Below are 118891 nucleotides of genomic sequence, written 5' to 3'. Positions count from 1 at the left end.
TTGCTGAATATCAATCTTGAATCTTGGTACATAAACCCAACAAATACGTACATTTTAATTCATATTAAAATCATATACGTCATTACAAATTTATATCTATTTAAAAATACAATTTTCATATTCAATGACCTCTGATACCATAGTTTCAAGACGCATTAAAATAAAAAATGAAAAGTAAACCTTCCAATTAACTAGATCAAACCATATCCAACTGACTGTGATTTACCCTCGAAAATAAAATATAAACTGCTGAATACATTAACAGAAAAATAGAGGTTATACTATAATTTTTATGAGTGGTTAGTAAAATTTATTATTAATTTATTTGATTTAATACACATTTAACAAATACTAGACTGCACCAAATGAGACTTGTATTTTCTGTGCAGCGCGTGGCAATTTTTTATATAGAAATTATTGCCATTTATGGCAATTACTGTCAATCTATTGTTTTTATGGCAAAGATTGCAAATGAAGTGTATCTATAGCTATTATTGTAGATGTATTGTATTGAATGCTATTATTGTCAATGTATTGTATTTATGGATAAGTTTATATTATTATTATTGTTAATGTATTGTATTTATGGATAAGTTTTTTTATTTATAAGCAGTGATTTGTGTAGTTGTAAATGTTTTCATTTGTAAAAATATTTCAAAAGTGTGTAATATAAAATAAAAGGAGCATATCGTTTAAGATGATCATTATCATCGTGTGTTTCCTAAAACGCATGCGTAGCCTCACAATGAAATATAATATATAAATAATATAAAAAAGACATTATGCTATCCACTTTAATATTGTTCATTTCTATTTGATATAATAAACTGAGCAGATCTGGCAAATAATTAAAATATTATAAATAATCGATGATATGTTTATTTTGTATCAATTGTGTTACACACAGATAACAATTTTTTTAAATATAGGTCGCGTTCGGCATCTAGCAAATGTCTCATTTATTACACTTTAATATTATGCGTCTGTTGTGAGATCCAAGATATTTACCGTTTAATATTTATTTTTTACATAAAACCTATTCCTTCCATGACATTGATTAGTTAATTGTAAAGAAATTTTGTAACGCAAAACCGTTAAATTAACATTGAATACTTCTTTTTTGTAACTTTACCCTTAGCTTTCATTTCGTATAGTTTATATTTGTGTTTACATATACAACAGGTATCCCCATTCTTTTCTTAAGCGCCCATAGGCTTTATTTAAGTCATATCAAAGCGGTCTGTTTACCAAAAACGTTCAATGTAAAAGCTTAGTAAAACTTAACGGTTAACTGATATAAAATGCAAATATTCATGTAAGTTAACGAAAATCTACCCTTATTAATAAGGCGTAAGGGATAAGTGTCCGAAGAAATCAATCTCAGAAAACGTATGTGACTGGGCTGCTATTCTGACGCTCGAACCCCGGACTGACAATTCAACGCTATACCAAATTGAGCTGGCATGAAATTTTTTGACACAATGACGGTTGTAAATACGAGTTCGGTGGTAATCCGGAAGGCGTATTCTGTTTTGATTTTGGAAAGCACGACTGATGATTAAATGAAACAAGCAAACTGAAAAGTTCAATATGAAATAGCTTAGCTATCGTAGTGGATATGCAGTTCAAATGCTTTTACGTTATACATCGACTTTCTTTATTCACTGTATTGAAAATAAAACAGTTTTTGATTTCGGTATCAGATCGTATTTTATAACATTTTAAATAACGCATACTCATTATACATACATATAGTGACAGTAGTTAATAATTTTCAGTTCGGCATCGTTGACGGTTTTTTTTTTATTTCTGTATGTAAATGTATTTAGTATTTAATTTCTGTGTTTTGAAACAGTGTGTTTTACACGATTGGAATTTAATTTCACTTCCTAAAAAATTAACAGTGTATTCTCAGCAATCATATTTATAATTTTTTTGAATATGATTAATTTCATTATTGAAATATATCTGTATACCCACTTCTTAAATAAAGTTTTAATACGAATATATCATATATGTCGATGCTCAAATATGATCTGACAAGATTTACCTTTCAACATGATATAATCAAGGTATGCAGTCACTGGATTTTGCACGTTAACAGTATTTCGATGTAATAGTATTAAACACAAAATGACCAGAGACCGAATGCGTTTTGCAGACTTTAATATTGTTTTATATAAAGTCGTAAAGTCATGTATTAGTTAGATCATATATGCGGTGAGCAAAAATCGAATTGGTTAAGAAAGGATGGTGCAATACGGATGGAGTCTTTTCTGTCAGTCATTTCTTTTTGATAATTATATGTTTACCGGTATGTGTTACTTTGTTTCTATTTATATTCGGTCATTGCTGTTTGAAACTTTTCCGAGACAGTAAGTGTCTTCAGAAACCTCCGAATTGCAAGCACTTAAACCTGTCCCAAAAATATCTCTCTTTGACAAGATGAAACAAGAAAGAGGATTTGTGTATATTGTAATTTAAAACCGTTTCAGCATTGTTGTCGCTCCGTAATAGACTCAACTATATTCTCACCTACTTCAGACATATTTACCCCTGATACCATCAGATGTATTAACGTTCGTCATAAATGATTTAACATTTAGTCGACTTACAGTTGTATGACTGTATATCCGAAAAATGCGAAGAATGCTTCAATATACATGGGATGGGTAATATTGCGCCGGAAAAACCCATCACGGCCGTACTGATAACAAGTAAAAGCAATCTACAAGCTGATACAGTAAAAGGGAAAATTTAATTGCATCATTAATTTAATGTTAGTCAGCATAGTCTGTAAAATCCGGTAAAAAGCACATATAACATAATTTCTATAAACCTGGTAGAAACTACACGTTCCATAAATAAAATTATCATCAACATTCATAGAGGATGTACACTCCCGACATGTGACCCCGAGGTAACATGATTAACATTAATCATTATAAAACCGCCAGAAACTACAGGTTTAAAAATTACTTTGAAACTGACACACGAGAGAACAGTTATTGGGACTGTATTATGAACATAATTTAGTATCGGGTAATATTTTTTTATAATTATAGCGAGATGTCGACTTCAAACGTGAATGCAACATGTACGAGGTATAATACATGGGCTATTAGTAATGTAAGGTCATGACACACAAACCCTACTGGAATTGTCAGAAGCCACGTAACAATAACATTATCATTTGGCGGCAATTAGCGACCTTATTAATAACCTCGAAGCATGCAATAGATCAGTTCGCTGAGGTCAACAACAACAGCTAGCTAGCGAAGCTGTTATATAAAATGCGATATACATGTATGGGATAAATACTGATTTGTATCAGCGAAACGGAGCTTGAATTGCACCTTTCATAACACACGTATAGAATGTATTTAAATTACATTGTTTTGTTAAGCTAAACAAGATATTTGATTGAGTTTATTGACTACATTTATATGCACACTGCTTTATACATTAACAAAGTATGACTTTGCTTATTTTTGTTCTTGTTTCTTTGAATGAGGATTATGCAGTCACTTGATCAACTATCTAAAAGTGGTCACCTGCAGTTAGTAGCCATCTGCCTGTTAAGGTCACTTTAAAAATTCTCTTGACTTGATATTAAACACAAGTTAGACTGTATAACCTTCGTTAGGTGAACTTTGTTTAAACAGTGCGAGAGCCGCAAATCTTAAATTTCAAATAAAGTTATGTCATTAGCGTAAATCATTTCAAATGCAATAACTGATTTCATGTGTTGTAATACAAAATGTATCTGTTGCATCAGTCGACCATGAAGTCTACATTTCAATCAACGGTTGAGTCAGTCTTGTTCTGTCGACCTTGAAATATATTTCAAAATAAGCGATTGCTAATCGTACAAAGTAAGTCACTTATTCACCTGCACTTAAAGTGATATTATGGGTATTTTCAAGTAAGTCACTTATTCACCTGCACTTAAAGTGATATTATGGGTATTTTCAAGTAAGTCACTTATTCACCTGCACTTAAAGTGATATTATGGGTATTTTCAAGTAAGTCACTTATTCACCTGCACTTAAAGTGATATTATGGGTATTTTCAAGTAAGTCACTTATTCACCTGCACTTAAGTGATATTATGGGTATTTTCAAGTAAGTCACTTATTCACCTGCACTTAAAGTGATATTATGGGTATTTTCAAGTAAGTCACTTATTCACCTGCACTTAAAGTGATATTATGGGTATTTTCAAGTAAGTCACTTATTCACCTGCACTTAAAGTGATATTATGGGTATTTTCAAGTAAGTCACTTATTCACCTGCACTTAAAGTGATATTATGGGTATTTTCAAGTAAGTCACTTATTCACCTGCACTTAAAGTGATATTATGGGTATTTTCACTGTTGAATTGAGCTAAAAAGAATTAACAGGTCAAAAGAGTAAGTTAAAATGTGGTAACTGACCTATTATCTGCAACTCATCTTGCTACCAGTTGTTTATAAAAAATTATATATATACTCAATATTTTACATGACTCACCCAGACCTCTAAGCCGAAATGATCTGTAAAACAAAATTGTGTCTTTGTGTCGTATGAACGAATCTGCAGTTAAACTAAATTTAGGTACACATCGTACATGCATGATCAGTTGTCAAACGAAAGTACGGTTGATGTTCAAATGCATTATCATTCCCTTTCTGGGATATTGTTTTAGTATGTTGATGATGCATTAAAAAATATAAGTGTATATGAAGTGAAAACACACAAAATAAACAACGGTTGCGATAGTCACCTATAAACTGTTAGATGCCCATCACTTTAATTACCCATAGGCGGTTCAAGGGGGGGGGCGGAGGCCCCCCCCCCTCTCCTAAAATCACCAAAGTAAAGTCAATTCTTTGGATGTTTCACACTTAACTCTATCTAGATCACCTATTTCAACTTGTTGAAGCCTTCAAAATCACTAAAATCGTGGAGTTTCCGGGGGGGGGGGGGGGCTTCGCGCCCATGGACCCTCAAAACTTTAATCTATGCACATTTTTGGCATTATAAGAAGGTACTTTGATGAAAGTATATAAGGTATATAAGGCGTGACATGCTCGAGAAGTGGTTGTCAAAGCCTTCAAAATCATTTAAATCGTGAAGCTTCCGGGGAGGCTTCGCCCCCCTGGACCCCATAAACGATAAACTATGCACTTCTTGGGCATTATAAGAAGGTATTTTTATGAAAGTATATAAAGAGTGACATGCGCGAGAAGTGGTTGTCAAAGCTTTCAAAATCATTAAAATCGTGATGCTTCCGGGGGACTTTGCCCCCTGGATCCCCTAAACGATAAACTAAGCAGTTTTGGGACATTTTAAGAAGTTACTTTGATGAAAGTATATAAGGCGTGACATGCTCTAGAAGTGGTTGTCAAAGCCTTCAAAATCACTAAAATCGTGGAGCTTACGGCGGGCTTCGCCCCCCACCCCCCTGGACACCCAGCAAATCTTTTAATATCCCGCCCCCCCCCCCTCACAAGAATTCCTGGAACCGCCCCTGTTACCAACTTACTAGTATTCGAAAGAAGATTGACCGATACATTATTTTTACGTCGTCATTGTGAACCCTTCAATGGTTGCGATTTCATTCGATCGTACATTTTGTTTTTGATAAGATCCTTAAACTCCAAAGCCTTGATCGATATATTAGGTTAATCACTAATTACGTAATCGTTAGTATTCGTGCTTCTCATCAAGGCAACATCGGTTCGCTCGCCATTCGGCGCATGCCGAAGTGAATTAGGACGGTAAAAACACGTGAGCATCTCCAGCACAAAAGCACAATTACATTTAAGTAAATAAATAAAGCAGGAATACATAACGTTAAGTTGCCTTATATATGTCAAGTTAAATTAACGTTTTAACCTTCTCAGCGACAATTCACACTGGTTAGGAGAAACGGATGCATTTCCGTCTTATGAATGGGTTTTACCAACATACCGGACATTTTAAAATGACGACGAATGCTGACATTTCGAACGTTAGTATGAACGTTTTGTAAATGTGTTGTCCTTACGCACACACTCTTACATATTTGAGTGCATGTTATTCAACAGAGCCCCACGGATGATCAAGGGCGATATGCGGGCGGTTGTTATAGCAACGAAGAATACGTTGGTCAAGAATTTGTCGGCGTCACACGGTACCCGGGTTTCTACAGCCCATATGTTGGAAGCAGGCCTGACAGTGGATCGTCTGAATATTCGTCGTGAGCATATTAGCATGATTTGGTGTATCATTTACTTGTCTTATACAATACTGACACATTTGGAGTTATTGGGGTTGTTTGAGATTCACGTTGTATTTAAAGCGGGATTATACGATTTTGTCAAATATTTATGAATTTATATAAAATGTGTAAAAAAATGTGTACTATTAAATACATATAAAAATCGTATAATCTCGCTTTAATGAACGTGACTAATCTTCCACGTATTATGTGATGCATGTTTTTATACAATCGTGTTGTCCGTTTTTAATATTTCAAACCATATACACTGTGTAATAAGGGTTTACCGGTCACGTTGTGTTTACTAAACGTTTCTTGTCATCACACTGGGTATTGAACATTTGTTATGTTTTACTGTGTTTGTTATGACCACTTTTTAGGTGTGTTATGATTGTTTTAAATTCAGTCTTTCGCGTGGTTGTGTATTATAAACGTTGCTTTTCATCGTTTTGATCTTGTTGTGTGGTTTATCTTGGAAATACATTTAAATAAAAAGGTCTTAATATTTTTCTTTTAATTCAACCACGACGACGATTCCTTCAGATACAATTTGAACATTTTATGAATGTAACTGCAAGTGTCGTTGTTGTTGAACCTTGACTTTATCATTAACAATGCAACCAAGACATGCTATGTTAGACCATCAAATGTAACTAGAAATCAATCAATAAATGATTATCACATGCTTGATATAGATTGATATGATGATATGGGTTTTATTGAGCTGTGCCTCAAAACCATTCAATTTTTTAAGATACTTAAAAGAATGTAAATACTTATATATTTTAATAAATAGTTAATCTTTTACCGAAAAAAAAGAAACAAAACAAAAACAGACACAAACAAAAATACAAAAAGCTGATCTGGAAGTTGTAAAAGTCAGCTGACTGAGTTCTTACACAATACAATTGTGTTTAATTTACTATAGTAAATCATTTAATGTTATAGGTCATAAGCCCAAAGCTAAATATTTAACATCTCCCACAGGGAAACCAGACGCACTTCCGACCGCCGACGCCGACTAGTGATAATTACAGTCGCCGTCACAGTGACATGTGTACTGATCGTCGGGGCCATCGTCGGCGCCGTCATGGCGTCTTCTCTTGCTGAAGGTTGGTATATGGTTTATGTTTGCAGTTATCACGGGGTATAGATCACGCCTAAATTGGCCAACTGCCAATCAAATAAGCTCAATCAGAACATAAACTAGTCAAACTAGTCAAGATGGAGAATGGGTGAGGTTTTCTTATGAATTTTACTGAAATCAAAAAATAAATATTCACAATCAATCTTGAGAATGGATGGAGAAGTGTTTTGTTTTAAACTTTTACTGTTATTAGTAGAGAGGGATCGGCTTAAACTAAAGCAGAGGAGGAATCGTTAGTAATGGCGTGTGCGATTTGTTATTCCCCTTTGCGCACATTTTGATGTTTGTAATTAAAAGCCCATAAATACTCAATGTCAACAAATATTTCGAATGATATTTCGAAAAATAAAGTTAACACATAACAATAAATTTTCCTAATAGCAATAGCCAAACTTGCAACGTTAGATGTGGTCTGGTAACAAAGGTTTAACGCGATACAAAATGCTCGTTTTTATTTTTGTATGTCACAAATAGTCCATGTAAATTTCCGGCCACGATATTCGAACATTTACGAGCGAACGCGAGATAGGCTTCGGACAGCTTCGGAAGCACGACGTAGTTCTCATGAATACATCGATTTTTCGACGCTGTCAAAAGCCAATCTCGAGTTCGCCCGTTAATGTTCGGATATCGTGGCGGGAAATTAACATCGAATATATGAACGCACAAAAAAGAAAATCAAGCACTATGTATCTCGTTAAATCTATGATACCAGACCACATCTAGCGTTGAAATGTTTGCTATTAATATAAGGAACACTGATTGTGTTATGTAATACTTTATGATACAAAATAGTTGTGAAATAGTCGTTGATTTTGAGTAGCTATGTTACTTTAAAGGGAATCGCGAATAGGTTGATCGAGGATTATTTTTTGCAAACATCCGGATGCATCTCAATAACGCCCCATATCTTTCAAACTTACATAAGTGGACGGATACGGCTTATGTCACGAAAAGTTTAACATGTTCAGACCATGACTCTGGTCCATTATTATTTTTCATTATCTAAACTCAGGAACATACACGATTCCTTTTAGCAAAACGATATAGCAAATAATATGATTGGCATGTGTGGATGCTTTTATTGTTTATGCACCAGAGGTTTAACTTTACAATATAATAAACCAATGCGCTGATAATGCGTGGTGTACCCAAAAAAGAGCAAAAAAACAACAAAATGAAAAACACCACCAACAACACAAAAAAACAGAGCCGTTATACATGCAAACACAAAAGTATTTTTATGTGCTATACAATAGATCCGCCATTAACGAACATTTCGAGAAATAATACTTTAGAAACCAACACTTTTAATAAATATATTTAATTTGTTATTGAGTAAATCTTAAACTATCACCAAAACTGATTCTTACTCCATTAATAAAACTACACAGACGAATAGGTAAACAACATTGTCGCGTTATCTCATTGTTGTTGTTGTTGCTGTTGTGATTTAACTTAATAATTAAATGTTATAATAAACGGTAACCATATGAGCAGTTTTCTCGCTTGCCCTGCAAGCGATTATGGCAATTTAACACAATATTTATTTTCTCTCGCATTTAAAAGGTCATCGACAGTTGTATTTTTTAACACTTAAGAATTAACAGATTTTTTTATCTTAAGCCTATAGTTAAATAGAGACTCCAAGCGGATATGCTTGAAATGTAACGCATAGCTTTAGCTCGGGGTGGTAAATTGCCCCGCTGCTTGTTGTCTATTCTATATGCGTTAACACTCTATGAATACAAAGCATTCGTACACTGAATGGCCGATGAAACCTGAGTCGAATACACCTGACTCGATTCTTCAACATATCAATAGTATTGCTTATTAATGTCACGTACGCACATGGAAGTTACGTATGCCTTGATAAGCAATGTGCGACACCGATTCTTCATTCATACACTGAATGGCCGCTGAAACCTGAGTCAAATACACCTGACCAGATACTTAAAAATCAATAGTTTTGCTTATTAATGTACACACAAGGAAGTACGTGTGTATTTGATTAACAATTGCGACACATACGCGTTTTCGTGGTCGTCTTCTTCTTCTTCTTCTTTGTCTTAACCTCATTTACTACTTATTATGATTTCAGCAATATGAATTAATTATTATTTTTGTTTTCAGTTGTAGAAGTAGCAATTTAACTAGCAGTTGAATTAGTTATAAAAGAACTACCGGCAGTAATTGAAGTAGTTTCGAACAAAATGTAATGCATAACATAGCATTTGCGAAAAAACAATCATATGAGAAGAAAATTTATAAACACTGCACTTGCAGAATATTTCGGAAAATTAATTTATAGCTTCTCATTTAAACCATGGTATTTAAAAATGTTAACAAAACTTTGGGCTGTTGATTTTATGTTTTTGAAGTTTATGAGTAATTTTGTGTTCATATTACAAAGTTACAGATAATTAATTAAATTGGACTTCGTGTTTAAGTTATGTAGTACTGCAATTGATGTTTATTTTATTTTTTATAATTTTAGATGGAAACGATCAGCCCATAGAATATGTGGAAATCGACGGCATGTTTTTTTTAACCTTTCGTAAATAGTTTGACTTAATACTATAAATCCGTACCACTAAATAATGAGCATGAACGAACGGATTACCCGACAAAATAATCATGGGCAAATCATGGACACTATCCAGATGACAAATCACAATGAGTGTCTTTGTCGGATTAATTATTATATAAAGTAGGCGATACAAAATGGCGACATGCTTTGCTAACTGGTCATATCTTATTTTTTCAAAATTCGGTTATGTAACAAATACATTTATTATAATGTTTAATGTCTGTTGTTTAGGCGGTAAGCATAACGGGATTACTGATCATTCGAGCGCCATATCATAATGGCCTGAATCATATGAAACAGCCTTAAAGATAACATTAAAGAGTATGTACCTTCTAGCGAACATTTTCTCAAAACAATCAAACACAAATTTAGTTACAAAGGACATCAAAACCGAAGTGACGTTGGTCGGGAAAGAATTTGATGTACATTACCTCAACATGTCATCTGACAAGTCCATGAAAGCCGCTGCCGAGCTTGAGAAAATGGTAAGAAACCAACAATTTTGCAGAGAAGTATGGGTGGCTGAGAAACATGTTTAGGGTTCTCAAAAAAAAGATGATCGATGCAAAATGGAAGTTTTATGGGTGAATACCTGAAAATCGGGTTAAAATATGTTAGGTGCAGAGTGCGAACTTGTATAATGGTACTTAAAGATCTGATAAAGAAAGAAAGGGCAAGCCAAAGAGAAGCTGAACAAATAGAGTCATTTACACTGATATAAAGAACAAGGAATATGTTCAAATACCCCCCCCCCCCCCCCAAAGAAAAACGAAATGTGTATTACAATACACTAAAACAATAAACCCAATGTTTATTCCAAATAAGAATTGCGACTAAAATCAGACAATATGTTCAGAATAAACTATAAAAAGGAATTGGTAAATAAATACTGCTATGACAGTCTTGAATTAATTAATACCGCAGAGGTATAACACGCAATCGTTGTTATATCAACTATTAACAAGTAAGTAGAAAGTTGTTGTTATGTGCAAGACAATAAGAACATATCTTCTAAATTATGTACACCAGAAGCAGAAAGTACCTTATAAATGTATAGCTTATGTGGAAAGACAGAATTATTTTAGATATTCAATACGACACTACAAATCTTAAGAACAAGTTCGATACGCCAGCTTGTGATTGGTAGTCAAATTGGTATGTGACTTTGTCTCATGATCAATGAACATACAGTTGCACATTCAGTTTACTCATTTAAATTAAATCCTCGACACATCAACCATGCTGAAACATGACTAATTTACCGAAACTACTTAGGGAACACTTGTAAGGCAAGCGTTTTTTTAGGAATCCGTGCGTCATTAACTTGCTTTCAACGGTCACAGTTAATGTGTTCCTTTATCCCATGCAATTTTGTTTCTACATTAATTAAACTTTATCATCCTAGTGCTTTATGAAACAGTACACATGTTATTTTGTTTTCGAAAAGCGCATCATAGTATACAGCTTATAGATATGTGTTTGAAAGTATACACTTTTTTTAATCCTCGTGAGTCGCATTGCGCAATAACTCTAACATTGTACTCACTACGATGACAAGATAATTGTTCATATAGTATGTATAGATCATTTTCATTACACTCCTTGTTGTTGCAATCGCTAATGTATACACAATACATACTTGTTCACCATTACATGGTCATTATAATAGGACAATATAGTAATTAATAACATAAAACTTGGTTATATCCATATTTAAACAGTTCAAAATCATGGCATGCAACATCGAAAGGATCTTAAAAACAAGCTGTGCATGTGCTTTAATTTTGAAATAACGTATGCACTTAACATTCCCGAATCAGAATATACAACATCATTATTTTCAGTATGATGACAAGTTCACCAAAAGTGAATATAAGGACATATATGTTGGAACCACCGTCCTTGGATTTCGGTAAGTAAAGTCGTCTATTAGTCCAATAGTAGTACTTCAATAATTTTAGAAAAGTTTTATTTGCTCTTTATGTGCTTTATCAAGCATTATCAACATTTTCTCGTCGTAAAAATGCTCGTTATATAATTCCGTGTATGTGATTCTGTGTAGTAAAGTAATATAAAATATTTTACCTCGTTCAAAACTTTTGAATGTAAAATATCGTGTTTAAAATATTGACCAATTTCAGGAACGGAAGTCTGATTGGCGAGGTCAAATCTGAATTCAAAAAGAAGGTCAAGATCGAAAAGAAGAAACCGGCGGATACAACGTCTGAAACCACAACACAAGCTACAATCGAACTGAGCGCAGAAGACCTGGGGCTTAAAATGGAAGTTGTAATGAGTGTCATCGAGACGATACCAGGAATAAAGCCCAACGCATTTTCAGGTACACACAAATCGTCTCTCAATAATCTGCTTTCTTCTGAGTAACATCACTTATTAAAATTTAAAAAAATCCGATGACATATTCATGGGAATGTTTAGCAGGACGATGCAGATGTTATTATACCGACCAATCCCATTCTGTATCAGTCCAAACATTACGACAGTTTACCCGAAGTTTAAATATCGCATATTCGAAACATCTCACCAATAGTAAATGTGTCCAATAGTACTAGAATGAAAATAATCATAACACGCTAATTTAGTTTAAAACTTGTTGTTAACATGTTGTTTTGTATTGTGCTGTTTTGTACTGTTTTGGAAATTGGTCACTTGCCTTAAATAAAGGACCAACTAATTGTATATAATTAGAATGCAATACTGCTCCAGCAGTTGGAGTTTCACTTCTATATATTGTAAATATAATTACTCACGAATTCATGACACTAATTGGCTTTAAGTTAAAATTTTCAAACACACATTTTTAAAAGTAAAACCTTTCTTGACGCTCATTTTAATTGAAATGATGAAAAGACCCAATACGTCTTTAACAGTCATTACACATGGATACATTTTGAACTTCATTTTGAACTATTATATTTATTTTAGAGATAGACGAGTGTGACTCCAGCCCGTGTCAGAATTCCGGAACATGTGAAGACCGCATCAACCGATATGTGTGCCTTTGTCCTCCTGGCTATTCTGGGATAAACTGTGAAACAGGTTTGCACACTTTCTCAAACACAAACACACCCAGAGGCCGATGCTTCAAATCTAATAAACAAAATCCTTAGAATTATTACTTCTCTATAAACTAACTTATAATATCTATCGTGCCTAGGAAAATATAGTATTCTTAATTATGGATTTTGAACAAGTGTTTGCTAATAAACAGTAGAAACGTCGTAAACAAAATCAACAACGATGCAGGTTACTACATCATGAATAAGAATAAAGTATGTTTTTTGTATTATCTCGGTTGTTGGAGTTCGATGTTCATCTTGAGTAATGCATATCAACAAGTCGCCATTTGCAGTTTTCATCGAAAACAAGCGAAACTAATCAAATAGCTTAATGCTAACAGTTTGTTTTTAATTGCTTGTACTCCAGACATTGACGAGTGTGACAGTTCCCCGTGCAAGCTCGAAAGTATCTGCAAGGACTCGGTGAAGAACTACACGTGCACGTGTCGGCCTGGCACAACCGGCAGGAACTGCGATATAAGTAAGCTAATATAGTTACATTATATCTATTTACAAGTAAATATTATTAAAATAATAGAGACATTTTTAATTGCAACTCCATCTAAAAAGGTTCTGTATTTATTCTAAATGGCTACATACCAAACCAAAAACCACAGCACAGCATAAGAACCATATAAGATACATCAATAAAATTAGGCACAGCTGACTAACAAACAGAAGGGCAATATAATAAAATATGACCCGGGCCGAAAGCAATATATATCATACGGCGATTGGTCTAGATGTATAATACTGGTCTAGAATAGGAAGGTCCCTGGTTCGAATCCCGCCAAGGCCACTGAACTTTCCTACCAAAACAGTAATCTCACGCTTGCTCCTCTTCATCCAGGTGTATAAATAAGTACATGTGTGGGAAATAAGCCATTATGCCTTAGCTGCATACTGCGTCGAATGAAACGGACGACTTATTAACCGAGTATCGGCCGGCGAGGGGATGTCGAAGTCGGTTAAAGGCGAATATTGTCTCATAATCAGACTTAAAACCCATGCCTTTACCTTTACATTACTCCATTTATGTAGCATACATTATGTGTATGATTTCTTTTCCAGCAAACCACAACTGTCGTTGGCTAACATTCTGTGCTACATAAGTGTTGTCATTCTATAGTATGTTTTGAAAAGTAACATTTTTTAAAGTGAAACATGGATGTACCAATTGTGGCATAAACATGGTGTTCGTTTAGGCTGAAATCTGAAACAAATAGGTTAGTTTGGTCAGCTTAACAGTTTTTGTATTTTTTTACAACACTCGATATATTACCCTTGTCAATAAAGATATACAATTACATGCATACATGTTTCTTATCTCTATTTAACATTTTTTCTTTGGTTAACTTTATTGCGTTAATATATTTTAAGTAAATATGATTAAAAAAATCGAAACCCCAATCTGGAGTACCAATGCATATTTAGGGCGGTCACACCAATCAGATCGGTCCACGCAAGCAACGTTTTCGTTTAAGCATGGTCGTGCGTAAATTGCTTTTTTGTTTATATTTTACTTTATTATTCAAATATTCTGCTTTTTTTCAATGGAATAGTGCTTGCTTTGTTTCAGATATCGACGACTGTACACCCAATCCATGTGTTCATGGCACGTGCAATGATGGACTGAATGGGTACACATGCACCTGTAATCTTGGGTACACTGACAAGAACTGCACAACTGGTGTGGACGTTGTTGATACTAAAATATGCATACATTCACATAAGTGAGCCTTTCTGCCAATTTTAGTAAACTTGACAATATATGGTTAACTTTGTTCCTGACTTCATGAATACATGCTAAAGGCGCGTTAACAAGAGTGAATTTCTAAAAAAACTACATTTTTAGAATGATACAAGTGAAACTTGTTTGACCTTTGTTTAGATATCGATGACTGCGATTCAAAGCCTTGTGTGCATGGCAACTGTTCTGACCAAGTAGCAGGCTACACATGCGCCTGTGAAACAGGATACACCGATAGTATTCGTCAAACAAGTTAGAACAATAGTTTTTACCTTATACAATGAAAAAGTTTTATACATATGAATAATATTGTTTGTGCTTATTTGTGATAAAAAATCTTTGTCTAATTTTAAACTTTTCTATAAAATCATTTAAGATAAATAGCAACTGTAATTTCTCAAAATACAATTTAAGTTGTGCTTGTTTCGGCACCCTTTGAATACTGGTGACTGAACAATACATGTTTTCGGCATAGCTGTGTAAAACTGATTTTTCGGCGCAGCTGTTTAACGTCACTTTTGACCTTGGATGACCTTTAATCATGACCAGTAAAATTCATCTAAAAATTCCCGCGGTTAGACACGAATGAATACACGTCATTTATACCATTGGCTGATTTGAGCATACCAACAGAACATTGGAAACATGACCGCGTCTATGTAACACTGTTTTACTGCTTGCTCAGCATGAAATAAATTATCTCTTATGAAAAGGCTTGATAGATAGAACAGTTTTACACTCAACTCTTGACATCAATACAGTTTGTGCGTGCACCTTATATTTCCAGAGGATTGCCAGCGCCAGAGCGTTAGTACTTAATGGTTATGTTCTCATATTTAGTAATTACTTCCATATTGCTGTCTGTGTACAAGTATATTTAAGGACATAAAGGTATCGTTTTCCCTATCCTGATATTCGTTTTGGCAAAAACAATTTTAATTTTTTTTCGAAATTGAACATTAAACATGTAAAAGTATAAAGTTTTAAACAAGCTGTCGTTCCAGCAGTGGAAGCGTGGCCTCACTTTAATGCATTGCATTCCAACGCGCAAGGTATCAATCAGGGTCAGTTCGCTGCCAGTAAAATAATCGTTATATAATATAGACGCTATCGCGTGAACTAGGTGAACTGGAATTTTCTTTGGACCAGAAATACGTTAAATGAAGATATTCAGCGATAGAATTATGGTATGTCAATAATAGATTCTTAATGTGTTTTCAAAAATACCATGATAAATATATTTTTTTTATTAATTTAACGAGAATTATTCCACCATATTGACTTATGTATTAAACATGAGCGCGATGATTCTCGCGTAACATCCCGTACTGTGTGTGATGCAGCTAAGACATTCGCTATCTTTGATCTCATTTATTGAACTCTTTACCTTTCACTAACGCCAACCACAATCAACGCCGTATATCTTTTTTAAAGATATTTCTTGTTACTATTATCAACAGCCAAAGGAACGTTTCATAATTTCGATAATTTATCGCTAGTAGAGTCAATTTATATTATTTTAAGATTGTATGGGTTTATTTGAGATAATTCTCCCCAAAACATTGGGAAAGCATCTTTTTTAAATTTAATAAAAAACATTTGTGGAATAGACATAGTGTATCACGGTTAACGTTTTTACTCTGATTTATGAATAGAACTTTACGAAAGAAGGCTCATGCTCGTTGAATACATAGAGAATACTAGGTTAGCGTTGAATACAGAGAAGTTTATGTTGCGAGGCTTAGAACGCCGGAAGCGCGAGCCTTGGTGTTCGAGCCGAGCAACATAAACTTCTCTGTATTCAACGCTAATCCTAGTATTCTATTTATCCCATTTGATTTTTTCAAGGTGACATTTAACATAAATAGATCTAATAACCTTAACAATAATTTTAATTCAGTCATAAAAGCGCTTAAAATCTGACAAATGTAACCATGCGTAGTGATATACATGTATTTGTTCTGGTACGCAAAATAGTCTTTAAAAAATTCACACACAAACTGTAAAACAAGTAAAAATATCACCATATGCCTACATTCAATTTTACGCAGTATGCGAATTTTAACACATTACGACCGCGAAAAGAAGATTTTACTTTACTATAATTCATTTTATTTTCGAAAGAAAATGATCAAAATCCAATATGGCGGCGATTGCTCCTGACAAAATGCTGTCGATGTCAACATACATGTACACCATCGACGACCTAGTTCTGGCTACCATAACTTTAAATGTCGCTTTTTATGATTTTTGACTGGCGCGACTTTGTACAGGTCTGTCAATACTAAATAAACTGTACGCTGAAGTTTCTTTAGCTATCGAAGACCTTGACAATTTTGACGAGTAAACAGACAATTGCGGCGACTGACACTTTATTTGACAAAATACAGGGCAATACGTTTTCCGACTTCGGACGACGAATTTAAGGACGCGCATAACGTGTTTTTATATAATGTTATGGGTATGCCGTGTGTGATCCGATGCATCAATGGCGCCCATGTTAAAATCATTTCCCCAAGAACAGGGAACGACACAAGTACAAACAAAAATCAAAACACGTAAGAACCAGTATCTTACCTTTAATAATCCTTTAAAATCCATCTAATAATCCATTTAACTCAATAATTGACGATATTGCATCTAGGGTCTTTAATAATTATTTTAGCATAGTTAAATAAAGACCCTTATGCCATTCTATCACTTTATTCAAATGAGTTTATGAACGCGATAAACTATCTTCTTCGTCACACGCTACGTCATGTACTCTACATTACTGCTGTTCAAATGAACCGGAGCAGTTTATCTAATAATAGCCGTTGGTAAACTCGGTTGCATTTGCAGATTTTTGCATACAAACATAATTATGTTTAAACTTGCACAATGTTTTATATATCTATGGTAAATGCCCTTATTGTACGAGAAAATAATTTAATATATAAATACACAAAGAATGGAAAACATTCCAGTACACAACAGATAAATGAGTAGAAAATACCCGTGTACAAAATGGGACGTTCCAAATTCCAGTGTCACAGTGGTGCTATTTTTACCATCTTATACTTTACACAGCTCTATGCCTAACGTGAATTAAATAGGAAAGCAAACATAGCAGATTATTCATGAACTGTGCGATATGTGTATGGCTTGTTGTACATTCTGAATATTTAAGTTAAATGTCAAAAGTATATGCTTTGGTTATAAACAATGCACATTACACGAAATAAGGAAAATGTGATCAATTGACAATTCAGATATGTCGACATACAGTACATCGAGGGCTGAACGGAAAACTACAGTATCTCCTTCTTAATATAATATGAGTTACAACAGTCTTCCGTTCACCCCTCGACATGTAGAAAACATGTGAAGTAAGTCGCGTTTATAATAAATCGTCAAAAAATGGGGAAAATGACGCAATGACTAGATTTAAAGGTTGAAGGTCGTATAATTTTGAAGCTTAAGTTTTGTCGACTGTGTTTCTTATGAAAAATCATTCAGTGGTAAAGTAAATATAAATAAAAAAATAACAAAACAAAAACCGTGTAATTTTATATTTTATTTCAACATTTCTTTTGGTGAATATGTTATATATATATATTTCTGCAAAATATGCACATTTTCTTCTAATGGGTGACCTTATAATTCGATCAATGAACCAAACAATATCGACCAAATTTTAGCGCATATCGCATGACGTCATTTAAAAAGTAGTCCGTGCACGCGACAGGTATATTCCACAGTGTTGAATACAAGCAAGTATATTCCACAACGTGTTATACCGTCAATGTCGCGGTGAAAATGGGATAAAGTTGTTTTTCTAACTGACGGAATAATCGCGAAGTTGCGAAGCTATACCCAGCTGGATATTTATACATTATTTACATATACACGCGAAATAACTTATAATAAATCAATTATGTTAAGTATTTAGACGCATGCGCTATTCCGACGAACAACGTTTAAGGTAAAATGTTTTACCATACAAGCATATTTGACTCATTTATTCTAATCAATTCTTATCGTCCAATAATTGCGCTCGTGCAAAATACACTAGTTTAAGTCACAATAATAACTATTATAAGTAACGATAATAACAAAAATATGTATGACTGCCAACCCAACACCTGTATACACGGCTCATGTCTGTAAACCTGAGTTGCCTGGCACTACATGTAAATCTTGTGAAATCAAAGTCGTACCCGTCCATCGTTTATGCCCATCAAAGTCTATACAAATTTAACTACAAACAATCAATAACATGTCAAATAAAACAGTAATATTGGAGTTCGACAAAAACGCGTAAAATACAAAGTTGTTGTATTTAAGCAAATCAGTAGACGATACATATTTAGCAACTTGTAACATATGTTAAATAATGCAAACCTGAATAATGGTCCATATGAAAATTCGTATAATTTATGGTATTTTTTAACTCGATTTTAACATATAAAAAATAGTTAAAGATTTATGTTTTCAGCAATCACAATTTTTGTTTGTGTATTTGGTTTCGTATTTTGCTCGTTTTTTGTGCATGACATCACATTCTTTTACTCATTCTGCTGTACTCACGTCATCTTTTATAAGTCAAATGCTAAAAATTAATCGATCCACCCAACCAGTGCTCCGTTTTCAGGAAATATCGATAAACGATAGTAAAACAAAAAGATTTATTATGAGTAAATACTCCATTGAGAAACCAGATATGATGTAGCCAATTAGCTCCTTAATTCCTGCAATACAAGTGTGCTTAAAGAGTTAATATTTAAGTTTGCATTATCATATTTGTATTAGCTTGAGTTCTTTTCCAGATATTGACGACTGCGCCTCCCTCCCATGTATGCATGGCAACTGTACGGATAAAGTAGCAGGGTTTACATGCTCTTGCTACCCTGGATACTCCGGCACAACCTGTCAAACTGGTATATTAAAGTACACTCACTACTACATAATGAACAAAAACAAATTTCAATGTTAAAGGAATTATATAGTTCTTTTAAACACATTTGCTTTAATAGTAAGATATTCAGAAACAATCCAGGAACTGGTATTATGTCTATGATATATGGACAAATGTAGAAAGTCCAGTCAAAAATTAATACTCCATTTCACATTCAGTCTAGTAAACAGTCTAAGAAAACATCTATGTATTATGTACACATACATTTTACATAATTACACTCGAATGTCCACTTTATAAATGTTGCATTTTGTTGTCCATATTCGTTCGGGATTCGTTTGCAACAGCAAATACAAAACGCGATCACGTAAATGACTTAATTATTGCAGACATTGACGACTGTGCCGGTGTTGTGTGCCAAAATGGAGGCACCTGTAGGGACATGGTCAATGGCTTCATCTGCAGCTGTGCACATGGCTTTGTGGGCCTTATGTGTGAAACTAGTAAGTACACACGGTGAAATCCGTCTCCTACAGGTTGCATTAGTCATGCTTTTGACAAAGATATCGGATACCGAATTTTCGAGTAATGTGAATGTGAGAAATATAATAGTTATGTTCTTTAACGCGCTTCAGTCTTTTGTGTTCTTTTTAGTAAAAATGATGGCATATGTATTCGAATAACATAAATATAAATAAAACAAGTATCATATCAAGCCAACACATTAACATTTCTTATCTTTAGACATAAACGATTGCAATTCAAGCGTCTGTCAAAATGGTGCCACTTGTGTCGATCTTGTTAATGACTACCGATGCAACTGTGCCGCTGGCTACAAGGGGGATTACTGTGAAATTGGTATGTTTTTATTTGTTTTTGAAATTGTAAACTATTTATCGGTTTAATGTTAAATCTTTACAATTATATAATATAATCTGAATGTACTAGAAAACACATTACTATTTGCAAAAACAGCATTGAATTTTATTCAGCATTTAAAAAAAAAATTACACCTGATATTTTGGAACTATTGTTTTACTGAAATTATCATTCAGCATTTTCCTTTTTATTTCGCACACAATATAACAAACAACTGTTAAGAATTGTGTAGTTTTATCTGAGCAAATATCAGTTTACAGTAACAAAACACACTATTTTACCGTAGATTGTTACAAAATATTGATAAATTACGTCGCCGCTAGGGTAACAATCAGCTTCGTTGCAAATTGTACACAGGTCGATGCACCGGATGAAAATAATTCGTGCAGTGTAAGAAATAGAACACCTCATTTTGGGCTAAATGACAAAATAATAGCCAGCCAGGCAATCCCACACAGTAAATGGACTTTCGCCCACGGCATCACAATTGTGTCTTTGGGTCCTCTGTTACAATCTATTGTCTTTATCCTTTATCATATAACTTAGATATGAACGAGTGCTCTCCAAATCCATGTATCAATGGAGCTTCCTGCATTGATCAAGTGAACAACTACACCTGCTTGTGTAGAGCTGGTTTTACTGGACGTAACTGCGATTCAGGTATGCTACTATTGCACGATGATTGTACGAACTACAAGCTTCATAACAATGCTTCTCCATTAGAAAACCAATACAGTTTCCGAAAAAAATAGCTATTGCATTTTGACAAAAAGTACTACTGTTCTATGCTCGGTAACATGTGCGAACAAAATACTAATACCCCAAGACTGTCAATACTTGTTTAATATACATTCCAGATACCAACGAGTGCATTCCGAATCCATGCCATAATGGGTCCACATGCGTTGATCAAGTGAACAATTATACATGCGTCTGTAAAGCGGGTTTCACTGGACGTAACTGTGATACAGGTGAGCTAACTTTGTTTTATTAATTCATATCATTTTAACTGCACTAAATACAGTTTACACGATTCTAAACAAGATTGGTCGACAACGTAACGCCTAAACATAAACCTGAAGGAACAAAGGTATTGCTGAATGGCAAACAAATTGAAAAATGATCTACTTTTAACCATACAAGGTAGTAATCAGTGCTATTATAATAAAGCAGTTCATAATTTTTTCGTATGGTCTATTTCAGTTCAATTACGCATGCGTCTCTAAACACGTTAAATAGTGTAAGCTGTAAAATGAATTAAAAATGTGTAACACAATGTAAGCTATACTATTCTCATACAAAAATTATCTGTTGAATAACGGTCCTGTACAAAAAAACTATATCACAAGGACTACAAAATATATCTAATTACAATACTTATTTTCCTCAGATATAAACGAGTGCTCTCTTAATCCATGCAACAATGGGGCCTCCTGCATTGATCAAGTAAACAACTTCACCTGTTTGTGTAGAGCTGGTTTCACTGGACGTAACTGCGATACAGGTAAGATAACATTGCAAGACGATGGTTAGAAATTAATGCTTTTTAACAATGCTTTAACATTAGAAAACCAATAAACTTTCTTCAATATAGCAATGATATTTTGAAAAAAGTACCAATATGATCACATGTACGAACAAAACACTGATATAGCAATGTAATTAAAAAAGTACCATTTTGTTATGCCCACACACATGTACGATCAAATCACAAATAAACAAAGATTGTCAACATAGTTTTTATGTATTCTAGATATCAACGAATGCATGCCGAATCCATGCAATAATGGGTCCACATGTGTTGACCAGGTGAACAATTATACATGCGTCTGTAAAGCGGGTTTCACTGGACGTAATTGCAATACAGGTGAGGCCCCATGGTACAAGTAATGATCCCAATTTAAACAGTACGAAATAAAGTGAATACTATTGTTAACTCCTGTTGTTGACAACATAGGCGTGAACGAAAACATATAAGAACCTAAGAACAGTTAGTGCCATTGAAAATGGATCTTATATATAAACATTCATTTTGAGTTTTTTAATCGATATAGATGATAATATGCTTGTTTGGACTATTTAAGTGTTAAATATTTTGCCCGTCTCTAAAAACTGCCAATATCGTAGGCCGTAAAATAAAGTCAATAATTATAACACAATGTGAGCTATATTGTTTGTATACAATACATGTGGAATGAAATACGGCCCATTATAAAGGTATGCCTAAATGACTGCATAATATACATTCGTTCAATACTAATTGATCTAATACATCAACGAGTGCTCTCCGAATATATACAACAATGGTGCCTCATGCGTTGATCAAGTGAGCAATTTTTTATTTTAACAAAAGTACTCATAAAGTATGTTTGAAAACACCGACGAACAAAACCACTAATTATCAAATAGTGTTAAAAACACTGTTTGCTATTCCATGTATTCCTATGTATTCTAGATATCATCGAGTGCATGCCGAATCCATGCAATAACGGGTCCACATGCGTTGATCAAGTAAACAATTACACATGCGTCTGTAAAGCGGGTTTCACAGGACGTAACTGTGATACAGGTGAGCTAACTTTGTTCAGGTAATACACACTTTTTATGCACTCAATAAAGTTTAAACTATTATAAACTTAAGTGGTCGACAACATAACTGTTAAACGAAAGCATGAAGGAAGACAGGTATACTTAAGTAACTATGATATTGAAAATGGATCCAATTGTATTACAATTCAAGCTTTACTGTTGTTTTTTTAATTGTGTTGAATGACGGTGTATAATAGTATACCTGAATGACTACATAATATGATTAATTTAATACTTTTTGGTCACAGATATCCACGAATGCTCTACAAATCCATGCAACAACGGGGCCTCCTGCATTGATCAAGTAAACAACTACACCTGCTTGTGTAGAGCTGGTTTCACTGGACGTAACTGCGATTCAGGTAAGATAACATTGCAAGATGATTGTAAGAAATTTATGCTTTTTAACAATGCTTAATCATTTGAAAATCAATAAAGTATCTTTATCAAGGCCGTTGAATTAGGTAAAAAAAAGTACTTACGTAGTGTGCATGATTACGCGAAAGAGGAAATCCACATATAATAATATATTTTGAACACTGTTTACATATACATTATAGATATCAACGAGTGCATTCAGAATCCATGCAATAATGGGTCCACATGCGTTGACCAGGTGAATAATTATACATGCGTCTGTAAAGCGGGTTTCATTGGACAAAACTGCGACACAGGTGAGCTACTTTTTTTAAAGAAATAAACACCTTCTTTTGAAATAAATAAAGCTTAATCTATTATAAACTTAAGTGGTCGCCAACATAACCGTTAAACAAAAGCATGTTGGAAGACAGGTATAGTTTATTGCATATGATATTGAAAATGGATATAATATATAACAACTCAATATATTTAGGAGTACTTTTTAAATCCATGTAGTTTGTAATTTGCTTGCATGGACTATTTAGTAATCGCTTTTTCTCAAAAAAGTGTAAATATTATAAAATTCAAAACATATTTAATATTTGTATGACAATTCAAGCTATACTGTTTTTATGAAATAAATTAGTGTTGAATGACGGTTCAGTATATAACTATACCCGAATGACTACATAATATAAATAATTTCAATACAAATGGTCTCAGATATCAACGAGTGCTCTCCAAATCCATGCAACAATGGGGCCTCCTGCATTGATCAAGTAAACAACTACACCTGCTTGTGTAGAGCTGGTTTCACTTGACGTAACTGCGATTTAGGTAAAATAACATTGCAAGATGATTGTAAGAAATTGATGCTTTTAACAATACTTAAACATTTGAAAATCACTAAAGTCTCCTTATCATGCCCGTTGAATTATGACAAAAAGGACTTATATAGTATGCATGACCACACGAACGGAAAAAAATACGTATAACCACTAATTTTGAACACTGTTTAAATATACATTAAATATATCAACGAGTGCATGCCGAATCCATGCAATAATGGATCCACATGCGTGGACCAGGTGAACAATTATACATGCGTATGTAAAGCGGGTTTCACTGGACGTAACTGTGATATAGGTGAGCTACTATTTTTCAAGTAACAAACACTTTTTATACACTAAATGAAGCTAAAACTATTATAAACTTAAGTGTGTTCTACAACATAGCCGTTATACGAAAGCATGAAGGAAGACAGGTATAGTTAAGTAACTATGATATTGAACATGGATCTAATAAGGGATGGTAACGAATATCCGGATATCCGGATATTCGAATACAGGTCAAGTATCTGGATAGAAAAAGAGGTCCGACTTCTTAAATAAACGATATTACCCCTTTTGTTATGCACGCTATTCTTCGTATCGTATATTTCGATGTTAATCTGTTCACCAGACATCGTTGACACACTATCATACATCCGTAAATTGGTTGTTACTCAACGGGTGCCCATTGCAAGATGATTGTAAGAAATTGAGGCTCTTAAACAATACTTAACCTTGTGCAAATCAATAAAGTCTCCTTATCATTACCGTTGAATTATGATAAAATGTACTTCTATAGTAAGCATCACAACACGAACGGAGAAATCCACTTATTATCACATAATTATTTTAAACACTGTTTAAATATACATTATAGATATCAACGAGTGCATGCCGAATCCATGCAATAATGGGTCCACATGCGTTGACCAGGTGAACAATTATACATGCGTCTGTAAAGCGGGATTCACTGGACGAAACTGTGATACAAGTGAGCTACAAATTCCACAACGATTATAAACTATTGTTTATATATCTAAACATGACCTCCAACTTAGCAGTTTTTTATAACTTTACTTCTTACTTTTTAAATACGTATACCCAACAGAAGTATTCTTTTATGAGTAAAGAAAGTGAAAATAGCTTTAACTAATCTTAGTTTCAACAAAGTCTGCTATACAAAGCCCTGTCGATAATACATCCATTTGAATTGATCAAGTTAACACCTTCGTCAGTTTATATTATGATGGGTTCACAGGATGTTACCGCCATATACATGTGCGTCTTAATATTGAAATGCAGTTTGTAAGTTTAAGACATTACATAGCATTGTAATTTTTAAAACATAAACGTTTAATGAATAACTTCTTTTTTACCGTGTTGGTTACACATTATCAATATGAGATCAATAATAATCTACCCTAGATATCAACGAGTGCTCTCCAAATCCATGCAAGAATGGGTCCACGTGCGTTGATCAACTGAACAACTACACCTGTGTGTGTAGAGCTGGTTATACAGGTCGTAACTGCGATACAGGTAAGGTCTTTTTAAAATGCATGTCAATACTAAAGTATTTCGTGACAATTATAACTGTCATATACATTTAATTCTTTGAGCGGATTCTATGTATTAATGTGGTGATTGCTTTAGTACAATAACTTAATTTGTTTCTAATGCAAATAAAACTTGTATATTTTATACAGCTAAATGTGTTATGTACAAAATAAAAACAAATAAATACATAAACCATAATAAATTGAAAGTTCAAATGACATTATTTCTAATGACCGTTAGAGATGTTCATATGTTTGTATGATGTATATTTAGCATATGCTTTTACTTGGAATATAGAATTGTATTGGCAAAATAAAATACGTTCGACATCAGTGATACATATTAGATCTTATTGATTTATAGCAGTGAAAAACAAATCACACTATTTGTCCATGAATAATATCTGTTTACCGGTGTCAGATAATTTTCTTCATGCAAATATGTGTATATTATCCAAAACACATACTTTAAACATTATTCAATGAAAAAAGGAACACACACACTATCATTCATCTACGAGGGAGCACACATTATGGGACATACTTTTGAAAAACAAAAACACATTTTGACGCATCATTAATGACCTCTTTTAACATCATAAAACACGCATGTTATAAGACGTCATGATGTCTCATTTTCTTCCATTTTCATTGAATTTAAGCTTGCAATAATTTATGGCAATTCCAAAGGTGATATGACTGTTAAAGCACTTAATGGGACTTGTTAACATATTGTTGTGTTTAAAAATTGTCATAAACTAACTTTACTTACGCAACAAAACAGAACAATTTCATAAGTATTCGAAGCATTTTAAGATAATAAAAATGGTTGCCACCCTCGGATTTTAGCTTGCGACCTTTCCCTGCGTTAAGTTATTTTTAAATCTAAGACTCTTGTTTTAACAATTGTCATTTGAAAAAACTTGAGAAAAACTGTGTACTTACCGCTTAATACCATACTTGTGGTTTGATTACCATCTTTCCCTGCAAATGTTGCTCATGTCTTCCTTAGATATCAATGAATGCTTAACGAGTCCATGCATGAATGGTTCCACATGCGTTGATCTAGTGAACGACTATTTCTGTGTCTGCGGTCCAGGTTCTACTGGAAAGAATTGTGATATTGGTAAACACAGTGTTGAATTTATTGTACACATATCACGTGTCTCAATATTTATTATTTTTTAAAGATACTTATATCCTCATATTGTAATATAAAAAAATGGTTATGGAAGATACAGTGAAATACTCTTTGAATGGTAATTTATAAATAAGGAAACAGGTGAAGATGGTGTGAAACTTAAATTATTAATAACAATTATTTTTAAAATGGCATCGTGTTGATGTTTTTTTTTGTATTCCATTATTAGTAGACACCCAATGAGGAATACTTTATTTGTAATGCATTCGCAACCGATTTACCAAATATATTTCCATGTATTTTGTTTTGCTATGACACAAACAACAAAATTTGTCTATGATTGTTAATGTTTACCTTCATAAGATATCGATAAGTGTTCCACGTTCCCCGGGGGGGGGGGGGGGGTAACTTCCTATATACGGGTGTATAGGGGTGTGCAAGAAATATGGTGTGTGTTTATCGACACAATGGATTTGGTTTTTCAAAAAAATTGTATCAAAATGGGTCTACCAAATCAGAGTTCCGGTATAAAAATGGGTCACGTTTCGGAAGTCTCAGTGGAACATCCCTACCCTAAAATTTGGGAAGTTACAACCCCCTCCCCGGGCCTCGTTCATTCTTTATGACAGACTAACGCCTACGGCTATCGCCCACTCTAAACGCAAGGTTAAACCTGGCATAATTGTGATAAGGATGAGCTATTCATCGGCAGGGTTTCAACTCTTTAACTGTATAAAACGGTGTTTCTGAGTCTTGGTACCGATTACCCAACGAGTTCTCCAATGTTTATAATGTTGTTGTTTTCGGTTAAGATGGTGTAGTGTATATTGCGATGCATTTGGCAAAATAGTTTTATTTATATGCCAATCCCTTACATTTGCTTTCAAGGTTTGTCTTAAAACGAGTAAACACTGCTAAATAATAGTTTAAAACAACCAATTATTAAATATTTTAACGTACACAAAATTGTCATAAACTAGATTTATCCGCTAGCAACGTATAAATAAGTTTTAACGGGAAAAGTATGCACTTAACAATTGGCAAAGAAAATCATAAACTATAAATTTATAATATTGGTCGGCTTTTCAAATATATTTTTACGCAAATACTTGAAACATAACCTTATCAAAAGTACATGCATCTTTTTATATTAAAAGTTACAACGTGAATGATAACATGTTCTTAAATTGAATTAAGGTCATGATTAACAGCTTGTAAGTGGTTTCTCTGTTCTGCTTTGGTAATGAGTGTTTTCATTGTTGGATATATTTGGCTACATTCTATGATTAAATACAGCCGATTTAATTTGATACATCATCGGAAATTGTGACTTTAAGATAAACAATCAATCTTCGCATATATTTTGTTGTCAATATGCTTTATTTGTTGGTTCTCTTTCTAATCAAACTGAAATTTCATCTTTATCAAATTCTTAACATAGGTATCGCATCGCACCGTAGTCTGTCTGTTGTAAGCTTTGATAGATGACCAGCATTATGCGAAATGCAAAGACATTTGTCGCATGAAAATAACTACCTATTCTTGTTGGATGTGTCAGGTTAAGCCAATAAACCAATATTACTAGCAAATGACATGTCTGTATCGTCCAAAAACAATGATTACTAAACAACGAAACAGCATTCAGTGTAGAAGTAAATTTTGACATTGTGGACTGTAAAAACTGACATTCCCATGCCAACGGTCTAAAAACAGTTATAGTATTCATCGTTTTTTCTTCAAATATGTCTTGCTTTAAGTTATAATAATAAGACATAAATCATAAGTGTCCGTTTATTTTAACATTGTACATTCACAAACTCGAAATTGTCACAAGAGTTCGAACCGTTTGATATATCAGATTTGCATATAAGACATAACATGATTGTTTTAATATGGTTGAATGATTTTGAAGCGGGTTAAATTATATTTGCTTCATATAATCATGTTTTCTTTTTTCAAAAATAGTATCATTAAATGCTCTAGTCAACAGTCTAAAACCGAGCCATATGTTAAATATAACGAATTAAAATGCATATTTCAAGACAGAAATGCATTTAACCTATGTTATTAAATGTGATGATGGTCTATATTGCTATTTTCAAATCCAGCTTTGTCAACTACAACTTTAAGTACAGCAGGAACAACCAAAGCCTCAACAACAGCGTCACAGAACACATCCATAACTTGGAACCAAACAACCGGAACAACAACACCATCAAACACTTGGAACCAAACATCTGGCACAACAACACCATTAAACACTTGGACCCAAACATCAGGAACAACAATACCAACAACCACTCGGAACCAAACATCTGGAACAACAACACCAAGATACCCAGCTACAAACACCACATGGTTTCCAACAACTGCAACAACACCACCAAGAACAACTACTTCTTCTGTTCCAACTTGCAACCGTATGCTCATTTATAGTAGAGCAGTTTTATGAACAGTCTCGGACAGGCAATTATATATGATTTATCGACTGATATGTCTGATTATATCTGAATTCAGATTTAATATGCAATAGTTTCTCAAAAATTATATAAATCATAGTTTATATTCAATTGTTATATTTTTGAAACCCATGTTTTCATTTACCAGTAATCGATTTTAAGCTTATTAGTTCGTAGTTGACTCACTTACGGAAACTGTCCAATATGCTCTCTGTCAATGGTATTGATATTAGCATGTTTACATTTGATTGTTGTGTGCACTTGTAGCAAACAGCACATACTTCATTATGGGAATGATGAATACTACGTGGGACTCGACAATGGATGATAATAACTCGAGTCTCTACCACAATATGAGCACCATGCTGACGAATGAGGCAAGTTCTTGTTTTATGATCGTAATCAGTTCACATTTATGTATAAATATGTAAGCGGTATGTTTGGTGATGCTTTTTCTTTAAAACTAACTGTGCAAATCTCGACCTATGCAAACAAATTATTTATGGCAATGTAAGCAGTGATTTACACGTTTTCAAAAAGTTATGATGCAAACATTACATTTTTCCTTCATTTTAAGCAACAAAGAAAACATAATTATATGTTTGATGTTATGAACAGTTTTATTTCTTTTAAACTATTCAAGCCTCATAAACACTCACAATCAACGAATATTCCGTAAAATATCTCGAAAAATAAAACTTACACATATAATGTACGACAATCGATTCCTTGTTAATAAAGTTAACACAGATATTGTGTGACAATATATTCCTTGTCCATTTCCCGCGATGATATCCGAACATTTGCTAGCAAACGCGAGATTGGATTCGGAAGCGGTAGTTCTCATCGTTCTTCCGACGCTGACCGAAGACCATCTCGCGTTCGCTCTTAAAATTTTCGAAAATCGTCTCTTGAAACTCACAAGGAATATAGGAATATAGTGTCAAACATAAAATAACAGCGGACATTGTGTATCTCGTTTAATATGTTACCATACCACATCTTGCGCTATATATGTTGGCCATTGTTATATGGAACACCGGTTATTTATGGGTTAACTTTATTTTACGAAATATTTAATGCAATATTGTTGACTTTGAGTCTTTATGGGGCTTTAAATATCGTTCAACGATTAAGATTTTTTTCGACCTGATAAGTGTTACTAAATATTATTATTATAGTTTAAATTTCATAATAAATAAAATAAATGAGTTCATTTTCAGATTCAACTACAGGGACAAGCCTTTTTAGAGCTTTTGGGCCTTTCCGTATGCCAATAACCAATTGTTTAACAGTGAGACACAAAACCAATGTACTACACACGACACGACAAACACATACATAACAAACACACAAACATGAATGTAACATAAAAGTCCTATGCCACTTGTTACTTTGTATGAAATTTCTTTTCTCGTAGATTTCAACACGATTGAGCTATTTCGGAATGCCTGTGTGTGTCGTGATGGCGAAATTGTAAGTGCAACTTCTAAATTTGTAATGTATTTTTTTTTTAAATCAGTAGATGCCATAAACTTGATTTGCATTGAAAACCCTTTTTGTGCTCTTTTTTGTTTGAATTTTGATTCAGCTTAATAAAGAGTTTCGTCTTCGTAGCTTGAACAAAAAATGCCAGTCCGTTATTTTACAAGTATATTCTTGAAGTATTAACACAAAATGCCGGATTGCTTAAATATTAAACGGCTATCTAAGCAGACGGGTAGAATTAAGCTTCACAATACATATTTGGCAATTAAATATATCTATTTTTAATAAGTAAAACATAATTTTATCACATGCTATACCCAAAGGCTCGCTTACTAACAACATTCCTGAACTTGTTAAATAAAATATGGTATGATATGACAACTCGTGCCAGATCCTATATATATATAATATCATTTCCTTTATAACACTTCTTTTGATTCATTAGTTTAATTTTGCATCAAAGTTTTGAGCAATCGAGTTCTGGAGTGCAAAACCTGATTTATATTAACAGCATGCCTGCTGCAAATCTTTCGTCTCTGATATATGCGACGTCGAGCAGTCCGAATATTACCGGCTTCATCTCCCAAGTGCAACTAGATTCTGTCTATTACACTGGCCAGGCGATTCTCGACATGCTGAATTTCTTTTCAGACAGCTATATGTACTTTATGGACGTAGAAAGCAAGTATTTTTCTGCCCTATTTATTCGCTGTTATAAGGACAATTCGAGCTAGCTTTCATGACATGACCATTGCTTTCATACAGATTCATAACAAAACACGTACTAGTACTAAGTCTATGTGCAAACAAGACTGATACCCACGCATTAAGGATCTATCGACAATATCTCAGTGGAACTTGTAAAATATTTAGTTTCTTAGACAATCAGCGATCTTTGTTAAGTTTATTGACTTGATATAGAACATGCGCTGCAGTAGAATATTGCTTTCATACTATGTTCCATTCAAATTTCACAACGTTGTGTCCCTCGTACTTTGTTATTCTTTAAATTGTTTTTTACGAACACATACTTGGTCAAGACTTTTCGTAAATACATAATATAGATATATTTACCAAGTAATATAATAAATTCTGCATATGCAATCTATAAGATGTCTAACAGTATTTGAAGAACCGTGTTGTTTGTATTAATACATGTTTTGAACATGTTTAAAGGTGTTTCATTTCATTTAATAAGTTTATTTTCACACTTAAGGTTTTATCCAGGACGTTTGATATATATTGACATGTATTTAAACGTAAAGTTTAGTTGTACAATTGTCTTACAAATACACACCACTAACAAGTTATTCATTCCTGCTTTAATACTTCATATCTATATTTCAAATGAGTATTAAGCATGCGTAGTGCAACTGTCACACAGTATTTCAAAGTTCTGGTACTGACAATTTTAAAGTTAAAGATCTGCTTTTCCATTCAAAAGTAATTTGTTATGTTGATCTGAACTTATTTTATGCTTGTGTCCTGTTTTTCTTCAGCTTCAACAACTCCTGATTACAACGGTTAGTGCGTTATTTCATCATTGTTTTGATATGCATGTTTGCAGAAAATATTTTGTAAATGATAAAACATTGTTTTGAGCGAAAACAAGTAAGGAAAACATTTTGTATGAGTATTTTCCGATTAAATATACATATTTTTTAAATTATTTTGGACTGTGTAAGAATTCTTCATTTGCGTTTTAGTAACCACGCCTATGCCCACTTCACCGCCAGATATTTGTAAGTATTAATATTTAAATATTTTGGCCGCACTTTTTTAAAAGAGGGTTTTAATGCATGTGCGTAATGTTTCGTCCAAGATCAGCCTGTGCAGTCCTCAAATGCTAAAAAGCGACGACACTTTACGCCAAAACTGGATTGTTTTCCTAAATTAGACTTTCTTCCTACAATGTCTAATGCAATGATGTTGTGTTTCTGTGAACGTGCTTTTCAATAATTGTGCGCCTGTAAACAATGGCTAGGTATAATGAAATTTTGTAAAAATGAAAAAAATGCTTTTAAATATAAACCTGACTTTATTAACAAACAGTAGCTTTCCAATTTCGATTACTCTAGGTTTTCTTGTTTTGTTTTTTCAGAAATCCATGTAGTTACAAACACAATTGTAAAATATATTTTTCAATGTTGTTTGAGGAATATCTAAACAAAGCAAAGAAACGAAAATGTTAAAAGTATCAGTTTTACAATAAATATTATTTTTATTCAATAGAATACTACAACTGCATCAATAAAATGTTATTCAATTTTGTTTTAAGTGACAGCACCTATTCCCACCTTAGCACCAAACGCCTGTAAGTACTTGAAATAACACGTCGATTGAGTTTAGAAATAAAATGATTGAACTTTTCGTCGAATTGGACTCATACAAGTGTATATTTTACTGTGTTTGAAATGCGGATGATTGATAAGTACTTATTTTAATCTATTTAAGTGTGTAAGAAACTTACAAATGTGCTGTTATCTTAGGCATTCATGAACGTATACCATTTGCATTACTAAACTTTATTTTTAACAACTTCATATTGTTGTCAGTTAAATAATATAAAACTAAATTTCATTTCTGTATGATGTTAATTATAAATATTTTTTGTTAAAAGCGTCGCTCCTGATTTCCGTTGAGTAGTACAACATTTGTGTATGTACAACAATATATAATGCATGCCTTTAAAAATGGAATAACATGTTGTTACATTCGAAAACGTAGATATATCTCTTTGTATGTCAATATGTTAAAATGATAACTCGATTACTCTTGTCCGTGTCTTATTTGCAACTTTATGTGAACAGCATGTGGAGGTCGATTTTATGAAAGTGGTAACCTATCTTCTCCAAACTACCCGTACAACTATACAAATAGCCTGACATGCACATACTATTTGCAAGCAAACGCCGGCTTGCGAGTGTGTCTAAGTTTTGATGTCTTTCGTACAGAATCTGTATACGACGTTGTGTCTTTATATGATGGTCCAAACACAAACTATATATTACTTGGAAGGTACGTCATAAAAATTGTAAACCCCCACGCTTTGCGTTGACGAATGAAAGGCGTTGTCTCAGATTTGATCATTTTTATGTGAAATGCTGTGTTGTTTGTATTGTCATGTATTACTCAGTCGATTGGTAACCAGACTTAAATGAGACTAGTGCATGTTAACATTTACTTGTTCTTGTAATGTTTTTGGGTTGTTTATATTGCCATATTTGGTAATAATTATGTTTCAGTTATTCGGGGATTAGGGATACCAGTCTCATAATTTGCTCGTCTGGCTCGTATTTGACGATGAATTTCCTCTCGGACAACAATATTAATATGACTGGATTCTATGCTCAATTCTATTCTTCAAATGAGACATACATGAGTAAGTAATTCAAAATATTATATATGTGTCCTTTTATTGCGTTTCACCTCGCTGTTTGTTTGTCAACATTATTTTATAATTGCGCAAATCAGTTGACATAATTTAAATGTAGTCTTAGATATATATACACTACTTACATGTTTTCATCAAAACAATCAAATTTGGTTGCACACATTGTACAATGTATTGTTTATTTTCTCATCAACAACTGCAGTCCTCACACCGCTCGGCTACAATGGTAGTGTGCTTATTGTAGTTAGTATACATATGAGCCGTGCTCTGTGAAAAGGGGGTCAATGCATGTGCGTCAAGTGTCGTCCCAGATTAGCCTGTGCATTCCTCGAAAGGCTAATCATGGACGACACTTTTCGCCTAAACTGGATTTTTTGTAAGAAAATACTTTCTATAAACGAAAAATACCATTAATTAGTAAGTTCCACGTACGAGTATTACATATTTGTAGTTTTAACATTGCTCGCTATAAAATATGAAACATGAAAAGAAGAAACATAAAAACATGAAGGGTTTGGCAATTCAGATTATTGAATTTAGGAGTACACGACAACAACAGCTTTTCACAGTTATCAAGGATTTGGGAATCTTTATACTGTCGCATATACGATTTAATCAATAATACTTTTTGATCTTCATGTTGTATCGGTTAAAAGAAATTTAACAACGACAGCGTTATTCATGCTGTTGTACAGATATAATGATTATTAAATCAGAACGACACAGAGTAGTTAATTGACTGATTTGACTGATTAATAGCGAAAACGAGGCAATAGTGTGTTTTTAATTTATATCTGTGAAATAAAAAAGGAAGAAAATTACCGGTTTGAAACCTCTGTCTGTTGGATGATAGGAAAATTAATTAGATAGTCATTTTTGCAAAAAAAAAGAAAATCAGCGAGTAGTATCTATGGAGATATGAAGACATTTGTTGCAGTCAAAGAGTATAACTATGCCATTTATTAAGCAGCATGCTTAGTACATATTTAGAGCATAACGTTTTTTGGCACCACTGGAATTATTTTCAAAATTGGTTTTAACGCGGAAAGATGTATATGAGTATTTTTATTGGGTTCTGTTTTTTACACTATTAATCAAATTGTAGAGCAAGATCTTATTCTATTCATATTCATTTGCCTTAGAATTTATGTAATACAGTTCCTATGAATGTATTTACCATCTCGTTTTTATTTTGTTTATTTACAGGTACTACAACCCCTGGCAACAATGGTATGCTCTTTAAATGTTCACATAGTATGTCATCTTAAAAATTTGGAAACTATAGTAAATTATATGGATCGAATTAACCGCGCCTCTTTGAGTTAAATACATATGCAGAAGATTTCAAGTCGATGTTGAGTGAGATTCATTTTTCCAGTAGATAACGCATCCGCATTCACAAATAGATAATTTATCACAAGTTATCATATATTTGCATGTTACCTCGTAAACAAAGACTAATATAATAAAATTTATTATATCATAGAGGGCTTATCATGTGATTCTTTAATACCGAACAGCATTTACTGACAATAGATTTGTATGAGTGACTACCTGCATTCTGAATACACAACATATTTTTTCATAAAAATAAAAGCATTAATGTTTTGTTCAATTAATTAATAACATTTAACTGGTAGTGTGAATGCATTATGTCTTCTTTACAGGTACATCGTTTAATCTGATGAATAACATTACCACAGTTTTGGGGATTTTAAATTAACCATATTACCATGCTAGTTATAGTCCTTTGCTACAATTATGTGACATCCTATGGAAATTACCTCCGATTATTAAAAAAACTGTTATTGTTTCCGTTTATGCTACTTGCATTTTCATCCAAATGAATCACCCATCTTGTGCCTATTTTTATATTTAAAGTCACGTACGTATACAGAGTTGCGATTAAGTATCAAAGTTTTGACTGTAGCCAGTTGCATTTGATATACAGTATGCTACCAAACCTTAAGTAAATGCATTGGTAAATACAAGAAAGAAAGTCAGCTTTATTTTAAAACAAAAATCTTCAAACATTCACGCATTTAAAAACCTCAAATCATACATATGGTATGATATATCAACAATGCATTGATTTACTTTGTCAGTACCTATCGATTTAAATTGCAATCATTAAAAAATACCAGAACTGAAGAGCGCAAGGGAAGTTACCGTGTTTTTTGGAAAGGCCTATTTAACATAAATACAGTATTTATAAATATAAATTAATCATGAATGGTTAATGTTTAAATAGCTTACATTGTCAGACCAAAGATACTATTTAGCAATTCAAATATAAACAAAGCAAATAAAAAAGAAATTATAATAAAAAAGATTAAGATAAAAAATATTGTTCTATTGTCGTTCCGTTCAATTTGTTCAACGGTCTGAAACGTCATGCTCATAGAAACAATTACAGGAACATTTTTTGTCCAATAAAGCCTTTAAATGAGAATGTTGTCCATTATTTAATAATCAACTTGATTAAGCCAGAATCTGTTTCAGCATCGGTGGGCACTTGTGGTGGCAGATATCATGAAAGTGGGCGGATTGCTTCTCCAAATTATCCGGGGTCGTATTTCAATTACGCTAATTGTATCTACTACATAACAGGGCCGTCAAATTCCAAAATATGTCTGTATTTTGATTTCTTCGATACGGAATCTACATTTGACTATGTTCAATTATATGATGGACCAACTACGACCTCCCGATCAGTTGGAAGGTATTGCAGTGTTTCAAACATGGAAGTATTCTTTAAAAGTCCAAGACCATCAGTTCAATTGCATAGGCTACATTTGTACAATACATATTTTGTTTTTATTTATTTCTTCACATTCTTTGAAAATTTAAATGTTAAACTTAAATGTGTTTCAGTTATTCTGGAATCAATGTTACATTGGCCACTGTTTGTTCTTCTCGATCCTCTATGACAGTCCAGTTCATTTCGGATGGCAGTGTCACTTATCAAGGATTCCTTGCATCATTCTTTTCCGTTAACAATACAATTGGAAGTAAGTTGTCGGATAACTATGGTGAATATATTGTTCATGATTAAGTCGAAACTTGTAAAACATCTTTAGTTATATTTATTTATTCTTAAGCCATTACCAATGTACTTTCTGCGATAATACCTTATGTGTGTTGTCATGTCCTTCAGAATGTATGATGATTTAATCATTTAAAGGATATGTCTAAAATACAACAAATACCACTTTTATAGGCATATCTTTGCATTAAAGGCTTCTTTACTGAATTTAAACTCCCTTTGTCATGCGGTCGTTTTATCAAATCCTTACATGTTGCAATAAGTTTGTACATATCGAGACTGATTCTCGCACACTGCTCTTCGGACTAGAAAACATCCACTTGCAAGCCTTACTCTACCATTTGATGTGATTTCATGGATTTATATAATATATATAAATTGAATCTGTTTTTGCAGACTGTTCCAAGGGTTTTTTCTCCTGTGACAACGGTCGCTGCCAGGGCATTCTTCGGCTTTGCGACGGTGTGTTGGACTGTAATGATGGCTCCGATGAACGCGGTTGTGGTAAGTAGTGTCGCTTAGTTTTAATGGCAAATGAATAGTTTTGATTCATCTACATTTTTGAATTTAACATTTAAATTATTTATTATATCCAGCACTCTATGTGTTTAGGTAAGTGGGGGTCTGCATCGTTTAAAGGATATGTTTGAAATACCACACGCAAACACTCTTTTAAAGGCACGTATTTGAATTAAAGGCTTCTTTACTGAATTTTACACTCCCTTTGTCATGCGGTCGTTTCATCAAATCCTAACATGTTGCGATAAATCTGAACATATCGAGACTGATTCTCGCACACTGTTCTTCGGATATAAATTGGTATAAGACTTGAAATTTTGATAGAGATAAATTTAAGCAAATTAACACTCCATCAGGAATGAAACTATAATATCAGTTAAACTTTAACTTATTAATGGCAGTTCTTTTAGAGTTGTTATTGTAAAGTTTGATGGATGTTAATAATTAGGACGTTGTTAGATCACCCTTTATTCGTCGCCTGCTATGCGTGGTCCGTTGAATATTATAACTAATCTTTTGATCACTCTTACGTCTACATTAATTGCAAAACCTCCAGGAACTTAGCAAGCATAAGTTTTTCCAATGACATCTCGTCCGAGTACTTAAGTTATGTCGCTACAAGAAGTTGAAGATAAACGTAATCTTTATGATTCTTTCCAAATAAAAACATAACATGGTGCCTCCAGTTTAAAAAAAAACGGAAGTTAATGGCTGATTGACAACAAAGTAAATTGCATATCAGTTTCTAACATATAAATTTTATTTGCACACTCTAATGACTTGCATTGTGCTATATAGTTGTGTTGCTTATATATATAAACAAGATCAATGCATCGGATTGTTTTCCCCAAAACTCTTTTGTTATTCTTTTTAGACTGCACGGGTGATCTTGTAAGCTGCAGTTAGTTCTACAGTCAGTGTATTCCAGCAAGTCAAGTTTGTAAGCTGCAATGATGGAAGCGACGAAGAAGGATGTGGTGAGTTCCTACTATTTTGTCGAAGCTACGTTAATGTCAATATATTAACTCTTTGACGCATCGCAATGACTTAGCATAATCGAATGATGTTGCTACGCGAATGATGTTGATTTCTAAGAATTTCAGATATATCTTCATTGATGTTAAGCAAATATTGTGTCATCATCACTTGTTAAGCTGGTAGCAGAAATATACCATTAAGATCTAAATGATTTCAAATTAAAAAAATGTGTATGTTATTCGTTATAATATTTTTAAATGTCTTACTTTTTTTATCAATTTTCTCTTTCAAGACTGTCAAGCAATGAGATGTGATGACGGACAAGGATGTTAAAATTCCAGCCAGCAATGTGATGGCAAAGTTGACTGCATGGACAACTCCGACGAAATGAATTGTCCATTAAGTAAGATTTCATCGCGTAATGGCAAATTTGCTTGTGATTAAATACTATATACATCCTTTCTTGAATTTGAATCATTAGGCATTCGGTTCTATTACACCGAGATATGTGTCCATCCACACATAAAAGAAGGCAACCATATGTACAAGTTGCACTGTCTGTTTAAGATTTTTTTTTGTTTGGGGGGGGGATACGGTGTTACTGTATTAACAATACACCTACATTCTTTATATATGTTGAAGTAATTGAATTTGTTTTCTAGATTTATTTAATAACATGTGTCAAGCATTCCATTACGGTACTGTTAACTACGTCGTGCATTCGATTGGGGTTAATATGCACTAACTTGGCATTCTAGTGATCCTTTTAACAGATAATACATTACCCATTTCATCAATTACATTTCTAAATCCGCTTCATAAATTCGGCTTATTTTGCTATATTTGAATGTAAACTTTCAGTTGACCCTTTAATACCATCAATTATCATTCTTATATTCAATATTTAACAGTTTGTGAACCGCATGAATGGGGCTGTGCCAAGATTAAACAGTGCATTCCAGCCAGTCTCCGTTGCGATGGCAACAAAAACTGCCATGACGTCACTGACGAATATGTCGGTTGCCAACCGCCAACACCCGCACCGATCATACGTATGGCAATCTTAATAGTTATTTTGTTTATATATATGTATGACGAGATAGTTGTATACCATTACCTTTTCTTATTACATACTTAAATAAAACAATAAGCAAGTATTCGTAATCGATTATATATTACTTTATATTTTACTATATTATATAACACACACGAAAGAGAAACAGTATGAGGCATCTTTGTATGTCATTTTTAAGACCAAAAACAAACATGTCATTGATATGTCATATTATGACAGAAAAAGCAACACGCCATTAAATTTGGGCCTCTCTTTTGGGACGGGCATTTTGAAACAAAGCCTCCCACCGAAGTCATTGAACCTTATACTTATTCAAAGAACGTGTAAATTAAACCTTTGCTGCATATCAAGAGTGTAGAAAAAGAAATCAGATTACTTGACTTAGCATTTAACGATGTAATGGTTGCGTGCAAAACAGAACAACAAATTGTAACTTTTTGAGTCGTGATGAAATTAAACAAATCAAGTACAGCTAGTTGTTAATTAAAACGACACAGGATCATAACATGTGATTTCAGAAAAAGGCTTCAATAATAGTTAAACACACCGGATAATATAGCTTGGTTTTGTATATTAATTTTTAGCTTAAGACGAATTATATTACATATATTTAATACAAAATAAGTTAATTATGTATATATAGTATTTATTATAATATACACATGTGAAAACATTTCAGAACACCACAATTAGTATTGTGGATGAGATACAAACTATGACAAATCATATATTAAAACGCAAATAATATATTGTTTCAGAATTAAACACTTATTTCACATCAATAAGGTTTACCTTTGAATGGCTTATCCATAAGTGGTTTGATTCAAATTTCAAGAAGACGTAAAACAAATTGTTTTTTATCTTAGTTTATCTTTACATGTTTAAATAATAACAATTGTTTTATGTATAGTTGATCATACACATTTACGTGTATTGATTATAAAACAGATTTTCATTAAATGATTGTGTTGTTTATTGAAGCCTTCATAGTAGCCCTTAACAACCTGACTATAAACATCACTGAAGCCCCAGTATATAAAGCACCGACCTGGGGTCGTTTGATGGTAAAACGTGAGGGTATGAGCGAGGATTATGGGACGGTCTGTGACGACAGTTTTGACACGAGAGACGCCTCTGTCGGCTGCAGAATGTTGGGATATGGGTACACATGCTTTGATTTGTAAACTGATAATTTGCTCATAATGTGTTAAACACTATACGATATTTTCCTCATACATTTGCAGTTTGTTTAATATTGAATACTACAAGTTTTATGGTGTGTTGTCAAAACGAATCCTAATTTAATTTCGGAATACAAATTTGTCATTGTTATTAAAATAAAGTACGTTTCGGTATTCGAAATTTTGCATACATAATTTTTTTTTTTTAAATGCAGTCTAACATTTGTGTTTGTATATGTTAATAAAACTTGTATTCAATAAGCATATGGCTTTCTTGTTAATACATGTTTGCGATATAATGCCTGTATCTCATCTTACAGCGACAACACACCCGCCTTTTTCTACAGTGGAAGTGTATTCAATACCGCATTGGGTCCCATATGGCTGACAAATCTCCATTGCACAGGCACGGAAGAAAACCTGGCCGATTGTGTACATGCTCAATGGGGAAAACACCAGTGTAGTCACCAGCAAGATGTGTATGTTGCATGCGGTAAGATAAATGTTATGTTGATTGCGGATTACGCTACAGTCATTCAGAATAAATCTATTGATTTCATTGTTTCTTAATGTCGATGTAATGGAAATGATTTGTATTGATGAAAACATATTAACTAAGAATATAAAACTTGTATGAGAGAAATCGTAGATGTTGAAAATATTGTGTTAACGGAAGGCTTTATTGGCTCTTTGCTGTACTGCGTAGACATTTCGGTAAAATGCTTACATTTTAGTTTATTAAATTAGTATTTTATTGTTAATGTTGTAAAATTCTCAGACATGGTAAATTGTATTCTGTATATAGTGAGTTATGAACATGCGAGTCATCACCTTTGCAATCGTTGTTCCTTCTTGAAGAATTGTGATTTACAAAAAGTTCTTTGTTCACTTCAGGATGGAATTTCTTTAGAACTGAAAATGTAACGACAACGACAATGAGAACAACATCGCCCCACACAACCCGCCCACCAGGTATAGCTTATCAATGACTTGCACTTATTAATTTAGTGAATACCTGATAAGTTTTCAAAAGAGATCATTTTACAGATATATCGCGGCTAAGAAAACATCAACCGAAGAAATCAATTATGAATGCGTTGTTCAAGTTTTAATTCCTAGGAAATAGACTTCTCTTATTTCCAACACTTACCTTGTATTATAATTATCACTTTTTCATATTGTCTGTCTTTATTTTTAAAATAAACAAAATGAAATGACTAAAATATCGAAGAACGTCGAATGACATGCATCAAGGTTAAATTTTCGCATAATTTCTACAATTGAGTCTTTATGTAATACAAAGGATGGTATTTTGTGTGAATATTTTTGGTAAAACAATTACACTTTGACGGTTTACCGCATTTAAACGTAGTCGCAAAAGATATATATGTACTCTTGTCGTCTTAAATTGATTTCCAGACTTCGAAAAAATCACATCTGAATGACCTTGAAATAAACAATTGAAAGGGCCATAATGAAGGTTTTGCTGCGAACAGCTTTGGCTATCACCGATTGTCCTGTTTTCCAATATGGAATATAAATTCCCAAAAATAATTCTTACAATTCCTTTCTCACTGCTTGGTGGATTCTGATTAAACATTCACGTCTGAATGATCTCCGCTTGTAGATGATCTAAAGCAAGAATTTTCAGCTGCGATCACTTTTAGCGAATTGTATCTCTTCGTTTTAGTTTTCCACTTTAGTAAAGCGTCCGAACCGTTTTTTGTAGTCAAGGAATTTTGCCCGCGACTAGTTTTGGTAGAATTTTGCTCTGATTAATATATTTCCTTCATCGTTGGGTATTTTGCTGTGAGAAATCGTACCAAAACGTTTACAGCTGAATAACCATCTGTATGCAAGATGCCAGGAAATTCGCCGGCAACCAAATGTGAAAGTGTTAATCTTCCTTTCCCCCTATAAATGTATTAAAACATTATTGCACTTGGTCTTTTTTAAATGTCCAAGTATTTTTTTCGCGTTTGCTAAAACATTTATCGTGGGATATTAGTGCGTGGTACTTATCTAGTTTACAATTCACCCGGGACAATTCAATAATGACTTGAAATTAATATATCCTTTAAGAATATAGTTAATGTTAATTGTATTGAAGCTGTTTTGTTCATAGTTTTTATAATAGCAACACAAATAATATCCGAATGAACTGGTGTTTTCAGCGGTTAAGACATTATTCATATACACACCGTTGTGGCATGCTGATCATTTGGTACTATTTAGGGAGTTAACACATAAGTTTGCGAAAGAGGTCGGGCACTCCATATACAAATGATTGCAGTGTGCGAGATACAAATCATAGGTAGTAGTAGGTATCTTACTCGAAAACAATTAGGTGGCTTTGCGCTGATTCCGTTAGGCCATCGGTTTAAGTCATATTTAGGCGGTTCTAAACGTCTTTTAAACATTCCTATAGATCATGCACGATATTTAAAATTGAAATTACGAAGATAAATGTATTTTTAACTTCACGATCGCGACCTGATTTGTATAGACAAAGAATGATCATAAATGTGGATTATTCAACAACAAACTGTTGGCGGAGCCTAATATTGTGATATTAGTTCCAGAGATTCGAAGTATTATATAGAGTCTTGGAAGAATCAGAATAATTTAGAACTAAGTGAATATTAGTGCGGTAGTAACCAACGGGTTATCGTACCAATTCGTATTATCAAACCAGTTCTCGGGGTTAAATGTTGTCAAATTTCCTTGTTGTCATATTTAAATCTGCAGACACTGTTGTAAAGATATTTTCTTTACAAACTTAAGGATGAACCATATTTACGATATTTTAGCACCTACGTACATGTCTTTCACTTGAAGTATAATATCTTTTATAGATAAAACATATGTCTGTTGTACACTTATAATGTATATCCCTTAATCGAGAATCGATACATTTGACACTAGACATTTAAAATCTGTATCGATTCAAAACGTTCTTCAGGTTCTAAAATTCATGTTTTTATTTCCTCCCTGCATATGCTTGTTGATCATATTACTCTTTACTATAAAGCAGGAGCAGATGCATGAACCATGTCAGATATTGTGAAAAGTTGTTGAATTATTGGTCTGTAACCGTATGCGTCAGTAAACGTTAGAACTGGGAAACCGTTTCATTTCTGTATTTCTTGTCTATAATCGGCATCTTATCAACATGGTGGCAGCGATGGTCATTGAGGACAATTGCAATTGAATTAAATGAATCATTTTCCACAATTGTGTATCAATATTATATTATTTAATGTTGAAATAATATTATATCTTAAATATTCAAAGGTCGCTGATATGTTATGGACATGGTGTCCACCTAAATACCGGGAGGTCACGGGTTTGATCCCCACTGTGGAAGCGTTCTTGAGAACTCTCCCAGAGACACCCAAGTACTGGTTCTAAGCCAAGATATGTTTCCCAGTTTTGATTATCCTTATGCTTCAAACCGATAATCCATTTTACAAAGCGGCATATTTCAGACACGACAGTTACAGTTCTAGTTTAATATATTTTAATTATTAGTTGTAGGCAATCAGATACGTCTTGTTGATGGCAACACGTGCTTTGAAGGCAGAGTTGAGGTTCTTTACAACGGTATATGGGGCACAGTTTGTGATGACGGCTTTGATGCGACTGATGCTGGTGTTGCTTGTAGATCTCTGGGATTTAGGTAAGTGGAAACAACAAATAGCAACCAACCACTTTTCACCATGCCTTGGTCCAGATGATCATTAACCAAAGTATCATAATGGGCTTTTTAAAAATTAAAAACATACAAGTTAAATTAGCCTATATAATTGTTCATCAAACATAATAAAAATACAATCAAAGTATTCATGTGAAATTTAAACGAATTCCTGTTTCAAAATGAAAAAATGCACAATTCTCGGCTTATTTGTATGAGTGTTCTGTCAACTATATTTCCTTTATTTTACTTGTTCATTCAATTAATCGTTTTTCTTCTATTAGCCTCAAATCTAGATGTTTCTAGTATACCCATGCTTAATTCTTTCCTACGAGCAGTTTTCTACTTGACTTTTTAACGCCCTAGATCTTGCTGGTAGACCGTGATATGAAATTATGCATTCTAAATGTTTGTCCATTTGTCGCTTGCAATTGACGTTTTCCCTTCTAGCGGAGCTTCTTCGCCATGGCTCTACTTCGATTCCTCAAACACTTACCCAAGTCAAATCTGGTTAGACGACTTGAACTGTATAGGCTTCGGAACAAATCTTTGGGATTGTAACCATCCTGGGTGGGGAACACACAACTGCGGTCATTCCGAGGACCAGTTTATAAGATGTGGTATGAACCTTGTTTCAGTGTATTTGTTGAAGTATGATATTTCCCATGATTTCCCAATAATTTTTATATTATGTAAAAGGAACTTTTAAGAAGTCCAAAATTATTAATTATTTGAATTCCATTTGTTAATACATGATACATCCCATCCCAAGAAGTACAATGTTTTCTTCTTGAATGGCGACTGAAAAGCGGTGCCACGGTTGAAAAATATTTAATTTCCTCATCAATCGTGAATTAAAATCTAGTTTTAACCTTTCGTATACTGAGATGACCCGATAATTCATTATCTTGTATACCTTAAGTTGGAAGTTGTCAGTCTTCACCAAGCGTTTCGATCGTCAATTGTACGCTCAGCAATAACATGTGTGGCTACAACGTTACTGCTGTTAAGGGCAACGTTACATGGGCGAGGTTGTCCTCGGGAAATGGAGGTGTCTCTGATCCAACTACTAGCTCTGGTTTGTTTGCAAAATAATTATTACATACCATTAGACTGTAATAGGCTATTTTAATCGAGTTACAAATCTTTGGCCTATAGTGATTCTTGTGACTTTACATTTTGTGTTTCAAAATAGCAATTCAGTTGGTTAACACATGCTACTTACTAGCGAAGGTATTGGTTTCAACGCGAGTATTACTGACTATGCATATTTATTTTTATCTTAATATTTTTTCTTTCGGGCACATTAAGTCAACATTTATATTTTATTATGATTAATAGTGTTTTCATAAGCAATCAAAGTGGGTATGGATCGCTATATTCTAGGGGAAAAACCCATGTTTTCAAGTCATTAATTTGTCAGATGAAAGAGGATTGATCGTAAAAAATTGACTATGCAAAGATCCAATATATCCCCAGTTTTTCTTCTGTTTTGAGTATGTTTATGCATAGATGAAGGATTGTTTAAGCATTTTGGTCGCATGCTTCTTATAAAGAACTTGGTGTTTGAATAAGAGTGCAGAGTTTGTAAAATGTCTAAAGAGATTTATCACTTTTATATTGCCAAAATAATTGAAATCAAATAAGAATGCAAAAGTACTTGTAAATATTTGCAGACCAAAGCATATATAATATGTAATAATAATAACATAATGTAGTTTAAAAGCTAAATAAGACTTTATACTTAAGCTTATTTTATATGGTCAAATCCTATCTTCAGGCTATTCCATGTACTTCATGAGTCCTTATGGCATGGAAGGAGACCGGTCAAGACTGAGCACACCGCTGTTCCAACCATTACATGCGCAATATATGAAGGTTGAATTCAACTACCTTGTTCGGAAATCCTCATACGGTAATCTGGTTGTCTTCATCCGAGGTGAATCCGGTGGAATTTACAGTGCAAACAAGCTCTGGAACAGCCGATATCTGAGAGTTGAAGAAGACGGGATGTGGTTACAACAGTATGTGAGCATATCCGCCGGGCACTATTTTGAAAACAGTGAGTAGACCTTGAATTACAATTTCTTGATTGTATTTTTTTACTTAAACTAATCAGTCATATGTACATAGCTGTTTATACAAATATATAATTATATGCGAAGTTACCACTCGTCCGAAGATGATGCAGGTAAAATGAAGATACATTACAATAAATACTACTTTTTAAAATTTTAAGTTCAATAACATAGTTAAGCCCAGTCGATACTGTTTATTTATCACATGCTTTACCTTGTTTCCCATGTAATACAACCATTACATATTTTTTTTTACATACACATGTGTAATACAACATTTTTAAGCGTTTTCTTTCGCTTAGTTTTCGTTTATTGACCAATCGCATTTTGTTATTTTGCTGAAATGACGTTGCAACGTCAAATGACGTCACGAAATGTAAACATCATTCGGGATTTATCATTATGTTTGCGTTAATATTTATTTAATTTGCTCATTTAAAAGCATGTGATAAAAAAGATTTGACACTCGTTGCCATATCATTCCATATTTTAGTAAACTCGTCCAGGAAATTCGTTAGTAAGCTTGCCAAAGGCTCGCTTATTAACAAAATTCCTGTACTCTTTTAATAAAATATGGTATGATATGACAACTCGTGCCAGATCTATTTATATTTGCCGTGTCGTGGCGTTTGTTATCTTATTATTTCAAAAACGCAATTTTTACGCCATACTTTCTAGGTAATTTTATTCATTCTGCAATGCCTATTTAATTGCAGATAGTCTTGTGTTTGAGGCTAAACTAGGACCGAATATGAATTCTGCATCACACCTTGTTGCCATAGATACCGTCAATGTGCAAGCCGGCCGATGCCATGGTAACTGCATTTATTGTTGTTGTAGACGCTGATGTTTTATAAATATAATACTATTCACAAAGAAGAAGAAAAACATTGTTATAACACGCGGCTCTTTATTCCCTGCGAAACATTGTCAAACAGTGAGAAAGAAATCGAGCGTACTACGCAACATTCAAACACACACATAAACATGAATAAAACTAGGGTTAATGCCTTAGAACGGTCAATAGAAAGAATTTGGGGTTTTACCAATTATAAGGAGCTCCAAATCTAAAAGTTCGCCCAGAATTATTAACTGGTAGTAGAATAGAATGCGTTTTAAATCTCTTCTATTTTTGTTTAATTTGAGTTGCAATGTTCGGAGGTTAAATGTTATTTACACTTATATGTATCATGAATATAGCTGGGCCAAGTGTGAGGTTGAGCGCTTTAAAACCGGTGTAAACCCCCTTATGCTTTGCATTGCCCGTTCCAAGGCTATGACCACAGCTTTCTTCTTCTATGTGTGTATGCTGTTTTGTATTGTGCTGTTTCGTACTGTTTTGGCAATTGGTAACTTGCCTTAAATTAAAGACCAACTAATTGTTTATAATGAGAATGCAATACTGCTCCAACAGCTGGAGTTTCACTTCTTTATATAAAACATTTAGGTGTCAATAAATCTATGTGAAAGTTGGTCTTCCATTGATTTAATTTACTATAATATGTTATTTTTAATGATGAATTTTAGTTTTGTAATATTCAAGAAAAAGTAAAAGAAATATGAATAAAATATACTTACAAATATGGATAAAAATATAATCGGTTGGTAATGTCTTGACCTTACTTGATTCATTGACAACATGGTGTACTTTATCCGTTTTTTGCGTTTTTATACACGTTCACATTTTATATAGTAAGTGCAGAACTACTTAGTATAATATGTAATATGTACTGTATAATGAAATATTGCTTATATAAATTCACACAAAACTTCCAGATACATGTGATGTCAAGACATGTTAAAAAACCCAAACAATTTCGCAAAAATAAAATACAATCTTAATATTAAATAAACTGTATAGAATTTGTTATAACAAATAAAAATAGCTTCGAACAACATTATTCTGTTTTTTAAAGGGACTCAAAACTATACAGGTGAAACTTTAAATTGGTAACTTAATTTATCTTAAAGGGTATATTTAAGTCGTCGGTGCGCATATTATTAGTGTTTGATAATATGTTATGAAATACAATGGTCGTGTAACAAAGGAAGTGGCAAAACTAATAAGTATATCGGACACGATGTCTCACTTTAGAATCCTTACTGGATGGTCCCTGCGATTTCAACAAAACATATGCATGCGGCATGGAGGTGGTTTGCTCCAAATGCGACCGTAACGACTTGCAGTTCAACTGGATCTGGACCAACGGAGCCCCATATCTGAACAGAATCAAAGGAGAAGGCATGTGTTTAACTAAATAGCTAATCTGCGAAAGTTTTAATTTGAAACAAAACACATTGTGTTTATTTAGACAGAAAATTGTTTTCTACAGTCTTCCTAATTAGTTTCTATCATAAACATAGTTCACCAATCATAAGTTGAATTAATTGTGTTTGTTGTTATTTGAATTAAAGAGCGCTTACATTATACATGTGATTATCATACAGAGAAATGTACATTTCTTATATGTATGTACACATAATACAATATGTTCATACTAAACATCACATTCCATGTTTTTTGTTTGAAAAATGATACTACATGCTGGCTGATTCGTCATTAGGATTCAAAGGTGATGAGGCTGTGATGATCTTTCATCTGCCGAGCATAGGAGACGTACGAGCTCTAACGTTTGACTATTATTTTGAAGCAAATTTTGATGGACAGCTAAAGGTGCGACCCTAGAAATGAAATGTTCTATATTCAGATATTTCCCTTAACAAATTTTGTAGTATACTTTTCCAACAAATATTGTTATATTTTGTTTTAAACCTGATGCGCCATTTATCTTAATTGATTTATTCCTCAACGAGTATTGAAGTTTATTTTCATAAAAAAATAGTGTAGTATATTTTCCCAACAAGTATTGAAGTATATTTTTCCCAACAAGGAGCGCAATTACTTGCTACACCACTTTATGGTGAATATCTAAATTTTTCTGCAAAATAGTTAATTTGTGTATGGTTAGGTTAGCTGATTCTTGCTTGTAACATCATGCTTTTTTTTAAATGATGTCAACAGAGATAACTCTTGTTCCCAATATATTGTCGCAAAGGATTTGATGGTGTTTCGTCTTCAAATTTTACCATTACGAAGGGAATTGGATTTATTTAATTTCATTGTGCAACATAACGTTTTAATTATGTGGCCCCGTTTAATATTTAACAATTAAGTAATTAAAACGCAATGTAGTTGAATGTATAACCTTTTATATTTCTATTTAATTGAATGTAGAGAGGTTACTGTTTATTAAAATCGCATTTTATGGGAACTCAATTCAGGTCAATGCGGTTGAGGTTTCGCATTCCTTTTATGCGTGTTAAACCTTCACTGCGTTGAAATGACCTTTCATAAGCCATAAATCAAAAGTGCCCTGTAATTAACTTTATAATAACATATTATGATATGATTCTTCTTCTTCTTCCTTCGTCTGGACTTTACTTGTGATTTTAAATATTGCTGTGTCTGCTGTGTATAAAGTGTTCAAGATCCGAACGGACTGTCTAATACTATTATGCTATAGGAAAACTTCCAAAAACAAAAATTGCCATACAAATGTTGATTACAATAGAACGACCCTATAACAAGTAACAATTGTGTGCAAACGAATAAATACAAACATTTTTCAACTTTTAAGAATCTAGAAATAGTTTCACGATGTCATCTTGTTTCGTTTTACGGATGATTTCGAGTTAGGATCCGATTCATTTGGTTTGCGTTAATGTGCATAATTTGGAGCGCACTTGCCTTTGCCTTCTATTATTTCGCGCGATATTATAAAATATAATGGGCAATTTCAAAATCAAGGGAAAACCCAATTCTTGCCTTGAAGCAGTTCCATTCAGTAATGTATTGCCCCACATACACTTTCATTTTGTGCACGCTCTTTTTTTCTTACTGAATCGCTAACAGCAGGACGTCATCGCTTGAGCTCCGTTAATTAATAACATAATGATTATTCATGAGATCTACGTCATGCTTCTGACGCTTGTATATGTTCGGATATATAAGCCGGAAATTTACATGGAATATATTATCCCACAAAAATAAAAACGGGCATTTTGTATCTCGTTAAATCAACGTTTGCATACGAGATCTACCATGGACATTTTGGCTATTGCTATAATGAATACTGATGGGTTAACTTTATTTTACGAAGTATAAGTTGATTCTGAGTGTTTATGGATATTTAAGTATTGTGATTGTTTTGCAGGTGATGTTGCGTCTTAATGGGACATTTCATTCCACACTGAAAACGTACACCCACCTTCCTAGCAGGGCTAACACATGGGTAACTGAATGTATGGAATTACGCTCACTTGTCGCATCTAGCTTTGATATTGAGATACGTTTTGTAGCGGTCCGCGGCACCCAAATCACGTCTGATGTCGGAATCGACAATGTGAAGCTTGCAGAGCATTGTCCGCGTATGTAAAGCTTTTTGTGTTTTAATTGTACGAGGATATCACACCTGTTTAATGTTGAATTTATTTAATGACTGACATGATTTATGTATACTTACTTCTTGATTAATAATTTAAGGGCGAAGATTAACTTACAGTAAATTACAACACAGTACAACAATTGAAACATTTGTCTGGAAAATGGCTAAAGGTCATTGAGGCATACGTTCTTAAGACCTTTTAATGTGTTTTTGTCATTACTATTGATAAGTGGCCTGTTGGATAACAGATGTATTACAAATTACTTATACATTGTATCTCTTTTAATGTTAAAATACTAAGCAATAGTTGGACGATTACGTAACTGAAATATTGTGTTGGCCTATTTTTAATGACACTGTTGCGTAGATATTTTTATTCAATTCAATAACAACCACATACTCGTTGTTAATCATATCTCCCAATCATGAAAATGTGGCATGTGGTGCAATTATCAAGAACACTTATTGTCCATTTTCAATCTCAGAATGTTAATATAATGTCTAGAAAAATGGTCCTTTTGTTAAATAAAATCACATCATTATATGCTCCTTTTATTTGTTTATTTATATATAAAATGTGTTTTACATCTTTCCTCTAGATCTTATTTCCTGTAACCGTGTTGAGAACAACTGTGGTTGGAATATGACTCATATAAGCAATTTAGCTTCATGGCAATTTGGCGGTGAGAACCTTATTAGATTTCTTAGTTGGTTACTGCTTGTATATCTGCTTTGGTTTTATTGTTCTGCCTATTATGGCGCTGGCTTCGTTTTATTCAATGATTACTTTTTCACTTTTGTGTCATTTTAAATGAACAGATAAAGGAAAATATCAATCTTAATGTCATGTGAACCTTATTAAAAAAAATATGATTTAATCAAAAGGTGTTCTAAACTAACTGATCAAGATCAGTTAAACTTTCTCAATATGTGTTTGTGCTTAGGCCTTAGTTATTATCGCAAAACAATAAAAACATTATTTAAATAAAAATCATTTCAGGTTAAAGCTTTTTTTCATTACTTCCGATAAAACTAAACAGCAAATTCATAAAACAACTTGGCATGACATTGTTGTTGGGTACAGAGAAAAATCTATATAACTGAATGTCATCAAAAACGTGTTTATTGTAATGCTCGCTGCATGGCATTAACCATGTTCTTATGTGTTTTCTTCCCTAACAGGAAGCACTTCAACTGATGAAACCCGAGGTATTCGAATCAGAGGTTCGAGCTCTGCTGGCCTCGTTGAGCTTTTTTACCAGGGCAGGTGGTACGGAGTATGCGACGATAGCTGGGACAGTTACGATGCTACAGTTGCATGTCGCTGGCTAGGCTTGTGAGTTCACCAACTGGTTTCCTTACTGATTTTTAGCTCGGCTGTTTTCGGAGAAAACCCGAGATTCTGTCATAGCTAGCTCGTCGTCCGCCGTCCGCCGTGCTAAAACCTTAACATTGGCTCTAAAATCAAAGTGCTTCCACCTACAACTTTGAAACGTCATATGTAGACGCACCTTAATGATGTCTACACGCAACACCCATTTTTGGGTCACTAGGTCAAAGGTCAAGGCCACTGTGACCTCTTAAAATAATTCTGACAAGCTTTCATTTATTCAAAATTGCACCCACAGTTGAGCGTTTGCACCCGTTATGCGGTGCTCTTGTTCTATAAAACGTGTAACATTTCTGATATATATCTTACTATACAGTTTTCTGTATAATGTAAATTACTAAGTCATTGTTGCGTATTATATCTAATAGCATGAACAATTATTTTATACAGTGTACTATCACGAACAAACGCTTCAAACACATGCAAATACAACTTACACAAATCTCTCCACGGTAAAGAGCAATGTCACCTCAAACCCTCAACTATCCATGGGCGAGCATATTCCATGAAAAATATTAACACTATAATATATATTTTATAAATAAACATCGAATAGTTCAACACATTCCAGACCTAATAATGTAATGTAAATAAGACATTGACAGAACAACGGTCTAGCTTTAGGAATCGCTTAAGACTTTATATATATTTGTGGTCAGTTTCGGGTTTGGCATAATTAATGTCGAGCATAGATAATATAAATTGGCACAAATTTTTGACCTGTGCTGTCACATGCAAACATGGTATCTTTATCCAGGTGGATTGGGGCTTTAAGTTTAGACATATGTTTTTTATCCCCCGCCATAGGCGGAGGGATATTGTTATGACGTTGTCCGTCCGTCCGTAGTTCCGTCAGTCTTTCCGTCCGTCCGGCATTTTTGTGCCGGAGCCATATCTTCTAAGTGCTTTTGCGGATATCATTAAAACTTGCTATGAGTATATATAGATGGATTAGAGGATGATGCAAGCCAAATCGCATAGTAAACCATCTGTTAATAGCGGAGTTAAGACCCTTTGTATCTTGAAAAAATGTTTTTTGGTGTGTTCGGAGCCATATCTTGGAAGTTCTTTGGCGGATTTCATTAAAACTTGGTATGAGTATACATATGGATAAAATGATGATGCATTCCAAATGGCATTGTACACCATTGGATAATAATGGAGTTATGGCCCTTTGTATCTTGAAAAAATGCTTTTTTGTGTGTCCGGAGCCATAGCTTGGAAGTGTTTTGACGGATTTAATTGAAACTTGGTATGAGTATATATGAATAAGAGGATGATGCACGTTGGCTTTGTTCATCCGTCAAGAGAACATTTGTGTCCAGAAGTATTATGGCGGGAAATGTCAATTCAACAAATTCCTTGTTTTATTTTAATTTCAAAATATTGAAAGAATAATTTTAAAGTGCACTTTTTTAAATTCACAAATGCGTTTGATTGCGAGGTTGTCTTACATTTTAATGTCATAAATACTGACCTGTTATCGTATGCTTATACTTTCCAAGGGGAAAAAGCTCATCCGGATTTTTAACTGGGAATCCGCCACCTCAATACCGTAATACAGGCCAGGTTAAACATAGTGCAATGCAACCTAGCCAAAAATCGGTAACCAACCCTCAATATTCTTTCCGGATCAACCAGGTGTATACGTGTCTTTTACGGCTCTGAATTAAAATATTGTTTTTCACTTGGTTGATTGGGGTTTTGAATAGATAAATTGTGTTATTTATCTTTTTATTTCTCATTCGGATTAATTTGTGTGGATTTAATGGATTTTGTTTCATTTGTAAAAGGTAAGCCATGCTTGTTTTATCGAACAATGGTTTATTTCTACCATGCTGGGAGTTTTCAGGCGCGAACGACCACGTGCAAAACGTGCTCTTCTAATACATTGCTAGAACGTGCAAAGCATGTTCTTCTAATGTGTTACGAGATCGTGCAAAGCGTGTTCTTCTATTGACAGATTGTTTATCATTTGCCATTGTGTGCAATAATGATTTTAACGTTCCGTATGACAATCTAATTGATCGTCATTTTATTTTTCATCTGTTTTGAATTAAACTTTTGTTCAATTTATGATCTACGGCAGTATTATTATAATTTTCATTATGGTCAAATAATGATTTTGTGTGCCGTATGATAATCTGGTCTGTGACCAGTTTATCGTTGAATATGCTTTGCTCTTGTTTTTCATATATTCGACTACATGATGGTCGCAGAAACAAGAGTGGATAAATACCCGGTGACGTCGCTAGATCATGGATGATAGTTGCAGTATCAGTCACCGGGTATCGGGAACGATCGCGACCGTACTATGCTAAGTCTCTTAGACAGTCGGTCAACATCAGACCATATGGCGACACCCGTCAGCCGGTCTTTGTCCGATGGCATCCCGATCACCGGACATCGGTCACAATTCATCGGTCATATCACCGATCACTGATCACCGGTCAGAATAAGTGATGTCCCATCGCCATCGGATTGGATTTTTGGCATGATCTTCTTTTCCGAGCAGTGCTTGACATTGTTATCAGAACATATGGATTCCACCATTTTTCGGTCTTTAACTGGTAACGTCACAGGTCATATTATGACTGGTCCGTTCATCTGGCTACAATTACCGGTCATTGACCGGTCCGGTTCGGTCACCAGTTACCAATTACCGGTATTCCACTGTGTTTTCATCGGTCAATTTTTAGTATCACGGGTATCGTCTACATTACCTAGTTGTATACCCCTGGCTATGATTGTATTGAATACTATATTTTATGGATTCAACAATCTACATTACTTTTTGTGTTTTTCAATACTGATGTTCTACTGACGACGGTTACCAAATCATGCTATATCTGTTATTTGTACTTCTATCTCAACCGGCTACATGCCGACTATTGGTATTGCAGATAGATCGGCTGAAGTGGGCTCGGAGACTAGCATTGAGGTCGAACATTACTATTTGACCTCTATTAATTTATGTTCGAGACCCGAAGGATGAATTGTTTTAACCGCCTTTACCTGTCGGCTACAGACTTTGCAGTGAGTGTCACGGAACAGTTGGGACACATTAATGACGCTAGCAGGATTAGCATTTTGTATCGACTTCTGCTTTTCTATTGCTCCTACGACAGTGCATATTTTCAAGCTACTGGAATCAACAAGAGTTCTGATACATAGGATTGCCTATCAGATTGACCGCATAGCGGCTACAGTCTTGTAGATGGCTTAGGACCTATTGAACTCAGATCTTAGATCCTAGGATCTGGAGGGACCTCATCTTAAAGTTATTCTTCCACTACACTTCTGGCCATAACAGGCCGTCTTCCTATAACTGGTCGTATTCCTTTCGGATTTCGTCCCGATTAGGAGTCTTGAAGTAAATGGATTAATCAAGTCAGAATTTAAGACTTCCATGCATTCTACCGGCAAGCGTGGACCCCCTTAAGGTTACTCATAGGGTTTTCACCTTTTTCTGCCATCACACCTCCGATTCCGGAGGTACCACTGTCAATCATATTTCAGCAAATCGATGACTTCACGACCTGTATTATCCAGGATTTTAAAGGCGCCTGTTATTGGTTCAAGAAGAGGCTATATTCTGTAGATAGGTCATAAATTTATATGTGTTTAACACTGTCCTATTCTACCAATTTTCAAGTGTGTTTGGAGTGGGAAAGTTCGGCTTGCCGTGGTTTCTTTGCCCACCCATCCTTGACAAATGGTTCCGGTCACCGGTCGGTATTTACCGGTCCGGTCGCCGGTCCTTCTTCCGAGACGTCTTTTCTGGCGTCCGTTTCAGCTTTATTTTTAAGTTTATTGTATTAATCTCGGGATTATTCAATGACACAGATTTCCATCTTCTTGTCATTATTTACCGCTATTCAGTGGTGTCTAGACTAGAAGATTATCTTGGCAAGAATATAGTTTATTCTACCACAACCTTCCTTACATCTTATACAGATGTGAGCAGAGAAGGTTATGGACGATCACATAGAACAACGTATCTTGATTTTCTCAATTATGTGGTATCCTAATGAATATCACCTGCACATCTACATCTTGAAAAGCGAAATTCTTTTTAGCTGTTTTTCATTTACAACACATGTTCACGATTCCTTTGTGATGGTTTCAACTATCACACATCGGTCGTGGTTTACTTACAGACACGGAGGTGATCATATTATCACTCCTTGTAATTGGAAATCAGGAACTTATTCGTTCTTTGCAAGAACAACAAATTTTCTCTATCGTCTTACTCATACCAGGTCGTCTCAACGCCCTGTTGGACGTTTTCTCTTGCAGTTCTTTCTTTCGGATTATTTTTCCGTTGGGTTCAAATAATGTAATTGCGCATGCACGGCAGTAAAGTTGCATGGTGTACATAGTTTATCAAAGAATGTTGTTTATCATCAAACGCTAGTAATTAGCGTTATGCGATCATATATCGCAGTATATACCGGTATGCTGAACAACGTCATTAATGCAGTTCACAGAAATCGATCCAGCAGGGTGTGCGATTGTTATACATTCGTCCATTGACATAAACTGGAATATCTTGCCTTCTTGGTGAGTTTTTGCAATAACTGAGTTTTTGCCATAATTTCATGCAATATACTTAATGAACCATGGGATTATGGTTCTACGACCTTTTAAGTCTCCTGTACAATTATTTTCAGGAAACTTCTTCACAGGTCAAATATCATATCTCAGAGAGACATATTTTTACTGATCCAAACATGTGCCGCTACATGTCTGGCCATTTATAACTTTTAGTTATCTCTACAGAAGAACGTTTTTCTGTTAGAGTTTCAATCCTTGTTACTTGTGCAAGGATAATTCCATCAGAACTGTATAAAGGTTCTATGGAAATTCATTTTTGACTGGGTATTCTAGAGCATAGTTATTACCTTAATCACTCTGCTAGATACATAGAGGTTTTTCTCATCTTTTTCTTGATGATAAGAAATTTGTTCTTTTCTTCATCAAAGGATAGAGATTATGCTTTCGTATACCTTGTTTTGTGTAAGTCATCGCAACTCTGTGCTGTCTTACCTTTTTTGTAACTGATCCAAACTATGGAACGTCAACACTATGTTTTTCGTTCCTTTACCTTCTTAAGCGGTTTTGACTTGTGTTACATGTTGGGATGCTTAATGAGCTCCCTATGAACCTTTTTCATCAGGCTTATTAACAGTTCCAATATAATTTTAAGACGGTTTTCCTTCTTATTATGGCTTTTACCATACGGAGAAGTGAAATTCATGCTTTTTCTGTTGAATACGACCAATTCCAGTTGGATCTATTGTCGTTTTCACTTTGTTGTGTCAGCCAGGATTCCTTGCTTAATATCAAGTCCTCTATATGGCTTCTACCTTCAAGTTTCCAAGTCTTTCTTAAACTGGTAGTCATGAAGATGAAGATAAACTTCTTTGGACAATCAGGGCTTTGAAGTTCTATCTCAGCAGTGTTAGTCGGAAGTCCATTCGAGGTTCTCAAAAGACACTCTTCATTTCCCCAAAAAAGGGGGGGGTGTGTCTGCGGCTACTATTTCTCGGGGTTAGACCTCGACTAAGGAAAGTTACTCTTATCCTATCTAAGGATTCATTCCTTTTTAGGATCTGACCGCATGAATTAAGAGCTCTGTCTGTTTTGTGCGCATATATTAATCACAACCCACTTTTTGACGTGCTCTAAGCTGTTTACTGGAGGAATCCGACCACCTTTGTCATCTTTTTATCTTCGTATTCTGAAGTGCCAACAATACAATTTGTATATGTTTGGGCTTGTTGTGGTTTCACTAACGGTAGTGTCTTCTTTACGACATAGACATATTACTCTGTCCGAGAAGTCATAATTAATACCGTTTTAACGAAGATTACTTGATATCATTAGCTGATAACCCTGTTTATGGGTTCTACTGTGTTGGGAAAATATATACGAACCTTCCCACCGCAGCTGCAAAATCAGCATACGATAACAGGTCAGTATTTATGACATTAAAACAAATTTTTAAAATAAAATTCATTTTAATTATTAAATACTTACCTGTTATCGGTAAGTCCCACCTCCCGCCCCGCTATTCGATTAATATTTTTGTATATATATTGAAAGAATATTGAGGGTTGGTTACCGATTTTTGGCTAGGTTGCATTGCACTATGTTTAACCTGGCCTGTATTACGGTATTGAGGTGGCGGATTCCCAGTTAAAATTCCGGATGAGTTATTTCCCCTTGGAAAGTATAAGCATACGATAACAGGTAAGTATTAAATAATTAAAATGAATTTTATTTTAAAAATTTGTTTTCAGAAGTAATTCGCGTATAGACATACGAATATGTAAGCATATAATTAACCGTAAATTCTGTAAAGAAAAGTTTATCATACAAGAAAACCCATCGTTAAAAGCTTTCACAATATCACAATATAAAGAAGTGAAACTCTAGCTGCTGGAGCAGTATTGGATTCTTATTATATACAATTAGTTGGTCCTTTATTTAAGGCAAGTGACCGATTGCCAAAACAGTACAAAACAGCACAAAACAGCACAATACAAAACAACATAAACACATATAAGAATAAAGCTGTTTTTTTAACTCATTTATCATCTTACGTCTGTCGTCTATCGCAGGTTGTTTATTTTCTTGTTAAGATATAACGTTTCAAACTTATTATTTCTGCAACTGTTTATTGATTTTATCAACATGACAGGAATAAAGTCAGGTTGTCGTCATAATATTACATCAAACAGTATTTTTGGCCTGTTCCTAGTACTATGTCAAACATTATACCTTGATAATTTTCCTTATGCAAAACTTATTCGTAACATATTTCCTTTCTTTTATCTTAAGCTCCAATCCAAGTAACAATTATGCTGGTTATGGCCAAAGTGGAAATTCATCGTTTATTCTAGCGAATCTTTATTGCACGTCAACGGAAAATACGCTGTACAACTGTAGTCACGCAGGCCTGTTTTATACTGAAGGCTGTTACAGTAACGAATATGCATACTTGGCATGTTATGGAACAAAAAGTAAGCCTCTTGTTTAGTAGATATAATCATACACGTACTTATTGCTTCCACATATCAAAGCTGAAAGGACTGTCCTCCGGAATCAGTAAGTTGGGTCGTGTTGTACTTATTGTACAGTGGGGACAGTGGTCTAGTGGTATGATGCTGGTCTAGGGATCGGAAGGTCCCTGGTTCGAATGCCGCCCAGGGCACTGGATTTTTCTGAGCAAAAAAAAAATCCCACGCTTGCTCCTCTCCACCCAGGTGTATAAATGGGTACCTGTGAAGGAAAAAGCCAATGTGCCGTGGCTGCCTGGTGCGCCATATGTAAACGGACGACTTAGATCCCAGTGATCGGGGGGTTAATTTCAAAGTCGGCTGAAGATGTATATCGAAGCAGACTATAAACCCGCACCTTTAACCTTTAACTTGAGGATTTTATGTCTTCTGTCTGCATGTTACTTCTCTTAGAATAGAATTGACAGATATATGTTAAATGAAAAAAAAACGATTCAATGTATCAATATGAAAAATTCCTACATTGCAATTAATATTTTATCACCATTAAAGATGCAAATGTCAAGATAAGTTAATTTATTTAACCGTTTGCAGGTGGAATTTATATACACTATCAATTCGTCATTATGCAGTTTATGTAAGCATCTTTGCAAAACCAACAACATATGTGTCTTGATGAAAATTGAATATATGTATTTGTTCCAGACAACATTATTTGGAACATCAATCAACCGCACTTTTACCTGACAACTACTCAGTATAATGGTAAGCGTTTATTAAATATTTTACCTCACCCAATGGCTGATTTCTTTTTTTACCTAGTTATCATCTTACGTATGTCGTCTATCGCAGGTTGTTTATTTTATTGTTAAGATATAACGTTTCAAACTTATTATTTCTGCAACTGTTTATTGATTTTATCAACATGACAGGAATAAAGTCAGGTTGTCGTCATAATATTACATCAAACAGTATTTTTGGCCTGTTCCTAGTACTATGTAAAACATTATACCTTGATAATTTTCCTTATACAATTGCCAAAACCCTCAGCTGGCTTTATCTTTAGTTTTGCAGTAAAATTCCATCGATGATAATCTCCAAAAAAATTAACAAAGCTTTTTTTCTCGAAAACATGTGGCATCAAAAAAAATATTGGAAACGTTTAGTATACAACTTACATAAAATCGTTATATTCGTACTCTTATACTTTAAAACATATCATAATATTTCTAATTTTGGGGACTTAGAAAACAATTAATGAGAAGTAAAATAAATCAACTGAAAGTCTTTAGTTTACTTGCCAGTCTTTTAATACAGGACTTTCATTATTGTTGTGTGGGTTTGAACCCAGGCAGATGTGAGATGTGTTGATTTTTAGCTCATCTATTTTTTGAAAAAAAATTATGAGCTATTGTCATCACCTTGGCGTCGGCGTCGGCGTCGGCGTTGCCGTTGGCGTTGGCGTCGGCGTCCGGTTAAGTTTTGCGTTTAGGTCCACTTTTCTCAGAAAGTATCAATGCTATTGCATTCAAACTTGGTACACTTACTTACTATCATGAGGGGACTGGGCAGGCAAAGTAAGATAACTCTGGCGTGCATTTTGACACAATTATGTGCCCTTTTTATACTTAAAAAATTGAAAATTTTGGTTAAGTTTTGCGTTTAGTTCCACTTTTCTCAGTAAGTATCAATGCTATTGCATTCAAACTTGGTACACTTACTTACTATCATGAGGGGACTGGGCAGGCAAAGTTAGATAACTCTGGCATGCATTTTGACAGAATTATCTGCCCTTTTTATACTTAGAAAATTGACAATTTTGGTTAAGTTTTGTGTTTAGGTCCATTTTATTCCTTAAGCATCAAAGCTATTGCTTTCATACTTGCAACACTTACTAACTATCATAAGGGGACTGTGCAGGCAAAGTAATGTAACTCTGACTGGCATTTTGACAGAATTATGTGCCCTTTTTATACTTAGAAAATTGAAAATTTGATTAAGTTTTGTGTTTAGGTCCACTTTATTCCTACAGTATCAAAGCTATTGCTTTCATACTTGCAAGATTTATGAACTATCATAAGGGGACGGTGCAGGCAAAGTTATGTAGCTCTGACTGGCATTTGGACGGAATTATGGGCCCTTTATACTTAGAAAATTTAAAATTTGGTTAAGATTTATGTTTTGGTCCACTTTACCCCTAAAGTATCATAGATATTGCTTTCATACTTGGAACACTCACAAACTATCATAAGGGTACAGTAAAAGGACAAGTTGCATAACTCTGGTTGTCATTGTTATGGAATTATGGCCCTTTTTTGACTTAGTAACTTTTAATATATGGTTAAATTTTGTGTTTCGATCCACTCGAAGTATCAAGGCTATTGCTTTCAAACTTCAAATACTTACATGCTATCATGAGGTTACTGTACCTGGCAACTTGAATTTTACTTTGACCTTTGAATGACCTTGACTCTCAAGGTCAAATTATTAAATTTTGCTAAAATTGCCATAACTTCTTTATTTATGATTAGATTTGATTGATACTTTGATGAAACTACTCTTACCTGACATACCACAATAGACTTCACCCAAACCATCCCCCGTGCCCTCCCCCCCTCCCCCTCCCCCCCCTAATTTTTTTTTTTTTTTTTTTTTTTAAGATCATCTCACAAATGACCACCACACCCTCACACTATACCCCCACCCCCCCACCCCCCCCCCCCAATTTTTTTTTTTGATTTTTTTTTTTTTTTTTTTTTTTTAAGATCATCTCACAAATTATCACCACACCCTCACACTATACCCCCCCCCCATTTTTTTTTTAAAACGGTTATGTTTGAAATACCGTCCAACCATCGCACCCAAAACCCCCCCCCCCCCGATTATTTTTTTTTCGCTTTTTTGGAAGATAATGTAATAAATGTCCACAACCCCACACTATACACCCCTCTTCACTCCACTCCTCCCTCCTTTGTGATTGAAAATGAGAGTCCCTTCACCTTTAAAAAGAAAATAGATGAGCGGTCTGCACCCGCAAGGCGGTGCTCTTGTTATTAATGTTTTTTCACGACTTAGTAATCGTAACAACTTATAAGTATCAATTTCACGCGACTAAATATGTCATGAGATCACGATAGGCTGCTTGTGGGAATGTCTTAATTAGTCGATGATGACTTTGGAGACTTCTTAGCTAGTTCTTTTTTATACGAAAGAGTAGGTAATGTTAACGACATAGCTTACTTGTATAAACAACTAAGTAAGCATTTCGAGATAGATTCTTTGTTGGAAAGATTTAGTTACTCGTTTTGAAGGAAATATCTAAATCGAAATTATCAACAAATACGAAACGACGCAATTTTGAGATTTTGTTTAATTGTAAATATATCCGATTTATTAAATATGTTCGTCTCCCTTGTATCAGCCATTTAGAAACATGCGTTCAACGACATCCACTTATATTAAAGTTCAAATCTTTATATATATATATATTGCCTATATTGTAAGTTCCTCACTGAGTTTTCAACATAAAACCAAAAATTGTAACGTTTACATTCAGTGTAAGGGCTTTCACGAATAAAATGGAGCATACAGATTCTATACTTTAACTAGCAGTTTCCATTTCAGAAACCTGGGCCACCGTATCATCACCGAAGTTTGACCATGCAGGTGGTCCCTACAAGTTCATGTTTAATTACCGCAAGACAGGCTCAGAAATGCTTCAGGTATATCGTAATTTATTAATTCAATTGTAAAAAATAATATGCATTATATAGTTTGAACGAGATAATTATGTTCAAATACCAAGGAAATAATGATATAGTGTTAAAGTGAAAAAGGTCGCCGTGGTGTAATGGATATGGTGTCCGCCTAGCGACCGGGAGGTCATGCGTTCAATCCCCATCGTTGGAGCGTTCTTTAGATCTCCCTAAAAGACACCAAGTACTGGTTCTAGGCCCAGGAAACATACTCGAGAGCGTTTATATAAGCCATAGGCTTTCGATGCAATCAAGCTAAAATAAATAGGTTTAAACTAAAGTGAAAAGCTTATCATAATACAGCGGATATACAATGAATAGCAGATGATTCTTAGGCAGAAATACAGTGTACATTACGTTGTTATATTGAGGACAAACAGTGTATAACATATCTTAATACAGCAGATATAACGAGTGCAGCAGATGGTGATATACCGGAAGATGGGATGCAGTGTATAAAGTATCGTGACTTGTCGTGATACGGATTGCAGCAGATTGCGATATGTAGATAATGAACATTGTATTGCTGATCATATAAGAGTGGAGATACAGAATGCCATAGATTGTGATGAATATAATATAAACTATCGTGTTTCAGTGGAAACCTTGCATATAAAATTGTAAATTAGCGCAGAAAGATTGAGTGCTTATCGGTTAAGTTTGTTTTCTTCACATTTATTAAAACTTTTCTAAATTTCAGAATGTGGCAGTCCAGTGTACCTGGAGAACTTTATTTCCCCACTTGTGATGAATGGAAGGGATGCACAGCCAGGCGAATGGCCCTGGCAGAACAGCCTGCGATACAACAATCAGCATACATGTGGTGGAACATATATTGGGGCAAAATGGGTTCTCACTGCGTACCACTGCATTGAATCTACTGGGTATGTGCTCAAGGGGTTTAGATGTTCTTTTGAAGAAGTAAAATGCAATTTTTTATGTTGTTATGTGTGTGTGTGTGTGTGTATGCGTTAAAAAGTCCCATTCAAATATAATAAACATTGGTGCACAAAATTTGATATATGACAGTTATTTGTTATTTAAAAGCATTGAAACGAATGTTGATCAATATATTCAATGCATAATGTTGTACTGTTGGTCTTGTCACTTGGTTACTTTTGAATGGACTTGTGTAGTAAGATCTTGTTCTTGTTTACCCTTAAAACTCTCGTTTTTACAATGCCTATGTAGTTGATTGATCACCAGTTGAAGTCTAACCATGCCAATTATTCTAATCATCAAACTTTATTAACATTATCAAACGAAAAATTCGTGCTACCACGCACTAGTTTTTATTCAAATTCAAGTTAATGATAACTTATCCTCTACAATATCAATTTCAGGCCAAGTTTGTATATTCAAGTTAAATTTGACCAATACCGAATATACATTTTTGTTAAGCTTTCTTAATCAAAGAAGGCATTGCAATGTTTTAGAACGACATAGCTCAGATCATTGAAAATGACCAGGCGTGAAATACCTTATAAATGTTGATGCTCTTTTTTCAGGTCTTTCTATGTCTGATTTGGAGTGACTATGGAAGAGGTATTAGAAAACTACTCTCAGGAAATCTACGTGTCACGCATACATCGTCATCCTGACTTTGTCACCGGAGATAGTGGTTACACAAAAGGATCGGATCTCGCACTATTGGAGATGGCATACGAACCAATGACAGACAACTATACACGGCCTGTCTGCTTGGGGAATGCAAACAGCTACAAGGACATCATTGACAAAGGCAAAAAGGCGGAATGTTACATCACTGGATTTGGGATGCAAGAGACGGAATTCTTCCAAGGTTATCATCTTTCTTCTCTCAGTTTCATAGTGCATATTTTTCTATTATTACTACTGGTTTTACATGATGAGATTTAAAGTCCGAATCTGGATGATACGATGACTTCAAAAGTAAGCTAGATTGATGCAACTTGGTATGAGGCTCGAGAGCAGTATGAGGAATATGTGCTGTTACTTAAGTTCTTTTGGTCCGACAAAAGTGTGGTTACTATTGTTACACGAAATAAAGGAAACTGTCCACAGAGTCTTTATCCTGCGATAATTGAAAAATATTAAAACTAGATTTATGGAACTTTGTGTGGGGAGGAATATGCAAGCTTTTGTTTCCATTATTACATAAATAAGTAAACACTGTTCGAAAAATATAAATCCTGCGCTTACTCAAAAAGTCCTTAAGCTAGGTAGATGAAACTCAGTTTTTAGATAGATGGTTTTATGGTGAATATGCACATTATTTCATATTATCCTACATATATTGTGGTCACTATGGTTACGCAAATGATTAAAACAAAAATATTTATACTGTGCAAATTCTAAAAGTACCTAAGATGGATTTATGAAACTCTATATGCGGATGGAGGGCCATTTGGAGAATATGCTTGTTATTCAGGTTTGTTGTCAGACAAAATATTTTGATTTATGTTGTTACAGGAATAAGAGGAAACTAGATTTCGCGTCCTGTGACAACTCAAAAAGTTATATGGTTACAGAGATATGTGAAAACTAAAATCTTGATCCTGCAACAAATCAAATAGTACTTAAGTTAAGTTGATGAATATCTGTATGTGCATTCAGGGCTATGTGCGTAATAATTATGTATGTTATTTCGGTATTTTTGTTGGACAAATTTTGATTGCTATGGTTACATAAATAAGTGAAGATTTAAGTATGGATTTAATAACAAATAAAATAGAAGTTAAGTATGGAGTATATGGGAAATATTCACGTTATTTCATGGTGTGTGTGTGTGTGTTTTTTCAGACCAAAACACAGCTAGTTTGGTTCAAGAAATAATTTGAAACACAACTCTTGATCATTATCCTAAAAAAATCTTAAGATAGTATTATGAAACATACGATAATCGCGTTCTTACTTCTACATCATTGTTCAAGTCGGACACTGGCTTTCTGTGTTTTACAAAGCTTATGTTCATCCTAGTCCCTAGAAAATCTGTGAACATTTCATGATCTAAATACAATTGTATACTACATGTCGTATTTTACCGTGTATCATAATAGTTTGCTTCTAATATATTTTGACGTGATTTTTTTTTAAAGCCTCCTTCTCAATTAGATTTTAAGGTGTTCAGATTTTCTGTTTCTTTTGGATGTTTTCTAAACATAAAGATTGAATTTATTTCTGTATGTAAACATTTAAATGACCTTTTCCTATTCTCATTTAAGTCCAATACAATCGGCATCTGAAGGCATCAAAAGTCCATGTTGTAGATCCTCAACTTTGCAACAATTTGATGTATTACCAGCTGGATGCATCATATGTTGCTAACGACGCAATGTGTTTGGAGAACCGGGAACCTTATGCCCCATCAAACCGTGTATGTATTATGTCAAAGCATATCTTGGCCTTGTCCGAGTAAAAGAATGGATCGACATGATTGATTTTGTGCTTGAAAGATATGTCTCTGGATGGAATTGCGATGATGTTGTTTATTAAGTGTGTAGAAGAATATAATAGAGTTACCCTATCGGTCAGTTTTTCATATGTTTTTAAGCAAACTACTTCCACATTTCTCCAGCGATTGAATTGAACTTTAAACTCTGTCATCCCCATAAAGTGCATATGTGATAGAAACAATTTTCCTGTCACATTAAGTTTTTGCGTGCTGTTTGTAACGGATTTTGGATGAAACTTTATTTAACAAAGATGAATGAATATCGGCGTAATTCATTATAGTGCAGATTGTTTGGGCACAGTAATGGCATCTAAGTAACAAACTCTGATAATCAATTAAACGACTAACTAACCATTATTAACTAATTACTATTGTTAATAAGCATTGAAATCCCTTGCAACATATTACATCCTTTACCACCAATATTCCTTAACATAATGATGACTTCCTTGGTTATCATTGACTTCCTGAGTCACGTATAACATCCTTGGCACCCAATGATTAACATTATTACACAACGCTGAATCTTTAAAAATTCACAATGATTTTAAATATCAATGTTAATGTAAAATATCCAGAGTATATAATACTTTTATTTTTGTAATAAATGAACATGGTTATTGATTTGATTTCTTAAACATTTACAGGGTGACAGTGGTGGTCCAATGGTTTGCAAAGACGAACATGGTAAATGATTTCATAATTTATCTATAAATCACTTTATTTCATTAAGTGTATTTTAAAGAACTACTGAATACTGGTATTTCATAGATTAAGTCTTTTGTCACTATTTTAATTACCGTTTGCCAAAAATTAAGTCGCAAGTTTATACCACAGCACCCAATCTATTCTGATCAGCAACATAACCAGTGTGATGTGTGCGTTTTATTATTTACATTTCTCTCATATGCAGCGTTAAATCGTCACAATATTAAGACTGAACACGGTTCCAGTAAGATAACGACTATTGGCTCTCATTACACTGCTTATCATACTTCCGGAGTTATTGCTCTTGTTTTTGCTCGGCCTAGAACTCTTCGACTATAACAGGCATTGATATCAAGTCCCATAAACAGATACTCTATACTTTGTAATTATTTAGTTATTTCCATTAAAATTCAAGTTTGTGCTAGCACCAGATTCCATTTTAGAATGTCTTTTGTTCAGAACATCTAATTTAGTGGATTGATCACATCGAAGAAAAGTACAGTGGCAAAAGCCTTTACTTTTCATTCATTATTCTTTGGTTATCAACCTCTGTTCATTTTCATACTTTTTGATGAAATTTAACTCATATGGTATACGAGGTATAAACTTGAAACGTCATAGGTAAATATATAATTACGAGAGCTTTTTGTGCCCTTTCACCCTTAACAAATATAAATAAATAAAAGTAACTTCATACACATATTTAAATACATGTTCCAAAACCTAGCGTTTGTTTGCATAGAGGAATTGATGTGCTCACTGTCAATGTCACCGTATTAAAATATAGGAAAAGTGTTTATATAATATTACCCGAAAATGAAATGAGCTATTATAATGAAACTCCAAACATAAATTGTGACTTCACGTTTGATAATTGAAATATGGTTGGAATCATGGTTAAGGGCATTGTTGCTTAAATAGCAAAACGGTTTTACTAAATTTATCGGAAAAGAATCAACATTTTTTCATAAAATGTAATATAATGATACATTGTATCGAGACCTAACTTGTAAATTACTCTCACGTGAGTATGCCAATGCATTATCATGTAAAGAAGCGAAAATCAAAAGTTTACACGACCAGGTTGCCCACATTATCAATCCTTAATACAAGTTATCGCTCTGTACTTACACATATCTCTTACATATATCTATTTCAACAATCTTTTATATTAAGAGTATGAAAATGATTGTGCGCTTTTTTATCTAGTGAGTTTTGTATACTATAATATATATGTACTGATTTGAAAGATTAAAAAAAACTTTATTCCGTTTATGCTGATATTTAATGACAAGTATCCCTTGCCAGGCCGTTTCAAACTGTTTGGTGTGACCAGCTGGGGAATGTCAGGCGCTGATAAGAATGCCCCTACCATCTATGTGAACATCATCTACTACCAAGAGTGGATCGAATCCATCACTGGTAAGTATACAATACACACCCATCTTCATTCATTTACATTTCTTTCCTTCGCATCATTAAGAAAACCTGTATGCATTGAACATTAGCAGCTATCTCACAATCTTTGAGTTTTGAAATACGACATTGTCCAAAACGCCGATACATTTTGTATGCATACATCATTTTGTTTGAATGAAAATGGATATTCAAATGAAACAATGAATATCATTTGAAACCATATACTTCAGTTGGTTAAACATTCTTTATTGACATTCGAAATCATGTCCCTAAGTTGTGTAACATTGTCAATATACACGTATGACAAGTATCATGTTTTGAATAAAAATTTAATTTAAAAGAGCTCATAAACCTAGTTGTTGGAATGCGAAGGGTATTATTGGATTACAGTTCCTGACCAACCATATTCTTTTATACAGTACACACAAAATGTGATACTGTTGCAACATGCAATAGCTGAAGCACTTTGCAGCATTTTTTATAAAAGCTTTTTATTAAAGAAAACATATATTCTCAACTTCACCTTTTCGTATACCAAATCAGACAAAATACAAACAATTGGTCATTACATTACACTTATAAGTAATTAAATAATATAAAGAAGTTACAGTAGTTTCACATCCCACCTTCTATGTATATGGGAAATGTTTCATTATAAGAAGTGATTATGTTAAGTGTACAAAATAAATATTTAGATGTAAAATAGTGTGTCATGATGTATTTATATTTCAGGCATACCGCTGACATAGAAGTTATCAAGAAAACCGAAAATAAGTTACACTACTCTAAAAGAGTGTTAGTTAAAAAGACTGATTTATTTAGTAATCATCGTTTTTCTTTGGACATGCGTAATTGTTTATACCAACTGGTGGTACACGTATAGTACTGATATTTTTGCAACTTTGTTATACTTTTATGAATGTTATAGTGATGAAACAATAGAACAGTTGTTTGCAGTATGTGTATATGTGTTGTATTTGCAATATATTAATCAGCTCTACTGGGGAGAAACATGTACTTTGACCTACTTCAGTGCCATTAATTATTTGTATTGTTTTTATCAGATTCACATAATCAGTCATATGTTTTTTATTGTTGAGAATGTTTAGCTGATCTTAGCATGAAGTGCTAAAGAAGAGCTTTTGTGATTCACCTATGTCCGGCTTCGTGCGGTGTGTGGTGTGCGTTGTCCATTGAGCGTCATTAACTTTTAGCTCTTTACCAGTCTACAGGCCACATTTATCACGAAATTTGTTGGTCGACTTCGAATCTTTGTCACATGGTCAAATCTAAGAAAACAATTGTCATTTCTCTAGAAGCCACACTTATGACTCAGCCTTGATGAAATTTGGTGGGAATATCTTGACAATATATTTTGAAAGCTTGAATTTAGGTCAAGTTCGTCCAAAAACAAGTTAACCAGGTCAAATCTTAGATAAACCGTGTTACTGCTCTAGAGGCCACAATTAGCACTCAATCTTCATGAAACTTGTTCAGAATGTTTCTCTGTGATATATCTATTAAAATTTTGAATCTTTTGTTCGTCGAAAAACAAGATCAACATACAAAATCTGAGAAAAAATCTGTTTACCAATTAAGGGGCCACATTTGACTCATTCTCGATGAAACTTTGTCAGAATATTTATCACGACATTATCTAGCCCATGTTCACCAGATCGATTCTTTGAAAACATGTTTTTTCACTCCGAAAGCAACATTTATGACTTAATCTGGATTTTTGTCTTGACAATATCTATGCCAGGTTTGTAATCTGAATCACATCTGTGTTTAAACTAGGTAACCGAATCATATCTTCGAACAACCTTGCAACTCCAAAGGCCGAATGTATGACTCAGACTTGAAGAAACTTGGTCAGAATGCTTATCTAAACAATGTCTACGTTCAGTTTGAATCTGGGCCACATGCGTCATATTGTATTATTGTATTTCTTTTTGACCTTGTGGTCAAGGATAACCCATGAAAGTGCTAGCACTTATTTCCAATAGGGTCCTTTGGTTTTTGCTGAAGAAACAACAAGCAGAAGAGACAGTATTGAGACACAAGGAATCCGGGTGCGATACCCTAGCTCTTTGCGAATAGATCCCTTGGTTCTTTTACGTGCTCAGTGTATAGCACCGCTACACGCGAGAATTACCTGGGTTTCATATCAGTACATCTCTAGTAGGGTAGAAAACACTGGAAGCATTTCTGAAATTTCCAGTGCCCCGGCCAGGAATTGAACCAGGGACCTCTGGAATGGTAGACCAGTGTGTTACCACTAGACCACCGCATAACCCTGCGTTCAAAAACTAGGTAAACAGGTCAAATTTTAGAACAACTTTGTCTACACTTGAGAGACTGCATTTAAGACTCGGGCTCGATGAAACATCTTCAGAATGTTTATCTGGACCAAATTACGTGTAATGCCATGTTTAAACCTGGGTACAATGGTGTCAAAACTAGATCACCATGTCTTGAACAATTTGTGTGAAGTGAACTCAGGCGAGCGATTGAGGGCTTGGTTTCATGTTTCTGATACCTGGTATATATTAAATATTTAGCACATTATTCTCATAAATAAATTCATGAACTTATTATTTGCGTTGCCTTTTTTACTTCATTAAAGATGTTCAAAGAAATGCCCTTTTAACTTTATTATGCTCCCCTCAAACAAATGGGATTGTATTGCTTTGCATCTAACCTTCGGATGCTTTCGCGATCAGCTCTATTTTGTTGACTCTAGAACAAGACGGTCATACGGACACTTTTATATACGAATGGCAGTTCGATAACAAAAATCAAAAACAAAAGCCACGCGATTTCTTTAAAAAACGAGACAATTCCATAAAAAAATCAACATGAACTGGATGATTAGTGAATATTTGAACAAAATAAAAATACTCAGCAATAAATCAAGGACAAGTTAAAAATTCAATTTGTAGTTAACTTGCGTATTTGAGGAAATTCAAATGTTTGAAGAGTCAACTGCCACATTTTCAGAGACACATCTTTAACCGAACTTCTCAATGTCATTGGCACTTCCCGGTCGTCACTTGAAATATATTTCTTCAGAATTAAGCATTATAATCTGATTGAAAAATTGAAATTATCCCATTTCATTTCGAGTAAGATGTTAAATGCTAATGTGATTTTTGATAGCGAACAACACCATTGGTTATATTTCAAATGTATTTGTAATGAAGTTATTAATTAATTAATTTCCCGTGTTTCGCGCTTGACTAGGCAAAATTATTCGTATTTCAAAATCTTTTATTATGACAGGCATTATAAAAAAACGTATTTCAGGTACAAGATAAAACTTGGATGTCAGAGTGCCCAATTTGTCTCCGTTATTCTGAGTGTCCTGCATCGGGAATCAAAGTGTCTGCAGCATCATGCATACCGCCTATTAAAACTTGCTCTATCTGCGTTTATATTTGTTCGAATACCATCATTATATAAGTATTTAAAGCACAGTATTTCGTCTGCATGTGGAATAGCAAACTCTTTCTTGCATTAGTTCTAGTTATTTTTATTTTGTGAAATGTGTACCGATCATCCATCCATGCTGTTTTCCGATGGAATTTTCTCATGTTTTAGAAGGTAAAATCTACCATTCGTTCTTGAGATTCTTTCTTCACATTACAAAAGGACAAAGCCCTTACCAACTCCACCATGTACCGTGTCTTAAAAAAGAAGATATTTTTTGGATGTTATATTGAATAAAAAATTGAGGAACTTATCTCTTGGACATTTCTTTTGTTTTCCCCTGTTATCGAAGCGCCCGCCTTATATCGAAGTATCCGGATGACCGGCGTAAGGAGGAAAGCAAGTCACATGCCAACTCTGAAGTTAAAAAGGTCAAAGATAAAATCACAGTGGCTTATAACGATGAATCGTTTCGACACAATACAAATTGAACATGTATTATCAAATATATAGTGGATATTTTTTAGATTTGGTTGAATTTCGATTTTAATTCACGAATGATCATAAAAATAATATAATCACACATGGCGTAACCACGATTGATTTTTCCTATGATCACGAGTGAATTAAAATCTATGCTACCGAATCCAACAAATGCTCAATTTATGTAATGCTAAAAAAATGAAAATTTTTGTATTTTGGTAACACGATGACAAAGAAATTTTTATTGTTAATTTTTATTTTATTAATAAAAATAAATTATTAATTTATTTATAATAAGAAATGGAGGAAATTTTACAAAATGATGAAAAACATGAATTTCATACAATAAATCAATACAATGCACTAGATATCCAGCGTCGATACATTCGACATGTTACTTTTTAGCGTGCTAATTTTGCGGAGGTTTGGTGTACATGTTATGGAAGAAGCAATAATGGAGACAATATTGAATGACAATATATTAGATCAATGCGCCTCCCGGGCCAATATGATCATATCGGTCCCGGGTAGATTTTTTATCGAAACAGAATCACATCGGGTATCATCAACTGAATTAAATGGCGCCCACACCCATTTTCAGCCAGCGGTCATGAGTAAAACAAAGCAACAAATCATCAAAAACAATTATATAAAAATAATAAAACTGGAAAGCAAAACATAAAATTACACAAACGACATGCTAACCTAAACGACAAGTTTTTAATCCAATGCTTGTGAAAATAAAAGTACATCGATATGCACTTCCATTTTCTGTTCTTTCATTGTGTTTGGGAAACGTTTATACAAATTATGAATTACAAACACCCAATCCAAAATATTCTTTTTGTTTTAATATTTATTGTAAATTGAACAACCACTTCCAAATTGTTGTCTCGAAAATTCAGATTGTCTAGCTTATATATAGTTTGTTTCGTCTAAGAAATTACGTCACACGAGATACGTCGTACTTTGCGTATTAAGTGGAATGAAAGTATGAAAAGCTGGTTCGTTAAAACATTTGAGTGAAGGAATAAAATATGTAATATAAACAATAGCAAACGGCAGAGCTGGTCCCTGAAGTATATAATCGGCTCCAGCCTTATGACGTTAACAGTAGGCCGATAAAAGACGTCCGGCCAAGCTCTGTCGTATGTTTTGTATATTTAATAGATTGTTAAATAGGCTAGATTACGTGAACAAGTAATGGTTGGCGACATAGAGGAGCTTTATTTAACAAACAATTGATTACAACACAGCCTAGCTTCAGTGCCAATTAATTGATGAAAAAATATAAGAAGTTGATGTGTACAAGGAATATATTTCAATGGAGTGAAGTTACAGTGTACAATTGTTATGCATGACAATACTGGGTAGCTTAGTTGTAAGGTAAAAATAATGGATTGAAATATAGGAGGCCTTTATCGCACCAGAAAATATTGGCATCATAGGGTAGCCTTAGTTCACGTGTCATCGATGACACTAAAGAAGCTGTAATGTACAAGTAATGAACAACGACATAGCGGAATTTGAGTGTAAATGTAAAGGATGACCAAAAGAGAAAAGCTTCAGCGCACAAGTAATGGATGACAACATATAGGAGCTTAAGTGTATAAGTGATGGAGGCCAACCTAAGGGAACTTGAGTGTATAAATAATGTAATAAACATAGCGGACCTTAAATGCACAAGCAATCGTTGGCAGCATAGGAAAGATGTAGTGCACATGCAATTAAAAGGAGCTTTGTTGCAAAGTAATTGATGACACAAAATGGGAAGTGAATGTGTACAAGAAATAGTTGACAATAGAGTCAAACAGTCAAACTACCGATTAAAATTAATGAATGACAATAAATGCGAGCTAAAGTAAACAAGTATTAATGGGAGCAGAAGTGTCAATTGTATTAATTGAAATATGTGGGAGCTGAAGCGTCAAGCTTATGGATGGTAATATATAGGAACTGTGGTGTAAAACGAATGGATTGCATTATATGGGAGCTGCAGTGTACAACTAATGGCCTTCAATATATGGGAGCTATAGTGTGAAACTTATGGATTGCAATATATGGGAGCTGTGGCGTCAAACTAATGAATAGCAATATATAGGAGCTGTGGTGTCATGCTAATGGATGGCAATATATGGGAGCTGTGGCGTCAAACTAATGGATAGCAATATATAGGAGTTGTAGTGACATGCAAATGGCTGGCAATATATGGGAGCCTTAGTGTAAAATTAATGGATTGCAATATATGGGAGCTATGGCGTCAAACTAAAGGATAGCAATAAATAGAAGCTGTAGTTTATAACTTATGGACGGCAGTATATAGGAGCTGTATTTTAAAACTACTGGTTGGCAACTTATGGGAGCTGTAGCGTCAAACTAATGGATGACAATGTATGGGATGTAGTGTAAAACCATTTTATGGCAATATATGGGAGCTGTGGTGTCAAACTAATTGATAGCAATAAATCATCGAAAATAACTCTGTACCTTTACTTAATATAGGTGATGCAAATCTTAGTACGAATTTATACGAACAAGTAACTGTTGAATAATTCGGAATTGTTTTAGTTCAACGTTATATTTTTAATAAAAGTATCGATATATATTTTGCAGTTACGAACACTGTAGAACTTAACGAATTTTTAAACAGTTCACTGAGTTTATGTAAGGATATGAATATTGTACCTGTGATACGTATGACCATTAACAAGTTGTTTAAACACCTCTAATTTCAAAATGTGAACATATGCCATATCAAAAAATGTATGAATTATATTCAATCAAGAACAATAGTTTAGAATGGTATCCGGTGGGTTGGGCAATGATATGAACAAGTGATTGAATAATGAAACAATACGTGTTTTCACAATTACAATCTTTCCAACTGGCGTTAAAATTATTATTTTCGAGTTTTCAGAATATTTTCCATTTTGACAATGTTTTCCTCATAGTATAAGTTAACCATTTTTGACAGGTCAAAATGGAAGTACATACCTAGGATTTTAAAGCTGTGTTGCATCCAATTTGTTTTCCTTTTTTATGGTATGACAACTTTACTTGTGCTTGCCAATCTATACACCATTGTTTAATCAAAATGTACATAAAGACCTGAACTATTTGAAAAATTCTGTATAACAGTAAGAGTTTCGTTAAAGGATTGTTCAGGACCGTCTAATAAAATTGTAGTATCGTCTGCAAACTGAGACATTTTATTTTCAGTTCCATCAATAGTATTTCGCATATTAGTTTTACGGACATAACTGGCATAGCAGGATGTATTGACACCTCCTCTATGATGTAATAATCATTCAGATCCAGCGTCCAAAGCTTTCTGCAAACAACGAGCTTGATTTCAGAACGCACATATAAGTGTCGCAAAATTCGCCCCACTTAATGTGTCCGTCTTGGTCGCGGGCTTGGAAAATCCGCATTTAAAGCGGCCAAGACAGTCCAACCATTATTTTGGTAAAGTGCAAGTCTATTTTTATTAAACATATTTAAGTCTGCCTTAGTGTTTGTATTTGTTCAAGGATTGTAAATCTGAAATACTTTATTAACATGTGTTCTTATTTCCTTTCATAAAATATTAGGTTGAACAGTCGCAACTTCTCAGTTACTGTTGAGTGATATTTTTTATTGAAACATACAAGAGGCACGGTTTAACCGGTAGGAAGGGGAGAAGGGCCCCTATAAGCTCCATCTGCTTAATGCAAGGCGTATGCGCAATATAGTCCTCGTGTTTGAAATTTACATAGAGAATAATAGGTTAGTGTTGATTATAGATCAGGTTTATCATGCGAGGCTTAGAAAACAATAAGCACGAGCCTTGGCGAGTGCTTTTTCGTGTTCGTGCCGAGCATGATAAACCTGATCTATAATCAACACTCACGAATTATTCTATTTATCCCACTTTTTTATTCAGATAACCTTTTTATTTTAACAAAATTAGTTTTCATGAGTGTTTGTCGTAATTTGATAATGACTGTAGTGTAACCAAGGTCAGTGTATTACTCCGCGAATTGCAAATCTTAAAGTTTTATAACATTAATATAACATTAAGTTGTTATATACAAGGAACTACATTTGTATACAACGTAGCCTAACACCACACACAATTCACTTTCGATGTTCAAACTATCAACTAGAACACGAGTGCAAAACATTTGCTTCTTTGTTGTAATATGTGGTTATTTCGTGACGAAATAACAATAACAACTTGGATTTGATCTTATTATTCACATTAAAATTTTGAATGTGGAAAGTGGCACCAATGAATTGTGAGGCAAAGTTGTTCGAACGAGAAAAAGACATTTGCTGGTGAAGTGCCTGGGTGGGACGAACATCGAGATCAACTTGTTCAACGGTAGACAATGGTTCTGTAGGCTGCATTTCGACCATAGTTTCAGTGCATGAAGGTGAACAAGAGGAAGCTGTTTGGTTGTTACATTTACTGGACTGAGCAAGAATGTTGGAACACTTTTGCTGCTGTTCAACAGATATGGTGGAATAATTGGTTATGGACTGGACATTTTTGTACCCTGTTATGGCTATGATTTCAGTGGGTGGAATGTTTGCATTTCGAAGTTTTTGGACCAGGAATTTGCGAACTGAATGGTTGGTTATTCTCTTGTGCTCGGGAAAGCCGGCGTCTTTTGCCATGGCCTTCAGCATCTGACCCAGCTTGTTGACACCCAATTGTTGACGCAAGAACCACTGGGATGCAGTGTCAATTGTGTGTGTTGCCAGGTAGAAAGGGTGCTGATCTGAAGAAAAATCAGATGGACGCATATTCGAGTACAGCTTGTAAATTAACACGGGATTTCTTGGTCCAGAAGTGCCGAACATCTTGGGAGACACTTTTCGTATGTCAGCGATGTTCTCTCCTGTGCGCGTTTTCGTTTGCCGCTCGTTCAACTCGAGATACTCGACACCATTCGAGTCTACACGGAGGCGGACATCTCCCCACCTAACAAAATACAAGAATCTTGATTGAATGTCAGATATGAACAATAATAAAATACAGCATTTTAGTTGAAGCGGATGTACTTTGTGAATGGGGTGAAAAAATAATGAGAAAAATTGATACATATTTTGTGTGTTTGTGTGTTTAATTGATACATATTTTGTGTGTGTGTGTGTGTTAAACATGTTTTTACCGCAAATTGTATTGCTCCGTTGTTCCTCGCAAGCCAAAATGAAGGCAGTTGTTTTACCAGATTGTATTTAACAAGGCCTTCGGAGACTCGGTGCCAAGAATCCCCTTCTCCCAGAGCTGATCGATGTCGGTATCACTCAGCGGATGGGCCTCCCTAGGACGGTTTTCCATACCCTAAATTGGTGATTTATATTTATTATACTGTTTCATTTATCTTTTCGACTTTATTTTTTAATTTAAATTTATTTTTTTAGTATTCTATCTTTCGTAGGCTTACAGTATTACTTTAAATGTGACTTATCGACTTTTATTTATTAACTGCAACTTTATGTCGACAGGGTATTAGTTTCGTACAGACTACACTTGGGATTTTTTCCCAATTTTGTCATAAATGATGCGTTTTCTGTTGAATATGTTATTTTGCCAAATTTCTTTTAGTTATAACCGTTCATCTCAATTTTACCTGTTTTTTAAGACTTTTTTCTTTGCATTGTAGGTGTCCCTTGTGAGTGCAAATTGGGCTCCAGTCCCTGTAATGACTGAACATCCATAGCGATGTCGTTTCAGGTACCTGTCAACACTAGCAATGATGTCACGGAGGGAGCTTGGTTCAAAATCTGTGCCATTTGATTTTTTAAGGGACAACAGGAAAGTGGCCAAATACTCATCAAGAAGAGTTGGTTCTATGTGGTGGATTTCTTTTGATTCAGCTTTTGACATTAGAAACCTTTTAAATTTGTTTATTTCAGACAAGGTCTTCGCTGCAGTCTTTTTATTTTCATTTTGGACAATGAAATCACCAACATCAGTGAGGTTAACATCTAAGAACTCTTTATTCTCATGCAGATCTAAAGTAGGGGGGAAGACATTGCTACTGGATGGTGCGCTACTACTGGGGCTGGTTTCGTTCTCAATGGTCAATTCAATTTCATTTGTGAACAAAATAGATGGATAAAACCCATATTGTTCCTGGAACTGGCTTAGTATTAATTCCATTTCAGTTGCTTGTTGCTCATGTTCATTATTTAATTCATCCCAAGTTAATTCGTCAGACATTTTGAGGGGTTTACAATTTCGCAGACGATTGTGTTCTATAGTCAAAGGGGAGCAACTCGAACTGACTCCGTCAAAGGGGAGCAACAACAACAGAACCTATTTGCAACATAGTGTTAAATTAACCTAATACTAGAAGTTTAGTGACAATAAATAACAACAAACACGTTTTTTCTACTTGTATTTGTTTTAATGTCATTAAGATTGACAAACATTTGAGATTGTTTTTATTATTGATGCACTTGGCAAATACAGGTGACGAGGTGCGTGGGGAAAAAGTAGTCCCGATTCGGCAATTGATGACGTCATTTCGTGCCATTGATTATAGCCTTGCCGTTGATTATAGATGAAATTTAATAAACGGGGCTTTAATAAACCGAAATCGCTGTCAAAGTGGGATAAATAAGATTCACACAACAATGTGTCTAGAATGATCAGTATTGCTTAACCAAGGCAATCGCCGTTGTGATGGCTAAACCGTAGCGATGTGTGTGTGTAGCGGAGGGGTGGGACAGGTAATACCAGCTGATCTAAAGTCATGAGTGTGTGCGTATTTCGCAATTAATATGGTTCTTCCGCACCTGAGGCTGCATCATGTGAACACCCATAATGTTTTTTTTTATCAATTTTGAATTCTATTTGCAATTTCCAGTTGTCTGTTTTGTATTGAAATATATTGAACGTATGGCGTTGGATTGTGCTGTGCAGGAAACCCGACTAATTATTGGTTAAATCTATAAGTAAAATAAAACACAAATCATAGAAAGTTATAAAATTCATATTCAGAAGATAGTGATATAATGGTTCCCTTCTATAATCTACGTTAACTTTCAAAGTTAGGATCAACCAATGTTGTCTAAAGGGGCGCAACATGTGCAATAAAATAAAATTTGCTTTATACGAGGTACATTTCCATAGTCGTCCGTAGCATTTCGGATCGACTGTCAATCGACATCATTCCATCATTCATTATTGTTTGACGCTTTGTGCTTGGATGATACTCACATCTTCCCATCGCGTTAAACCAACAATCACATACCCAGCATGCAATTTACGAACAAGAATGTTGCATCCGTACGCATGAACTATATCATTAAGCCAAATGTAAAAAGACATTCGTCATCAGGCACGATATAAGTGTCATCAATCATAAAAATCTTAATGATTGCCAGCTCTGTAATTTCCATTTAAAGTTCCCCATGCCTATGCATACATTTCGATTATTTATCTTGCTTTAACCCGGCGGAAAGTAATATTATATCAGCTTCCATCAACAAAGTTTAGGTCAAGTAGCCCAGGTATATATAATGCCCTATTTGATTTAATAGCGGATGATTATGTTTAAAACAAAATTCTTCATCACGAAAAAGAATTTTTTTTGCAATACTTTTCAATAAATTTACCAGTTGATGTATCATAAAAATCACATGAAATTATTTTTTTTTATACAAAAACAACATTTCCTTTTTGATGTTCTGCAACATCATGTTAAACATATTTTTTTTCAGAATCATTCGCTCAGCGTCCGCTGTTTCTGAAACCCGACTGGATTCAATGTTTGTGGATCGGCTTCATGAAACAAATAGCAACTGCATGAATTGCACACACATGACAAAGTAATTAACAATACTGATACTAATACGTACTTGTGTACGTTGATTTAATATATAATCCATCAACGACAATAGGAACACACATTAAGTTGCGTTTTGTATAATTGTTTAATAAATAGGAACAAACTTTTATTTTAAGTATATGCTTATCACTTTCATTTGATTATTATATAAACAGAATATTTTTTTATTATTATTGCTATCGCTTGCTTTAATTTCTCGAGGCCATATTCTGTCGAAAAGCTGATAATTTTTAAAACTATAAACAGTATAAGCGAATCAAACCATCCAACGTATAGTGCAGATGTAGCAAGCAACCTATTAAATTAACGAAACTTGATAGCTAGACGCCAGTGTGTGAATTTAAAACGACTTAAAATGTCGCTGTTTAATTTATGCTTACCTTGGGCAATGACACAACATGCAGACCTTCTTCATATATATATATATATATATATATATATATATATATATATATATATATATATATATATATATATATATATATATATATATATATATATATATATAGCCTTTATACCTGGCTGCCGGTTATACAAGCATACTGTCTATCGGTGGGTCTTCAAGTCGGTCGGTCGATAAACCATTTTCATTTCCTCTCAACCTTAACTAAACTTCAGGAAATGTATGTTAAGATGAACATTAGCAAGGATATGTGAGAAGGCGGTTTAATGCATGTGCGTAAAGTGTCGTCCCAGATGTGCCTTGCAGTCCGCACAGGTTAATCAGGGACAACACTTTCCGCTTATATGTTGTTTTTGTTTCAAGAAAGTCTGTTCTTAGCAACAATCTAGTTTATGCGAAAAGTGTCGTTCCTGATAAGCCTGTGCACGTTACGCTCATGCACTTCACCCCATTTTATCAGGTCGACACTAATATATTAACTGTTCAATACACTTTACAACAGTTTAGCGTAAAAGGACTACTAATTATTTTTTTATTGTCCACAGTTTTCGCTCGCTGATGTAACTGGAATATGGTAAAGGGAAGTAGTCAATAGTGTGTGTCTTCAATGTCAGAGGCCTGTTGGTCCACGGTCGCCCAAATCATTTTGGCCAATCAGAACACTGATCTTGAATCAGGGGAGAGGATAGGCTATAGTAAGTGGTGGTGATCTCCCTTTCTGTTTTGAACTTGTTTAACAAGGGTTTTTAGAGAGTCCAGAGAATTTTATTCTCGTCAGTATTTTATACTGACCAAAGCTTACATACTATAAAACAGCTGTTGTTGACCAGAGACTACGTTGCAGTTTAAGAGAACCGCGTTGCGTGACATTTAATCGTTTGAAAGTGCTCGTTTAGAATTTGTAATTTGATTTCGCGACGTTACCTATTTAAAAACTGACGTTGTTAAACTTGTTTGGAAAATCCAGGTTCGGATTGTATTTGAATTCGGGCGTTTGTTTGTTGTCGTGTTGTATTTTGAGTTTTTAAACTTCCCCAGGGTTCGTGGAACGATGTCCTTTGTTATCCTCATACCGACAATAAATAAATTTTGATTTGATTTGATTCGGGAAGCCTTTTGTTTATTCTGGAATCCGGAGAACTGCCCCCTTATTTTAAAGGTGGCGGAGAGGTGCCCCCCCCCCCCCAGCAAATCGGTAGGGGCGGAGAACTGCCCCCCCCCCTGTCAGAATTTAGTAGGCGGATATCTGCCCCCCCCCCCCCCCATCAAATCTGTAGGGGCGGATATCTGCCCCCCCCCCATCAAATCTGTAGGGGCGGAGAACTGCCCCCCCCCCCCCCCCGGTGTCATATTAGTTATTAGTTACGTAGTGAAAACAATACTTACGGGTAATTTTACGTTATCGGCGTTAGGGCTGTCACGATACGCCGTGAGCGTACCGCGGTATATCGTGGTACAGCAACACTGTATCGCGGTACGTACCGCGATATTTTACAGAATATGTATCTGTAAAGAAAACAGTTTACAAACTTTATTAAACACAATAATCAGAAAACACGGGTATCATAGTATGACTAGAAACTGTAAAAGAAACTGTAATAAACTTGATAGAAGTAGTCATTGTTATTGTTATTCGCGTCTTTTTCTAAAATGTCCGCCATGTTGTTTACAATAGCTGTGACTACGACCTGTGTAAATCGAACGCTTCAAGGGCATGTTTAAAATGCGGAGTCAGCAGGCCCAGTATTGAAAATCTGTAGCGTTCTGATTCTTCCTCGACTTATTCATAATCTTAAGATAACATGATTTGGAAGTTCCATGCTTTGAACGATCGATATTCTAAAGAAAGAAAATAAGAAATAGAGTAAACATCTTTTGTATAATTATGAACTTATTTGCAAAGGAAATCTCACCCAAATTCAAAAAAAGGTACGGACCCATACATTGCCGTATTTTAAACGTGAAAGTTAAACATCTACCAGTGGAAGCGCTTGCTTGACCTGGATATTAACGGATTATTTATTTAGCCCTTTTGAATCGCTTCTACAGTTTTCAAAACGATATCTATATCAAAATAATTATGTAATGTATTTATATATGTGCTAATATAATAATATTTTAAAAAAACCGGTGCGGCAACGCCGTACCGCGGTGCGATTTTTTTCACGACATGCACCGCGATATACCGGTATACCGGTGAATCGTGACAGCCCTAATCGGCGTACACATTTTATCCGGTAACAAATTAATTTAAGTACAAGTATATTGCCATTTATCGAACTGAATAACACAAATTGTCTAGAGGCATGTGATAATACTGTTTAAGGCCCTTGGTACGCATCTTCACCACTCACTATACATGAATGCCATGTAAAAGTCGTGTTTTAATAAGAGCGCGAAACATAGTCGAGATCCACACAGGAAACGCTTGCATGTTAATACTGGCCATGTGTCGCAACTATATATAGACGTGCAACTCAGTACTTATGGAGGAAAAGTTACATCGGAATTAATTTACATTATAAAGATAGTATTGACCCATGGAAAAAAAAACGTAACTAAACGTATAAAAAAGTAAATTAATAGGCAAAGCAAAGGCAATAATTTAGCTGACTTGAAGAAAAAAGTAAAGTGAAGTCGAATTAATAATCAATTTATTTATGTTGTTTAGTTAAATTTTAGCATCCCCAGCAAAACCCGATAATCGATTCGCCGATAGTAATTTTCTGATGGTCATATAATTTAACAGCATAATTAATTGTTTTTCACTAAGTGTATAATAATAATTTATATATCAGATTAAAGAGAATAAAATTTTCTTTATTATGGTTTTTACTTCATGAAAATCTATAAAGGATAAGTGTTATAAATCGTTGCTTAATTATTGAACAATGCGGATTATCGGCATTTTCACACGTCCGCGGTAGAGTGCAATATGGTGGACACGGTTTGGTGACGGTGGGTATTTTCCACATGTTTTGCGGTGACGTAAATCCTAATGAATATTTATGAAGTTAAATTAACCAATCAGAGGAGGAATTCCCCTTCATGATGATGCAACTTCCGTTAAAATCGGCTTGTAAACAATTGTGATACAAAGGACCAAAGTCTACGTGAATTTGTCTGAATCTTAATCGGTATGTATAAATAAATCTTATATCATTAAAAAGTACATATTCTAAGCTTTAATTTGATATATGTCATGACCAAATCGGTTCAGGTTTACCCGACCGCATTTTTGTTCAAAGTTCAGTGGTTATGAAAATCCCAAAATCTTCTCGGCCGTAGCAATGGCCGCCATTTTGAATTTCCTTCGCTTAGCGAAAAATTAACGACATATTAGCAGAATAAAGCCTCATTAAGCAAAAGAACAACAGTACAGTGGGTGTTATTCCATATATCTAATATTTAATTGTGTGTTATGTCACTAATATGGAATTTTCGTTTTGTAAGGATGTTTAAATTGTAAAAATATCTGTAAACACCACTGTATATAATCTTAGGATACGCATCATTTCGGACAGCGATTTAAAAACATATACAATAATGTACCAAATAGTTTGCGTACATTGATTGATTTTGCTTTGAATTAATAATAATTAAAATATTATATATGTATTAAGGATTTTTACTATTAAGTTGTTTCAATATTTAAATAAGTACAATATTACATGTGCAGAAAACAGAATAACTTAACTTAAGACTTAAGTAATAACCAAAAACAAACAAAGAGTAAACTTAATTGTTCAAGAAAGACTGTTATTTTAATTTATTTTATTTACTTTCAGGTGTATTTCAGTTGTAATACAGATAAGCACGAACTGGTAGTGGCACGAAACGACCATAACTCATTGACAACGCTAGCTAAAGAAACTTCAGCGAACAGTTTATATAGTATTGACATACATGTACCTATACGCTGAAGCCATCCCCGTATCAAAAATCAACCAGAGTCGTAACATATTAATGTCATGCAATAAATCAAAGATAGCTCATTTTCTTGGATACATTTCTACATATATATTGGTGAATGAATATAAATTACTGCATCAGGGAATATTTTAAGGTTCAAATATTTCAAATGCAGCTTACAATAGATGAAAATAACTCTCATCAGTCTGAAATTTACAATTTTGATGCCATTGTCGCTTTGTCACGTGACGAGTTTTCATTTGGATACTTTCGGATCGACCTTGACATTTTTAGCTGAAATTGTAAACATTACTTTCGTTTTCTGAAATCTATTATTTGTGATTAACAACTTACGTCTGGTGGATTATAAGACTGATTTCAGTGTGAATCAGGTAGTTATAAATAATATTTACATTGAGTTTGTATTTACACTACAATTTGTTTACAAAACAAGCCAGAATAATCAAAAATACCAGGAAATGTCATTCTGAATTTGAAAACACTTAAGCACATGGTACATCAGGGATCATCCTAGAGGGCGATATAGGCGACTTTGTCGCCTTACTATGCTTGATATCGCTTTCTGATTACATCAAAGCGAAAACAAAATCGCAGACATTTTCTTATATTTTCTCCTTTGATAATCTGCCGCACGTGTGCGCAATGCCGCCACTATTACTGCCATTGTTTGCTGTGTGCAATTATCGGTTATCTGTACTACTGATAGCGAGAGGATTTGCTATGCATCACTGACCGCTGATGCAAGTCGCCATGGTTTATTCAAGTTGAGGCATTGTGTACACGCCGGTCTTACCGACGTAACCATCTATGTATAGAATGCCAGGCTCCCGACCTCGTTTACAGATTTTCAATCGGCTCTTGTTATTTGTCAAGGCTGCCGGGAACCAATACAACCATTGTTCACATGATGGTCATTTATTGTTATGCTTGACGATTTGTACAACTTAAAACATAACAAAAGCTTACCAAACATTCAGCAAGGTGTTTTTTTAGGTTAGTAAATTGTAGATACATGTATTTAATGCGATACTGTAAATTGTATATATTTTGATGTATCGCTGGCTTATGTTGCTTTCTTGTAATTAATGTAAATTCTAAATTGTATATAGTTTATATATATATATATATATATATATATATATATTATATAAAGAGAGAGAGAGAGATAATACAGTTAAAAAGGAATTAACAATTTTCTGTATATTATTCCTGTAAATAACATGTTTTTACTGGTTTTTTATTTGCTACATGTATTGGTATTACTTTGAAATATTGGTAAAATAAAAGTTTTCTGTTCAAATACATGTTTGTTTAATGTCTTTATATATTATATATTAACAAGATGTACATGTAGACTATCAATGGATTAGGAACCAGTTTGAAAATTACATCAGTCCTATGAATAAGTGCTGCAGAGATGCAACGACTGATAATTAAAAAAAAACACGTACATCACACATGGTTTTTTATGGGAAAAAATAATTTGCACTTAAAGATAGACAAAAATAGACATGAAAAATGAAAAGAGCATGTCAATTTACATGTGCATACCAATTTTCATAAAGATATATTGATAAATATTTTTTTTATAACAATTTATATAAAAATATTATCAGCGTCGGTGCCGCGAATTCCTGCAAATTTGGTCTTCTACAGACCAAAAAAGTGGCTAAATTTGGTGAAAATTCCGCAACTTAAAATTCCCATAACTTTGGATCTAGTAGAGATATTTGAAAAATTCAAAGAGTTCTGAGTTTGTTTTAAGGAGCACTTTCATGATGTTATGAATAAACTAACAAGTATGGCTTTAAAAAAATCAGCTGGGGATGGCGTTAATTCATGTGAAATACAAAATAACATACATAAATACACACATTACATGCATACATACATTCACAGTTACAATCATACATTCAGACATACATTAAAAAATATATACATGCTTACATAAACGTTCAAAACATACATTCATACATACATACAATCTGCAACAGTTAGCATTTTGAGCAGATCATGTCGACATGCCAAACAAACAAAATCGGTAACAGTTGCTTTAATTAGCAGCTAATTAGGCAGGCAGAGAACTTGTTACCGTTAACGATAAGCACCGCGATCTTTTAATTGGTAGACCGGACCGACCTTAATTGTTAAGAACTTGTTAGCTTTGAATAAAGCGGCATACGGGTTTATTATATTGAACCGTCCAAATCCGTAATTGGCGAAAACAAACAAATAAATTATTGTTTTCAGCTTGCATACGGATGGATTAAATTGCATGCTAATTGTTTGTTTTGATTACGGGGAAAATATCAAATAATTCAGCCGCGAAAACTTTTTATTAGCAAAAAGTGATTTGTTTTTCTTTGTTAACATAGACGAAAATCACGTGATTATCAAGATGGCGACGTCCATGCCGAGGCAGGTATTTTTTTGCCGTTTTATAACTTTAATACTTGTACAACTTTATATTACTTTTGAAATTTCACTCAATTTCCAGACATAATAGCAAGAAAGTTACTGGCGTTATTGTCATTATAATACTCGTTTTATATATAGCCGCGAAATTTCTTTAATTAGGGGGCACTTCTCCGGGTCATCAATTCTGACAGGGGGGCAGTTCTCCGCCCCTTATTAATCAGCAGGGGGCAGTTCTCCGCCCTATAAAAAAAGAGTGAGGGGGCAGTTCTCCGCCCAGTGAAAAATCTTTGGGGGGGGGCAGTTCTCCGGGGGGCACTTCTCCTAGAGCCGTTTATTCTGTTATAGGTGAAGAACATGTCTGGTGCAGCAGCGATGTTCGTGTTCTTATTGCCGGGGATTCCAATGTCCATCGTTTGAAGTCTGCATGTCCTCCAAATGCAAGGATTGACTTTCTGCCCGTATCTGGTGAATAATTTTTAACTGTTTATAGTTGAGTGTGAGACCCAACATGTTTCTGTGGCATGCTGCTTTATATTACCCCTTTTACTGTCTTAAATAGTCTATATAAATTGCCGCCATAATCTTTTGATGATTTTTGCATTGGCATAATTATTTTAGCTACTGTCTTATACTGCAGTGGGGACGATTGAACTTTACCGGTACGCAACACTTAACATCAAACAGCGTACTCTAACCCTTAACACCTAACACATAACAACTTACGCAACACCTTATTATCCTTTTATCCTATATATTTCTTTAGTATCGGGGGCTACTGCCCCCAAACCCCCGCTTTGTCGATGGTTGTAAACAACTGCGTACCGGTAAAGTTCAATCTAGCCCTGCAGTGTTTGTTGCTGCCTTTGGAAAAAAGGTTGCTAATTTTAATATTTATTTGAAGCTTTGTGTACCAAATAATTGTTTTTATGCCCCCGGTAGGGTGGCATATAGCAGTTGAACTGTCAGTCTGTCCGTCCGTCCGAACACTTTAATGGTCATAACTTTTTCAATATTTAACATAGCACCGTTATATTTGGCATGCATGTGCATCTCATTGAGCTGCACATTTTGAGTGGTGAAAGGTGAAGGTCAAGGTCATCCTTCAAGGACAAAGGTCTAATATATGGCATATGTCCATCCGTCCGAAAACTAACATTGGTCATAACTTTTTCACTATTGACGATAGCAATTTGATATTTGGCATGTATGTGTATCTCCTGAGGCTGAACATTTTGAGTGGTGAAAGGTGAAGGTCAAATGTCTAATATATGGCGTCTGTCCGTCCATCCGAAAACTTTAACATTGGCCATAACTTGTTCACTATTGATGATAGCAACTTGATATTTGGCATGCATGGGTATCTCCTGGAGCTGAACATTTTGAGTGATGAAAGGTGAAGGTCAAGGTCATTCTTCAAGGTCAAATGTCAAATATTCCGTCCGTCCGAAAACTTTAACATTGGCCATAACTTTTTAAATATTGAAGATAGCAACTTGATTTTTTTTTATGCATGTGTATCTCTTGGAGCTGAATATTTTGAGTGGTAAAAGGTGAAAATCAAGGTCATTCTTCAAGGTCAAATGTCAAATATTCCGTCCGTCTGAAAATTTTAACATTGGCCATAACTTTTTAAATATTGAAGATAGCAACTTGATATTTGGCATGCATGTATATCTCATGGAGCTGCACATTTTGAGTGATGAAAGGTCAAGGTCATCCTTCAAGGTCAAAGGTCAAAATTTGCAATATTGAAGATAGCAACTAGATATTTGGCATGCATGTGTATCTCATGGAGCTGCACATTTTTGAGTGGTGAAAGGTCAAGGTCATCCTTCAAGGTCAAAGTTTGAATACATGTACATGGCTTCAAAGCGGTGCAATAGGGGGCATTGTGTTTCCAACAAACGCATCTCTTGTTTTTAAAGAAATGCTTAAAACTCCACTGAATATTGCTTCAATACCCAAAAAGATATTTTACCCTAACAGTTTCATGGTATTTACATGTACACGTCATGTATATTATTACACTGATAAAACATGTATTATGGAATCAAGCAAAATACCCTTTCTGCTGTAACCAAAATGGGGAAAAAGATTGCAAATCCAGAAATTTGACGCAACATAGAACAAGTGAGATAAATATTAACAAAGATAAGCTTGCTTGTCTCGAACATAGCAATGATGACTATTTTTCATAATATTCAATAACAAATGACAACTCAAGAAAAATTATTGCAAATGAAAACCAATTCCAAATGGAAGATCTTATTTTACTATGCAGGTGCAAAGTACGTGTCTGACCGGAAGGGCTTTAGAAAGCTGCTGCATCAAGAGCTGATGTCAGGTTGTTACGACATATTGTACCTGCATCTTGGCTCTAACGATGTTTGCTGCAAGGATAGCAATTTCTACCGGTATGTTGAACAGTAATTTTTCAGTTTTAGTTTTTATTTAACCTTTTTACCTTAGCTTTATTGCAGGGAACGCACTATGCTTATTGAGACACTCGAGTCTGTTCCTGGGAAGAACCAGAACTTGGTGTTTATGGAGAAGATAATGAGAACCTCCTAACTCCCTATCACTAGGCGGACACCACATCCACTACACCATTATGCTTTTACATTGGCCTGTGTTATTGAATGTCCACACCAACCCCCTAACTAGAAACCCTGGATCCGCCACTGAACAGCTTAGCAGCATGAATAAAAATGAGCTTGATCAACTTACCGGTAGTATCACTTTCTTATTAGATTTTTTTGGATTGGCATTTTAATGAAATAAAATAAGTTAGTTTCTCAAATATTTTTGTAGTTGTTTGTAACTTTTTATGCCCCCGGTAGGGTTGCACATAGAAGTTGAACTGTCCGTCAGTCAGTATGTGTGTCAGTCTGTCCGTCCGTCGGGAAAAAAAACTTCAACGTTGGCCATAACTTTTGCATTATTAAAGATAGAAACTTGATATTTGGCATGCGTGTGTACCTCATGGAGCTGAACATTTTTAATTGGTGAAAGGTCATCCTTCAAGGTCAAATGTCAAATATATGGCGTCTGTCCGTCTGAAAACTTTAACATTGGCCATAACTTTTTCAATATTGAAGATAGCAACTTGATATTTGGTGTGCACGTGTATCTCATGAAGCTGCACATTTTGAGTGGTGGAGGTTCAAGGTCATCCTTCAAGGTCAAAGGTAAAAAAATAAATACAAAGCGGCGCAATATGGTGCATTGTGTTTCTGACGAACACATCTCTATTTAATAATTGTTTGTGATGGGAAGATAATACAATGAGCAACTAATACCATTACATTATTATCCCTTGCCATAGGAGGATGGATATTGTTTTGGGGTTGTCTGTCCGTCTGTCTTTCCATCTGTCCGTCCAGCACTTTTGTGTCCAGAGCCATATCTTGGAAGTGCTTTGGCGGATTTCATTGAAACTTGGTATGAGTATATATATGGATAAGAGGATGCTGCAGGCCAAATGGCATCGTACACCATCTGTTAATAGCAGAGTTATGGCCCTTTGTTTCTTAAAAAATGCTTCTTTAGTGTCAAATATAACACTTTTTTGTCCAGAAGCATATTGGCAGGGTATATCAATTCAATGAATTTGCTTGTTATTTTTAGTTGTGTGACTGAGATCCTTGATGTTGTATTCAGTTTGTGCACTGAAATACACGTGGTGCTTTGCGTGATTCTTCCACGTGATTTTGATGTGAGAATGTTTCCCCGATGGCCACTCTCAGGGGCACAGTTGAGGAACTACTGCCAGTGGATAAGGAGCGCAAACAGCATGCTGTGGGAACTGAGTCACCATGTGCCTTCTGTGAGATACATGGACTATGCAGCAACTAAACAGGTATAGGGAAAGATCTAGAGTGAAATAGGAAGTTTCTCAGCAACTGTTGCATGGAATTTCATCATCATGAAACTTAAAATAAATATATGCATCATTATACTGCGGTGGACCAATCCCAAATTCTGTTCAGACATCCTTCTTTGCTCAAGAGATATGCCTCCTTAATTGGTGAAAATTGACTCATTGAGCAGTTTTGTTGCAATTACTGGTTTCTTAATAACTTTTACATGAAATATCATGAATTTTAAAATAGATGTATTACTTTGTGGTGGTACACTTGCACGTTTTGTTGGTTTCAGCTCTAGAAGTAAAGCCCCATAATTAAAGATATCTGCCTGTGCTGTAATATGGAAGTTAATGAAATGTATTATCATTTTTTTAGAAGTTCTTGTATAAGTTTTGTCAGGATGATCATTTTGGTCAGTTCAGAGTTGTACACTCTAATTGATTGAAACTAAAATATTTTTTCATTCGTTGAGGGAAACCAGTTCATTTAATTTGCTGCTTTAATATCTTAGTTATGTTTAAAACAAATTAGTACGGTAACTATCAATAATCAAAATTTAATTTTAAGAAGTCCCTGTACTTGTCCCATGATGGACTACATCTGAGTGCTGAAGGGGCTAGGAGGTGTTTAGCATCCATACATGACGACCTGCCAAACCAGCTGTGTGTGGAGGCTGCTGTTCAAGATCCTACAGAATGGCCAGCTCTCTCAGCCACGGAAGTACCGGTTCAGGAGCATGACAGCACCATAGCACTCTTTTCGGATATTGTGCAGACTGTGAGTTTAGTGCTACAACAAAGTGGACTGCATTTATGAGCCATAAGCAAATGTGATTTATGCACAAAACTGCAATTCTGCGTCAGGCTAAAACCTTAACATTGACTCTAAAATCAAAGCGCTTCCACCTACAAATATTCATAACAATTTGATTTTGCTGTAATGTTTATATTTTTGATTAAAATAAGCCGTTTAAAAAAAGTATAATACCTGTATTATGGTTAAATAAATTGTAGGGAGCTCAACCAGAGATTCAAGACAAGGTGGATGCAAGTGAAGTACCAGTTCCCAGGGACATTAAGCCTCAGACACATAAAATAACGGTAACTTTTCTATGCATTTAATCGTACAGATATTTCATCATTCTTAATGAACATTTATAAAGTGATTGCAATCCAGTATTGATTGCTCATATGGCTTGTTACAGCCTATAAATTAATGTTATGTCTAGAGCCGTAAAGCTGGGCACCCTGTCATGTCTCTTTTTTAGCCTCGCCTTTTTGCCCCTGATCAGCACCATAATGCCCTTCATTATTGGTAGCTGTAAGGCAATAGTTGGACTGCAGGTCCTATACTTTTAAAGCAATGCCTTTAATCATCAAAGAGCATTGTTTGTCATTAAGTGGTAAACATGAAAAGTTCAACAGATGTCTTTGTGTGAAAGCCAGACCATAGAGTTGATGTCATAACCATTCAGTTATATCAGAACATAACATTCTGTAATTGTATAAAAAATAAACTAGTTAGTTTATATAATTTTGTTTTCCATATTTTCACACACACAATTCATTCTCAGGTTGTCACAGCCAGAGCTAAGAGGTCTGCAACCAGAAATGTCAAAAGATATGGAAAGAAGGTAAAAAATACTGTTAATTTCAGATAACCCTCACTGTTTCATTGTGGAAATGTCCTACTAATTCTTAAAACAAGTTTTTTTTTGTTGAAAAAAAACCCACAACCAAACCTATTTTGAAAGTAAAATATAAGTAAAAGACCATATTAGTGTTATTATTTTGAGGACATCTTTCCTTTCTGTTGTCTTCTGCATATTATTATATAATTGTTGTTATTTTTCAAAATAGTCAACTTTGGTGGATGAGGTTTTGCACTTATGCCATGCCTGTACATGCATGTGTAAATTGTTTCAGTTGGCAAAGAAATGCCACACAAGGTATATAAAGCTTGATTGGTGCATTTGTTATTGTTGAAATTTTTGTTTGCATGTACATGCATGTGTTAATTGTTTCAGTTAACAAAGAAATGCCACAATGTTTAATGTGCTTCATCCTATAACTTTGAAACTTTATATGTAGCTGCACCTTGATGAGTTATACATGCCACACCCTTTTTTGTGTCACTAGGTCAAAGGTCAAGATCACTGTGAACTCTTAAAAAAAAGAAACTGCACCTGCAGCCGAGCGTTGGCACCTGCTATGCGGTGCTCTTGTTTTTATTCATCATCATGTTACTGGTAGTGAAATATGTGTGAAATAAATAGCCATAAAATACCGATAGGGAAAGCACAGTAAATAAATGCAGATTTATACATGTTATCAAGGAATAGGAAGCTTGTTTGGTGCATTTTGTTTTGTTGTTTTTGCTTTCGTTGAAAAAAATCTATTTGTTAACATTTACATGTATTATATCCTTGAAGTCATTAATTTCTGGCACATCTTTTTATGCCGCCGAAGGAGGGCATATAGTCTGTCTGTCACACTTTACGTTTAGGTTTCGAAAAATGCTCATAACTTCTATGTCGCTTCAGATAGCAACTTCATATTTGGCATGCATGTGTATATTGACAAAGCCTTTCCATGCGCACACAAATTTTGACCCCTGTGACCTTGACCTTGAACTTAGGGTCTGCGTTTAGGTTTCGAAATCTGTGTTTAAGTTTCGAAAAAAGCTCATAACTTCTATCAAGCGTTTAAAGGGGGCATAAGTCATCCTATGGTGACAGCTGTTGTTTACCTATATATACATAAATGTAATGCATTCTTAAGTAGTTTCATAAAAATCACCTTTCTTAATGGAATTACATACAACATAAACATATGCCAACATAAGGCACTCATTGTTGCTTTATTTTTAGACACCCCAACAATATTTATTAGCGAGGCTGTTTTCGGAAAAACCCGAGGTATTGTCATAGCCTGCTCGTCGTCCACCGGCGTCGTGCTAAAACCTTATCATTGGCTCTAAAATCAAAGTGCTTCCACATTCAACTTTGAAACTTCATATGTATATGCACCTTGATGAGTTCTACACACCACACCCATTTTGGGTCACTAGGTCAAAGATCAAGATCACTCTGACAAGCTTTTGCAGCCGAGCATGGCACCCGTTATGCGGTGCTCTTGTTTTATATTAAAACTTGCTGCATGAATGCTATTACTGCAGTAACTCTCTTGTTAGTTTCATGTCAAATAGGTTTAATCGTTTTGTTAGTTTTATATTGACGGTCATTGGAATTAGTGGTCGTCCAATATTGTCCGGGACAACAAAAATATAGTTCAGACATAGTTTCCCTTTTTTACTGGATGGCAATTTTTAGCCTGAATGAATATTAATTTTACATGATTATGCATTCACAGACACTGCATTAATGATCCTGTTTTTTCGTCATGCATTAAAGGTCATGCTGCAGTGGATTTGTTTACCTTGACATTACTGAAGATGTGGCTGTTTTCCTGCCTGCATACAAGTTGAATGGCTTATGCTTGGTACTAATTTTATGACGATATGCTCCATACTTTTTAACACTTTCCATCTTGACAATTTACATAAATATTTCTTTCATAGGTATTTTCATTACTTTGATTTTAATATAAATCAGCAGAATGTGTGTTTGATTCATCTGTGTCCTATTTGTATGTATCATAATATAGTAATTGGTTCAAGCATGAAAGACAATGATTGCCCTGTTTATATGACAATATATTTGTAGCATGCCAATTGATCTGATAGCATGGCACAATGCTATAAACAAATTTTATGTTTTCATTAAAAAGAATGAATTTAATGAAAGGGATGTATTCACATTATTTCAAATCATCTTCAAAGGTATACGCTTTTCAAATTATATAACCGGTAGTAATTTGTAAATATATATAATGAAAAAAAAGTCCAAAAAAATCTGATAATGGTGGAACCTGTAGGGGACATACATTGCTTGGCAATAGTCTTGTTTGTCTAGTAAGTATTGTATTAAAGGAAGGGTTATTCTATTATAGGAAGATGAAATCAACGTGCCATCCAACATCCATTGCCACCGAGACACTGAAGAGACGCCCCAACAAGATGACAACGCCGCAAATGAAGATAAAGTCAATGTGCCATCCCACTTCTTTTTCCAACGAGACACTGACGAGACGCCCCAACAAGATGTAGACACTTCACAGCTTCTTCTTATTCTTTCAAATGACGTTGAACTTAACCCTGGACCGGTGAGATATTCCTGCCTTATAATAAACAATATTAGTGGGCAAGTTCCTTAATCAGAGGAATTTTAACCTTGTTAATGTTCTATAAATATATATATATATATATATATATATATATATATATGTGTGGTTAGGGTAATTTGAGGAAGGTGCTAGTTTGAAATTATTATCTTATATATTGACCATTTTCTATTTGTATGCCCCAAGATCAAATGATCGGAATATATTGTTTTTGGCCTGTCTGGTTGGTTATAAGAGAAATATAAGTACTTTACTAAATTCGAAGGTTTGTAGGCACTTAAACTTATTTAAATCATATACTCACATGTGGGAAGATTTAATTCATACAAATATTGATAACAATGATGATGAAGAACAGCAGTTATTTGATGACAATATTGATGATGAAATGCCTGTTTCGGTTACATTAAGTACTGCTGCATACAATAACTTCAATGAGGAATCTGGACTTTGGAATTTTAAGTGTAGAAGTAAACATTCTCCCAGACTTAAAGACAATAATGAGTTAAGGAAAAATATCATAAAACGTGATCAGTGGAATGATTCTAACCTTGTTCGATGTTCAGATGGCTGCCTAAAAGGACCTGTATTATTTCCAGATATTCCAGACAATACCGGTCCCTGTGGAAGCGGTTGGCTCAAGCGAGAAGATGACGATAATTACAGTGAAAATGGACTGACCATACACGAAAGACAAAGGACATTAAATATTTACACAAATTTTGCACCTGTAAAATGTGACATTCATATACGTGAATGCTATAATTCAATTAGTAAGCCATGCAGAATTCTTTGGGATGAAGGGGACTTAGATTGTTTACATGTATTAAGTAGGGATACAGCAGCAGGAGATGAAATAGGGTGGGAATTTGTATCTATGGTTATGAATTCTAGTTGCACTTTTTCCTCTTACTGCCAGTTTAAAAATGAGATGTATAAAACTCGCCACAATAAGGCTAGGTTTATGGATCAAACAGTTTTTTTTAGCTCATCTATTTTTTGAAAAAAAATTATGAGCTATTGTCATCACCTTGGCGTCGGCGTCGGCGTCCGGTTAAGTTTTGCGTTTAGGTCCACTTTTCTCAGAAAGTATCAATGCTATTGCATTCAAACTTGGTACACTTACTTACTATCATGAGGGGACTGGGCAGGCAAAGTTAGATAACTCTGGCGTGCATTTTGACTGAATTATGTGCCCTTTTTATACTTAGAAAATTGAAAATTTTGGTTAAGTTTTGCGTTTAGGTCCACTTTTTTCAGAAAGTATCAATGCTATTGCATTCAAACTTGGTACACTTACTTACTATCATGAGGGGACTGGGCACGCAAAGTTAGATAACTCTGGCGTGCATTTTGACAGAATTATGTGCCCTTTTTATACTTAGAAAATTGAAAATTTTGGTTAAGTTTTGTGTTAAGGTCCATTTTATTCCTTAAGTATCAAAGCTATTGCTTTCATACTTGCAACACTTACTAACTACCGTAAGGGGACTGTGCAGGCAAAGTTATGTAACTCTGACTGGCATTTGGACGGAATTATGGGCCCTTTATACTTAGAAAATTGAAAGTTTGGTTAAGTTTTGTGTTTTGGTCCACTTTAACCCTAAAGTATCATAGATATTGCTATCATACTTGGAACACTCGCAAACTATCATAAGGGTACAGTAAAAGGACAAGTTGCATAACTCTGGATGTCATTTTTACGGAATTATGGCCCTTTTTTGACTTAGTAACTTTGAATATATGGTTAAATTTTGTGTTTCGATCCACTTTACTTCTTAAGTATCAAGGCTATTGCTTTCAAACTTCAAATACTTTCATGCTATCATGAGGTTACTGTACCTGGCAAGTTGAATTTTACCTTGACCTTTGAATGACCTTGACTCTCAAGGTCAAATTATTAAATTTCTCTAAAATTGCCATAACTTCTTTATTTATGATTAGATTTGATTGATTCTTTGACAAAACTACTCTTACCTGACATACCACAATAGACTCCACCCAAACCATCGCCCGTGCCCCCCCCGCCCCACCCCCCCCCCTATTTTTTATTTTTTTTTTTATTTTATTTTTTTTTTAAGATCATCTCACAAATGACCACCACACCCTCACACTATACCCCCCCCCCCCACCCCACCCCCTCCCCAATTTTTTTTTTTAAACGGTTAAAAAACAAAACTATTTATTTTGATTATTTTATGTTTGAAATACCGTCCAACCATCGCACCCAACAATCCCCCCCCCACCCCCCCCTCCCCCCACCCGAACCCCCCCCCCTATATTTTTTTTTTTTTTTTTTTAAGATCATCTCACAAATGACCACCACACCCTCACACTATACCCCCCCCCCACCCCACCCCCTCCCCAATTTTTTTTTTAAACGGTTAAAAAACAAAACTATTTATTTTGATTATTTATGTTTGAAATACCGTCCAACCATCGCACCCAACAATCCCCCCCCCCACCCCCCCCTCCCCCCACCCGAACCCCCCCCCCCCCCTATTTTTTTTTTTTTTTTTTTTTTTAAGATCATCTCACAAATTACCACCACACCCTCACACTATACCCCCCCCCCCACCTCACCCCCCCAATTTTTTTTTATGAAACGGTTAAAAAAACACAAATATTTATTTTTATTATTTTATGTTTGAAATACCGTCCAACCATAGCACCCAATAATCCCCCCCCCCACCCCCCCCTGCGATTTTTTTTTCCCTTTTTTTTCGCATTTTTGGAAGAAAATGTAATAAATGTCCACACCCCCACACAATGCACCGCTCTTCACTCCACCCCTCCCTCCTTTGTGATTGAAAATGAGAGTCCCTTCACCTTTAAAAAGAAAATAGATGAGCGGTCTGCACCCGCAAGGCGGTGCTCTTGTTTAATTTTTGGTTCAGTTGGGCTGCAAACATGAAAATAGATTATTCTAAAGTTGAAACTTCTGCTCGAGGAACATCAACATTATGTCTTTGGTTCTGTGCAGACCATGGACATTGCTATGGTTTCCACATGACTGGGGCAGAAGGAAGAAAAGATCCCGCATTATCACTCTATAGCTATTTAGAAACCCCTCCACAAGACGTGTTTTATGACTTTGCATGTAATTTACAAGAATATTGCCTAAACAGAGAAAGTGGATACTATAAAAATGAACTTTTTTTTCATGACATTTTCCATGGCTACTCCCACAAATGTTCTAGTGCTTTTACAGCTAGCAGACTTCAAGGCTTTGAATCTGTAAAATCTGAAATATGTGAACAATTCAACAGCTTTATACAGTGCATTAAAAGGTTGGCCCGTCAGATGTCACAGTCACACTTTTGCTTTTACCTACAATTCTTTTTAAATGAATGGAATAAGAAGAAAAAGTTATCATATGAAAAAAGATAAGAATTGCTTTAGCTGGGTTAGTTTAATGTGATACTTAAATGATCTATAATTTTAAGTTCATCTGAACTTTGGATACTTACTATTGCATCTTTTGATGCTTTTTTCTATTTAAAGACTGAGCGAGTAAACACATACTATGTATTATTATGCAATAATTGTTTTGTGTTTATATCTCAACTGAGCATAAAGTGCTCAGGGTGAGCTATTGTGAATGGTCTTGGTCCGTCATGGGTCAACATTTTTTACTTAAACAACATCTAACCTCTGTGCCAATCTTAATGAAACATGGCACGAGTTTTCTTTCATGAACCTCTTTCAAAGTTGTTAAATGAAATGCATTCCATGCATAAATCTGGTTGCAATGGCAACCAAAAGGAAAGCTTATATATTTGGCATAAAACATCGTCTGGTTGACCTCCTTCGTGAATTTCAAAATATGCTATACCCAACTCACAGGCAAATTTGTCCTTATTTGCTCATAGTGAACACTTCTTTTAAATGGCCAGGAAGAGAGTTTAAGTTTATAGACAAGAACAACAGTCAGATGAGCGATATAGTGTCATCATGGCACCTTTATAGCTGAATCATTTATGAAAAATTGTCAATTATATGTTCTGTGACTTGTATGATTTGCAGTATTCATTTCGCTGTCTTCATGCACCTTACAAAAGCCATTTTATTATCAGTGTTCCTGATTCTGTTGTAGCATTTATTCTTGAAATTCGTTATTTTTCATATTTTTCTTAATTGTTATGCTCCCGAAATACAATTTCGCCGGAGCATATAGTTTCCAGTTTGTCCTTCCTCACTAGTTTCCCATAGCACCTTCAATTCTTTACCGATCTCTTTCATATTAGGCATGTAGGTACCTTGCATGGACCTTAACCTTTTGATGAGGTCACTGGGGTCAAGGTCACCAAGGCTAATAATAGATTTTTCCGTCACACTTTTGTCACAGTTTCTCATAGCACATTCAATACTTTAACGATCTCTTTCATATTTGGCACGTAGGTACCTTGCATGACCTCTTCCTTTTGATGAGGTTTGAGGTCACTGGGGTCAATGTCACCGAGGCTAATAATAGAATTTTTTAAGGTGGTTATTAACACATAGATTGACATAGCGCATCATCGGGGAGCATCCATCAGTTTCACTGATATTATTGTTGTATGTTATATACGTGATCATAGATACTGTAAATTTTGTCTTATGCGACATGTTTATAATGTAGAAGATGAGTACCCTGTGTTTATGCAGTGCCCATTATATAACACAGATATGATTTGTTTATTATACGGTGTCAAGCGTTTGGGTATGTAGGAAGTTCGTCAGAAACGGTTAATGACGCTATTTTTGCATTGATACTTCATGCTGCCAAGCAATGACTGTATGCATACAGACACATCCTTAAACTCTATATCTACAGGCGTGTACGAGTACTTTAAAACCACAGCTCTTCTTAATATTCGCACAATAGTGTACTATAAATTAAATAATCTTATTATGTATCCCTGATTTGAAGTAATCTAAGACCAGAGCACATTTTCACCAACATTTCAAGTTGAAATAATAGACTCGTACTTATATTTTACAAGCAAAAAAAAAATCTGTAGGTATCAAATTATGTTCAAATAATGAAGTGTTCTCTGTCTAGTTCTCCGTATATTGAATGCGATTGTTTTACGATAAGAATACCTAATAGGTCAAACGCTTTTCCATTGCCTTTCTAAAGTCCCAGTCTTACACAGAGCAAAATTCATTTAGACAACTATCTGATTGGAATAATTTTAGGTTCATGAGGATCAATGTTGACACCAGTACTTCCTTCAACATTCAGATTTACAAAAAGCCTTATTCGTTTAATTTCTTGTTTCATAAAATACATAGTTTTGATGATTCATAAAGAGTCATTTTGATGTAAACGTCGTATTTCTTAACACTTTAGTGTGAAATTCATGAAACAACAAGATATTTGTTTGTCAGAAACACTATCAGTACGTCCCCTTCTGTGCCGCTTTGAAGCTATATATTTGACCTTGACCTTTCACCACTCAAAATATGCAGCTCCATGAGATACACATGCATGCCAAATATGAAGTTGCTATCCTCAATATTGCAAAAGTTATGGCAAATTGTTAAAGTTGGAGCAAACCAACCAACCAACAGGGCAAAAACAATATGTCCTCCCCCCTATAGTGGAGGTGGAGGGGGACATAGAAATAACAAGATGCCTTTGTGATACACAATGTCCCCCTATATGACGTTTGACCTTGACCCTTCACTACTCAAAATGTGCAGCTCCATGAGATACACATGCATGCCAAATATCAAGTTGCTATATTCAATATAGCAAAAGTTATTGCAAAATGTTAAAGTTGGCGCAAACCAACCAACCAACAGACCAACCAATAGACCAACCAACAGACAGGGCAAAAACAATATGTCCCCCACTACTATAGTGGGGGACATAAAAAGCAAGGCAATCAAATCACATCGATAACAACGTTGAACTTCCATCATATACCTTTTTGGCAAATATGGAAGTTATGTATTAAATAATAATAACAATACAGTGTTGTTGTTTTGTCATTTATTAAGTATACAGATCATTGCAAGATTCTGATGGCTTTTCTTGAAATGCATCACCAGCCGTCTGGAACACTGAAAAAAAGGCAATGTATACTCTGTTAAGTTATGGTGAAAAACAAATTATTTGCATTTTTTGTACAAAAATAAATTAAAAAGGCTCACATTATACTGCAAGCAATTCATAAGTTGCCTGCTGGTGACCCCCCCCCCCCCCAACATCATTAACAATAGTGCATTGTCTGTATATTACCATCAATTCAAGATTGTATGATTCAATCTCAATGGTTTGTTTTGGTTAAAATTGGTACAATGAATCATATTTATTTTAAGCTAACTCACATGCAATAGTTACTGAGAAACGGCTCCGAATGGAAAAAAAATCTTAAATGTCAGTCTAATAAGGGGCCATAACTCTTGAGCTATGAAGGTATAAATCATTATAATGTCAGGGTCAAAAGTATTTTATGTGGTGTGTTTGTGTTGAAAGTGTTTACAGATCCATGGAAGTGTTAGCGATATGTAGAAAGAATTATAAGCATTCTACAACATGTGTCATCACTTTCAGACTCTACCTGGGACATTTCAAAGGTTATCCATCACTGAAATGAATGTAATAAGTTGAAAAAAGGCTATATTTAAGGTAATAAAAAATATATTGGTACATAATTTGAACCAAACTTCTCAGGCAGTTTCTAATAATTGACTTTAATCAAAGGTTTACCAAAAATGGAATTTTTTTAACAAACAAAAAAGGCATGCCATGGCTAAACTATTAATTAAATCTTACCTACCATAGTGATTTTATTTACAAATGATCAAAGAAATGAGTGAAAATATATACTGTCTATGCTCACAAGTGAAATAAAATCGCTACCAGAACCAACACATTTTCACTTTATTTCATGACTCTCTGAACAAATTGTATACTATTATAGTTCTTGAATACATTCATATTGGCGAATTTGGCAAGAACCAGAATGAAATGTCACTTTGATTTTCAAAAATTTGATTCTTGAATCATATAAGATTTGTTAAAGGGCATATTGACAGCTAAAACGGAATTTTATTCTCTGAAATAAATGTATGCGTTAATATGAACTTATTTATATGTTTCTTAAAGCACAGACCTTGCTTTATATATTGTAATTATGTACATTACTAATTAACAAGAGCTGTCAGAGGACAGAGCGCTAGACTATTCAAGTGCTTGACAGTATAACGTAAGCCATCATGGAGAGGGGGTATAATGTGTGTGTGTGTGGTCATTTAATAGATATTTCAAAAAAAAGAAAAATTTGAGGGGGGGGGGGGAGTCAAGGTCATTCAAAAGTCAAGGTCAAATTCAACTTGCCAGGTACAGTACCATCATGATAGTAAGAAAGTATTTGAAGTTTGAAAGCAATAGCCTTGATACTTTAGAAGTAAAGTGGATCTAAACACAAAATTTAACAAAATATTCAAAGTTACTAAGACAAACAAGAATATCAGTGAAACTGATGGATGCTCCCTGATGATGCGCTTTGTCAATGTATGTGTTAATAAACACCTAAAAAATCTATTATTAGCCTCGGTGACCTTGACCCAGTGACCTCAAACCTCATCAAAAGGTAGAGGTCCATGCAAGGTACCTACATGCCAAATATGAAAGAGATCGGTAAAGTATTGAAGGCGCTATGAGAAACGGTAGCAAAAGTGTGACAGAAGGAAGTCTATTATTAGCCTCGGTGACCTTGACCCCAGTGACCTCAAGCCTCATCAAAAGGTAGAGGTCCATGCAAGGTAACTACATGCCAAATATGAAAGCGATTGGTTAAGTATTGAAGGCGCTATGAGAAACGGTAGCAAAAGTGTGACAGAAGTAAGGAAGTAAGTAAGTAAGGAAAGACAAACTGGCAACTATATGCTCCACCGAAAAAGGGGCCATAATTCTGTCGCAATGCTTATTACAGTTGTCTGATCTTGTTTATAGATTGGGATCATGTTGGTAAAGAAGTACGCAAAATTTGAAAGCAATATGTCAAAGGACATAGAAAATATTTGAGGTTGTACGCAATTTTTAACATAGATTTATCAATAATATTCATATTCTAAGTGAAAAAAGGGCCATAATTCTTACAAAAATGCTTGATTCAGTTGTCTGCTCTTGTTTATAGATTGGTGTCATGTTGGTAAAGAAGTATGCAAAATATAAAAGCAATATGTCAAAGGACATAGGAAATATGTGAGGTGGTACGCAAACTTTAACATTCCAACGCTCACGGTAACGCCGACGCCGGGGTGAGTAGGATAGCTCCACTTTATATATATATATATATATATATATAGTCAAGCTAAAAAAAGTTATCCCCACGAAACTTTTTGTGGGCGCAGGAAATCGTAGTAGTATTAACATATCCAGCTATGGGCATGCTCACTGACCATAATGAATAATGGAACAGTAGTTTTGTGTAGAAAATATTCATTAAGATTGTGAATGTTGTGGGCAAGATTTCGATCCCCATAAGCACTAAGACCATAATGTAATAATATTTTTTTGGCCCTTCACTAATCTTTTTAAACGATTTCATCAATGTTCCTTATACATGTACATTTATTTTTCATAAAAATCGGACATGTGGAATGTTGAATATTTGCCATTGCATAGAGAAAAACCATTGACATGCCCCCTTAAATTGATTGCAGAAAAAGTTGTAAACCAAAAACAAATAATAACAAAGAGCAGTGAAAAAAATTGGCCATTATTAATTTAATTTCAAAGAACAATGAAAATTTAAGGCAACAAGAGCTGTCAGAGGACAGTGCGCTCGACTATTCGAGTGCTTGACAGTATAACGTAAGCCATCATGGAGAGGGGGTATAATGTGGGTGTGTGGTCATTTTATAGATGATATTTAAAAAAAAAAAAAAAAAAAAAATTGTTGTCTTTTTTTTTTTTAGGGGGGCGGGGGGGGGGGGAGGAGTTCTGGGGTGGGGCATGGGGGATGGTTTGGGTGGAGCCCATTGTGGTATGTCAGGTAAGTGTTGTTTTGTCAAAGTATGAATCAAATGTGATCATAAATCCCCTCCGATGAAACCGGTAGGGGACAATAATGAGCGGATACAAATTAAAAGGATAGAACTGAATGTTCAAACCTTTTATCTTGTTTGAACCTGATTGGTTTTGCAAATCGCATTAATTAATAGTGGTGAGCATTGGTGTTTTGTTTCTTGGTACAATGAAACGGGATATGTGATTTACTAAGAAGAATCAAAATCATAATGTGGCAAATGAATATTTATCTTCAAGTGTGAGTGATGCCAAATCCAAACTCTGCATATTGAAACAATATGGTCACCATTTGAGTGAGATTTAAAAGAAATATTTCTTAGTGGCCTAGGACCTTTGACCTGAAAGTATAAATTCAGCATATAACCTGATTGTAGCGAGTTGTTGAATGAGCTTTCTTGCATATATACTGGTATGTGAAAATTGAGTATTAAGTGTGACTTTGACCATGAGACGAGTTATTCCAAACCTAAGCTTTCCATTTTGGCTCGTTATGCATTTATACTTCACATTGCACCCTCTTTCAATTACCTTGAAGACTCTCGTCACACCTTGGGGAGGTTGCTGCTGGGAGATAATTTTTAGGTCCAGGAAGCGCTCGGAAGCAGTCAATATAGCAGTAAGCATCTTCCAGCACCCTGTTATGGAGAGAAGAGTATTGGGGTTTATGGTGAGAACTGTGAGTGTCATTCTTTTGTACAGTTGTAGTGGCAGCCATTGTGTGAATACTCATGTAATCACTCTCACTTAAGTATCAATAGCTAATTATATATATATATATCATTCGGAAACCATTTTACTGCTTCAGGTCACTGTGACCTTGACCTTTGACCTAGAGACCTGGAAATCAAAAGGGGTCTTCTACCAGTCATGATCAATGTACCTATGAAGTTTCATGATCCTAGGCTTAAACTTTCTTGAGTTATCATCCGCAAACCATTTTACCGTTTCGAGTCACTGTGACCTTGACCTTTGACCTAGTGAACTGATAATTGAAGGGGTCATTTGCCAGTCATGATTAATGTACCTATGCGTTCTTGAGTTATCATCCGGAAACCATTTGATGGACGGTCTGACCGACATGTGCAAAACAATTAACCCCCTCTTCTTCGAAGGAGGGCATAATAAATTAATTTTGTTCAATCTATCTATTTATCCATTAAAAAGTTCACACTTTCAAAACAAATATAATACAAACTTGGTCATCAACAATAATAAAATACCCCTGCTGTCCCTGTGAATGTTAATGAGCGAGGATCAAGGAATCAAGACCATTACTCTTGGATGTGAAATCAATGCAAATAAAAATTGTGTTTTGAAAATCTTCTTTTCATGCTGATCACATATTTACAAGTTTGAATGGATAGACAAATCCACAACAGACCAACCAACATACAGACTCCAATATACCAGGAATAACCCCACATACCGCATTGACACAGAATATTTTGCATGCTGTCTTCACAAGATAAGAAAAACATATTTACATGTTTGGCGATTTTAAGAGTTATTATGCAATTGTGACCTTGACCTCAGAGATATCGACAATTCTTTGGCATGACACACCGTTCAATGATGGTAAACAAATGTGCATTTTTTTTGTTTAATCTCACAATGAATGACATAGTTATGGCCCAGATAAACTCACAACCAAACTTAGATAGATATTCAGTCACTATTTATTCCAAAAATTTGTGTTGAAAGCCTGTCGACAGGTGTCGCAAGCCAGTGTTATAGGACCTAAAGTCAAAATCAATGTGACCTAATTTTTCGGCCCGGCATGGCCCACGTTTGAAGTTGGCCTAGAGATCATCTAGATTAAACTTTTGACCAAGTTTGGAGAAGATCGGATGAAAACTACTTGAATTAGAGAGCAGATACCATATTGAATGCTAAAAAACGCACAAAGTGACCCTGTGACCTAGTTTTTAGTCCGGCATTGCCCATGTTAAAACTTGGCCTAGAGATCATCTAGATAAAATTCTAACCAAGTTTGGTGAAGATTGGATGAAAACTACTTAAATTACAGAGCGGACAGCATGATGAATGTTTTAAACGCACTAAGTGACCCCGTGACCTAGTTTTTGACCCGGCATGACCTATATTCAAACTTGACCTAGACATCATCTACATACAACTTATGACCAAGTTTGGTGAAGATCCAATAAACACCTTGAATTAGAGAGGGGACACTTAATACAGAGCCATCGACAGACAGACAAGGTCACTCCTATATACCCCACTATACTATGTTTCTGGGGATATAATAGCAAATAATCAAGAAATATAAAACAAGATAATCTTGATAATAATAATTAATACTCAAGCAACAAACATATGAACCAGGTATCGCATTGTGGAGCACTAACCAGTTTTTACTGCGGAAGACGACAAGCTTCATTCTGTGTGTGATGGGCGGTTGGGAACCATACCCTTCAATATGAAAACTTGCCAGCTTCTAAGTGTTCCACACAGAGGTCAGCACCTTCACTGTCTCCAGCTCAATCTCTAGGTACACCTACCTATATATGCAAAAATCAATTGAGTGAAACCACTAGTTTGATTATCCATTAGATGCATTCTTGATCAAACATTAGAGCAGTAGTACCCGTGTGATTTACAATATGGGTATTTTTACTGGATGCTGTAAAAATAACAGTTTGCTTTTGTTCACGTCAATGACCATGATAACACATTAATGGCTATAAAAGAAATAATGAAATTAGCTGAACAAACGCGAGTTATCAACAACCTATGGCATAACTAGCAAAACCATCAGTACAGTTTACAAAAAAAAATGCTTCTTTTGAAAAATGGGTTGTTTGTACAGTAACTGTAACACTATTTACTTACTTACAGTTTCGTTTCACATTCATATGCATTTTCTAAATTTTGGCATTTAAATTACATAAAAAATATGAGTGAAAATAGTTTCATGCATCGTCAGTTTTAAACAAGAGTGCCAAACTGTCACAAGATATGCCCTTTCGAAGGTTTTGGACACCATGCTCAATGCTTGAAATGCACTAAGTGACCTCGAGACCTAGTTATTGACCCGGCATGACCCATATTTAAACTTGACCTAGATATCATTTAGTATAACATCTGACTAAATTTGGTGAAGATCATATGAAAACTACTTCAATAAGAGAGCGGACACCATGCTAAATACTTGAAATGCAATATGTGACCTTGTGACCTCGTTTTTGACCCTGCATGACCCATATTCCAACTTGACCTACATATCATCTAGACACAACTTCTGACCAAATTTGGTGAAGATCGGGTGAAATCTACTTCAATTAGAAAGCAGACACCATGCTAAATCCTTGAAATGCACTAAGTGACCTCGTGACCTAGTTTTTGACCCGGCATGACCCATATTTTAACATGACATAGATATTGTCTAGACACAACTTCTGACCAAGTTTGGTGAAGATCGGATGAAAACTATTTAAATTAGAGAGCGGACACTGCTGTGGACGCCGTCCGCCAAGGGTGAAACTATAATACGTCCCGTTTTTAAAAACGGGCGTATAAAAAAAGGAGAGCATAAGATTTGGCTGTGTGAGAGGGTGTTTTGCTGCGTAAATGCGCGACTCTCACGCTGAATGCCCGATACTTGACAGGCGCATGAATGTTGATGCAAACTACTTCAATTAGAGAGCAGACACCATGCTAAATCCTTGAAATGCACTAAGTGACCCCGTGACCTAGTTTTTGACCCGGCATGACCCAAATTCGAACTTGACCTAGATATTGTCTAGACACAACTTCTGACCAAGTTTGGTAAAGATCGAATGAAAATTATTTGAATTAGAAAGCGGACACGAAAAGTGTGACAGACTGACAGACAGTGCAAAACTATATACCCCCTTTTCTTCGAAAGGGGGCATAAAAATAACTTATCCATAGACATCGGATGTATTTTGTAATGGGAATGCTTTGGAGATTACCATAACATTCTGTGCACACGTAAAACCTTTATGAAGAATCCTCAACATTAAAGATTTATTAATATTTTTGAAAATTAAGCAAACATTCATTTTTTTCCATGAAAGCATTACAATTATGGCTTTTTATAAGTATAATATGATGTATGAAATAGTTTTTTTCTTTTTAATTTTAAGTTAATGTTGAACCATTCAATCACTTTAAAAACATTGCAAGTTATTGCATTTCCACAAAGCAAATGAATCTTAGCAGGTAAATTCAATGAATTTATCATTGGTACCCCCAGCTGATAATTTTAAAAATCTGTATAGAAGTTCACCAGATGATGTTTTATGCAAAATATGTATGTTCGCACTGCAGTTTTTGAGAAGAATATTTTTAAGTGTTCATTATATATATATTATAGAAGGAAAACAAATTTGATCCGAGGGTGGGGCAAATATGATCCAATGATACTTGAACAATCTTGGTGAAGGTCCACAAGATGAACTTTCATGCCAAATATCTTTGCTCTAGGCCTTGTGATTTATGAGAAAAATTTTGTTTTTCAGGTTTTTTAATATACTAATAAGGAAATTACATTTCCCTCCCCAGTGGGGCAATTTTGACCCCAGGAACATAGTTTGAACAATCATGGTACAAGTCCCACCAATTAACCTTTGAACTCTTAAGTGTAATCTTGAGTTTGGAGATTTTGACGTAATTCATTCTTATGACACACCGTCGAGTGATGGTGAACAAATGTGCTTAATGATTTTAAAATCTTACAATGAATGACACAGTTATGGCCCGGACAAGCTCATTTATGGCCATTTTTTACTTTTGAACTAAAAGTGTGACCTTGACCTTCGAGATTTCGACATTATTCCTTCCCATGCAACACCGTCAAATTATGGTGACACATGATTTTAAATTGAATTTAATTCTGACAATGAATGACATAATAATGGCCCAGACAAGGTCATTTATGGCCATTTTTGACATTTGAACTCAAAGTGTGACCTTGACCTTTGAGATATTGACGTTTTCTTGAGCAGTGACCGGCCGTGTCATGATTGTGAACATTTATTGTAAGTTATTTGAAATTCCTCCAATCAATAACAGACTTACGCTCCAGACAAGCCTAACCCGGACTTTCATACTGACGGACTGATCCACATACACCAAACCGCCAACTGTGACAAATATGTCGAGCTCTCCATAAGTGGGCTCGACAAAAAATCGACTTGCCCACAGGTAAAGGTCCACCACACAATGTTTCATGCTAAATATCTCAGCCCAAGGCCTTGCAGTTTCAGAGTAGATTTTTTAAGTTTTTTCTTTTGGTTGCCAGGGCAACAAGGATTTCATGGAAAACAATTCTTGGAGCAACATTGAAGGAGCTTCATGCCAGGAATATTCCTGCCAGTTTCATCAAGCTTTGTCCAAAGGTTTAGTAGGAGATATTGTTTAAGTAAAAATGTTGACATATAGACACACATCGCAAAACAGACAAAGACCAGCAACAATAACTCAAGTTGAGCTATAAAGGGTACATCTCTGAAATGACTAAATCATCCTGATGACTCTTATGCAAGAACCACTGAAAAATGATAACAAATTTGATCTAATTTGAATTTCACTAAATTCATACACCAACATATGCAGACAGAAATTTGACATTTTCAATCAATTAAGGGGCCATAACAGTTTAATTTTACAATGGCTTCAAGGCCTTTCCCCCATTTGGAATGTCAAAATGAACTTTTGCATTATAGTTTATCTGTCTTCAAGGTAACAATCTGGTAAAAATATTATACATAAGACAAGTCGGTCAATTAACAGGCGAACAGCTTTGTTGTATACTTAAATAAACCCAATTTTAATGCCTATTAACTTCAAGTTTCATTCAATTCTATGCAATTGCTACTGAAAAACAACTCTGGTCTGAAAAGTAATGTAGGGTTATCTTTTCGAATCAATACTAGGCTTATTTATATTACATACCCTCAGGTTTGTATACTTGCCAGTTCAGGAGGCGTTATAGAGCGCTATCAGTTAAATGATTATTCCCCGAATATCTTTCAGGTGTGCCAGCTGGGGGCTCCTGGATCACCTTGATCGTTTTCACTACATGCTCACTCTCAGTGAAGTGGCGCTCCAGGTTTGCGTCCGTCAGGATGGCCGCACTCTCCTCTACCCTCCGAACAACCTCGAGACGGCTCTTATCCAGGCAGGTTGAGGTCAGGAAGCCTGTGAGAAGGAGATCGGCCGAAAAAAAAATAAAGCTAAACAAGCAAATTTGTTAAATTGATATCCCCCGCCAATATGCTTCTGGACACAAAAGTGTTATATTTGACACTCAAAAAAGCATTTTTTCAAGATACAAAGGGCCAAAACCCCGTAATTAACAGACTGTGTACAATGCCATTTGGCGTGCATCGTCCTCTTATCCATATATATACTCATACCAAGTTTCAATGAAATCGGCCAAAGCACTTTCAAGATATGGCTCTCGACACAAAAGTGCTGGACGGACGGAAAGATGGACGGAAGAACAGACAGAAAGACGCCAACGCCAAAACATTAATAAGTAGATGTCCAAGAAGAATGAATAATTTACATAAATCAAATCCTAAGTTTACGCTTACATTGTTCAATGTGCGGGCGTCCGCTAGACCATTCCCTCGCACCACTTCAGGAAGTTCTTGATTGCCGTTAGTGCATTCCGCACCGTCTTCAGCTGGTGAGTGGTGTTGAGGAACTGTCGTGGACCTCCATATGGCCCATCCACAACAGCATGTCACTCAACACCACTCCTTCCAAGTAGCCAGACAGGGCCAGGAACCGGTTGATCTTCATGTTGACCTCTTGTGTTTTCGACTCGTTTGCCAACCCACCTGGCCTGCTCCGCAGGAACATGTAGTCTACATATGAGTCAACGATTGAAACTGCAACAAGTATTATTGGATGATATTCTATGCTAGATGGTGAAATCGCATATAATTTAACTAACAACCAGTAATTCCAAAGTATTATAAATAAATAATATTTATCTTAAATTTTAATGTACTATATATTTCCTCACGGTTTTTAATATATATACATGTAACAATAATAATGACTATCAATTGAAATGTATATAATTTAAAAAAAATCTGGGAAAACAGGGCTTAATGCACCAAGTACTGGTTCTACCCCGAAAACGGACTCAAAACTTTACACTATATAAGCAATCCATATTGTTACTTGCAGCTTCTCCGACCATGCATCACCCTTGCATTGGGTTCCAGGCTCAGGCAGTATTTCGGCATTAGGAATGAAAAGTCCTCTTCCTCCTCCTCCTCATCCTCCACCTTCTCATCCTCCTATGCCGAGTCATCATGAGTGGCGAGTCTGCTGGTCACCTTTCCTGAAGTTTTCGCGTCCTGTAAATGACGTTTAAATGTAAAAGTTACACATCGTTTGGTATGGTTTTGTATTAGACATTGATAGAAATATGAGAAATTAAATACAAAAACCACACGAACACAATTTAACACTTACTTTCCGGAAACGGCCCTCTTGTGTAAACAAAATTGAATGTCCCAGCCTCCATTTTGTGCTCCTGTTCTAGATGACGCAGCCGGTCAATCACCGACCGGTCGCACAGCCAGCAAGAGTAGTAATTCCTCGGCTTTGTCTTCTTCACTTTCCGACCGGTCTTAGCACGTGCCTCTGACATCAACGGCTTCATGGGGTCTGCCGTCAGCGCTTGCACCCAGCAAACGTGGTCTGTTACCCGGAGGTACACAGTCGTGTTGCCTTTTACCACGCAAATGGGGCATTGCCTTGGGATAGGCTTTGCGTTTGGTGTCTGAAATATTAGTTTGAAATGTGTACGAAGCAGGTGGCTATCAATATATATGATTCATTAAGAGATGATGAGATAACGGACCCAGTTAATTGATTGAAATAATGATTATGTGATTGAAGCTGTTATGCTAGGGTAAAATACCAAGGAATGTGTATAGATATTGTTAACTTTTTTTTAATGGTGTTAAAAATGAATATTTTATTGCAATATTTGCACATGCTTTGTTTTATTTTACAAAGTAATCACTATTAACCTTAAGTTTATTCTCATGAAAAAAACATACCATTAAATAGCAATACTGATTACTTTATCTATTTGAGTGACATTAAGAGTGACCATGTACATGTATATATCAATCTATACTGTCTAACCCCCCTTGCAGATATTATTGACAGGTAAATATAATATTATATACCGTCTTATAACGATTCAAGACTTGGCCAAAATAAGGCCCCATTCCCTCAACAAAAAAGTATTAATTTTTCCCCAGATAAAAATTCACCCGACACTCAAGCAAATTAATTGCCCTAGACCCAGAATTGTCAAGTTTAAAATGTTTAAAACTAAATAGAATTGTTATGTATTTAATTTGGCGGTGATTAAAAAAACATATTATATTGTTTCTCATGTTTGGTTTAAAGTCCAAATTTTTTTTTTAATGATGCCCTATTTCCCCCGCCTCAGGGTACAGGTATCATTAGGCATTCTGAATCAACATTTTCATCAAAAACAATGATTCTTCATTCTTTACAGGCTGGGGGATTAAATTTTTAGAAACAACAATAACCTTTCAAATCGCATACCAAACGTTAAGACTTTTTTAAATGAAAATGTGGATTCAGAATGCCTAATGATTCGGAATACCTTGACAAACTGTACCGTTACCCCAAACCCTGAGGTAGCTGTGGCGTAAAGGATATGGTGTCCGCCTAGCAACCAGGAGGTCACGGGTTCGATCCCCACTGTGAAAGCGTTCTTTAGATCTTCCCTATAGACACTAAGTACTGGTTCTAGGCACCGGAAACAAAATTTACAGCTTTTTCAAATAAGTCCTATGCAATCAAACTAAAATATACAGGTTTGAACTAAACCAGAGGGAGATCTCTGCATGATGCATGTTAGTCTTATTTATAAGACGCGCGAGATACTTTACCCATATAAAAAGTAGCTTAATATTTAAGAGCGTCAAAAATTTGGACTAGATGCATGTATGCAATATCCCAGTGTGACCCAAATTCGAAGGGTGTAAAGAATCGAATGTAATGGACCGAAATTCGACGATGTAACGGTTACATGAAGCAATATTTAGCAAATAATGAAAGAAATAATGAAATGTTTAATAGCAGAAAATAATAATTTTAAACTCGGCTGTATTACTTTGAAATGATTCAAAGACAATAATCATCCATTTAATCAATATAAATAGAACATCGTCGAATTTGGGGTGCGGTAGGATAATGTATGGTTTCCAGTATTTACTATGGGGAAGAACTATTGTTGGCAAAATATTTCACTTCAAGAATATGTTTGCGTATCAGATATCAAATATGTACAACACAAAACCAATACAATTGTGTTACTGTTATGAATAATACAATTTAAAAAAATGTTTTTTTTATCCGTTTATTACTTTCACTGAATCGAAGGGTTAACAGAACCCAAGGCGAACATGATGTAGTGCGAACTAAAGTATTTTCCCTACCCTAAGTCTTCAATGCAATAGGCCCTTACTATAGATGTGACAGTTGGCACGTCCGACCTCTACGAGGACTGCAGCTTGACTACTCAGAATAATGTCAATCCTGGGATAAAGTCCAAGTCAATCCAACTGTGAGGTTACAACGCACCAACTATTAGTGGAAATCTACTTTCCACTACACTCCCTCCCTCTTTCTCTTGAAGGATTCGTTTATGTCCTTCTAATTTTCTTTCCAGCCTTAGACTGAATAAGTATTCGGTTTCATCGTTGTGAATCCTGTCTTAATCTGGACAGAATAAATGTTAACTCAGACTGAAATTACTCACATCTGAAGTTGTCTTTTATCTAGTCTCAAAACAATTAAGTTTTGTCTCCATCCTGTCTTAATCTAGATAATCTAGATTTTGGGGAGGTGTATTCTATAAAAACATGTTACTTCTTCTACACTACATCCTCCTTCCCACCCAAAAAGAAGGAAGGCCCCTAAACCTTAATGCTATGTAAATGTCTTGCATTGGTGTTAGCATCATTTCCTCCTGGATCCCAAATTCTTGAACCTTGCATGTCTGTTTTACTCTGCGATTTACTCTGCCTGTACAGCAAATGTTCACTCGTGGAACCCAAGTCAACCTCCCCGCTCTGGGAGGACCTCGGCTGTTCTCTATTTATCTCTGGTTTCTCTTCCAAAGATGCTGATCTTCCGTGCAAATCACCACCCCGCAAACCCACGTCATCCTGCTTAAAGGACCGCGGCTGTTTACCCCGTAAACCCACGTCATCCTGCTTAAAGGACCGCGGCTGTTTACTTTTGAAACCCACGTCATCCTTCCTCAAGGACCGCGGCTGTTTACTTTGGAAACCCACGTCATCCTCTTTCAAGGACCGCGGCTGTTTACTTTGGAAACCCACGTCATCCTCCTTTAAGGACCGCGGCTGTTTACCCTGGAAACCCACGTCATCCTCCTTTAAGGACCGTGGCTGTTTACCTTGGAAACCCACGTCATCCTCCTTTAAGGACCGTGACTGTTTACTTTGGAAACCCACGTCATCCTTCTTAAAAGACCGCGGCTGTTTACTTGGTAAACCCACGTCATCCTCCTGAAAGGACCGCGGCTGTTTACTTTGTAAACCCACGTCATCCTCCTTAAAGGACCGTGGCTGTTTACCACTTGCACTGACCAAAAATGCTTTGCAGCCTTTCACATCAGTACTATACAGGTTACAGTAATCTATCAAGTTATTTGAGCCTACTTCGACCTGGGACCAGCCTTGGCTCTCTAACTGGACCCTTTTAAGTTTAAAATCTCCTGTTTATAAGGACAATTTGAAACAAAATGACCCGTTTCATCACATGCAAAGCATTTCCGTTCATTCAACCTAGATGGTGTCCTGTTGTTTCTCCATGGCCTTCTTTTTTGACCTACAGCTAATTCATTGAGTTGTTCTTTTATTTTAATTAATTCTTTCTGCAATGTGCTGAAGTCAGTGATAGATTCTTTGTCTGAATGTGAATGTACAGAACATATGTAAGCATTTGTATCATTATAATCCATAGCTTTTTGTGTGACTTTTGTACGACCACCTAACATGGCACCCTTAGAATGCTGAAACAGCCTTATGTCATTCATCGCAGCTTCAATTGTACGATGTCTTTTCATAAACGTGTTATGTCCAGCATCAATGTCTAATAAACCTTGACAAAATCTATCAATGGCTTGCTGATTACAGAAAGTTTCCGGTAAATCACGGAAAGCTTCAGTGGCAAGGGCTTGTACTCTATCTCCCCAGTCCTCCATCGATTCGCCTTTCTTTTGTATTACTGTGGCAAATTTAGCTTGAGACGATTCCGCCAGCTCAGCGCCAAACCTCCCTTCCAGTTTATTTAACAAAATTCTGTATGGCACTTCAGGATTGCTTTTCATTATCCGTGCGCAATAATCTAGTGCTGTACCTGACATACAGTGCAATAGGCACATCTTGCAGTCTTCTGCAGTCCACCCAAAAGACCGCTCGTACTGCTCAAATTTCATATGGAATGATTGCCACCTTGATTTTCCATCATACACCAGGTTCTTGGGAATATCCCGCAAAGCTGATCTCGAAAATGGCTGCCCTCTTTGAAACTGGGTCCTGTCGCTGCCAAGTACTGGTTGAGGTAGCTTACTAGCTGGCAGATGATTTGAGTAGGCAATAGCACTACTCGTTCTGTGAAGAATCGGTTGATCCTCCTCTTCTGATGACACACCCCTTCCTGTGACAGTGTGGTGTGTAATCTTCTTCCTGTACATCTTAGCTCGTGCATTCTTTATCTTTGGAATTCCGGATGAGGATTCCAAATCATCGTCGCTATCCTCACGGCGACGAAGATTGTCTTTAACAAAGTTCAGTTGTTGTTGCGCATTTGTTAAAAAATCGCTAAATGCGCTGCAGTCACCTTGTTTTTTGGCTGCAACTAGTTTTTTAGCAGTCGATAGGACCTCCTGTACGTCCTGCCACTGTGCGACTTCTGATACCAACTTCTCTGAGGCATCGCCATTCGCTTGTTTCTCGAATTTAGGTGACCCGGGCATGGGGACCTTAACTTTCTTAGGAATAGCACCTAACATTATATTAGGCGATTGTTGGGACCGATCTTTCCCCAGCTGCCTATTGGGTGTAAAATCAAGCAACTGTGTCACGTTTTCTGAAAGTGACTGACGTCTCAATGTTTGGAAAGATTCTGCCGTTAAGTTTCCAGACCTGTTTCTGACATCAACAATAGTCGATGCCAGTCTACTGCTAATACCCGGGATTGATCTTAATTCTTCTTCTGTCAAACAATTAACAGGCTGCTTTATACAGGCCATGTTGGCAAGAAACTATTTAATCCAGAAGTATTCTAAAATAAAATAAAATAAATATGAAGAAGTTTCCTCCAATATGTGTAAATTTAAATACACAAGATAGGGGCTGCACTAGTTGTCATAATCAAGAGTATTTTTTACAAATACATTTGAAATATACTTACAAGGGACGGTAGCCAAGCTGCGTAGGTCACACTTTCTTTTATACTTCCCCGCCCACTGTCAACAATGGACTCGTCCAAGTTCCGATATTGCTGTAATTGGGCTTAAATAATGTATAAACAGGGAGAATAACCTCTGTTGGTCTGAATTCATAAAGAACCACTACCAACACAAAAAAAACTGTGACCCACTAGAGGCAAAACACACCAACTAATCGTATGGTTTGGCCAAAAAATCCAGAAATAGGTGGTTATCGAAAAACGGCGGGAAAAATTACCCACAGAAAATACTCAAATTCTGGTAAATTCTGTTTTGGAATGGGTTTACAAAATCACCGCTGCCACCAATAAAGTATTTTCCCTACCCTAAGTCTTCAATGCAATAGGCCCTTACCATAGATGTGACAGTTGGCACGTCCGACCTCTACGAGGACTGCAGCTTGACTACTTACTCCTATAAATATGAGGTCGATTTACATCGACGGGGTAGCTTACGTCTAATTATTTGGACTACTTGACTACTCAGAATAATGTCAATCCTGGGATAAAGTCCGAGTCAATCCAACTGTGAGGTTACAACGCACCAACTATTAGTGGAAATCTACTTTCCACTACAGAACACAAGGCTACGGGTCGAAACCCATTAATAAAAATATATGCAATGACAACATAAGTATGGGGTCAATATACAAAAGATACCGTCTAATTATTTGGACACAAACCACAGTTTACCAACCACTCAAAATGGCGGCGACATCTACTTTCACTTTAACCATTTACTGCGCCCGCCACTGAGCATGCGCATACTTGGTTTTACATGCTATTTTTAGTTGGGCGACGGTGGACCATCGTCCATATGCACAGAGGAAGGACTACTAATTATTTTTTTATTGTCCACAGTTTTCGCTCGCTGATGTAACTGGAATATGGTAAAGGGAAGTAGTCAATAGTGTGTGTCTTCAATGTTGTATGTATGAAACGGCATTTATTTTGCCCAGAATTCCAGATCGACGTATGTAAAGAAAACATTTGTTTAGCTGCTAGTCGCTTTCAAAATTACTTTTATAAGGTATAGTAATAAATATATTTTTTGAAGATATTTGCTAGCCGAATTTAGCTATAAAAATTAAACTTTACAGCAGTAATTCAATAAAACCAATGTAAAGATATTAGTTTTCTTCATTGAAGTTACAGAAATTAATAAAAGATAATTTTCTGCAATTCGATAGCGTAACGCTTCCCTCTCGTACAACATGCACACGGGAATCTTATGAATTATGTACAACAATGTACAATATTTACATGACAATATTATGTCAACGACTTTAATAAATGACCAAAACGAACAGCAAATTATGTCGGTGACATTGCAGAATAACAGAAAAATCTTTAAATATTATTATTAAATGATCATCACTTGTTACGTTCACATTTTTAATTAATTTATGCAGCATTAGATTTCGTGACAGTTAAGATTTCTGAAAATATACTGAATGTTTATATATGGTAATTTGACAATTTTGCAAGGAACACATACCTTTATTCCTTTATCTGTTAACCTTTAATGTATTTTGCATCTCATACCAAATTAAATGTTTTGAAATAAA

At 34.9% G+C, this 118891-nt stretch overlaps 6 protein-coding genes and 2 long non-coding RNA genes across 27 annotated transcripts; 7 read left to right on the top strand and 1 right to left on the bottom strand.

Annotated features, from left to right (window-relative positions):
• The first annotated feature begins 10418 nt into the window (after positions 1 to 10418).
• On the top strand, positions 10419 to 49254 carry LOC127844784 (neurogenic locus notch homolog protein 2-like). Its single transcript, XM_052375244.1, has 28 exons — positions 10419 to 10466; positions 11826 to 11893; positions 12123 to 12322; positions 12928 to 13041; positions 13429 to 13542; positions 14641 to 14794; positions 15599 to 15618; positions 19620 to 19730; positions 20098 to 20211; positions 20453 to 20566; positions 21134 to 21322; positions 21978 to 22091; positions 22341 to 22454; positions 23043 to 23156; positions 23737 to 23850; positions 24260 to 24337; positions 25792 to 25905; positions 37847 to 37954; positions 39859 to 39999; positions 41004 to 41184; positions 41524 to 41696; positions 42098 to 42175; positions 44735 to 44882; positions 45348 to 45517; positions 45820 to 45975; positions 46678 to 46959; positions 47692 to 47790; positions 49071 to 49254. Exons 1-28 carry the CDS (start codon positions 10419 to 10421, stop codon positions 49235 to 49237), a joined length of 3597 nt encoding a protein of 1198 aa, XP_052231204.1. The 3' UTR covers positions 49238 to 49254.
• LOC127846622 (deleted in malignant brain tumors 1 protein-like) lies at positions 32725 to 38946 on the top strand. The gene is made up of 9 exons (XM_052378052.1): positions 32725 to 32752; positions 33289 to 33324; positions 33821 to 34028; positions 34256 to 34392; positions 35611 to 35634; positions 36907 to 37126; positions 37279 to 37415; positions 37847 to 37954; positions 38844 to 38946. Exons 1-9 carry the CDS (start codon positions 32728 to 32730, stop codon positions 38873 to 38875), a joined length of 927 nt encoding a protein of 308 aa, XP_052234012.1. The 5' UTR covers positions 32725 to 32727; the 3' UTR covers positions 38876 to 38946.
• Positions 49255 to 49474: 220 nt separating the features above from the next.
• Positions 49475 to 64431, top strand: LOC127846621 (deleted in malignant brain tumors 1 protein-like). The gene is made up of 8 exons (XM_052378051.1): positions 49475 to 49649; positions 51190 to 51403; positions 52020 to 52103; positions 52603 to 52756; positions 59657 to 59838; positions 60541 to 60600; positions 63460 to 63557; positions 64291 to 64431. Exons 1-8 carry the CDS (start codon positions 49518 to 49520, stop codon positions 64336 to 64338), a joined length of 972 nt encoding a protein of 323 aa, XP_052234011.1. The 5' UTR covers positions 49475 to 49517; the 3' UTR covers positions 64339 to 64431.
• On the top strand, positions 64342 to 71745 carry LOC127846623 (transmembrane protease serine 9-like). The gene is made up of 6 exons (XM_052378053.1): positions 64342 to 64474; positions 65099 to 65391; positions 66794 to 66945; positions 67671 to 67710; positions 69040 to 69153; positions 69883 to 71745. Exons 2-6 carry the CDS (start codon positions 65127 to 65129, stop codon positions 69897 to 69899), a joined length of 588 nt encoding a protein of 195 aa, XP_052234013.1. The 5' UTR covers positions 64342 to 64474; positions 65099 to 65126; the 3' UTR covers positions 69900 to 71745.
• A 10176-nt stretch (positions 71746 to 81921) lies between these two features.
• LOC127846619 (uncharacterized) lies at positions 81922 to 96764 on the top strand. Its single transcript, XM_052378050.1, has 11 exons — positions 81922 to 82004; positions 88006 to 88125; positions 89942 to 90074; positions 91288 to 91519; positions 92094 to 92303; positions 92540 to 92626; positions 93100 to 93159; positions 93452 to 93474; positions 94939 to 95026; positions 95537 to 95749; positions 96367 to 96764. Exons 3-11 carry the CDS (start codon positions 89998 to 90000, stop codon positions 96445 to 96447), a joined length of 1071 nt encoding a protein of 356 aa, XP_052234010.1. The 5' UTR covers positions 81922 to 82004; positions 88006 to 88125; positions 89942 to 89997; the 3' UTR covers positions 96448 to 96764.
• LOC127846618 (uncharacterized) lies at positions 92012 to 118037 on the bottom strand. Of its 20 annotated transcripts, XM_052378044.1 has the most exons (10): positions 117679 to 117800; positions 117288 to 117388; positions 114313 to 117158; positions 112272 to 112581; positions 111975 to 112153; positions 111377 to 111676; positions 110749 to 110978; positions 107162 to 107310; positions 105324 to 105430; positions 101733 to 101818 (listed from the first exon to the last, which is right to left on the bottom strand). In XM_052378044.1, the coding sequence occupies exon 3, from the start codon at positions 117124 to 117126 to the stop codon at positions 115558 to 115560; it is 1569 nt and encodes a 522-aa protein (XP_052234004.1). In that variant the 5' UTR covers positions 117127 to 117158; positions 117288 to 117388; positions 117679 to 117800; the 3' UTR covers positions 101733 to 101818; positions 105324 to 105430; positions 107162 to 107310; positions 110749 to 110978; positions 111377 to 111676; positions 111975 to 112153; positions 112272 to 112581; positions 114313 to 115557. The 20 variants fall into 20 exon arrangements, 5 of the variants coding, with proteins under 5 accessions (XP_052234007.1, XP_052234004.1, XP_052234006.1 ...); XM_052378047.1 differs by lacking the exons at positions 101733 to 101818; positions 117679 to 117800 and adding an exon at positions 92012 to 92315 and having other exon boundaries at positions 117288 to 117619; XR_008033571.1 differs by lacking the exons at positions 114313 to 117158; positions 117288 to 117388; positions 117679 to 117800 and adding exons at positions 113446 to 113591; positions 118021 to 118037.
• Positions 105347 to 108644, top strand: LOC127846625 (uncharacterized). Its single transcript, XR_008033585.1, has 2 exons — positions 105347 to 105471; positions 107139 to 108644. It is a non-coding gene; the product is annotated as an uncharacterized LOC127846625 (long non-coding RNA).
• Positions 111537 to 113198, top strand: LOC127846624 (uncharacterized). Its single transcript, XR_008033584.1, has 2 exons — positions 111537 to 111685; positions 111981 to 113198. It is a non-coding gene; the product is annotated as an uncharacterized LOC127846624 (long non-coding RNA).
• Positions 118038 to 118891: the final 854 nt, after the last annotated feature.

The sequence above is a fragment of the Dreissena polymorpha genome, chromosome 9 (assembly GCF_020536995.1).
Source record: "Dreissena polymorpha isolate Duluth1 chromosome 9, UMN_Dpol_1.0, whole genome shotgun sequence".
In the NCBI taxonomy this organism is placed as follows: domain Eukaryota; kingdom Metazoa; phylum Mollusca; class Bivalvia; order Myida; family Dreissenidae; genus Dreissena; species Dreissena polymorpha.
Note: the sequence above shows the minus strand (reverse complement) of the source record. Positions and strands in the feature narration are given on the sequence as shown.

Excerpts from the sequence above, each read along its gene's own strand:
- LOC127844784 (XM_052375244.1), top strand. The coding sequence starts at position 10,419 with ATGTCATCTGACAAGTCCATGAAAGCCGCTGCCGAGCTTGAGAAAATG. Across the intron at positions 23,851-24,259 it reads TGGACAAAACTGCGACACAG|ATATCAACGAGTGCTCTCCA; the intron begins GTGAGCTACTTT and ends AAATGGTCTCAG. Across the intron at positions 41,185-41,523 it reads TGCAGAATGTTGGGATATGG|CGACAACACACCCGCCTTTT; the intron begins GTACACATGCTT and ends CTCATCTTACAG.
- LOC127846622 (XM_052378052.1), top strand. The coding sequence starts at position 32,728 with ATGCCCACTTCACCGCCAGATATTT. Across the intron at positions 33,325-33,820 it reads CACCTTAGCACCAAACGCCT|CATGTGGAGGTCGATTTTAT; the intron begins GTAAGTACTTGA and ends TTATGTGAACAG. Across the intron at positions 34,029-34,255 it reads AACTATATATTACTTGGAAG|TTATTCGGGGATTAGGGATA; the intron begins GTACGTCATAAA and ends ATTATGTTTCAG.
- LOC127846621 (XM_052378051.1), top strand. The coding sequence starts at position 49,518 with ATGCTGGCTGATTCGTCATTAGGATTCAAAGGTGATGAGGCTGTGATG. Across the intron at positions 49,650-51,189 it reads ATTTTGATGGACAGCTAAAG|GTGATGTTGCGTCTTAATGG; the intron begins GTGCGACCCTAG and ends ATTGTTTTGCAG. Across the intron at positions 59,839-60,540 it reads GGCATGTTATGGAACAAAAA|ACAACATTATTTGGAACATC; the intron begins GTAAGCCTCTTG and ends TATTTGTTCCAG.
- LOC127846623 (XM_052378053.1), top strand. The coding sequence starts at position 65,127 with ATGGAAGAGGTATTAGAAAACTACTCTCAGGAAATCTACGTGTCACGC. Across the intron at positions 65,392-66,793 it reads AGAGACGGAATTCTTCCAAG|TCCAATACAATCGGCATCTG; the intron begins GTTATCATCTTT and ends TTCTCATTTAAG. Across the intron at positions 67,711-69,039 it reads GGTTTGCAAAGACGAACATG|GCCGTTTCAAACTGTTTGGT; the intron begins GTAAATGATTTC and ends ATCCCTTGCCAG.
- LOC127846619 (XM_052378050.1), top strand. The coding sequence starts at position 89,998 with ATGTCAGGTTGTTACGACATATTGTACCTGCATCTTGGCTCTAACGAT. Across the intron at positions 90,075-91,287 it reads AAGGATAGCAATTTCTACCG|TTGTGTGACTGAGATCCTTG; the intron begins GTATGTTGAACA and ends TGTTATTTTTAG. Across the intron at positions 93,160-93,451 it reads TCAAAAGATATGGAAAGAAG|TTGGCAAAGAAATGCCACAC; the intron begins GTAAAAAATACT and ends AAATTGTTTCAG.
- LOC127846618 (XM_052378044.1), bottom strand. The coding sequence starts at position 117,126 with ATGGCCTGTATAAAGCAGCCTGTTAATTGTTTGACAGAAGAAGAATTA.